At 43.4% G+C, this 144,179-nt stretch overlaps 1 protein-coding gene across 1 annotated transcript; it reads left to right on the top strand.

Moving 5' to 3' along the window:
• Positions 1–56,362: 56,362 nt before the first annotated feature.
• On the top strand, positions 56,363–110,952 carry LOC126176315 (testis-specific serine/threonine-protein kinase 6-like). Its single transcript, XM_049923466.1, has 6 exons — positions 56,363–56,512; positions 56,633–56,761; positions 70,565–70,816; positions 79,066–79,368; positions 110,498–110,625; positions 110,721–110,952. Exons 1-6 carry the CDS (start codon positions 56,363–56,365, stop codon positions 110,950–110,952), a joined length of 1,194 nt encoding a protein of 397 aa, XP_049779423.1.
• The last annotated feature ends 33,227 nt before the right edge of the window (positions 110,953–144,179 follow it).

Below are 144,179 nucleotides of genomic sequence, written 5' to 3'. Positions count from 1 at the left end.
ACAGACCCTGGAAAAGTTCCAGATCTCTGAGAGAATGTTTTTATATTTTTATTGTCACTATTGAATATTAAATTTTGAGACATCTTCTTTACTTGCAACGGGCAAGAAGATGACAAACATTTATTACTTTCTTTTTGTATTGTTGAATATGGGACATACTTGCACCAAATAAAAGACAATGAAAAAATTGTTGTGCAAGACCCATCATTTTGTTACTATTGTGTTCTTAGGCATAAGATTTGTGTACAATTTTCTACAGCTAATCAGATGTTCACCAAGTTTGATGTTTGTGTTATGTTGTGACCAATTTAAGTGTCCAATTTTAGTATTAATATGTTCTTGTACTGTCTTGACTATGTGTCATAATGGGAGACAATATTTAAAAAACTCTTCCTTTTTTTGCAAATGCATATTAGATTCATACATGTGACTTCTCTTGTGTTTGTGTTTATATATTATGTCCATACTTATAATTATGTTCTTTGTTTTCATTTCTTTTATGTGGCTCAAAAAGAGCAGACAGTTGCAATATTTTCCTATGGACATATGACCTGTCCATCTATGTAATATATTTATGTTCCTTCTATTATCTTGATTAATCTGTGACTCAATGAGAACTGACTTTGAAATAATTTACATATATTTTTTACATATCTTAAAATCGCATGTGATATATTTGTGTCTGTTTTTGATCATTTTCCATGTGGCTCACTGGGAGCAAAGATTAACATTTTTTTTTACTTTCATATATTACTAAATATTTTTATTATGCTGGCATACTGAGAGCCATAACACAAAGTGCATTTGAAACAACACAACTAAAATATTTGCAGGAAAAAGTCATTTAGAAACGGTGTTACGGTCATTGCATACATACACATTATGCATAGTAAAACAAAAAAATTACTAAAGTAGCACTTTTCCAAATTTTAACCATTTGACACATTTGTCCTAGTCGGCTAATATCATTAACGTTCTGTAAATGATATTACCCAAGGGGGGTATTGTAACGGAACATATTAAAGGCTTTACTGTACCAAAGTATGCGATACCCTCCAAATTCAACCAGTTTAACGAGTATTTATAATTATAGAAAAGTTATTGTGTATGTTAACAATGATTGCATAACATGTCTCTATAAACAGTCAACCCATTAAATTATACTGAGTAACTGACCCACACAAAAGTTAATATCAGTTGATCGCTGATACAGCAAATGTCATCATGTAAAAACACTGAGTTCATCTTAAATAATTAATATGAAGTACAAAAAATAGTGGACAAACTTAGGTATTTTGGATCTCCTTAAATAAAAATCACCCAGTGAAACCTATTTGTTCACTAGGAGTGTTTTCACCCAGTATTCACGAAATTAATCCTATTGTAGACGAAAACCAATGTAATTCTTGATAATTCATGTTATTTACTTATTTATGCAAATTAGAGAAGTCAATTGACAAACTTCTAAAAAACGCCCTTTTTGTAACAAAGAATTATTCTGTCAAGTCAACAAATCTGTCTGCCATTTTAATAACATGTTAAATTATGTCACTCGATGCAAATTAATAACTTTTCTGCACAAATTGTGATAACAGATGTACATGTGACTTGTAAACTATATCTCTTTTTAGTAGTTCTTTGACAATGTTATAAATACAAGCAGCAAGAACGGTCGAGAGGCCAGTCGGAATGTCACTTTGGTAAAGTGTGTTTGTGTGTTATTGTTTGAGGTGGATAAACAATGCAAAGAACATGTAACGGAAGTACTACTTTGTGTTGAGTCATGGTCTTTGGTGGACAGTGGAATTAAGATGGCCACCAGAATAATAAATATTTGAAGTTTACATATTTGTTGGTTTCGCTCGTTCTTTATCATCAAAAGCACATAAAAAACACGGGACCTCATGTTTTTAACCCTAGACAACCAGATGTAGAGCCTGCATCAGCATCGAGAGACAGCAGCGATCCAGCAAGTAGCAGCGATTACTACAACACAATGCATTTTAATGGCGCCAACCTAACATCAAGTGCTAACAAGCTCCGTAAATGGGAGTGAAATAGTGCGATTATAGCAATTAGCAATATCTACGACCAGGCGACCATTACAATATGCAGAACGAGACGGTTCGTCGTGTCATTTGAAGTTCATACATATTCCCAACTACCTGCTCGTGGATAACTTAAATTTTTAATATCATTTTGTGTTAAATAATAAGTACAGTATGTTACTTTGAAGAGGAAATCATGAATACGACTAACGTACTACGTGCATTATCTATCGTCGTAATAATGAGAGTGGTAACATTTCAGGTATGTCATTTATTGTAATAAATGTGAGTTTACTAGCGTTAAGGACAGTCTTATCTGTGATAAGGTGTTTCCTGAGATTTGTAGCGTCGTGGTATTACTTTACATCATGAGTTCCTGCGATACCGAGCAGTGTTTTCTAGTGGTGACTTGTTGGAACCATTTTCAATAGTCAAACGACTGTACCAAGGAGCGATAAGAGGACCTGTTAGACAGCTGCGTTATGCCGGTTGCATGCGAATCAGGCGAAATGCAATTCAGGTCGTTCGGATACTTTTGAGTATGACTGTACATGGTGACAGTTACTGAACTACATGAAAAAACGTCAGTACATATATTCAGATTTAGGTTATGACACGTTCGATTTGCCTGCCATCATTGGCGGTGATGTGACCCAGACGAATAGCGAAATTCTGCATGACGCACTCTGAAGTGTCGTAGCATCGATGCTGTCGATGATCTCCTGAATGACTATTTTCACCTCAGCAGTGGTTTTGGGGTTGTGGCTCTACACGTTGTCTTTAATATAACCCATAAAAAGGAGTCGCATTTTTTCAGATCCGGAGAATATGGCGACCAATCGAGGCCCATGCCACTAGCCTCTGCGTACCTCAGAGTCAGAATGCGGTCCCCAAAGTCCTCCGCCAAGACATCAAACACTCTCCTGCTTCGATGGTGTCAAGCTCCGTCTTGCATGAACCACATCTAGTCGCAATCAGGGTATTTTTGGATAATGGGGATGAAATCATCTTCCAAAACCCTCACGTACCATTCGGTAGTCACCGTGCCATTAAGGAATATGGCACCGATTATTCCGTGACTGGACATTGCACACCACACAGTCACACGTTGAGGGTGAAGAGACTTCTCGATCGCGAATGCTGATTCTCAGGCCCTCAAGTGCGCCAATTTTGCTTACTGACAAACCCATCCAAATAGGGCTTCGTCGCTATACCAAACCATACTAATTTCCATCATGCCCCGCGGCCAGTTTGAACGTCCTAACGCTGACCGTTCTGACGTTACGACGATTTTATTGCATATAGTTCAATAGTTGTCACCCTGTATATGTAGATGCAGATGCAGTTACCGGTTTCGCCCAGCCATTGATCATCTTCAAGCTAAGAATAACTTCAGAATAAAATCATACCTAAAGACGGATGCTGCAAGCCGTTTCCGTTGCCTTTTTAAGAATGCTGGAAATAACAGTAGGTACAAATCGAACTTTTCGTCTAAATTCGCGAATATACCGAAGCAGACAATCGTTCCACGATCGTGGAGAAAGAGTAAACTTCATTCCGTCTACAGCACCTCGATCTCTGTCTATTGTTGTATGTAGCATTGTGGATAACGCAACGGTTACCGCTCGCACCATGTGCCTTGAGACTTATGCTCTCATTCTTTTTCCACGATTACAGAGATAATTACTTACAGATTTTATATATTATGCAATGATACTTCGTGTCCTCTTTAGATCTATTGACGGCCGGAAGGTGACCACCGTTAACGTGTGTTGTGAAACGTTAATTTGATTGTGACGAAAAAATATAAAAATAGATTATGCTAAATCGATCAGTTTGTTCTGTTAGGCAGTATGCCGCTTTTCAAAAGTTTCACGAGATCTGGGAGCAGGTTGCTGTGCCAGTAACTTGCCACCAGTAGACGACGACTGCCGGTTTTTACGCTGCAGGATAGCGACTGCGCCGCCCAGTGTGACCAAGCGGTTCTAGGCGCTTCAGTCTGGAACCGCGCGACCGCTACGGTCGAAGGTTCGAATTCTGCCTCGGGCACGGATGTGTGTGATGTCCTTAGGTTAGTTAGGTTTAAGGTTTAAGTAGTTCTAAGTACTAGGGGACTGATGACCTGAGATGTTAAGTCACATAGTGTTCAGAACTTTTTTTTTTTTTTAGCGACTGCACACCAGTAAATCGTAAATCGCAAAGCAACTAACCACATACCTTTGGAGGAGCAGTCGGCGTACTGAGTGCCACCTGGTCTTACGTCTTGCCTGCGAGATAATTTCCTTTAACTTCATTACAATTATTTATAACTATTCTATGCTTTTTCGCTACTGACAAATCTTCAGATGCTTTTCTTCTGAAGGATCCTCTCTTTGCGAATCTGGAAGACAATTTGACCTGTTGCAGAAATATATATATATATATTTCTGTCAATGCGAAACTAAGGCATTACAGCACAGTAGTCCTACCAGAAGTACTTTATGCTGCAGAAACTACAGTGATTCATGATCATAGTAAGATCAGAGAGACTGAAAAGCAGGGAAGAAAAATTCTGAGAAAAATACATGGACCAGTGTTTCGGGAAGGAATTTGGATGAAGAGGCCAACTAGAGAGATTTACAAAGACATAGAAACAGTAACAGACACCATTAGAAGGAGAAGGATGAAATTTTATGGACATATCAGCAGGATGAATAAAAGCAGGCTCACAAGACAAATCTTTGAGATAGTAAACAAGGGCAAAAACAAGACAAAGTGGATCACTGAAGCAGAAGAAGACATTAAAGAACTGGGGATCACACAAGACAACACAAACAGTAGAGAACAGTGTAGAAACATCATTCAGAAACACACACTTAAACAAGAACATACGGAGAACAGAACGGGAAAAAGATGGGCGGAAGAACGCAAGAGAGAACACAGTGAATGTGTGAAGAGAATTTGGAAAGAAAGAAGAAAGAAGAAGAAATCATGACTACTCAAGTGCAAACGCTCTCCAAAAGGGGAATAATCGAAAATAATATGATGTGTTGACTGACTGACTCACTGACCTCTCATCGCCCAGCCCAGACCGCTATGAACAGAAACTTAACATTTGGAGGAGGTGTAGATTTTATACGGGAGGCATAGTTTCAGAAGGGCTTTTTCGGAGTCACTATTAAGGGAATTTTGAAACAAGACCTACGAAAATTGGTATTTGGTTTCTCGTTCAGAAATAAAGAAATATGTGTTCCAGCATTTTTGGAAATTAAACCTATGGGCGTGAAATTGTGAGTGAAAGTGGTTTTTGAAAATAGATCATTATTAAATAACTATTAACGTATTTTTAAAGCTACACCTGTGAACATTGGTATTTGACCTCTCGAAATAAAAAAAATACTTGTTTCACTCTTTTTGGAAATTCATCTCCAATGGGGGTGAAATGGGGGGCGAAAGATTGTATGGATGTATTTCATTGTGCTACCATTTTCGAAGTTTTGATAATCTGTATTCGGGTTTTCTGTCAGAACACACATATGTCTCTGTTTTTGGAAATTCAGCCTCTAAGGGGTGAAATAGGGGGTGAAACGTTTAATGAAAATATTGCGAAAGCGTTTTTACAGCTAAATCTTTAAAAACTGGTGTTTCTGGTAATCCAACCCCTAAAAGGGTGAAATAGGGTCAGACTGATTCACTGACTCATAACCGCAGAGCTCAGACCGGTAAGGATAGAAACTTGAAATTGGGAGTGAGTGTTTATCTTATACCGTAGGCATCGTTTAAGATGGGGTTGTCCGAAATTCCAATCCTACGGGAGTGAAATAGGGGATGAAAGGCTTTTAGAAAGTATGACGCTCTTAAGGGAATTTTAAAGCTAGAAGTAAGAAAACTGGTGTTTGGTTCCTCAGTCTGAAAATAAAAAAATAGGAGTTTTAGTATTTTTGGAAATTCAATCACCAAGAGAGTAAAATAGGAGGTGAAAGTTTTTTTGAAAATAAGTAATTACTAAAGAACTACTAAAGGATTTTTAACGCTACAAGTATGACAGCTGGTTCAAATGGCTCTGAGCACTATGGGACTTAACTTCGCAGGTCATCAGTCCCCTAAAACTTAGAACTACTTAAACCTGACTAACCTAAGGACATCACACACATCAATGCCTGAGGTACGATTCGAACCTGCGACCGCAGCGGTCGCACCGTTCCAGACTGTAGGGCCTAGAACCGCTCGGCCACAGCGGCCGGCAACAACTGGTATTTGATTCCTCGGTTAGAAATAAAAAAATACGTGTATCAGTGTTTTTGGAAATTGAACCCCTAAGGGATTGCAATAGGGGATAAAAATTTTTAAAAAATTATTTAGTTACATTAAATAAATTTTAAAGCGAAATGCGTGAAAATAGGTGTTTCGCTTCTCAGTTATTTATAAAGAGATAATATTTAGGGGATGAAAGTTACTCTGAAAATATGTCCATAAGAACGCAACAGATATAAGATATGCTTAACGAAAACTTCGGCCTCCAGCTATCAGATTTCCTTTCTGGTCAGCAGTACATTCGGAAAAGACCATGCTGATACAACCTTAATTAGCGTGAAAAGCTTAGAATGTGGTGAAATTTGTGAACAGCATAAAAATTCGATTAAATAAAAGAAAACAAAAAATTTCTGCTGGCCGTACAGACGTTGCGAGCGAAGCAGCGGGCACTGAGCTGGAGATAGATAGAGAGAGAGAGAGAGAGAGAGAGTAAGTGAGTAGCCTTTACTTGTGTGTGTATTATCGTAAATACAAACCCGGGAATGTGAACTGACAACCTAAATGTACTACCGAGCTCAGACCAAAGTCACTTACATGAAACTGAAAAGAATCCTGTGTGTGTGTGTGTGTGTGTGTGTGTGTGTGTGTTTGTGTGTGTGAAAACCGATCTCTTTCATAAGGAAATAAATAAACAAACCAATAATTTCACGCTCAGTACACTTAGTCGGTGCGAAACGTAACAATATAAAAACAAACCAAACTGTAATGTCGACCTGTATAAGAATGTAATCTGAAACACACGAAAATTTCTGCACTAACATATGACCCCGGTAAAATAAAGAAACTGGCAGAACCTACATTGCGCAAAGGAAACGAAACAATCTCGTATTGTGAATCTCACCCCGAAAACGAAGTGCTGGCAGAAACAGCAACACAACAAGACTCCGCAACAGCGATAAAAAATAAATCTGCTTTACGTCTATGGCCACAATTTTTATGTCATCAGACTACTGGTTTCGGTCTAGAAAGACCATCTTCAGATCTGTTTTATCAAAATATGTCCTGAAACAGATCTGAAGACACAGATACTGTTGCCTAACAACTGTTACTATGACCACAATTCTTCAGATATGTCATTTTCCTTTACAAATATTAACACATCCCGTAACACCATCAAAGAATAGCTATCTTACAATATATATATATGTATATATATATATATATATATATATATATATATATATATATATATATATATAAAATTTATAAAGAAGCCATTTGCCAAAGTTTCACGGATTAAAAACAGATAGAAATGATGGTTAACCTACTTCGTTTATGAGATTTTTGTGTGGAGAAACTGAAAAACTTGAATAACTTGTAACACAAATACACACAACACTATATACTTCTATGTATAAAATAATCGTTTCATTTTTTCTTATGGCCAATAAAATGATTGCCATTAATTTGTAATATTTATAGAATGTAATTGATATAGTGAAGTTGTTTACTTTGAGAAATATAGTTATGTGTTTATTGTTGTCACTGGTACTTTGTCAGGCAAGACAGATCAGACAGACTTGTGTTAGTGTCTGGGAGACGGAGTGGACAGATGGGGTAAGCACGGTCCTCACCGGTTGTCGGCAGGGCGCAGCGATAAGGCAGTGCAGGAGGGAGTAAGACGGACGCCAGCGCCTGAACTGAGCTTACTGGTATGGCGGTCTCGAAGTGCGCCAAAGTTTTATGAAATTAGTGGCATGATTCAGTATTTAAGCTCCACAGATGTGCGATCGTTGGAAGGATGATGCCACTGTAGGTCTTGTTGACGTTACCAACAGTATCTGTGTGCGGCTGCGTAGTGTAATAAATGAATTTGATACGTTTAGTCCCAAACCTAACTGTATTAAGTGTTTTTGTCACCATTTAATATACCTGAAGTAGTTTAAAAAACTACGCAACAGAATTTAGAGAAACGCTCCTGAGGCGCGACCTTTAAATATACTCTGCACATTGTTGTCATAATGTACATCGATTGTGCCATTCTTCTTTTATTGGTGTGGTTTCGCATCACACCTCGCTGTCTGTTCAAGGTTACAAGTCAGCACATGCACACAAAATACGTGGCTAATTCCCTGAGCAGTTCGCGGAAAACTTTATGCATTCTCCCCTATATCGGGCACAATTTTCTTTGTACGGTGTCGCTTCCTATTACAGGAAATGTCATCACCAACAACATGCGTGTATGTCTGTATTTAATTCCATTAGCTCCAATAGTCTGCAACTAGTTTTGATGTAAAGCGATATGTGAGTGTTCTGTTTACTTACGTGTGGTTTGCTGTTCCTGTTATAATCACGGACCTGTGGACTTTGTGTAAGATTATCACCGTTGATTATCGAAAGGTAATAGATCCTAGATAAAAATGTAAAGGCTTGTTTATCAAATGAAGCAGGTGGCGTCTTCGAGATGTTTGTTTCATTGTGTAGTTATCACTAAATGATGTATGGCTCATTGATAGAAGTTTGAAATGGATAAACAACTGATAGGAAGGATAACACTGGACATACGGTCGTCCGCAAGGGGTGGGTTGGAGGGGGGGGGGGGCGTGGTGGGTTGACACCTCTCCCTGGAATCTGCAGTGTAGCGTTTTTAATTCATTACAGAATTCTCATGCACTTCTAGAAATTATTGTCTATGATACTGCTAAACCGAAGGTTTAGACAGTACTAGCCTAACGTGAACAAGGTAGAGTGCAGCGGGTAGATGTGACACGGATTCAACAAATCATTGGAAGACCTCCGTAGAAATACTGAGAGATGCTGCCTCTATAGCTATCCATAATTGCGGAAGTGTTGCCCGTGCAGGATTTTGTAAACTAACTGATCTCTCGATTATATACCACAAAAGTTCGACGGGATTCATGTCGGCCGATCTGGGTGGCCAAATCACACGCTCGAATCGTCCAGAATGTTCTTCAAACCAGTGGCAAACAATTGTGGCAGGGTGAGTATTCCGTCGTTGTTTGGGAACATGAGGTCCATGAATGGCTGAAAATCGTCTCCAAGTAGCCGAACATGACCAATGATAGCTTCGGTTGGACCAGAGGACCCAGTCTGTTCCATGTAAACGCAGCCCACACCATTGTGGAGTCACCACCAGCTTGCACAGTGCCTTGTTGACAAGTTGGGTCCACGGCTTCACCGGGTCTCCGCCACACTCGAACCCTTCCACCAGCTCTTACCGACTGAAACAGGCATTCATTTGACCATGCCATGGTTCTCCAATCGTCTAGGGTCCAGCCGATATGGTCACGAGTCCAGGGGTGGCGTTACAGGCGATGTCGTAAAGTTACTTTTTCTGCCCTGTCCTAAGGGATGCGTTTCTCGTACGCCCCACATTGATTTCACGCAGTGTTGCTTGTCTGTTAGCACTGACAACTTTACGCAAACGGCACTGCTCTCGTCCGTCGGCCACTGCGTTGTCCGTGGAGAGAGGTAATGCCCGAAATTTGGTATTCTCGTCACAGTCTTGACACTGTGGATCTCGGAATACTGAATTCCAGAACTATTTCCGAAATGGAATGCCCCACGCATCTAGCTCCAGCTACCATTCCACGTTCAAATACTGTTAATTCCCGTCGAGCGGCCACGGTCATGTCGGAAACCATTTCAATGACTCACGTGATTACAAATGACAGCCCCGCCAATGCACTGCCATTTTATACCTAGTGTACGCGTTACTGTCACCATCTGTATGCGTGTATGTCACTATCCTATGACTTTTGCCACCTCAGTGTTGTTTATTTGGTTGTCACACCTTTCACGAGAAACTACAACACGGCCACGATATTATTGCACCTGGCCTGTCGTGATCGTTATCGGAAAGAGACGTGACGTTGCAGTAGAACAAGTAGAGTGGTGACTAAAAAAAGCCGATCTCACTTCGAATGATTTTAAGACAGGTGTGCATACACTACGAAGTGGTCCAGCGTGATCTCGTGAAAGATCACGATAAAAACTCGCGATAAGCCGACGGAAGCACCCACACTCTGGAGACGCCGTGATATTGTGATCGACTCTGACCTAAACTCAAGGCAGATGCCAAACTTCGCGTATCACTGCTGAAACAGAGCCCCCATCGTTTCTTCTGTCGATTCCTCATACTCACAATTAATAGACTACAGACCCGGCGCGTAGAGGCTACTCACTTGTCAGTTTTACAGGCCAAATCGATGGACTGGCCCCGGAAGACCGCGCCTATACTGTACAGTAGCTGTGATTTTTTCAAATGTAGGAAATCGTTTCTGCAGAATATTCATTTGTCTGAAAGGTAAGAGATATTTGCTTAAGCAGTAATTGACATTCACTGGCTCGTAGTGTATAATATGTGAGAATTTTACTGTAGGTAAAATTCTGTATAATTTTAGAATTACTTATGCAACCTGTGGACTGTTGAGGCATACTTCGTCGGTCGTGTACCATTACGAATCTTATAAAGGAAGAAAGTCTTCTACCATGCAACATGTGTTATTTGCAAATCAACTGAGTTTCTTTAATGTCTTGACACTTTTACCTGTCTTGAAAATAGAAAACTATATTTGCTACCACTAGCTTCTGTTTCAAATTGTGTTTAAGTTATAACTGGTTTTTGATAATACTTCTTCTTAATTTCATTTCACCTACTGTTTATTAGTGTGCAATGGATTAATAACGTAACAAGTAGATGATTAAATACAAAACTGAAAATATTTTTTCCCACTGCAACACTTTGGAATTTCAATTGAACATTTGTCCCTAAGTACATAGCCATATTGTATCTTCGAACACGTTTTCATATTTGAAAAAAACCTTAATTTTCATATGCAATTTCTGTAATTTGAGAAAAAGACTGCAGAACATAAAAAGTGAATGCCACAGTTAAAAAAATATGGAACTATGAAATATGTTAAACTTCTGTTACAGGTCAGGTTAGAGGCGATAGACTGAGGAGTGTACCAAGTTGCAAGACTCTCACCTCTGTTGGTACAAGATTTCGAGATACACTCCTGGAAATTGAAATAAGAACACCGTGAATTCATTGTCCCAGGAAGGTGAAACTTTATTGTCACATTCCTGGGGTCAGATACATCACATGATCACACTGACAGAACCACAGGCACATAGACACAGGCAACAGAGCATGCACAATAACGGCACTAGTACAGTGTATACACCTTTCGCAGCAATGCAGGCTGCTATTCTCCCATGGAGACGATCGTAGAGATGCTGGATGTAGTCCTGTGGAACGGCTTGCCATGCCATTTCCACCTGGCGCCTCAGTTGGACCAGCGTTCGTGCTGGACGTGCAGACCGCGTGAGACGACGCTTCATCCAGTCCCAAACATGCTCAATGGGGGACAGATCCGGAGATCTTGCTGGCCAGGGTAGTTGACTTACACCTTCTAGAGCACGTTGGGTGGTACGGGATACATGCGGACGTGCATTGTCCTGTTGGAACAGCAAGTTCCCTTGCCGGTCTAGGAATGGTAGAACGATGGGTTCGATGACGGTTTGGATGTACCGTGCACTATTCAGTGTCCCCTCGACGATCACCAGTGGTGTACGGCCAGTGTAGGAGATCGCTCCCCACACCATGATGCCGGGTGTTGGCCCTGTGTGCCTCGGTCGTATGCAGTCCTGATTGTGGCGCTCACCTGCACGGCGCCAAACACGCATACGACCATCATTGGCACCAAGGCAGAAGCGACTCTCATCGCTGAAGACGACACGTCTCCATTCGTCCCTCCATTCACGCCTGTCGCGACACCACTGGAGGCGGGCTGCACGATGTTGGGGCGTGAGCGGAAGACGGCCTAACGGTGTGCGGGACCGTAGCCCAGCTTCATGGAGACGGTTGCGAATGGTCCTCGCCGATACCCCAGGAGCAACAGTGTCCCTAATTTGCTGGGAAGTGGCGGTGCGGTCCCCTACGGCACTGCGTAGGATCCTACGGTCTTGGCGTGCATCCGTGCGTCGCTGCGGTCCGGTCCCAGGTCGACGGGCACGTGCACCTTCCGCCGACCACTGGCGACAACATCGATGTACTGTGGAGACCTCACGCCCCACGTGTTGAGCAATTCGGCGGTACGTCCACCCGGCCTCCCGCATGCCCACTATACGCCCTCGCTCAAAGTCCGTCAACTGCACATACGGTTCACGTCCACGCTGTCGCGGCATGCTACCAGTGTTAAAGACTGCGATGGAGCTCCGTATGCCACGGCAAACTGGCTGACACTGACGGCGGCGGTGCACAAATGCTACGCAGCTAGCGCCATTCGACGGCCAACACCGCGGTTCCTGGTGTGTCCGCTGTGCCGTGCGTGTGATCATTGCTTGTACAGCCCTCTCGCAGTGTCCGGAGCAAGTATGGTGGGTCTGACACACCGGTGTCAATGTGTTCTTTTTTCCATTTCCAGGAGTGTATTTAACGTTAACAGCTCAACTTGACTACCAACGCCAAAAGTATGTATGCACTGAAGCGCCAAATAAACTGGTATGGGCATGCTCATTCAAATACAGAGATATGTAAACGGGCGGAATAAGGCGCTGCTGTCGGCAACGTCTATATAAGACAACAAGTGTCTGGCGCAGTTGTTAGATCGGTTATGGTTACTTCAGTCACAGATTATCAACATTTAAGTCAGTTTGAACGTGGTGTTATAGTCGGAGAACGAGCGATGGGACACAGCATCTCCGAGGTAGCGATGAAGCGGAGATTTTGCCGTATGACCATTTCACGAGTGTACCATGAATATTAGGAATTCGGTAAAACAGCAAATCTCCGACATCGCTGCGGGCGGAAAAAGATCCTGCGAGAGCGGGTCCAACGACGACTGAAGAGAATCGTTCAACGACACAGCTGTGCAACCCTTCCACAAACTGCTGCAGTGCTGGCCCATAAAAAAGTGTCAGCATGCGAACCATTCGGAGCCGAAGGCCCACTCCTGTACCCTTAATGACAACTCGATGCAAAGCATTACGCCTCGTCTGAGCCCGTCAACACCCATATTGGACTGTTGCTGACTGGAAACATGTTGCCTGATCGGACGAGTCTCGTTTCAAATTGTATCGAGCGGATGGACGTGTACGGGTATGGAGTCCATGGAATCCATGAACCCTGCATGTCAGCAGGGGACTGTTCAGACTGGTGGAGGCTCTGTAATGGTGTGGGGCGTGTACAGCTGGAGTAATATGGGACTCCTAAAACGTCTGACGGATGACACGTATGTAAGTATCCTGTCTGCTCACCTGCACCCATTCATGTCCATTGCGCATTCTGACGGACATGGGCAATTCCAGCAGGAAAACGCGACACCCCACACGCCCAGAATTGCTACAGAATGGCTCCAGGAACGCACTTCTATGTTTAAACACTTCCGCTGGCCATCAAACTCCCCCGTCATGAACATTGTTTGGCCTCTGCTACTCACTCCAACTGCCACCTAGTGGCAGCTTCAAACTGGGCAGGTCAGACTGTCCAGTATAGTCTGCTCCCTTTCGGAAAAATTTGCAACCTACGTGCAGAAGTGGATCTCCCAGGTCCTTTGTGCGCGCAGGTAGGATTAGCCGTTGCAACGGCCGAGCAGGTTGCTGCGAGACTCCGTGGCGGACGGGTGTGTATGTCTTCCAGCTAAGCCAGGAGCCGCAGTTGGCGCGCTGCCTGTGCAAGGTGTAAAGTCTAATGTAATAAACACTTTATACCAGACAACTTGTTCCGTCTAGTTATTGTGAGTGGAAACAAGGGGAGGACAGTAAGTCCTCTCGCACTACACATTCACACTCCAATGTGCCACCACGGGAGGAAGAGTCCCGCGCGCACATTTTTTGGTGCTCCGGGCCGGATGCAGTGACCACGCGGAGTTTACGTCCGCGCGGACTTTTCCGGTATTTGTGAACTTCTAAAAAACCACGTGTCAGCTGCGCACGTTATCGGTTTCGTTGTTGACTGCTATCGAGTGTCCCAAGGCCTGTTCGGGACTTCGACAATAACAGCCTTAACAACGCCGATAGGGGACATATTTGTGAACATTTAATGTGTCTCTAATTCAAACGCGAGAGGCACAGAAACATGTCGGTGTCAGCATCATCAGTGACGTCACCTCCTGCTCCCGCCGAAACTTCGCGCCGTCGGAGACTGCAGCGCCTGCCACGCCAGCTACCAGTGCCCTGAGACGCCGCTGCCGTTCCAGTCCGTACTGCCTCGTATTGCCGCTGCAGCCTGGTAAGTGCAACTGTTGGCTTCCTGCTACCATCTTCCTGGTCCTAAAATGAAGCCCTCAGAGAAAACAAAATTAGTCAAGCAGAGAGGTGCAGCAAAGGCCGCTCTCGCGCGTTTAGCGAGCTTTGTGCAGTCTGCAGAGAGTGCAAGCATCGAAATGTTGGAATCAAAATTAAGTCGATTGACTCGGATTCAGACTGATTTTGAGTCATCTCAAACACGGCTGGAAATTGAAGACGAATCAGCAGACCATAGTAAGGACAGGGCAGAATTCGAGGATTCGTGGGACTTTATTGAATCCACTATCAAGGGTTCAATGAAGAGGTACACCCAGCTTCCGCAGCCTTTGGGTTCGAATCCATCAGACAGTGTCAGTTCTTTGAAACTACCCTCCATTAACTTGCCAAATTTTGAAGGTGACTACCTTAAGTGGTCATCGTACAGGGATACGTTTTTGAGTCTCATCACGAACAACAATTATATTGATGATGCTCAAAAACTTCACTACCTTAATTCGTCTTTGTGAGGTGAAGCTAAAGACCTTTTGAAACATATACCTGTCACAGCAGGAAATCTAGCGATAGCCTGGGGACTTATTACGCAGAGGTATAATAACCCAAAAATAATTGCAGCCATACATCCTAAGGCTTTGTTGGCCTTGCCTACAGTCGGCCATGGCGCAGCGAGCGATTATAGGTAACTAATTAATCACGTATGCAGCCATTTGAAGGCCTTAGAAGCTCTCAAACCTGATGTTCCACTTCATGAAGTTATTCTTTCGGAAGAGATTCTGTCTAATATGCGACCCACGAATCGTCATGAGTGGGAGGTAAAGATGTCTGGGTCAACATTCACCACATTAAATCAACTAATAGATTTTTTGGAAACAAAATGTCAGGCCCTTGAGCTGATCAGGTTCAGGGATAACATCTCAAGGGATTTGCAAGGAAACGCCAATAATTTAAATCAAACAAGACATGTGAGGAGGGCTCTTCTCGCTAATGCTGATGCTGAGGAATCATGTAATTTTTGTAGTGAACCTCATACTATCACTAAATGCAAAGGGTTTCAAGCACTAAATGTCGATGAACGGCGGGAATATGTGATAAAAAATAAGCTTTGCTTTTTGTGCATCTGCTCTGGTCATTTCTCGACTAAATGCAGGATTTCTCCTTGTAAGACCTGTGAAGGAAGGCACAACATACTACTCCACAAGCCTGCTGAACCAAGGAATGGGCAGAATAGTGAACCAGGAGGCCATTCCTTGGCCCATCAAGCTACGAACGGAAAGGCAAACATCCATTGTAATGTTTTGCTGGCAACAGCTGTTGTCAACATTAAGGACAGCATGGGTAGACAGCAGGTATGCAGAGTTCTGCTAGATAGTGCGAGTCATCTATCCTTTATATCTAAGGGCATGGCAGAGAAATTAAAACTGAAACGAAGTAAACATTCGTTTCCTGTGAAGGGTATAAACAATGCCTTTGCAGCCTCAGTGTCTTACACTTGTGATGTTGAACTGTCGTCTAGGGTCAACGACTTTCATGTCAGAACCACTTGTGCTATCGTAGATCATGTCACCAGTAACCTACCAGCGAGCAAGATAGACACAAGGTCCTGGAGTGTCCCATGTAATCTTCCGCTCGCTGATCCAGAATTCAGCAAGCCTGCCACAGTAGATTTAATTCTTGGTGCTGAGATTTTCTTTGACGTTGTTTGTAAGGAAAGGCTGGTGAAAACAAGATTTGGCTGGATTTTGTCTGGTAGGATGCCTTCAGCTGCATGCAACACACCTCGTTCTACAGTGACCTCGTGCTTTGTTAGAGGTGACAATTTAGATGCCAAGCTGCAAAGGTTTTGGGAGTTAGAGGAACTGTCTACGAAAACGATGGGTAAGCAGGACAAAATATGTGAGGCTCACTTTCAGCGCCACACGTCATGAGATGAAGAAGGGAGATTTTTGGTTCGACTACCAGTGAAACCTGACTGTAAATCCTTAGGCGAATCACGACAACAAGCCTCTCGGAGACTGGCGCATCTTGAGAGGAGGTTTAGAAGACAACCGAATCTGCAGAAGGAATATGCTGCATTCATGCATGAATATGTCGAACTGGGACACATGCAGATCTCTAATTCTCAAGATATTATTGATCCAAGGTGTTACGTTCCACATCATGCTGTCTTCAAAGAATGCAGCTCCACTACTAAGTTGAGGGTAGTATTTGATGGCTCTGCTGCCACTTCTAATGGAGTATCTCTCAATGATATCTTGATGGTTGGTCCCACTGTCCAGCCAGATTTATTTTCCATTATTATAAAATTTCGCTCCTTTAACGTTGCTCTGTCGGCTGACATAGCAAAAATGTATCGCCAAGTGTCGCTCCATCCTGATGATAGGAACTTCCAGAGAATTCTGTGGCGAGAATCACCGTCTGAACCGATGCAAGAATATAGACTGTGTACACTCACTTATGGAAACGCTCCTGCTGCCTTTCTTGCTACCAGATGTCTTCAACAGTTGGCTTTGGAGAATCAAAACAGGTTTCCAATGGCATCGCAAGCCTTTATGTCTTGCTTTTATGTGGATGAGTTCTTAGGTGGCTCAGATACGGAAGCTGAAGCTCAGGAACTTCAAATCCAGCTGACTCGACTACTCGCTTCTGGGGGGTTTCCACTGAGAAAATTGTGTTCCAATAGTCACAAGGTCATGGAAAAAATTCCTGTGCAGGACAGAGAAACGTCTTTGCCTTGTCATCTTACTGGTGAACAAGCTATAAAAACGTTAGGGATATTATGGCACCATGGCTCAGACACTTTCCAGTGCCACGTACAGCTGAAGAGTCTTCGGCTCTCAAAGGTTACCAAACGCAGTGTCCTGTCTACAGTAGCATCAATCTATGACCCACTGCGGCTTTTAGGTCCAGCAGTCATAAGATGTAAATTGTTCTTGCAGCGCTTGTGGCAACTAAGCCTTGATTGGGATGAAATTCTTCCATCCAACCTCACTGATGAATGGAATGCTGTTTGTGTGCAACTGCCTTCCCTAAATGGTATTTTCATTAATAGGAAGATCATTCCTTGCCCCCAGCATGTTAAATTAGAAATTCATGGGTTTTGTGACGCTTCATAGTTGGCCTATGGTGCATGTGTATACGTCAGATATTTTCTTCCCAATAACAGTGTGTTAGTCTCATTGGCTGCAGCCAAATCTCGGGTTGCCCCTGTAAAACAACAGTCTCTTCCATGACTGGAATTATGTGGTGCGCTGCTTCTTGCCCGACTCATTCACAAGGTGTCCAATGCCTTAGGCATCATAGATAGTGGCGACATTCATTTTTGGACAGACTCCACAATAGTTCTCTGTTGGCTGCAGCATAGTCCTTGTCACTGGAAAACCTTTGTTGCTAACAGAGTCTCTGAAATCCAGGAACTGAGTTCAGTTGCCAACTGGAGACATGTCAAATCAGAGGATAATCCTGCTGACCACTTATCACGTGGTATTAATCCAGTTGCCTTCAGTTCACTTGTTCAGTGGTGGTCTGGCCCGTCAAGGGTATCCACTTGCGACCTCGACTGCAACACTTGCACTCCACTTAGTGTAGAAGATGTGCCTGAGAGAAGGTGTACACAAGTATCCTTGGTGTTGGTCATTAATCTTGATGATGAACTGCTGTGTAAGTATTCATCATTCAAAAAAACTTACAGAATTTTGGCCTATGCACTGAGGTTTGCTAATAACACTAGGCTTCAGAAATCAGACAGGATAACTGGGCCACTCACTCCACAGGAATGCCACAACGCTATCAAAAGGGCATTTGGCGCAGCTCAACATAGTGAATATGGTAATGAGATCGCTTTGTTGAAGGCCAGCTGCCCTATTCCGCATAATAGCAAATTAAGGGATTTGCACCCGTTTGTTGATGCCAAAGGTATTTTACGAGTGGCAGGGAGGTTAATGAATGCTGGTGTACTATATGATGAGCGCCATCCTATTATCGTACCGCCTAAGCATCATTTGACAAAAATTCTCATAATAGATGAACATGAAAATCTGTTGCACGCTGGGTGAGAACTTTTGTTGGCTATGTTGCGTAGGAGGTTTTGGATCCCCAATGGGCGTAACACAGTCAAGGGAGTTATCAGAAAATGTTTAAAATGCTTTAGGCTTAAGTCCAAGACAGCAGTTCAACTCATCGGTCAGTTACCTGCAGCTACAGTAAACCAGTCTCATCCACTCCAGCACTGTGGAGTAGATTATGCAGGCCCTATTGCTATAAAGCATGGTGGAAGGCGGAGTAAAGTTACCACCAAGGCTTATATAGTTTTATTCATTTGCATGGCAACCAAGGCCATCCACTTAGTATTAGTTAGTGACTTGGTAACAAGTTCATTTTTGGCCACCCTCAGGAGATTCATTGCAAGAATAGGGAAACCTTCTCACATGTACAGTGACAATGGCACAACATTTGTAGGTGCAGACAATGAGCTTAAACATTTTCTCTCTAATGATGTTACTGTTGAAGGTGTGGTGAATTTTTCGACCTCAGAGGGAATCAGTTGGAGGTTCACTCCACCTCATGCCCCTCACTTTGGTGGACTCTGAGAGGCAGGAATCAAATGCACGAAGTCGCATCTCAAACGTGTCATCGGCAATGCAGTGCTGACATTTGAAGAACTGACTACTGTGTTAATTCAGATAGAAGCATGCTTGAATTCAAGGCCGTTGTGTCTTCTCTCTGATGGCCTAGATTCTCCTGCTGCTCTCACTCCTGGTCATTCCCTAACCGGACAGCCCCTTCCCCTCTGTGCTCATCCTGAACCCTCTGTCCTTGAGGTTCCCGCCAACAGGTTGCACAGATGGCAACTTGTGCAGCAGCTGCATCAGTCCTTTTCGAAGAGGTGGTTCCCAGAATACATACATGATCTGTAGCAACGCAAAAAATGGGCATCGGAAGGAGCACGGCAACCCCAGATCGGCGATCATATGCTGGTCAAGGAGGGTAATTTGCCTCCCTTGGTGTGGAGGCTGGGTGTCATTGACCAGCTGTTTCCCGGTCGTGATAAGTGTGTGCGTGTGGTAGTGGTAAAAACTGCTAATGGGCAGATTAAGAGGCCTATAGCAAAATTGTGTCCCCTACCTAAGCAGTGAATCAGTTAAGTGTTCCCTCAGATCTGTGTAGTGGTATATGATACAGAGCCACTGCCAAATTACCATTTACTGGAATAACCTCATAATTCATAAAATCAGCTTGGGAAGCTGTGGATGTTTCTTGTGGACTAACTGCTGTTAGTATTGATTTCATGTTTTTATGCAGTATAATATTAAAACTATTGTTTTGTGTCCTGCATGTTAGTACCCATCGTGTTTCACATGCAGCGTGACAGTGGTGTTTTGGTGATGTGGGCATCCCAAATGTTAGTGTATTCATGTTTTATGTGCATTGATATTGTGTCTAGTTATATTTTTATTGTTTATTTGTTTTGGTTTTTTTGTTTGTTAAAATTTTGGTTATTTGTAAAATGAGAAAACTCATTTTAGAGTGGGAGTATGTTTGGACTCTGCTGCTCACTCCAACTGCCATCTAGTGGCAGCTTCAAACTGGGCAGGTCAGACTGTCCAGTACAGTCGGCTCCCTGTCGGAAGAATTTGCAACCTACGTGCAGAAGTGGATCTCCCAGGTCCTTTGTGCGCGCAGGTAGGATTAGCCGTCGTAACGGCCGAGTAGGTTGCTGCGTGACCCCGTAGCGGACGGGCGTGTATGTCTTCCAGCTAAGCCAGGAGCCGCAGTTGGTGCGCTGCCTGTGCAAGTTGTAAAGTCTAATGTAATAAACACTTTATACCAGACAACTTGTTCCGTGTAGTTATTGTGAGTGGAAACAAGGGGAGGACAGTAATTCCTCTCGCACTACACATTCACACTCCAATGTGCCACCACGGGAGGAAGAGTCCCGCTCGCACAAACATTATTGAGAATATCTGGGATGCCTTGCAACGTGTTGCTCAGACGCGATCTCCACCTCTTCGTACTCTTACGAATTTATGGATAGCCCTACAGGAGTCATGGTGTCAGTTCCCTCCAGCAGTACTTCAGCTATTAGTCGACTCCATTCCACGTCGTTTCGCGGTTCTTCTGCATGCTCGCGGGGCCCTACAAGTTATTAAGCAGGTGTACCAGTTACTTTAGCTCTTCACTGTATTGCTCTTCGACGAACCTGTCCCAGTCAACCGATGACATTCTTCTCTCCTAATCTCTTTGGCAACAACAGTGGGTAGTTTTGAAAACACTTCATTCGACAGAATTACAAAATCAGCGGCTGGTAAACCCTTGGGCGTCGTATTACAGCTAATTTGTTCATGGAACGTTTCGATGAACGTGGGTTGGAGACGACGAAGTCGAAAGCAGTGTGTTTTTCAGATATGTAGACGATACGTTTGTTGTTTATCCTCATGAAGATGAGAGTTTAAACGGCTATTTACGACGCCTGAGTTCAGTCTACAGAATATTCGCTTCACGATGGGTCTAGGAAATGATAGCTGTCGTCCGTTCCTTGATGTGTTGATCGTGATAAAAACTGAGGCTACATTGTAACATGTCGTTTATAGGAAATCAACTCACACTGATTCATATCTACAGTCTAATAGTTGTCGTCATCCGGCTGAGAGTGATGCGGTACTTCTTATTTTCGTTCTCAGGGCCCACGTCATTTCGGAACACGACGGTTGCTTAGCAACGTATATTTGGACCTCAAAATGCCATAAAATTTTAGTAAAGAAGTAAAATCACTCGCATCTACGAGTGCTCAACGGAATGTCTTCTCGACGGAAAATACGGTTTCGCCCCGACACACGCCGTGGCGGACTTGTATCCTCGAGGTATGATTTATGCAAGTAATATTATTTCCGTTATACTGGTACCGCACGTGCTTGCCACATTCTGCAGCTTTCATAATGGTACTTGTCGTCTGAAAGCAATAGCAAAGATGTAATTAAAGTCTAACATTCGCATGACACGCCTTGAAATTGCGATCATTGTCTTCTTGCTAGAGGTTTATTTGTGCGAGGGCCATTTAGAATTAGGTATCGTTTGGTCATATATGAATAACTGTATTTAGTTCCTGACTATTCTTCCTTCTCTATGTTCAGTGAGGTGTGGCGGCTTTCACAATAAATTTCATATCGCCGATGTATTAACGTTGTAAGACGCGATTCGTATTACCGATGTCGGAAATGTTACTTACAGTAAAGGCCGTCACAGGTGAAGTGTAGTGTGGTGAAGTGGTTATTATTGTGATTTTTGTCAAAAAGTGTACCTTGGTTTCCGAGAGTTTTTGCTCCGTTTTCGCCTCAGTAGCATCTTTCATAATGTACTGTGCTTTTGCCACCGTTTCTTGTGGAAATGAATTTTATATACAGGGGTGCACCAGATATATTTATTCTTTTCAAGGATATATTTATTCTTTTCAAGTTTTTATTCCTAAATGTATCTTCAGGTGAAATTACATAACAATTGTAGACAAATTTGTTATTATTTTTTTATAAGCTATTGGATACAGTTGTTAACTTATTATAGTCCAAACAGTTTATTATGTTCGATAATTTGTGAAGATTGATACTTTAGATTTACGTCTACCAATTATTGCTTTTTCGTAAGCAACTTGACTGTTCTTTTATCTCGGAAATGATTTCAGTTACTTTGTGCACCCCGCGCTTACATTTTCCGTGGTTTATATCGATATACGTGTATAACACGCATCAAAATACTCGTCGAAGCCTCGTTGATTAGCTAACATACATTTCCTGAATTTACTTGCAACTTTATTTTTTATGATGGAAAGTGCGTTAAGTGTGTTGAAATATGACACAAAGGTAAACATTAGACTACGCTATAGCTCAGTCTCTTAAGACATCTTTTATTTGGCAATTACATTCGCTAGCTTCACCAATTTTCAACCAAATTATCATCTTTCAACCTATCCTAGACCTCGGGCTGCGCATCAGAACTAAGATTTCGGGAGGGGAGTTTGTGTGTGTGTGTGTGTGTGTGTGTGTGTGTGTGAGGGAGGTGGGGGATGTCCAGTATCACACTCTAGCTTCGAAGACAGCAGTATTTTACTTATATTCATACGCACGGTTCATACAGTGCAGCACAAATTTGCCACGTATCAATAGGAATGATTTTGGTTTGCTTTACAACGTGAGAGTCTCCACAGCACAGAGTACATCACATTCTGTAATGTTATTCTTATGAAATTCATTACAGGATAATAAAATACGTTTCTGTGATTCATATATATAGTGTATTTACACTTAGCGCTTTGTACTCCTTTATCACTTGGTGATAAAAACTTATGAGACACATTTAGTTAAATAAATGTGAACCAACAAAGCTTTTCGTCTGCTGAACTCCTTGTTTCAACTCACATTCGTAAAGCTTTTGTACTTTTCTATACAGGTAATTTTCTAATCACGTGCACAGATCGCGACTTCCAGCAGTTACGAGTATTGGAGCTCTGGAGCACTATTTAATCGAAGGGATGAAATGAAATGACGATGACTCGCAGATAAAATCAGAAACACTCTTCATTATGCAACACAAAACCCGAAACTGATTAGAAGTACTAAAATTACTGGCAAGCCATACTTAGAATCTACAGTCTTCTACCAATACGGTTACATATAAATTCCACGTTCGTCCCATCTTAGTTTATATCAAAGTTGCCTTGCTCTTCGGCTTTCTTGGGTTATAGAATTCTTTGAATATGCAGAAAGATAACGAGTTCGCCTCGCTTCCATATCTTCCTGCCTTCCCCGGTTCGCCTCTTATACTTATTAACCCATTACACACATTTTATTCTCTTTCTAGTGTGTCCTCGAACCAATTAAACTAACCAGAATGCCCAGAACCAGCATTAAAATTCATACCTCCTAGTAACCAACCTAGGTACCCTCCTAAGCCACATTTCAACTTCCGTATACCGTGATGACTATATCTAAAAACACACACACATTTCCAATCTCGAAATACATCCTTATTTATACACTTCCTATCAGCCGTAACCAATAATACTGTGTCCTAGCCTCTCACAACTTTGTCGTTGAAAAATGGCTGACAATAATAGCCACAAACCTTTTGCAGATGATGCATTTATCCATAATAAAGTACTGTTTGAAAAAAACTGCACAAATGAACGGTTAAATTACAAAATGACTGAAGTCCACATTTTTATGTTTTTGAGTTATGGGTATAGCAACGTTCAGTTGCTGAAGTCGTATCCTTTAGTACCAAAGTTAGTTTATTCCGCATTTTCTATATATTATTTCCAGTAACAAAATATTAGCGTTTGCTGGCAAAACAGCCTTAGTTCAGGACTTAATTTGTTTTGCTTAAAAAATCCATATACGGCTTTAAGTTGGTAAAATGCCTATATTACTTTTGTCTGTGAGGTAGACCTGCGCTATGAAAAGCTCAGAATGAAAATGGTGTGTAATAGCAGTGCTGTATGTACTGGAGTTGACGAAAAAAAAAAAGAAACGTATAACTGCAGCAAAGTTCCTAGTTCACAAAGTCCACAGCAAAAAGTTCTACAAAACACTGGAAGATGCAGCTAAGTTATGCACTGAGAGAGAGGATTTTCTTACTGTAACGTTTGAATATATGCCAAATGTGTGCTTGAGATACCAGTACAAGATACCTATTATTATCTGTGCATAACATCAAAACTGATTCAGTATCCTTTTCTGACTACCCATAGATAATCTTAAAAAGTGCAAATGAGGTATGCAGTTTTCCCCCTCTTCCTGTGTTTCATCAAGGGTTAAATAACTCTGGTTGTTTTGTGATGGCTGTCCGGTCCAGAACAAGAACCACACTCTTATCAGGTTCTTAACGGCTATAAATGCACAGAGGCGTCTTTTGAACGTCAGACTTTTTTTCCATGTCAGAGGACACTCCTTTCTACCTTCATATGAGTGCTCTATAGTAGTGAAAAGAAGACTGTAGCATATGGAAAGATTCTGCATAATGGGGCTCTTGAGTGAACACACAATTATTTAGCTCTAGTACCTAAGGAAATTTTACTGTTACTATAGCCAGGTGGCCAAATTATTACAAAAGAAATGACGGTTCTATGAGACTTCTGTTAAGGACATTGCTGGACATAAAAAAATGTCGTTCAAAATTCCAATTTTTGTAGAACGTTGCTTTTCTGAGGAACACACTGGAATAGTTGTGGAAAACCCTACATAAGCGGAATAATTCAACATTCATTCATCCATGGGGCAACGTATCCAGATATCCTAGTACTTCGAATCGTGCTTATCCAAACGGTGTGTGTCTAACCATCGGAAACAAAATTAAAAGATATACACAAAATGATCAAGTCCGTTGCGGACTAAGATGAATCCAAAGCATTTTAACTAAAAAATTTCAGTTTGGGAAACAATGATAAATAGGTAAAATTGCAATTTCATTTCGGAAAGTGTGTTCACTTCTCCCGATGATTTGCTGGTGTAAATTCAGAATGTGTTTTTTAGTAAACAAAATATGTATTCTGTATGATGAAAAATATTATTTAAAGGCAAGAAAACATTTTATTAGCTTTGTAATTACACCCTGGATACGGAAAAACCAACACATTTACTATAAGAAAAAAAACACAGAAGTTACACACAAGCCAAGAATAAAGATATTGACAGCAGATTCATGGAGCAGCACATAAATATAGACGTCAAGGAAGTTTTTCTTTTCTTTTAACACTTCTTCCAAAAGAAAAAAATCATGAAATTATTGCTTTGTCTCTTGCATGCCAATTTCTGAACATAGAAAATTAAATCGAACTCGTTCAAGAGGTTTCGTCAAAATATCTGCCAACTGGTTGTGTCCATCAATGTGTTCCAAGAAAATCTCACCGTTCAGATATCTTTCACGAACATAGAAATGTCGGACCTCTATATGTTTAGAACGTCGATGATATTCTGGATTTTTTGCCAACTTCAATGCACTAGCATTGTCAATGTAAAGAACTGGAGGCTGCCCCGACATTTCCACTAATTCTGATAGCAGACGACGTAATCAAACTAACTCTTTTGCTCCTTCACTAGCTGCAATTATTTCCACCTCGGTTGTGGATGTGGCCACTACTTTCTGCAACTGACTTGTCCATGACACTGCACCACCTGAGTACTTTGCAAGAATTCCAGTTGTTGAGCGCCTTGTCCGGTTATCACCTGCGAAATCTGCATCAGCGTAAATCTTTAACTCTTCTTTTTTATTATATACGATTCCAAAATTTAAGGTCCCTTTCAAATACCGGAAAATGCGCTTTACTCTATTCCAGTCTTCAGTGGTTGGTTTCTCCATAGCTCGAGCAGCTTTATTGACTGCAAAAGTGACGTCTGGACGAGTTACTGTTGAAAGGTACATGAGACAACCAATTGCTTCACGGTAGGGTACAGATGACGAAACTTCTTCGTTTTGATTATTGTCCTCACGTCCAATAGGAGTTGAGATTGTATTGCATTTTGCCATTCGAAATCTTTGCAGAATTTCTTCTGTGTATTTCTCTTGACTTATCATTATTGCTCCATCTTCATATTGCTTTATTTTTATGCCAAGAAAATTGTCAAGACTGCCAGTTGTTATTTCGAATTCATGTTGTAAAACATCCATAAAAACAGCAATTTCTTTCTTACTACTGCCGACAATCAGGCCATCATCAACGTAGACTGCCACATAAAGGCTATTTCCATTTTGTCTACGATAAAATAGGCATGGGTCTGCATCACTGTTCGAAAAACCAGCTTTCTTCATGAACTCAACAAAACGTTTGTTCCAGCAACTTGGTGCTTGCTTCAACCCATAAAGACCTTTTTTTAAGAAACATACTCGGCCTGTACCATCTTCGAAACCTTCTGGTTGTTCCATATATACTTAATCTTCAAGTATTCCATTCAAAAAAGCTGTCTTTACATCGAATTGTTCTAGCAGCATTTTCTTTGAAGCAGCTAGAGCCAACAGAATTCGTATGGTGTCATAACGTGCCCCAGGGCTAAAGGCGTCGTCATAATCAATTCCTTCTTTCTGAATACAGCCTTTTGCAACCAATCTGGCTTTAAAGCGAGTACCTCCATTGACTGCGACCTTTCGCCGTAGAACCAAGCGGTTTTGCAATACTTTGGCATTCTTCGGACGGTCAACCAGCACCCAGGTATTGTTTTCCTTAAGTGATTGAAGTTCTTCACTAATAGCTTGCATCCATTCTTCCTTCTCGTTTGACTGCAATATTTCTGAAAAACAGTTTGGATCTTTGTATCCAAGTGCATCAACTTTTGTTGCCATACAAAATTCACCACTTTCCATCCAGGTTGGCTTTCTTCGTTGTCTTTTATTCTTCTGTTTCTCTTCATTAGAAGATTCAGCAGCTTCTGCTTTTAGAAATTCTGTTAATTTTTTATTTTCTTCAGATTCACTCGACTCTTGACTTTCTCTAGAATCGAGAGTGCCATTTTTTCTTGAGTTTGGCTTCCTCCAGAAGTGTACAGCCTAGGAGATTTACATTGGTCATCTTTAGATGAATTCGGATCATTAAATTCTTCCCGAGGGACTTCAAATTCAACATGATCACTATGTAAATCACAAACAATTTCTGGCTTAAATTTTACATCGTGACTCAACACCACTTTTCTTTTAGATGGAATCCAAACTCTGAACCCATCTTTGTCATTAACATATCCAACAAGTCGTCCAAAAACTGCCTTATCATCAAACTTGGAACGGAATTGTTTGTTAATGTGAACATAGCAGCCTGTGCCAAAAATTATGAGATGATCAAGTCGTCCTACTAGTCGATTAAACCATAGGTCATAAGGGGTTTTATTTTCAACTGAAGATTTTCCAGTACGATTTATTAGGTAGACTGCTGTGTTACATGCCTCTGCCCACAACCCTTTAGGTAATTTACTCGGATTTAGCATTGACCGGGCAGCTTCAACAATGGTCCTATTTTCCCGTTCAGCCACACCATTTTGTTCAGGACTGTAAGGAGGAGGAATCAGTAGCTCTATTCGCCTGTCTGCAAGCAGTTCACTGACATTCTTATTGTTAAATTCTTTGCCACCATCACATCTAAATTGTTTGACAACATGTCCATTATTTCGTGCTTCATTTAAAAACTGCTTAAGCACAGTACACACTTCACTTTTATGTCTTAAAAAGAAAATTCGACGAAATTTACTAAAATCGTCTTTGAAACATACATAATAATGCTTGCCTCCAAAAGATTTCGTGCTCATTGGTCCATTTACATCCACGTGGATTAATTCACCAGTACTGGTAGCGCGTATTGTTCGTGTTTTGAATGGCAGCCTATGCATCTTTCCAACCGCACAGCCGTCACAAAATTCACTCTTGGCATCTTCCACATTAATGTTCATTCCTTTTAAAATATTCTTCACATGTTGTTTATTCTGATGACCAAACCTTTCATGGTACACTTGCAATGTTTCGGATGAAGTCATCAAGCTCATACGATTCATTTTTGCATTTCTAACAACACGCATGTTCAACACATAAAGTCCATTTTTCACATAACCTGTCATAACAATATTGCCACTGACTTGTTTTCGAACACAGACATTATTATAACTAAAATTAGTACTGTAGCCTCTGCAGGCAGTGGCTCTCACAGAGAACAGATTAGCACTTGCATCAGAGACGTACAAAACATTGTCCATTCTAGCATTGTACCATTTATTGTTTCGTAGGATTTGGATGTAAACTGTTTCTTGACCGTACGCACACATTTTGACATCTTGTTTTCCCAATGAAATTACTTGAGGAACATCAAATTCACTATACGAAACAAAATACTGTTTGTTGGGAGTGATATGATTTGTAGCGCCACTGTCGCAATACCATTTATTTGGGTCACTGTGATTACTGGTGCACACACCCATAGCGTATGAAGTAAATGCAGCGTGTTCACTGTCTCGCTTCTTCTCTTTTCTTTTATTGCTGTCTCGAGTGTTCTGTGGACACTCTGCTGCCCAGTGACCTAATTGTTTGCATTTATTACACGGAAACTTCTGTTTTAATTGTGACTTCGTCATCTTTACTTGCTGATTACTTGTTTGCCGTTTTCTTGTTTTAGAAACGACAAAAGCTGCACTTCCATTAACGTCTTGTTCACGCAGTTCAATAGTACAGAGCTTTTCAATCAATAAATTCAAGCTTTGCTTTTCTGTCGGTATCGTATCCCAGAGATCCTTAAAATTTTCGTAGTCTTTTCCCAGTGTAGACAAAATTCGACCATTTAAGATTCTTTCAGATAGCGTATTTTCTTCATGTTTTGCTAATTCATCGTTCAGGTCCACAAAGAACTTTTGCAGTTTGGCCACATGCGCACTAATATCTTCCGATTCATCACGTTTAACACGGAAAAATGTTTCAATCAACATATTCAAACGCTGAGTACTGCTACGTTCAAATCGGGCGCGTAATTTGTCCCAGATTTCTTTAGCATTCTTGCACGTTAAGACGAGTTCTGCAACAGGTTTACTTAGCGCACTTGCTATAAGACTTGCTGCCTTTGCGTCGTCTTTGAGCCATTCCACATACGCTTCTTTTTGTTCACTTGTCGCATCTTGCGGCAACTCTACACGTTCACGTGTACCGTTAATAATATCTTCTTGTCCATATGAATGTAGCACCATAGAAATATGCCATTTCCATTTCGCCCAGTCGTCAGGTCCTTCAAGCTTATCAATGCTGACCTTATAATCGCCGCTAGCAGTCATGTTTCTTTACAGACATACGCTCATTTCAAATATTGTTTTAATTAAACTGTGTTGTTTGCCTTTACACGTGTACTGGCCCATAACCTGATGAAAAATATTATTTAAAGGCAAGAAAACATTTTATTAGCTTTGTAATTACACCCTGGATACGGAAAAACCAACACATTTACTATAAAAAAAAACACAGAAGTTACACACAAGCTAAGAATAAAGATATTGACAGCAGAGTCATGGAGCAGCACATAAATGTAGACGTCAAGGATTTTTTTCTTTTCTTTTAACAATGTATTTATTAGATAAAAACTATAACTGAGGTCAATTTGAAAAACGGGATAAGTGCTGAGTTTTTGGAACAAAATTTAAACGTGATGAGAGTAAAAGGTAATTTTTAATGACAGTTTTACGTAATTTACTTCATGCCATACAATAATATAGTGCAATACTCTCTTCCGTAAGATAATAAACAGTTTTTTGTTGCTTCTGAAAATGTATCTCCAGGAACCTAGGTCATTTTGCAAATTTACGATTCAAGTATTCAATCAGATCTTTAGAAATTTCAAACTAATGCAACTACCTCCTACTACTCGTACTGTTACCACTGCTTGCTTGCTTGCTTTAAATGTTTGTAAAAATTAAATTGTGCGCTTTTCTAAACGCTAAGTGAATACAATATCAGTGAGTTATAGCTGGACTCACTCAACCCATACAAATAGCTTGGTGTAACTGGTTTTAGGTATGTGAAATGAAATAACTACGTATGCCGTAAGAAAGACTGAGTTTCGCTCTGTTGGTAGGCTAGTCGGAAAATGCAAAGCACATTGCTCGCAAGACATCTACATCTACATTTATACACATGCGTGCGACCGGTCCTACAATATTGTTCAAGTGTTAGAGACACATAGCAGGCAGGACTACCATGAGATACTGAACGTATGCAAAGAAGAACAGCACGAATGACCAACGGATTGTTCGACACACGGGAGAATGACTTAGAGGGTGATAAACTCAAACTGCTGACGTCAGCAGTCCCACAGAACCCTACTTACAAAGCTTCCAGAAACTGTCTTAAAAGAAGAATCTAGGAACACAGTACAACCACCTGCGTATGGCTCCTTTGGGGACTGTAAAGGCAAGATTATTTTAATTACAACGGACACAAATGCATTCAAACAGCAGTTCTTCTGGCGGCTCACACGTTATTGTAACACGAACCTTAATACAAGCTAAAACAGAAGTACTCTCTACCATGCATTTCACTGTGGTTTGCAGAGTTTGAATGCAGATGTAGACTCCTAGGATCTTACGCGTGTATGCAGACAGTTTACGTGCGAAAATTTGACTGTGCAGTAGGACACGTCCAGAGGGGAAGCAGTTGCGTGGCAACGCACCAGTCATCCATTGTCGACGTTTACAGAAGTTTCGCTTACAGTTCGAACTGCTTGAGAGAACATTTCTTTCCACGAAAGCATCGTGAAACTGAAGCTCGTTGATGTCTTGACGGATCTCGCCCTGTCTCCATTTGCTCGGTAAAGACATTCTCTTATAGTACCCGTAGCTTGTTTTGTTTTGGTAGCTAGCAGCACGTATCAATCATACTGAAGAACTGAGCGGCTCCCACAAGGATTCTGTTTGTGGCACTCAGACGTGACACGATCTTCGTGAATGCCGGAGCCGTTTCTGGCAAGACTTACACGACTAAAGAAAGGGGTGTCTGTTTCTTTCCTAATGTCGTAGATGTTTGGGAATTACTGAAGAATGGGATACAACCCGTCAGCTTTGACCAATGACGTAGAAGTTACCACAGATTACGTATTGAACAGATTTAACAGCTAAGACGAATGTTGACAAACAAAAGACTGCAGGACAGACAAAACAGATGGTAGACATATATCACGTTAGCATGGGGTACCTGAGCTGACGTATATGAGTTGTATCCCGAACTTCAGCTGATATTTATAGGGTAGCTGCAGTATGGGATCCAAATTTAAAGTATGTCGTTAAATTCTTCAGTTGACCTTTGTAGGTTGCTTTCTTCACCTCCGCTACTACTAGCATCCTATTCGTCAGTCGATACTAGTACTAGCGAAAGCGAAAATACCGACATACGTAAAATTTGTATCACATACTTCAGTTGACCTATATACGTCAACTGAAGAATAGGGTATCAATGCCAGCGAAGACGAAAAATAGCGACATACGTAAGATTTGTGTCCTTTACTTCAGTTCAGCTCTACAGGTCAACTGAAGAACAAAATACTATCTTCGTAGTTCAACTGAGGTACATGATACCAATGTTACGTATATCGCTTTTTTCGTCTCTGCTAGTACAAGTATCCTATTCTTCAGTTGATCTATACAGATCGACTGAAGTACGGAATACAAACTTTTCGTATGCCTGTCTTTCGCCTTCGATAGTACTAGTGTCGACTGAAAAATATCGTAGTAACAGTAGTGTTAGTGAAGGCGAAAACAAGCGACAACTGTAAAGTTTGCATTCGGTACTGTAGTTGCTTTAAGTCTTCCATATTCACAGGAACATATACATCCATACCTACAAACAAAAATCAAAAAATAAAAATTGTGCAGAATGAAAAACTATTCTTCCAAAATATCTCAATCTCACTAAGACTGAAATCAAGTACCGAATGTACTAGAACGATCAAATGATTTAATACAGTACAAAAAAAATCGTACACAGTGTCTAGCTCTGTTTTTTTAAAAACACGTTCATTTATTTTAATTTGCAATAATGACGCTACACCACAGAAGATAACCGATTTATTGTCTATGGCTCGGAAATAAAGACATTAATATCTATGAGTAAACTATGACGTCATTGGTCAAAGCCGACGGGTTGTACCGCATTCTTCAGTTGTCCCAGTATTTGTTATGTCAACCAATTTTTCATCTTTAATACGGTTTTCAACTTCCTGTATTTTGTAAGTGATTTCGTCAGTAACTTACTTAGCACTAACGAATTCGTTAATATATTCCAAAGAAAAGGTCGCCCCTTGTTCCTGTTCTATCGTGCCAACACAGTTGTACCGGTTATCAAGCGAAATTTGTGACTGGAATTTGGATTTTTGTTAGCAGGGTGCAGGAAGTTGTGGTGGATGGAGAGCCATCGGATGATGTAGAAGCGACTTCAGATATGCCCCAGGGAAGTGTGTTGGGTTCCTTGCTGTTCACGTTTTATATTAATGACCTTGCGTATAATATTAAAAGTGACTCCAGAGTTTTCTTAGACGATGCAGTTATCTATAATTAAGTACTATTTGAAAGAAGCTGAGCAAATATTCAATTAGATCTTGATCAGAATTCAGCATAGTGCTTTAAATGTTCAGAAATGAAAAATTGTGGACTTCACAAAACGGAAAATCGTAGTATCCTACGGCTGTAATATCAGTAAGTCATATTTTGCTCGGTCAACTCATGTGGGCGCAACGTGATGTAGCGATATGAAGTGGAACGATTACATATTGTCAGTCGTAGGTAAAGCAGACGGGAGAGCTCCATTCATTGGTAGAATACCGGGGAAATGCAATCAGTGTGCATAGGAGACTGCATACGAAACCCATCCTCGAATGGGGGTTCCACACCAAGTAGTACGAACAGGGGATACTGAACGAATACAACGAACGCAGTACGAATGGTCACAGGTTTGTTCGACCTGTGCAAGAGTGTCACGAAGATTCTGAACGCGTAAAGACAGACGCAAACTATCCCATGAAAACCTACTTAGGAAGTTTGTAGAACCAATTTCACGTGATGAATCTAGGGATTCATTACAGCCCCGTGCTACCGCTCCCACGGGGATCATGAAGAGAAGATTAACGCACGCCGAATAATTTAAGCATAAATTCTTCTCGCGATCCGTATGTGAATGGAAAGGCAGAGAGCTGTTTAATTGGTACAGTGGGACTTACCCACTGCCACGCACTTCATAGTTTTTTTTCAGAGTATAAATGTAGATGCAGAAGTTCTACAGGCTTTGCTTGAGAGCCAGAGATGCGTTCAATTACTCTTTTTAGGGAAGGATAATATTGCGTTCACTGTGTAGGAATTATTTATCGGTCTGTCTTTCCACTTGTTACAAACAGTAGGTTTCCTATGATTTTTTAGCTGAATTACCACCGACCCATTCGATAGAATGTCCCAAATTACTCTACTCGTCAATTTGTGGTGGATATCACGATGCAGTGTAATGCTTGTGTCCTACAACATGACGATCCTTTCGTTTCGTAATTGTTTCGTTACATCCTCCAGCATCACGAACTTAGCGCCCAGCTGCACTTGATCCAAGCTATAATGTTGCTGTATGACCTCCATCTGATAATCAGCCTGCAGTGCTCTGAAAACTACGGTACAAGTCGCATATCATTTCTACAAACTGGCAATTTAAATAGTAGTTTCAATTTGTCATTTACAACAGATACAATGAATTATATGAATTGTGATTTCTTAATCTTAAGTTGTCCATAGTGATCCACGGATGAATAAAACTACTTACTACTGCTACTAATACAACTGCTACTACATACTACTACTAACTACTACACAGGTTGCATGCTACAGCTATCATTTAAACCAATCTTTTATCGAAATGATGTGGAACGAATCAGCTCACAGGATATGTATACATGATTAGTGTTAAAATTAATGAATATATTATTTTTAGTTCTCCTCATACAACTACAGTTAATAACTAGTTTATTTTACAAACTACCAGTTTTTAAATAAAATTTCGCCCACGGAATAAAAGGAGTTAAGTGTAAAATTTTTTGTTCTTGCCAATGGATCTATTTTTGAGTCACTGACAGCTATAACAACGACTAATAAAGGTCATATTTTCCTCTAGAATTATGGATATGGACATCACTATTGTTCTCAAATTGTGATGGATTGTTTATGACCACTTTAACTAACGAATATATGAGTATTGTGATGGTGCAGTAAAAATGCCTAACTCCTTGAAGCGGTACCTACGTAAGGACTGCGGGTGAATTTTTACCGCTCTCTGTTTTGCCATCAATATTTTCTTTCCTACCGATAATTTACCCCAGAAAATTATTCGATAAGACGTTATTGAGTGGCAATATGCAAAATATGTCACGAGGTTGATTCATTTGCTTGCAAGACAACCAATTATACGTAGAGCAAAACTAGGTAATTGTATTTTATTGTATTGTATGTTAACCTGGGACCTAGAAACGACGGATAGGCTAGGTGCCCGCCGCAGACGCAGTGGTCCACAACCCCACGACGACTACCCCAGTCCACTTCACCTCTCCGCCGCCCCACACCGAACCCAGGGTTATTGTGCGGTTCGGCCGCCGGTGGACCCTGCATGGAACGTCTCACACCAGACGAATGTAACCCCTATGTCTGCGTGGTAGAGTAATGGTGGTGTACGCGTACGTGGAGAACTTGTTTGCGCAGCAATCGCCGACATAGTGTAGCTGAGGCGGAATAAGGGGAACCAGCCCGCATTTGCCGAGGCAGATGGAAAACCGCCTAAAAACCATCCACAGACTGGCCGGTTCACCGGACCTCGACACAAGTCCTCAGGACGGATTCGTGCCGGGGACCAGGCCTCCTTCCCAGTCCGGAAAGCTGTGCGTTAGACCGACCGGCTAATCGGGCGGGCAAAACTAGGTAAACTTAATGGTAGGAGCCCCTTAGTAATATTTTACTTCCACTTCAGGTTTTCATCAATAAGGTTACCCAAAAATTTGGGGCATTCTATCCTGCTTACTGACTCCTGTGCACGTGATTCTTCAATTATTGGTATGACTCTATCTGTTGTCCAGAACTAAATATAACGTGTTTTCTCAAAATTAAGGGAGAGTTCATTTTGAGAGAATCACATAACAGTTCTTTGAAAAACACCATTAATAATCTCTTCTGTTACTTTCTTTCTAATGGGATGTATTAAAACACAATAGTGGTCGTCACGAAACAAGACAGATGATCATCTCAGCTTCTCACAGCATTGTCAGTTAGTGATAATATCAAAACGTTAATAAAAATTCCTAAAATATTATCAATCTGCATGTTTAGCCTATAATATGATGGATAACTTTACAATAGAAAATTCTTGACAGTCGTTGCGAGAAAAAAATTAACGTTACAAGAAATTTGTAGGGAAAATAATTTTTTACTTCAAAATGTGGAAACAACAGGAGCATTAACATATTTAGAGTGGAAAAAAGTCAACTTTCTAGAAGTTTTAAGATGGATGTGTTACATGTTTTGTAGTAAAAAAATAAAATAATTTCGTATTAAAAATTAAAATACCGTAAGGAGTGTGAAACTGTTTCGCCTTGTAATGAAAAATGTCGTCACAGATTAATTTTGCGTTCTGTTGGACCTTGTAGAAACTTTCAGGGAGAAAGTTGTTAAGAAAACTATAAAATTAATTTTGGTAACATCTAAGATATCTTTACCGTATGGTGTCAGCTATGGGCGCAATTTATTTACGAGAGACTCCGTGTGTGGCATCGCTCGAGTACTTGTATGTCAACGGTAGGATTTCTGTTACGACGGCTCGCCATCGTAACACCGAGAATATTCCCTGCCTCCTGAAGATTTTTTTCATTTTCAGCTGCTACAGACTCTTAATCACTGCATCCATCATACCAGACGCTGATATACGGTCAGGAAAGTAGTTGTATGTAGTTACCGGCCACTATTTCCGTTGATGTCAAGTAAAATACACTCCTGGAAATGGAAAAAAGAACACATTGACACCGGTGTGTCAGACCCACCATACTTGCTCCGGACACTGCGAGAGGGCTGTACAAGCAATGATCACACGCACGGCACAGCGGACACACCAGGAACCGCGGTGTTGGCCGTCGAATGGCGCTAGCTGCGCAGCATTTGTGCACCGCTGCCGTCAGTGTCAGCCAGTGTGCCGTGGCATACGGAGCTCCATCGCAGTCTTTAACACTGGTAGCATGCCGCGACAGCGTGGACGTGAACCGTATGTGCAGTTGACGGACTTTGAGCGAGGGCGTATAGTGGGCATGCGGGAGGCCGGGTGGACGTACCGCCGAATTGCTCAACACGTGGGGCGTGAGGTCTCCACAGTACATCGATGTTGTCGCCAGTGGTCAGCAGAAGGTGCACGTGCCCGTCGACCTGGGACCGGACCGCAGCGACGCACGGATGCACGCCAAGACCGTAGGATCCTACGCAGTGCCGTAGGGGACCGCACCGCCACTTCCCAGCAAATTAGGGACACTGTTGTTGCTGGGGTATCGGCGAGGACCATTCGCAACCGTCTCCATGAAGCTGGGCTACGGTCCCGCACACCGTTAGGCCGTCTTCCGCTCACGCCCCAACATCGTGCAGCCCGCCTCCAGTGGTGTCGCGACAGGCGTGAATGGAGGGACGAATGGAGACGTGTCGTCTTCAGCGATGAGAGTCGCTTCTGCCTTGGTGCCAATGATGGTCGTATGCGTGTTTGGCGCCGTGCAGGTGAGCGCCACAATCAGGACTGCATACGACCGAGGCACACAGGGCCAACACCCGGCATCATGGTGTGGGGAGCGATCTCCTACACTGGCCGTACACCACTGGTGATCGTCGAGGGGACACTGAATAGTGCACGGTACATCCAAACCGTCATCGAACCCATCGTTCTACCATTCCTAGACCGGCAAGGGAACTTGCTGTTCCAACAGGATAATGCACGTCCGCATGTATCGCGTGCCACCCAACGTGCTCTAGAAGGTGTAAGTCAACTACCCTGGCCAGCAAGATCTCCGGATCTGTCCCCCATTGAGCATGTTTGGGACTGGATGAAGCGTCGTCTCACGCGGTCTGCACGTCCAGCACGAACGCTGGTCCAACTGAGGCGCCAGGTGGAAATGGCATGGCAAGCCGTTCCACAGGACTACATCCAGCATCTCTACGATCGTCTCCATGGGAGAATAGCAGCCTGCATTGCTGCGAAAGGTGGATATACACTGTGCTAGTGCCGACATTGTGCATGCTCTGTTGCCTGTGTCTATGTGCCTGTGGTTCTGTCAGTGTGATCATGTGATGTATCTGACCCCAGGAATGTGTCAATAAAGTTTCCCCTTCCTGGGACAATGAATTCACGGTGTTCTTATTTCAATTTCCAGGAGTGTATATCTGTTTCTGTGGTTTTGTGAAACCCAAGTTTTATGTAAGTATATAGGGTGTTACAAAAAGGTACGGCCAAATTTTCAGGAAACATTCCTCACACACAAATAAAGAAAAGATGTTATGTGGACATGTGTCCGGAAACGCTTAATTTCCATGTTGGAGCTCATTTTAGTTTCTTCCACCTACACTCAATGGAGCACGTTATCATGATTTCATACGGGATACTCTACCTGTGCTGCTAGAACATGTGCCTTTACAAGTACGACACAACATGTGGTTCATGCACGATGGAGCTCCTGCACATTTCGGTGATCGATGGATTGGTAGAGGCGGACCAATTCCATGGTCTCCACGCTGTCCTGACCTCAACCCTCTTGACTTTCATTTATGGGGGCATTTGAAAGCTCTTGTCTACGCAACCCCGGTACCAAATGTAGAGACTCTTCGTGCTCGTATTGTGGACGGCTGTGATACAATACGCCATTCTCCAGGGCTGCATCAGCGCATCAGCGATTCCATGCGACGGAGGGTGGATGCATGTATCCTCGCTAACGGAGGACATTTTGAACATTTCCTGTAACAAAGTGTTTGAAGTCACGCTGGTACGTTCTGTTGCTGTGTGTTTACATCCTATGATTAATGTGATTTGAAGAGAAGTAATAAAATGAGCTGTAACATGGAAAGTAAGCGTTTCCGGATACATGTCCACATAACATATTTTCTTTCTTTGTGTGTGAGGAATGTTTCCTGAAAGTTTAGCCGTACCTTTTTGTAACACCCTGTATACTACACTACTGTCGTCAGCACACAATAAGAGCATTGCACTCAAAGACTGCGCTCTTGTCATTGTAATGTCTCTGCATTCCATTAAAAATTTTTGTCCGTCGTTACATTTTCTGAATCGAAAACCAAGTGAATGGAGAAGACGAAGAACAGAGGTCTCTGAGCCAGCACAATTAATTTTTTTTTTCACGGCGATCACCCTCCCTAGATTTCTGCTCTAATTTATATCCCTTTCTTGGAGAACCAAAACACGTGCTCACATCCGGAGATTCTGCCGGTGTTACTGCACTGCTAATATGGCATACAGTCGATTCGAAACTATCGCTAGATTTTGCTATCAGTTTATGAATTTGTGCAATTCTTGGCGTCTTTACTGTTAGCCAGATCAGTTGATAAAAATTTCACGATCTTGTATACGACAACTTTAGTTTTTGTCGGATGCCTTGTCGCCCTTTACGCACACTGACCGCTGTAGTAGCCTACTATATGTATGCCCTTGCTCCTGGATTACGCTCACTGCAAAACACAGGACAATGCACTTTCCAGGGGAAGACTGAAAGCACTACTGAACATGTTGAACTAGCGTGAATGGTTGCGAAAACATACTTGACCTCTTAGCAATAAAACTAAATTCCATCCAAACAGGTCTTGAAGGCCCAATGGTACCTATCGACCGCCGTGTCATCCTCAGGCTACAGGCGTCACTGGATGCGGATATCGAGTGCTATGTGGTCAGCACACCGCTCCCCCACTAGTTGTCAGTTTTCGTGACCGGAGCTGCTACTTCTCAATCGAGTAGCTCCTCAGTTTTGCCTCACAAGGGCTGAGTGCACCTCGCTTGCCAACAGCACTCGGTAGATCCGGACGGTCACCCAGAACGCAAAATTGATCTGTGATGACATTTTTCATTTCACAGGCGAAACAGTTTCACTCCCCTTACGGTATTTTAATTTTTTTCCCCGAAATTATTTAATATTTTCGCTATAAAATACGTATCACCTCCATCTATAAACTTTTAGAATTTTGATGTACAGGGTTTAGAAAAATACGCGCACTCTGACTTCACAGCGTGATTCCTCACATAATAGCAATACGAAAAAGGCTCTCACAAAATTTCAACCTGCCCATATTTCCGGCAGTAAACGGACGTTAAAGATTGACAACCTGACAACACTGTAATCAAGTGGTTCAAATAGCTCTGTGCACTATGGGACTTAACATCTATGGTCATCAGTCCCCTAGAACTTAGAACTACTTAAACCTAACTAACCTAAGAACAGCACACAACACCCAGCCATCACGAGGCAGAGAAAATCCCTGACCCCGCCGGGAATCGAACCACTGTAATCAAATGTATGGTAACTACCTCTGACAGGATATCGCTGTGGTGTTGTGTAGTTGGTGCAGTGGATGGCGTTTTTGGGTTAGTATGCAGGAGGTCGAGGGTTCGATTCTGGGTCTAGGCACATTTGTATGTATTTGCCAATTTCATTCTGCCATATAATACTGTAGTATACACAGTTTCTTATGCTACATGTATCCTACATTTACATGATACTTGCTTGGAAATTGTTTGCAAAGCACATTGCTAGCACTACTGCTGACGCAAGGCCATAACGAAATTTAATAGACGTCAACGTGGCAAGAGTAATAGTTGGTATTAATCGATGGGACCACTCGGGTAGGGTACAAAGAAAACAGGTTTTACAATGATGTGAAACAATTCGCGTCCACGACGTGCAAAAGGCTTCTCGAAAAGCTGACTAGTGAAAAAAATTATACTTCAATTTCTGTACTGCTAGCCAACCCAGACAGGGCTTAACTTCGGTGCTCTAGTGAGAAATGATGTTACTACTGCTGCAATGCCGTTGGTCTTAGCAACAAATAATCCTGAGCAAATAGCAAGCATCATGATGGATACAAGTATTAGTGTGCACAAGGCCTTTGTAGCAAGACTGAATACTGTGGTGACCAAATCCACCGAATATAAGCGCAAAATATATCTATTTAGAAAAGCAGATAAAAAATACTCTTCACGCCTTCCTAACAGAATGTCCCCACTCCTTCGAATCTAAAAAATGGTTCAAATGGCTCTGAGCGCTATGGGACTTTACTTCTGATGTCATCAGTCCGCTAGAACTTAGAACTACTTAAACCTAACTAACCTAAGGACATCACAAACATCCATGCCCGAGGCAGGATTCGAACCTGCGACCGTAGCGGTCTCGCGGTTCCAGACTGCAGTGCCAGAACCGCGCGGCCACTTCGGCCGGCCGGGACTTAACACCTGAGGTCATCAGTCCCCTAGACTTAGATCTACTTAAACCTAACTAACGGAGGGACATCACACACATCCATGCCCGAGGCAGGATTCGAACCTACGACCCTAGCAGCAGCGCGGTTTCGGACTGAAGCGCCTAGTACCGTTCGCCCACAGCGGCCGGCCCTCCAAATCTGGCTGCGTGAGCGTACACTAGATGTCTGAATTTAAAAGAAATGGTATCGATGGTAATTGAGAGATATTTACCAAAAAAATTAATAAGAGATGGTACTGATCCCCCATGGTACACAAAACAGGCCAGAACACTGTTGAAGAAGCAACGAAAAAAACACGTGAAATTTTAAAACACACAAAGTCTCCAAAATTGGCGAAGTTTTACAGAAGCTTGAAATTTAGCGCGAATTTCAATGTCAGATGTTTTTAATAGCTTCCACAACGAAACTCTGTCTCGAAATCTGACAGAATGCCCAAAGAGATTCTAGTACTGTGGAAAGTGTACCGGCAGCAAGACCCAATCAATACGTTCGCAGCGCGATAGCAAACCTAATGTTACCGATGACAGTGCCACTAAAGCAGACTTACGAAACAGGGTTCTTCGAAATTCCTTCACCAAAGAAAATGAAGTAAATATTCCAGATTTCGAATCAAGAACAATTGACAACATCGGTATCTTAGACATATACACTATGTGATCAAAAGGATCCGGACACCTGGCTGAAAATGAATTACAAGCTCCATCGGTAATGCTGGAATTCATTATGGTGTTGGCCCACCCTTAGCCTTGATGACGGCTTCCACTCTCGCAGGCATACGTTCAGTCAGGTGCTGGAAGGTTTCTTGGGGAATTGCAGCCCATTCTTCACGGAGTGCTACACTGAGGAGAGGTATCGATGTCGGTCGGTGAGGCCAGGCACGAAGTCGGCGTTCCAAAACATCCCAAAGGTGTTCTGTAGGATTCAGGTCAGGACACTGTGCGGGCCAGCCCATTACAAGGATGTTATTGACGCTTAACCACTCCGCCACAGGCCATGCATTATGAACAGGTGCTCGATCCTGTTGAAAGATACAATCGCCATCCCCGAATTGCTTTTCAACGTGGGAAGCAAGAACGTGCTTAAAACATCAATGTAGGCCTGTACTGTGATAGTGCCACGCAAAACAAGTTGGGGTGCATGCTACCTCCATGAAAAACACGACCACACCATAAGACTACCGCCTCCGAATCTTACTGTTAGCACTACACACGCTGCCAGGTAACGTTCACCGGGCATTCGCCATACCCACACCCTGCCATCGGATCGCTACATGGTGTACCGTGATTCGTCACACCACACAAAGTTTTTCCACTGTTCGATCGTCCAATGTTTACGCTCCTTACACCAAGAGAGGCGTCGTTTGGCATTTACGGGCGTAAAGTGTAGCGCATGAAAGCCGCTCGACCATGAAATACAAGTTTTTTCAGTTTCCGCCTAACTGTCATAGTACTTGCAGTGGATCCTGATGCTGTTTGGGATTCCTGTCAGATGGCCTGGATAGATGTCTGCGTATTACACATTATAACCCTCTTCAACTGTCGGCGGTCTCTGTCAGTCAACAGACGTGGTCGGCCTGTACGCTTTTGTGCTGTACGTGTCCCTTCACGTTTCCACTTCACTATCACATCGGAAACAGTGGAGGTAGAGATGTTTAGGAGTGTGGAAATCTCGCGTACAGATGTATGACGCAAGTGACACCCAATCACCTGACCACCCGACCACGTTCGAAGTCTGTGAGTTCCGCGGGGCGCCCCATTCTGCTTTCTCATGACGTCTAATGACTACTGTTGTCGCTGATGTGGAGCTCCTGGCAGTAGGTGGCAGCACAATGCACCTAATATGAAAAACGTATGTTTTTGGTGGTGTCCGGATACTTTTGATCACATAGTGCATATCCTCGACATAGCGAAGTATTTAAATCACTTAATAAAGGCAAGGCCTACGATCCAGATTGTATTCCAATGAGATTCCTTTTAGAGTATGGTGATACAATATCTCCATACTTCGCAGTCATATATAGCCGCTCGCTCGTCGAAATATCTGTATTAAAAGACTGGAAAGTTTCACAGGTCATACGAGTACTCAAGAAAGGGAATAGGAATAACCTGCTGAATTACAGACCATAAAACTAACGTCAATTTGCAGTGGGATTGTGGAACATGTTCGTACATTATGAATGTCCTAGAAGAAAACGATTTATTGAGAAACAGCCAACACGGATACAGAAATTATCTTCTTAAGAGACACAACTAACTGTTTATTCACAGGAAGTAATGAGCGCTATAGACAGGGGATGTGAAGATGATTGCATATTTTTGGATTTCCAGAAGGTTCTTGACATTATTACTCACAAGCGACTGCTAAGCGAATTTCGTGCGCACGGAGTACCGTTTCAGTTGCGCGAATGGATTCGTGAGTTCCTGTCACAAAGGTCACAGTTCGTTCCTAACTGACGAAAAGTCATCGAGTGAAAGAGAATTGATATCTGGCGTGCCCCGAGCAACTGTTAAAGTCCCTCTGCTGTTCCTGACCTACGTAAACGACTTAGAAAAATGGTTCAATTGGCTCTGAGCACTATGCGACTTAACTTCTCAGGTCATCAGTCGCCTAGAACTTAGAACTAATTAAATCTAACTAACCTAAGGAGATCACACACATCCATGCCCGAGGCAGGATTCGAACCTGCGACCGTAGCTGTCGCTCGGTTCCAGACTGTAGCGCCTAGAACTGCACGGCCACTCCGGCCGGCACGAATTAGAAGACAATGCAGGAAGCCCTCTGAGATGTTTTACAGATGATGCTGTCATTTACCGTCTTTTAAAGTCACGTGATGATCAAATCCAATTGCAAAATGATTTACACAAGATATCTGTGTGGTGCGAAATGTGGCAATTGATTATAAATAATGAAAGGAGTGAAGCCATCCACATGAATACTAAGAGGAATGCGCCAAATTTAGTTAGACGATAAATCACAAAAATCCGAAGACTTTGAATTCAACTAAATACTTATGGACTATAGTTACGAATAACTTAAATCAGAACGATCACATCGACAATGTTGTGGGCAAAGCGAATCAAAGAATGCTATTTATTGGGAGAACGATTATAAAATGCAATAAATCTACCACAGAGCCTGCTTACTCTACGCTTCTCCGCCCCCTTTTACAGTATTCCTTCTTGGCGTGTAATCAGCATCAGATAAGATTGACGAGTATATCGAAGAACGGCAGCTTGTTCTGTACTATTGCGAAATATGAGAGAGAGTGCCACGGATACGATACACGAGTGGGGATGGCAGTCATTATAACAAAGTAGTTTTTCATTGCAGCAGGACCTTCTCATGAAGTTTCAACCCCCAAATTTCCCCTCCGAAAGCGAAAATATTTTGTTAGTGCCCATGTGCGCAGAGAGAAATGATCATCATAATAAAACAAGAGAAATTGGATGTCGCACAGGAATACGTAAGTGTTCGTTTTCTCCTGCGTGGTGTTCGAGGGTGGAACAGTAAAGAAGCGGCTTGATGATGGTTCGATGAACCCTCTGATTAGATTTAGAGATTAGATTAGATTAGTACTTGTTCCATAGATCATGAATACGACACTTCGTAATGATGTGGAACGTGTCAGGTTAATAAAATGTGTCTATGCAAGATATTACATTACACAAAATATTACATGACACTTAATGTATTTTTTTGTGGGGGTTGGGGAAATTACCCACTTACTATATCCAAAAATTCATGTAATGAGTAGAAGGAGTTGCCATTAAGAAATTGTTTTAATTTCCTTTTAAATGCTATATGGCTATATGTCAGACGTTTGATGCTATTAGGTAAGTGACCAAAGACTTTCGTGGCAGCATAATTTACCCCCTTCTGAGCCAAAGTTAGATTTAACCTTGAGTAGTGAAGATCATACTTTCTCCTAGTGCTGTAGCCAAGTACACTGCTATTACTTTTGAATTCGTTCGGATTGTTAATAACAAATTTCATAAGTGAATATATATATTGTGAGGCTACAGTGAAGATCTCTAGCTCTTTAAATAACTGTCTGCGGGATGATCTTGGATGAGCTCCAGCAATTATTCTGATTACACGCTTTTGTGCAATGAATACTCTTTTACTCAATGATGAGTTACCCCAGAATATGATGCCATAGAAAAACAGAAAATGAAAATAGGCATGGTAAGCTAATTTACTCAGATGTATATCGCTAAAATTTGCAATGACCCTAATAGCATAAGTAGCTGAACTCAAACGTTTCAGCAGATCCTCAGTGTGTTTTTTCCAGTTCAACCCCTCATCAATGCATACACCTAGAAATTTTGAATATTCTACTACCTTAGCTACCGATTTCTGATCGAAGTCTGTAGTTATCAATGGTGTCATTCCATTTGCTGTGTGGAACTGTATATACTGTGTTTTGTCAAAGTTTAATGAGAGCCCATTTGCAGAGAACTACTTAATGATTTTCTGAAAAACATCGTTTACAATTTCACCAGTTAATTCTTGTCTGTTGGGTGTGATAGCTATACTTGTATCATCGGCACTTAATTGTGAATTGGAGCTTAATCATGTAGATGTAGATGTAGAACACATGATATCGCACGGGATCGCTGAAACTACACTGCGGTGACTTCCTTCACTGCTACAGTATGTGTGTGGCAACAAAACTGCGAAGCAGACAAATCACAGTGCTTCGTGCCTGAAGACGTCACGACACAGGTCTGACACTGAACCATCTGTTTTGGTAACAGCCACTATAGTACCATCAGCAAAAAGTATCAGTTTTTTTTCTGAATGAATGTCAAGTGGAAGATCATTCACATATGCACTACCGGAAAAAAAAATGCAACACCTTCAACGACAGTGTTCAGTGCCACGGGGGTATAATATGTGCTTACTGAGCGGTTGTAGTGTTAGTGATTCATTTGTCACGGTCATCGGCGATTGGTTGGCGTTCAAGATACTTCTCTGTTGACCGTCTGTTTTGACTTTTCAGGCAACAATTCTGGTGGGTTTAGAGGTAATCAGTGTTTACAACATTCATTCTAGGGTACAGCCATGCCCCACTGATGAGTACATACTCCTGTTGATCAGTTTCAGACATTTGAACGTGGTCGCATTGCGGGCCTGTAGAAAGCTGGATAGGTGTATCGACGGGTTGGTGGACACATTGTACTGGTGGTGTTCAGGGCCCTGTAGTACATTCTCACACCTGTAGACCAGGTTCTGGACGTCCGCGTCGTACAGACGCACGTCAAGGTCGATTCATTGTGCGAGCAGCACTGACCATCCGGACATCATCCAGGGTCCACCCCCCTAGCTGAGTGCTCAGCACATCTGACTGCCATGTTGCAGTCTCAGGTTTGATTCCCGGCCAAGGGGCTGGGTGTTGTGTTGTCTTCATCATCATTTCATCATCATCGACACACAAGTCGCCAAGTATTTGTGTAAACTGAAAAGACTTGCAAGTCACTTACCGACCGTCCCCAGTGGGGTCTCCCAGTCATCGATGCTGTGGGATCCTGCCCACTTGTCTCTTATAGGGTGCCTAAAAAATGCTGCTTTCTCATGTAGTTATACAACAAATCAAGCAAATCACATTAATGGTTTTGTTTTATTAAAATAAAGTCAATTGACAATACTTAACTTTGGTTCACAATGGTGTCGCTAGCGATGGCTGACATGCAAATAATCAATGTTCTTCACTATATACAACTCCATACAAACAATTAATGTAAGGCACAAGTCTCAGTATAACAGGTAGGATGACTCTCTTCTATGGCCTCTTCTAATGCCGGTTCTACCAGTGTCCGTCTTCTACTGTCCGGCCGAGGCTGGCGCTTATATGCTCTTCGGCTAGAGGCCGCACCTGTCGTGGTGCGGTCCTAGTCAGCAGGCTTTTGGCTGACCTCGCCTCACAGCCCTCTCGGCTCTTGCATTCTTCATCTTCGTGCCGGCGCTTGTCGATGCGCCGGAACAGATGCAATGTGATCATCATCATCATCCATGGACGAAATCTGCGCACATGACGCAACTGCATTGTCACCGGGTAGAACTGGGAACCGTTTGCACACAGTAGGACTTTTTAACACAAGTGAATGTGGCTGGGCTACCGCTGATACCACAATAATGCCAATCACGGTGACTCTGGTGTCCTGAAAGAGTGACTGGAGAGAGGAATGGTACTCTGTTGTCATCAGTGATGAGAATAGGTTCTATCTGTATGCAAGTGATAGACGTAAACGTGTATGCCGTAGATGTGATGAGCTGCCTGTCCCAGAGTGTTTTGGCATTACACACAGGTCCCATCCCAGATTCCATTGTGGGGGGGGGGGGGGCAAATGTTACAACTCGCGGTCACACTTGTTGTTCCTGCAGGATAAAGTAACAGGTGCACGCTACATTGCATAGGCTGTCATCTCCATGATACTTACATTTTTGCGACAGGAGAGTCATGTCCATTTTCAGCAGGACAATGCACATCCACATATAGCTGCTACGAAACATCTTGCTCTTCTTGGTGTACAACAACTTCCCTGGGCAGCAAGATCACCATTTCCCTTACTAATTCAACTCATGTGAAGGGGGAACGTACTTGTTCTCCAGGGCCTGCAAGAACCATTGCCGAAATGCGCCAAAAGGCCCAAGATACTTGAGACAATCCCTCGCAGAAAGCCAGAGGGGGCTAGTCTTTCTAATGATACAACTGTGTGGGTACCCTTTACTGTGACATGCGAGTTAAATTTGTTATCATACAGTACACTCTCTGTAAAGACATTGCATTCCCCGAAAGTCGATGATATTTTTTTCTTTTGTGCATTACCTTGTCGTAGTACGTATGTATCATTTATTTCAATTATTCTTTATTTGTTAATAAGTCACATTGTTTCTTCATTCATTTTGCTACTGTTTTATATTTTATATTGTACGAATATCAATGCTCTGGTTTTATATGCTTTGTAAATCTTTGGTTAGGCTAGGAGAAGTACTGTGTCAGAGAGAGAGCGAACGACTATCGAGAGAAAATGTGCGAGTTTGTGTGGTATCGTGGCCGGTTCGTGGGTGAAAAACGTTGCAAAGTTCGGCGTGAAAGACGGTGATACGCGGAGGAACAATTAATTACAGTATGTCCGCTGTGTTAACAGGAGATCGTGCATTATTAAGTGAACAGTAAAACCTGAGAAGTATATCGAGTGTTTGCGGTGACGATTTTACATACTGTGTGAACTTGTGACAATTAGCCGTGAACCAGACACCATTGTCGTGTGGAGACACTAACTGTTAGAATTGCGTGAAAGTTGAACAAACCAAAATGTTAACTAAAAGAACAGTGCTGTGATTTGATCAAGAAACATTTATTATATCATACAAACTGTCTTAAAGACGACGACGTAAATTAAACTGAGGTTTAACGGACTGTTATAGTGATAAACACATGTGACTGTTTTCCTGTGGCAACACGGTGAAAGAACTGGGCGAAGTATTGGCATTAACCGGCTATACATCGTAAATACTAAAGATATTGAATAATTCCGACCTACCCGCACCGCGTGATTAATAAACTTTTAATAATAAAACGTCGCGCGCGTAACGACAACGCACACACTGGAACTATTATTATCGCGCCAGTACTGTCAGCTGATTCGACTACAACGGAAACGTGAACCACCGCCGTAACTGGAATATTAATGAAACAGGAGGATCCATCATTATCTTCACGCCACGAACCGGGATTAACTTCACACATCGTCCGCGCGGACAATCGCTGACGTCATCGCACTGCCTGCAGCAACAGTTAAGACATTAAAAGAAAATTATTACGCTCTCTCTCATTTCAAAATGAAAGACAATTGCAGTTAACTTATCTATTTTAAAAATACTGTCACAATATCTCAATTTTGTTTGGTTCCAATAAATATTCTTTCCATTATTTCGTTTTGTTGACAGTGTTAAAAATCCGCCAAATTAAAGTTCAATTAGTAATTTTCTTTCAAAATTCTTCTCAGACTTTTTGCTGCTCATTATAATTTTATTTTAATGTTTGTTTGTAACTTCTTTTGGAGGGAGTACATATTTTATTTTTTGTGTAGTAAAATTAGCTAACATAAAATTACGTATATTACCAGCTGATGCTGTCCGCCATTACTGCTTGAAAACTGCACCTATTTTCTCATTGGCTGTCAGCTTCAAAACAAAATTACGTATTTCGTGGGCATCTAGCAGATGCGCGATGTCTATGTAGGCCCCTACAATAATTTGTTTTTACTTTTGCAGGTTTACTGTTCATTTGGCCCCCGTTAAAGTGATTTATCGCATCTATATAATAATTGTACTGAATTACGTAGTTTATTTTTTATTACGTAGACATTGGCATACCATATTTAGATTAAAATTGACGTCTCATTGGCCTCACATAAGATTCTGCACGTTCTGACAAAGACTATGCCAATTTTTTTTTTTTTTTTTTTTCTTTTCGTCCATGACTAACAGGGGTAATCAGATTCCTTGTATTGGTCATGTTTTATTATTTAAAAGGTTTTTTTTCAGAAGTAGAGGACCAGTTTCCTTACATCTCTCAGTGATGAACAACCTGTCACACGATTTGTAAACAGAAGGCCCTTGCCCTTGAGTATGCTGCATTTTTTTTTTCGGAAATGTGCGCTGCCGAAAAAGAAAATCGCATCTCATAAAAAATAATTAATGTAGTGTAATGAAATTCCGGGAATATATTTCTCTAGGTACCATATGTAAGTGATTAACTTGGTAAGAAAACATTTGAATGTAAGAGAGAAAAAAGCCATTGCAAATATGAAATGCTAGTACATTAAAATACTGTGTAACCGCCAGAATGTTGAATGCAGGGATGCAAACAAGCATGCATTGTGTTTTGCTGATGCCGGATGTCACTTTGTGAGATGGAGTACCATACCTGTTGCTCTAGGTCGGTCAATACCGGGACGCTTAAGACTGCTTATGGATGACGCTAGAGTTATCGTCCACATGTGCTCGATTGGAGACAGATCACGTTTGATCGATTGGAGACTGATCTGGTGATCGAGCAAGCCAAACCAACGTGTCGAAACTCTGTAGATCATGTTGGGTTAGAACAGCGGTATGTGGATGAGCGTAATCCTTTTGAAAAACACCCCCTAGAATACTGATCAATGAATGGCAGCGCGATTGGTCGTATCACCAGACTGACGTACAAACTTTCAGTCAGGGTGCATGCGATAACCGCGGGAGTGCTCCTGCTGTCATATGAAATCGTACCCAAGACCATGACTCTGGATGTAGATCCAGTGTAACTACCATGCAGACAGGTTGGTTGCAGGTCCTCCTAACCAACAGACAGTCATTACTGGCACTGGGGCAGAATCAGCTTTCATCAGAAAACACAACTGACCTCCACCCTCTCCTCCTATGACTTCTCACTTGACACCACCGACGTCGCAAATGGCGGTGGTTTGGGTCAGTGGAATGTACGCTACAAGGGGTCTGGCACTGAGCTGCGTCACTGCTGTTCCAACTGCTGCTCAAATTGCTGCAGAAGATGCAGTACGACGTGCTAGAGCCATACACCAAACATAATGGTCTTCCCTCTCGGAAGTGCCACGTGGCTGTCCAGAACCCGATCTTCTTACGACTGTACATTCTCGTGAACACCGCTGCCAACAGTCATGTACAGTGAGAACGTTCCTACTAAGTCTTTTTGCAGTATTGTAGAAGGAACATCCAGCTTCTCTTAGTCCTATTACACGACCACGTTCAAACTCAGTGAGGTTTTCATAGTGGCGTCTTTGTCACCTTAGAGACATTCTTGACCAAGAATAATTCACCACATCCAATCTCAAAAATATCTAACGCTCATGCCCATTACAGCGTGTATTTAAAGCAAACCTTATTTGCAACCTTGTAGTGGTATCACTAGCCTCACTCTTATGCTACTGACGCGAAATTTGAATAGACATCATCTTTCAGAGAAGAAAGTCGACTACCAACTTTCATTGATGTCGCACAATTCCTCTTGGTGTTGTAATTTTTTTTCCGTCAGTGTTTAAGAAACAGGAATGGACCCAAAACTGAACCTTATACATCTACATTTATACTCCGCAAGCCACCCAACGGTGTGTGGCGGAGGGCACTTTACGTGCCACTGTCATTACCTCCCTTTCCTGTCCCTGTCGCATATGGTTCGCGGGAAGAACGACTGCCGGAAAGCCTCCGTGCGCGCTCGAATCTCTCTAATTTTACATTCGCGATTTCCTCGGGAGGTATAAGTATGGGGAAGCAATATATTCGATACCTCATCCAGAAACGCACCCTCTAGAAACCTGGACAGCAAGCAACACCGCGATGCCGAGCGCCTCTCTTGCAGAGTCTGCCACTTGAGCTTGCTAAACATCTCCGTAACGCTATCACGATTACCAAATAACCCTGTGACGAAACGCGCCGCTCTTCTTTGGATCTTCTCTATCTCCTCTCTCAACCCGACCTGGTACGGATCCCACACTGATGAGCAATGCTCAAGTATAGGTCGAACGAGTGTTTTGTAAGCCACCTCCTTTGTTGATGGACTACATTTTCTAAGGACTCTCCCAATGAAGCTCAACCTGGCACCCGCCTTACCAACAACTAATTTTATATGATTATTCCACTTAAAATCGTTCCGCTCGCATACTCCCAGATATTTTACAGAAGTAACTGCTACCAATGTTTGTTCCGCTATCATATAATCATACAATAAAGGATCCTTCTTTCTATGTATTCGCAATACATTACATTTGTCTATGTTAAGGTTCAGTTGCTACTCCCTGCACCAAGTGCCTACCGCTGCAGATCTTCCTGCATTTCGCTGCAATTTTCTAATGCTGCAACTTCTCTGTATACTACAGCATCATCCGCGAAAAGCCGCATGGAACTTCCGACACTATCTACTAGGTCATTTATATATATTGTGGAAAGCAATGGTCCCATAACACTCCCCTATGGCACGCCAGAGGTTACTTTAACGTCCGTAGACGTCTCTCCATTGAGAACAACATGCTGTGTTCTGTTTGCTAATAACTCTTCAATGCAGCCACACAGCTGGTCTGATATTCCGTAGGCTCTTACTTTGTTTATCAGGTGACAGTGCAGAACTGTATCGAACGCCTTACGGAAGTCAAGGAAAATGGCATCTACCTGGGAGCCTATATCTAATATTTTCTGGGTCTCATGAACAAATTAAGCGAGTTGGGTCTCACACTATCGCTGTTTCCGGAATCCATGTTGATTCCTACAGAGTAGATTCTGGGTTTCCAGAAATGACATGATACGCGAGCAAAAAACATTTTCTAAAATTCTACAACAGGTCGATGTCAGAGATATAGGTCTATAGTTTTGCGCGTCTGCTCGACGACCCTTCTTGAAAACTGGAACTACCTGTGCTCTTTTCCAATCATCTGGAACCTTCCGTTCCTCTAGAGACTTGCGGTACACGGCTGTTAGAAGGGGGCAAGTTCTTTCGCGTACTCTGTGTGGAATCGAATTGGTATCCCGTCAGGTCCAGTGGACTTTCCTCTGTTGAGTGATTTCAGCTGCTTTTCTATTCCTTGGACACTTATTTCGATGTCAGCCATTTTTTCGTTTGTGCGAGGATTTAGAGAAGGAACTGCAGTGCGGTCTTCCTCTGTGAAACAGCTTTGGAAAAAGGTGTTTAGTATTTCATCTTTACGCGTGTCATCCTCTATTTCAATGCCATCATCATCCCAGAGTGTCTGGATATGCTGTTTCGAGCCACTTGCTGATTTAAGGTAAGGCCAGAATTTCCTAGGATTTTCTGTCAAGTCGGTACATAGAATTTTACTTTCGAATTCACTGAACGCTTCACGCATAGCCCTCCTTAAGCCGTCGGCGCACGGACTGTGCTGTCGAACGTTGACGTTGAGCGTGCCAAGTTCAACGTGCTGCTGAACGCTCAGGAACGATGCGACTTGTGCATACGGTACGTGGGCCCCAATGTGGTATACGCAATCGCAACGCACTCCAGCGGCAGTTGAGTGATGTTTCTAGTTCGTAAATCACACTCTATCAAAACGCACATTTCGTCCACGAAAAGGAAAGTACCATGTCCAATCAATAAGGACACAGGCTTATAAAAGTTCCATTACAAACAGTGCGTTACAAATTTGGAATACTTCTCCGCATAAGATAAACATTATTTCGTCATTCCCACATTTTAGTAAAACCCCAAGGTCAGTCTTACTTGATCACTGTTCCTACCCAGTAGCAGAATCTTTGTAACATGTGAATCACGAAGCGTAAAAGAAGGAGGAGCAAAATATCTTTATACAAGTAGGACAAGCTGTACTTTAGATTAAGCCAATCGAACAAAGTCACCCCTCAAAAAAAGGTGAAACTGTATTTACATAACATCAAATATTATAGTCTATACTTATATTAAACTAATAATGAAGTACCAGAACCTAATACAAACGCGAATGTTAGGAAAAAAAATTGGTTGTGTCAGGACGCGAACCAGCGCCCCAATAAAGAAACTCATAATAGGACAGGGACACTACTCATTACGCTAAACCAACATGACACCTTTCGTCTCTAATCATAGTATCTTACCGCTTGCTAAAAACCTTAATCGTAGATATGTTGCTAACTGAAATTTAATTATAAGAAATTGTACCAAGAACAATGCGTTTTAGGTGGATCTTGAGTGTGTAGCTGCCTTCAAATAGCCTACTCTCATTATACGCAAGTTACAATAATTCTTTTGCCACGAATATGATGTTTCTCATTATTTTATTGGAACGAATCACACAGTTAACAACGGGTTTTGCAGTGATTCTCAATTTGCTGGTGCTCGGAACGGCATATACGGGGTGTTACAAAAAGGTACGGCCAAACTTTCAGGAAACATTCCTCACACACAAAGAAAGAAAATATGTTATGTGGACATGTGTCCGGAAACGCTTACTTTCCATGTTACAGCTCATTTTATTACTTCTCTTCAAATCACATTAATCATGGAATGGAAACACACAGCAACAGAACGTACCAGCGTGACTTCAAACACTTTGTTACAGGAAATGTTCAAAATGTCCTCCGTTAGCGAGGATACATGCATCCACCCTCCGTCGCATGGAATCGCTGATGCGCTGATGCAGCCCCGGAAAATGGCGTATTGTATCACAGCCGTCCACAATACGAGCACGAAGAGTCTCTACATTTGGTACCGGGGTTGCGTAGACAAAAGCTTTCAAATGCCCCCATAAATGAAAGTCAAGAGGGTTGAGATCAGGAGAGCGTGGAGGCCATGGAATTGGTCCGCCTCTACAAATCCATCGGTCACCGAATCTGTTGTTGAGAAGCGTACGAACACTTCGACTGAAATGTGCAGAAGCTCCGTCGTGCATGAACCACATGTGGTGTCACCGCCAGACACCACACTTGCTAGGTGGTAGCTTTTAAATCGGCCGCGGTCCGCTAGTATACGACGGACCCGCGTGTCGCCACTGTCAGTGATGGCAGACCGAGCGCCGCCACACGGCAGGTCTGGAGAGACGTACTAGCACTCGCCCCAGTTGTACAGCCGACGTTTCTAGCCATAGTTCACTGAGAATTACGCTCTCATTTGCCGAGACGATAGTTAGCATAGCCTTCAGCTACATTTGCTACGACCTAGCAAGGCGCCGTATTCAATTGATATTAAGACCCTATTAATGTATCATCACGAGCGATGTTCTACAAATGTGGATTAAAGTTAAGTATTCCAGAAGCTACGTACTTTTCTTTATAGCATTCATTACGTATCCTGTTTCAGACCTCACGCCAGCCTGCGTAAGTTTAAGCGCGTGCCTTTCGGCTTCCTCTCATTGTGTCTAGGCTGTCTTGTCTAGACACAACACCACATGTTATGTCGTACTTATAAAGGCACATGTTCTAGCCGCACAGGTAGAGTATCCCGTATGAAATCATGATAATGTGCTCCATTGAGCGTAGGTGGAAGAACATGGTGCCCAATCAAGACATCACCAACAATGCCTGCCCAAACGTTCACAGAAAATCTGTGTTGATGACGTGATTGCACAATTGCGTGCGGATTCTCGTCAGCCCACACATGTTGATTGTGAAAAGTTACAATTTGATCACGTTGGAATGCCGAAACTAAAATGAGCTGTAACATGGTAATTAAGCGTTTCCGGACACATGTCCACATAACATATTTTCTTTCTTTGTGTGTGAGGGATGTTTCCTGAAAGTTTGGCCGTACCTTTTTGTAACACCCTGTATACATATAGGCTTGAAATGAATGCCAATATGGCGCCTCACAACTCTGTACTGAAGGGAGACGGCGTGCTTGTGACGTAGGAGGCGTTGTGCCATCTCATTGGTCATCGCTCAGACTCACGCTCAGAATATCAGACATGCCAGATATTGCTCTGCAGGTTCGGAAAGACTCCCGAGCGTGCTATTCCATGCTGTAACGTCAGCAACTCGGCACGCTCAACGCTCAACGTTCGGATGCACGGTCCGTGTGCCGACGGCTTTACGCTAACCTTGTGGGACTTCCTTCTTGATTTCTCCCGAGTGTCTAAAATTTCTCTCTTTTCGACATTGTCTGAAATATTCATAACAGTTTTTTTCATTCTGGTCGTTAAGGGGCTCCGGAACGCCCTATACTTGCAATGTTAAAATAACGCTTATAAATTACATCTTTCCTCACAAAGTATTTGAGCTAGGAAGTTGAACTTTTTACAGATTATGTATTGGAATATGGGCTACAACTTAACATAGGGATTTTACAAAATTTTAGTTCAGTTATTAAAGATTGTAATGAAAATTCACAACATTTTTTGCAATTTTTTGTTTATATATTCGAAAATATACAGTTTTTTGGAAAAAGGCTGTGTTAAATTATGCAGAAGGTACTGTGTAACATTTACTGAAAGTTTGAAACAAATATGTTTGGAAGATCCTTAGAAAACATGTAATTAGTATGAGAAAATAAAAGTTTTGGGAATCGAGCGACAAAGATTGGATTAACTTTTTAGTGCATTATAGGTCCATAGGATGGATTATCTTCATCCTGTGCAAACTCCTCCTCCAGCTTCCTCTTGTTCCTCCTCCTGTTTACTCTTGCTTGTATTTCTAGACTCTTTACAGCCCTGTCTGCAGCCCGAATGCGTTCCTTGTCTAAAGCAAGCATCGCTCGTACCATGTTAGAACCTATCTTCATTCCCATATTTCTAAATACCATGCACCTTACAATGTTGCCATCATTGAAAGTCGCAACAGCATCATACACACCAAAGTGAAGTGTTTCTATTCCAACAAATACAGTCTTGGGGATTCTCGACCATATAACACTATTTACACTTTCATTGGGGTTTTGAGTTTTTCCGTGAATACACTTTTTCAACAGTTCAGGTGCTGCTAAGTCTCTGAAAATAGGTTAGCCACAACACATACTTTATCTCACATCACTAAAATGTACCTGATGAACACGGACGTTAATAATAACACCATTTGACAGCAGTTTAACAGCGCCACAGTGGATCACGCCCATGTAGAACACATTTCAAAAAAAATTTAAAAATAGTTGTAGTCTTCGGAATTGAATAAATTATATATCTATTAAAAGGTAATAGTCTGCAGATTCAGAAAACGCAAAAAAGTAAAAATTGAACTTTTCATGATTTTGAGCCTTTCCGGAGCCCCTTAAGTATGATTCAAAGCAGTTGTGTGCACTAATATAGTGGCGTCACTCCTGCAGGTGGCACTGGCATGGCTTTGTGAGTGATGAGTGAGCATTTGAAAGGCGAGGATGAGGACGAGGTGCTTGCCGAGCTGGGCTACCGCGTCAGCCGGCTGCTGGGCAGGGGCACGTACGCCAAGGTGCTGCTGGCGGAGCTGGCGAGGCAGTCGGAGGAGCCGGAGCGCCAGCGCACGGCGGTGAGAACCGGCAGCGGGGCTGGCGCCAGTGTGGCTGGCGCCAGTGTCAGCAGTGGCGGCAGCGGCAGCGGAGCGTCCCGGCGGTCGAGGTCGCCCGCGGCGCGGCCCTACCCCCAGCTGGCGTGCAAGGTCATCGACACGACGCACGCGCCCCGCGACTACGTGCGCAACTTCCTGCCGCGCGAGCTGGAGATCCTGGGCCACGTGCACCACCCACACATCGTGCACATACACAGCATCTGGCAGGTCAGCGCTCGCTCTCTCACATTCTGCAATACAGTAGTAGGAATCAGTATAAAGGCACGGACAGTTGTCACTTCCAATAATTGTGCACAGTATATAGGGTAGTCCATTGATCGTTACTGGGCCAAATATCTCACGAAATAAGCGTGAAACGAAAAAACTACAAAGAACGAAACTTGTCTAGCTTGAAGGGGGAAACCAGACAACGCTATGGTCGGCCCGCTAGATGGCGCTGCCAAAGCTCAAACGGATATCAACTGCGTTTTTTAAATACGTAGAAACCCCCATTTTTATTACATATTCGTGTAGTACGTTAGGAAATATTAATGTGTTAGTTGGACCACTTTTTTCGCTTTGTGATAGATGGCGCTGTAATAATCACAAACGTATGGCTCACAATTTTAGACTAACAGTTGGTAACAGGTAGGTTTTTTAAATTTAAATACAGAACGTAGGTACGTTTGAACATTTTATTTCGGCTGCTCCAATGTGATACATGTACCTTTACAATGAAATGAACACCCTTAGCTGCTTACAGGCGTTGACATGCGTGAACGGGGACAGATGAAAATGTGTGCCCCGCCCGGGACTCGAACCCGGGATAACCTGCTTACATAGCAGACGCTCTATCCATCTGAGCCACCGAGGACACAGAGGATAGCACGACTGCAGGGATTCATCTCTGGCACGCCTCCCACGAAACCCACATTCTCAACGTATTGTCCCGCACTACATTCGTAGTGCCCCCGCCCATTATACTCATAACACGCGGGGTGTTGCCGATTCCCATAAGAGTTCAGGCACTGTTTGTGCATTCGCCGCGAGTAATCAGTATAATGGTGGGGGGCACTACGAATGTAGTGCGGGACAATACGTTGAGAATGTGGGTTTCGTGGGAGGCGTGCCAGACATGAATCCCTGCAGTCGCGCTATCCTCTGTGTCCTCGGTGGCTCAGATGGATAGAGCGTCTGCCATGTAAGCAGGAGATCACTGGTTCGAGTCCCGGTCGGGGCACACATTTTCATCTGTCCCCGTTGACACATGTCAACGCCTGTATGCAGCTAAGGGTGTTCATTTCATTGTAATGTCATTCTAACGAGCTGCATGGTCACCGATGGTATCTGTTCTTTCGGACATGTCCGAAAGAACAGATACCATCTTAATATATACAAGTACCTTTGTGAACTTTTCATTTCGGAGAACGCATGCTGTTATAGCGTGATTACCTCTAAATACCACATTAATGCAATAAATGCTCAAAATGATGTCCGTCAACCTCAGTGCATTTGGCAATACGTGTAACGACATCCATCTCAACAGCGAGTAGTTCGCCTTCCGTAATGTTCGCACATGCATTGACAATGCGCCGACGCATGTTGTCAGGCGTTGTCGGTGGATCACGACAGCAAATATCCTTCAAATTTCCCCACAGAAAGAAATCCGGGGACGTCAGACCCGGTGACCGTGAGGGCCATGGTACGGTGATTCGACGACCAATCCACCTGTCATGAAATATGCTATTCAATGCCGCTTCAACCGCACGCGAGGCATGTGCCGGACATCCATCATGTTGGAAATACATCGCCATTCTGTCATGCAGTGAAACATCTTGTAGTAACATCGGTAGAACATTACGTAGGAAATCAGCACCATTTAGATTGCCATCGATAAAATGAGGGCCAATTATCCTTCCTCCCATAATGCCGCACCATACATTAACTCGCCAAGGTCGCTGATGTTCCACTTGTTACAGTCATCGTGGATTTTCCGTTGCGCAATAGTGCATATTATGCCGGTTTACGTTACCGCTGTTGGTGAACGACGCTTCGTCGCTAAACAGAACGCATGCAGAAAATATGTCATCGTCCAGTAATTTCTCTTGTGCCCAGTGGCAGAACTGTACACGACATTCAAAGTCGTCGCCATGCAATAATTCCTGGTGCATAGAAATATGGTACGGGTGCAATCGATGTTGATGTAGCATTCTTAACACCGACGTTTTTGAGATTCCCGATTCTCGCGCAATTTGTCTGCTACTGATGTGCGGACTACCTGCGGCAGCAGCTAAAACACCTGCCTGGGCATCATTTGTTGCAGGTCGTGGTTGACATTTCACATGTGGCTGAACACTTCCTGTTTCCTTAAATAACGTAACTATCGAGTGAACACTCCGGACACTTGGATGATGTCGTCCAGGATACCGAGTAGCATACATAGCACACGCCCTTTGGGCATTTTGATCACAATAGCCATACATTCAAACGACATCGAACTTTTCCGCAATTGGTAAACGGTCCATTTTAACACGGGTAATGTATCACGAAGCAAATACCGTCCGCACTGGCGGAATGTTACGTGATACCACGTACTTATACGTTTGTGACTATTACAGCGCCATCTATCACAAAGCGAATTAAGTGGTCCAACTGAAACATTCATATTTCTTTACGTACTCTACGATTATGTAATAAAAAATGGAGGTTCCTATTTAAGAAGACGATGTTGATATCCGTTTGACCTATGGCAGCGCCATCTAGCGGTCCAACCATAGCGCCATCTGGTTTCCCCCTTCAAGCTAGACGAGTTTCGTTCTTTGTAGTTTTTTCGTTTGGCGCTTATTTCGTGTGATATTTGGCTCGGTCACTATCAGTGGACCACCTTGTATATGCAATAGTATAAGATCAAGTATACTGACCAACGCAATCAAATGGTATTGCATTTGATATCAGTAGTACAGTACACAGGGCGAATATTAATACAACCGACAAACTGCAGCGACAGATTCCTGACAGGAAATGGACACATGTGTCCAGAAATGAATCTTTGACTCTGTAGATGGCGCTGACAAATGAATGTTCATGTGACCGTGTGCCTGGTGTGTTGCAGGCTGTGTGATTGACCCAGCGTACTGTAAGCAGCAGAATGGTCCGGTATTCATGTCGGGAACAAGCTGAGATCGTGTTTGTGTACGGCCAAGCAGGTGGAAACGATCGAGAGGCAGCACGGCTATACCAAAACAAGGATCCTCACACACAACAACATTACAGTACACTTCAAGCCCCTTTTGGGCGTTTGTGTGATCATGGGTCCTTTCAGATTGAAGAACGTGCAGGGAGGTGGCTGACTGTGCACACACCAGCTTTGAAGGACCAGGTTCTATAGAATAGTGAGATGATCCCCAGTACAAGAACCAGGCAACTGGCCCGCCAACATGGTGTAAGCCAAAATAGGATTATGTGTACCCTGCATGTCAACCACTACTACTCCTGTCACCTGCAATGAGTGCAACGATTATCAGCAGCGGATTTCTCTCTAGGGGAGGATTCTGTCGATGGGGTTTGCACCAGACCATCACAACTATAGGATTTCTGTTTCTTTAACGACGAAACAACTTTTACCAGAACTGGCATCATAAATTTGCATAATCGTCATCTGTGGGCTACAGACAATCCTCAGGGAATGGCTGAGGCGTCTCGTCAGCAAAATTTCAACGTCAATGGATGGGTAGGGATTCTTGGCGACCACGTACTTGGACCAGTTATTGTTCGACAATGCCTCAATGGAGAAACGAACCTGGACTGCCTGCAGAATACTGTCCCTGGTCTGCTTCAGAATGTGCCTTTATCGATACGACAGATGATGTGGTTTCTGCATGATGGATCACCAACCCACTTCCGCATTACAGTTTGCCGACACGGCAACATCTTCCCCAGACGGACACGGACGCCTCGTGGCATGGCCTGCTAGATCATTCAACTTAAGCCCCCCGGGTTTTTACCTTTGCCGCATCTGAAAAGCGTTGTGTATGCTGAACCAGTTCCTGATGTACAGACTGTTCAACAGTGTGCACACAACGCCTGTGACGCTATTCAGAAAGAGGCTGGAGCGTCTAAAAGAGCGCGGCAATCCATGACGCGACCTGTGAACGCATTCGTTGCATCCCACGGAGACCACTTTGAACGTGTGTTGTGATGTGGGTGCGATGCAGCTCTGTATTGTGATCTGGGACGATTTGTTGTCGTTGCATGCACATTGTCCATTTCTGGACACATTTTCATAGGGCCTTGTCCTCTATTTTCAGTCAAGAATACGTCCCTGCAGTTTGTCGGTTTCATTAATGGTCACCATGTATAACAGCACATTAATGTCTCTGGTGATACAGGGTGGAACTCGGTATAAAGGCAGTCGGCTCTGTGCATTATTAGTGTGTGTATGTGTGTGTGTGGCTTTCCTGCAGACAGGACACAGACACCAAGAGTGACAATGTTTATTGTGTGCGTAAACCATGGTTGTGATAATGCCACATGGAAAACAGTTAAAACATGACGAAAAAGCAAAAATCGGTTTGTAGAAGGAAATGAGGTTTTCTAATTGTCAAAGCGTCAAGATATCGAACCGTTCAAGGACAGTGATTTATAAAATGGCTCTGAGCACTATGGGACTTAACATCTATGGTCATCAGTCCCCTAGAACTTAGAACTACTTAAACCTAACTAACCTAAGGACAGCACACAACACCCAGCCATCACGAGGCAGAGAAAATCCCTGACCCCGCCGGGAATCGAACCCGGGAACCAGGGCGTGGGAAGCGAGAACGCTACCGCACGACCACGAGATGCGGGCACAGTGATTTATAGTTTCGTTACAGTGGGTGCACGATATGGCCAAAACGGAAAATTTCGACAATGTAGAATATTATCTGAGGCATCGAAGCGGTTTCTTTTACGTAAAGCAAGGGCCACAAACTGTTGTTCTTCTCAACCTGATGCTGAGTTACAGTTAGCAGTACCTGCTAGACGTGTACGCCAAATTTTGTCACGTGACACACACCTCGCATTCGAGAAACAATTGCAGAGAACTGTCCTAACAGCCAAACATCAACAGGCTGGACTGGAGTTTCCTGAAAAACATATGCGATGGACTGAGAGTGGGATAAAGTGTTCTTCAGTGATGAGAGGAAGTTTAATTTAGATGGTGCAGATGGATTTCAGTATGACTGGCACGATCTGAGAACAGAGCAGCAGGTAAGAATGAGCAGAAATGGAAGCGGCCAGCCTTCTGTGCTAAACGTAAGTCACGCATTGCTTGGGTGAACGCTAGAATGAACCCTAATATATACACAGAGATGCTAGAGACAGAATGGATTGAGGACCTAGGAAACGAAAGGCTTATGTTTCCACAAGATTATGCATCTGTACATGTTTCTGCTTCAACCAAAAATTGGTTTGAATACAAGGAAATCGACGTCTTGCACTGGCCTACAAGTACCCCAGATTTGGACCCCTTGGAAAACCTTTTGGGAGGTACTAGCAAGCCGTGTTTACCGCAATGAATGGCAATTTGAGGCCGTATGTGAGCTGAAAAGAGCGATACGAGAAGAGTTAGAGACAATTTCACTGCGAGAACTACAAACCCTAACATAATTAATGCCGAAGAAACTTTTTCACGTAATTAGGAAGAACGAGGGTTGGTCAAAGTACTAACAACTAACACAACAGTGAGTGCCTTTTACCAGTTTCCATCCAGGAATTGCGAACGCCTTATTTTGTGGCTTGTGTTATGAAAGAAACTATGTAATTCCACCATGAATGTTTATACCTTATACGTCTCTACTACTTTCATAATAAACTCGATAATGTATGCTCCAGACGTTGTGTATTAGTTTCTTAGTATCCCTGCCTTTATATTGATTTCGACTTCTATAATAACGAAACACTACTTCACAAAAACTTTGAAGCACCCAGGAGGGAAGGAGCAATCAAAATAAAACTTTACGGTTGAGAGGGTAGTCAGTATTACTGCAGTGATTACAAAATCGAGTCAAATTTGCAAAGAACTTGGTAGTATTAGTCCACTTATCAGCGTGACGTTGCACCCCCTGTTGCCATGAAGCATGTACTGATTCAGTTGGGAAGGGTGTCATAAAGCCATTACATTCTGTCCCGAGGCAAGCCAGATCACGACTACGGTACTTGGTCCTTGATAAGTTGGATACCTCCACTTGGACACCTTCTATTGGGAACAGATCAGAGGAACTTGCTGGCCATGGCAGTACCTGGAATCATGCAGATTGTTCGTAGAGAAACGTGTCATTTTTGGATGAGCATTATACTACTGAAAAATGGTATTATGATACTGTCGCATGAGAGGTAACACGTAAGGATGCAGGATGCCTGTGACACACAATTCTGCCAACAGATTTCCCTGAATCACTACCAGCCGTAATCGTATGTCACACTCAATGGCTCTCCACATCGTGGCACCAGGAGTAACGCTGCTGTCGGATTTATCCCATGTCGATTACGTAGTCACCGCCAGTATCATCTGGAGTAATGCAGAACTGTGATTCATCAGCAGCCCACGCTTCCTGGTCATGGCATTACTCTAAAAGCAGCCGCTTGTGATGTCGTGTTAATGGCAGCCTACACTTTATACGGCAATTTCCTTCTCCAGCGGCCGGCCGAAGCGGCCGTGCGGTTAAAGGCGCTGCAGTCTGGAGCCGCAAGACCGCTACGGTCGCAGGTTCGAATCCTGCCTCGGGCATGGATGTTTGTGATGTCCTTAGGTTAGTTAGGTTTAACTAGTTCTAAGTTCTAGGGGACTAATGACCTCAGCAGTTGAGTCCCATAGTGCTCAGAGCCATTTGAACCATTGAACCTTCTCCAGCTGCTGCTGACATCCAATCCATGATGCGGTATTATACGGAACGTTACAGGTATTCCATTACTGGCAGGTTCAGACGTCAATAGGTTATGATGTGCTTGCTGCACGATACAACGATCATCCCTTGAGATGGTAAGACGTGGTCGACTGGTAGCTTAAGGACGAGTATTGCTCCCGTTCAGTTTGCAAGTAGACTAACACTGGGCCATTATCACGTCTGAATGCCTCACAAATCTGGATATAAGACGATTCAACCAACTGGGCAAATGGAGACCCCCAACGAGGCTCCTTTCGAACTCTGTTAGGTGTTGACAATGCTGTCTCACAAGCATGTGGCATCTCCTTGTCACTCAGCATCTGATGGTGTTCAGCCCCCTTATATACTCCACTAGGCCCAGTAACAAAACTAAATTCAAATAACACCAATTTCTGACTAGCTCCCTAAACTTTTATGGGGAAGTTATGTATTATCAGGGTGACTCGGTCATCCATGTTTCTTGTACACGGTCAGTCAGCCAAATTCAATTGCACAATTATTTTAGCTCTCCTCTTATATGTTTTAACTGCATTTCTACTACATTCAATAGATTTTACCTTACCTTAAGTCATATAACGTAGTTTGATTTTGTGGCTGTCTGTGATTCATACTGGGAGTGAGTGAGTGTTTATTCCTTTTTGTCAGACATTTTTAGCCATTTTAACCACATTACCTTGTACTGATTTTCGTACAAGCCTTGTTGTTGAGGCTCTCTCCAAACATTGGATGTGGCTTGGAATTGATTTAATCAATAGTAAAGGTTGAAAATTTGTGCCACATGGAGATTCGAAACCAGCTCTCCTGCATACTAGGGAGATACACTGACTACTCCACCATCCATACACAGTGCTGACCGCAACTGCATGGGGTACCCTAGCTCACCTCCCGTCAGACCCAAATTCTCAACTTCCACACACACACACACACACACACACACACACACACACACACACACACACACACACTACTGATGTAGTGCCCCTTGCCCATTACCCTCATTAACCACAGCATTTTGCCGATTCCCGAGTGAGTTCGAGCCTGATGTACATCTGCACTATAGAAATTGTTGGCTGTCTTCACGTGTGTGTGTGTGTGTGTGTGTGTGTGTGTGTGTGTGTGTGTGTGTGTGTGTGTGTGGGCGCGCGCGCGCGTGTTTGTTGTCTCTTCTTTTGGACATGTCCCAGAGAACAGTCACCACATATGTGTAATTAAGACAAAGATAGAATATATATATATATATATATATATATATATATATATATATATATATATGGTGAGTCACCTAACATTACCACTGGATATATTTCGTAAACCACATCAAATACTGACGAATCGATTCCACAGACCAAACGTGAGGAGAGGGGCTAGTGTAATTCGTTACAACAAACCATAAAAAAAATGCACGGAAGTATGTTTTTTAACACAAACCTACGTTTTTTTAAATGGAACCCCATTAGTTTTGTTAACACATCTGAACATATAAACAAATACGTAATCAGTGCCGTTTGTTGCATTGTAAAATGTTAATTATATCCGGATATATTGTAACCTAAAGTTGACGATTGAGTACCACTCCTCCGCTGTTCGATCGTGTGTATCGGAGAGCACCGAATTACGTAGGGATCCAAAGGGAACGGTGATACAGAAGAGACTGGAAGAGCACATTACGTCCACATGCTAACACCGTTTTATTGGTCTTTTTCACTGACGCACATGTACATTACCATGAGGGGAGAGGTACACGTACACACGTGGTTTCCGTTTTCAATTACGGAGTGGAATAGACTGTGTCCCGACATGTCAGCCCACTAGATGTTCAATGTGGTGGCCATCATTTGCTGCACACAATTGCAATCTCTGGCGTAATGAATGTCGTACACGCCGCAGTACATCTGGTGTAATGTCGCCGCAGGCTGCCACAATACGTTGTTTCATATCCTCTGGGGTTGTAGGCACATCACGGTACACATTCTCCTTTAACCTACCCCACAGAAAGAAGTCCAGAGGTGTAAGATCAGGAAAACGGGCTAGCCAATTTATGCGTCCTCCACGTCCTATGAAACGCCCGTCGAACATCCTGTCAAGGGTCAGCCTAGTGTTAATTGCGGAATGTGCAGGTGCACCATCATGCTGATACCACATACGTCGACGCGTTTCCAGTGGGAAATTTTCGAGCAACGTTGGCAGATCATTCTGTAGAAACGTGATGTATGTTGCAGCTGTTTGGGCCCCTGCAATGAAGTGAGGACAAGGGTTCAAGCGTCAACTTTAGGTTACAATATATCCGGATGTAATTAACATTTTACAATGCAACAAACGGCACTGATTACGTATTTGTTTATATGTTCAGATGTGCTAACAAAACTAACGTGGTTCCATTTAAAAAACGTAGGTTTGTGTTAAAAAACATACTTCCGTGCATTTTTGTATGGTTTGTATTAAACAATTACACTAGCCCCTCTCCTCATGTTCGGTCTGTGGAATCGGTTCGTCAGTATTTGATGTGGTTTACGAAATATATCCAGCGGTAACGTTAGGTGACTCACCCTGTATATGCCTGATGCGCATCTGCGCTATTACACTACCTATTTATGGTAAAAAAATTATCATATGGCGTCAGTGGCTGGGAGTTGCCAGGCGGGAAGTTCGGCCGCCAAGTGCAAGTCTTATTGACTGCGACGCCACATTGGGTGACTTGCGCGTCGACAGTGGGGATGAAATGATGATGATGAGGTCAGCACAACACCCAGACCCTGAGGGGAGAAAATCTCCCACCCCAGCTGGGAATTGAACCCGGGCCCCTGTGCATGGCATTCCAACGCGCCGTCCGTTCAGCTAATGGGGTGGACACCTATTTATGGTGTGTAAATGTATGTAGTTCCATTAACATCCGAGTATGTCTTCTGGCTGTTTTACTTATTTATCAGCAACTGTATTTTTTTCATCCCTTCACCATTTTGTGCACATCTCTCCAAATACACACACAAGCACCTTAAACTCAACCCCTCGCAGCTCTGCCACCCACTGTGGTATCCGTTATAGTATCTTTGCTGTAGATCAACTCTTTCACTCTATTCAACTCCTATACTTACAACACTTGTCCCACACATTTTTATATTTATTTTTGGACCACCCTTTTTTCAACTGATTTGATGTGACTCGTCACGAATTCCTCTCCTTTGTCAACCTCTTCATCACTGAGTAGCGCTTACTCCCAACATCCCACATTATTTCTGTCTTCCGCTGCAGTTGACCCTCTACATCTCCAAAGATCTACAGTACTTACTCCTTGATGTCTTAACACATATTCTTTCAAATGGTTCAAGTGGCTCTGAGCACTATGGGACTTAACTTCTGAGGTCATCAGTCCCCTAGAACGTAGAACTACTTAAACCTAACTAACATAAGGACATCACACACATCTATGCCCCCAGCAGGATTCGAACCTGCGACCGCAGCGGTCGCACGGCTCCAGACTGTAGCGCCTAGAACCGCTCGGCCACTCCGGCCGGCACATATTCTTTCAGCCTTTCCCTTTTTGTTGTCATTGTTTTCCATATATTCCTCCCCTCACTGCTTCTGTAGAGAATCTCCAACTTATTATCCTATCAGTTCACCTAACATCCACAATCCTCCTATAACACCGTCACATCTAAAACGTTTCAGTTCTCTTCTTTTCCACGTTTCCCACAGTCCATCATTCACTTCCATATAATCTTGTACTCAGAATGCACATTCTCAGAAATTTTTTCCTCAATTTAAGGCGAATGTTTGATACTACAGGTTTTCCTTTGACCAGGAATGCCCTCTTTGTTGTGGTGATCTACTTTTTAAGTCCTCCTTGCTTACCTCGTCATGCGTTATTTTGCTCCCCAGGTAGCGGAATTCCTTCACTTCATCCCCTTCGTGGTACCCAATTTTAATGTTAGTTTATCGCAAACATCATTTCTGCCATCCCTCATTACTTCCATCTTTCTTTGATTTATTCCTATTCTGTCCTCATTAGACTATCGAATCCTTTCAGCAAGTCGTGGAGTTCGTCCTCACTCTCACTAACAGTAGCAATGTTATCAGCGGATCTTATCACTGGTGACAACCTTTCGTCATGAATTTTAATCCAATTTCTAAGACTTTCTTTTACTCGTATTTCTGCCAATGCTTCAGTTGGGGCGAAAGTCTGCTGTCCATTGTTATGTCATTTTTAATCCAAGTACTTCATTCTTAGTCTTCCATATTCATTGTTCCCTCTTGGTTCTCGTACATGTTGTATAATACCCGTCTTTCCCTACAGCTTGCAGCAACAGTCCTAAGGTTTTCGAACCACTTGCAGCACTTTAAATCGTCGAGCGCTCGTTATAAGTTGATAAATTTTTGTACTTTCAACATTACAGCCCAGTCAGCAATCGTGATAATCTAATATATAAGAAACTATCAGCCCCTATTGCGGTAATGAAACAAACCTTTACCTAGGTTTCAGCCCAAATAATTGAGCCTTCTTCAGAAGATATAACTGAATCTATAATTTGTCTAAGAAGGCATGGTCTAGAAATAAAACTAAAACAGCCTAACTAGGGGTAGCCAAATTTTAAAAATGCGGTACATACGTAATAAGTGTCATCTAGTCCTACTTAGTTTCACGTGAGCTCCCGAGGCCCACCGTACGGAGTCCATGGAGACGAGGCGCACGCCAGAGCTGAAGTCTTGATGTTGACTTAGTACGTATGTACCGCATTTTAAAATGTGGCTACGCCTATTTAGGCTGTTGGAGTTTTATTTCTAGACCATGTCATCTTAGACAAATTATAGATTCAGGTATATCTTCTGAAGAAGGCTCAAGTATTTTGGCTAAATCCTGTGTAAAGGTTGGTTTCACTACCGCAATCGAGGATGATAGTTTATTATATATAAGCTGAGTAAAATAACCGATGATGGTCGAAGTAGAGAGGATATAAAATGTAGACTGGCAATGGCAAGGAAAGCGTTTCTCAAGAAGAGGAATTTGTTAACATCGAGTATAGATTTAAGTGTCAGGAAGACGTTTCTGAAAGTATTTGTATGGAGTGTAGCCATGTATGGAAGTGAAACATGGACGATAACTAGTTTGGACAAGAAGAGAATAGAAGCTTTCGAAATGTGGTGCTACAGAAGAATGCTGAAGATAAGGTGGGTAGATCACGTAACTAATGAGGAGGTATTGAATAGGATTGGGGAGAAGAGAAGTTTGTGGCACAACTTGACTAGAAGAAGGGATCGGTTGGTAGGACATGTTCTGAGGCATCAAGGGATCACAAATTTAGCATTGGAGGGCAGTGTGGAGGGTAAAAATCGTAGAGGGAGACCAAGAGATGAATACACTAAGCAGATTCAGAAGGATGTAGGTTGCAGTAGATACTGGGAGATGAAGAAGCTTGCACAGGATAGAGTAGCATGGAGAGCTGCATCAAACCAGTCTCAGGACTGAAGACCACAACAACAACAAGCTGATAAATCCTGTGAAAGTATCTTGGTTTTTCTGCTCCTTTCCCCAGCCATCTAAAAAGCCTACGATCTTGCCTAGCATTCTGGTTCACAGTTCATATTCCACACTTTCGCTCTCCCAGTCAATTACATCCATATAATCGAGTCCTTGCCGGCCGGAGTGGCCGTGCGGTTCTAGGCGCTACAGTCTGGAACCGAGCGACCGCTACGGTCGCAGGTTTGAATCCTGCCTCGGGCATGGACGTGTGTGATGTCCTTAGATTAGTTAAGTTTAATTAGTTCTAAGTTCTAGGCGACTGATGACCTCAGAAGTTAAGTCGCATAGTGCTCAGAGCCATTTGAACCATGTTGAACCAATCGAGTCCTTTCTCACTAGCCATCCATCTTACATAACAACCAAAACTCTGGAATAATTTTTCAAATACAGGTGTGTCTCAAGGATAGGTCCTATCATTGCTGATATATCTCTAGCACACAGCTGACATCTCTAAAGACTTCCTCCTATGTAACTATTCCAATGTACTGGAGACACCGTCATGCTTATAGTTCATCCTACCCTCCATTCATGCCAACAATCTCTTCTAACTCTGTCTCGGCAACTTCACCTCCTGGATTACCTCCCCATCAGTCATGCAACAATATAGGCAATATTTATAGGAACAGTCACCTGAGCATCCAGTCCACTTAATTAAACACTAAAATGTCATGGACAAATACTCGATCAAAAAATAGCCTAAAACCCTCATCCCCCTGGCCATCCAAAACGGTCCATAGCTGACTAATACTATTAACCCTATGAGCATGTGGTTGAAGCCCTGTGACCATTATCATACATAAAGAAACCCTTATCCGTCCTATCCTTACTAACGCCGATGTAGTATGTACCTCTAAAACTAAACTCTGCCCAAACAGGCCATGAAGGCATTACGACCACTGCCCACTGTGGGACTGCATGCCGCCTGATCTGGATGTACTCCAAAGGCCAACAAGATCCCCAGGTCTGTCCATAGTAGAAAATGGGTGGGACCAGTTTGGGTGACAACTCTATCACAGGGCAGTATTAGGGACTTTAATGACTAGTTACTGGCCTCAGCAGTGGATAAAACGCCTTTATGACACCCACCCCAATCTATCATTGCATGCATTAAGGTAGGAGTGGGTGTAACGTCATGCTGGCAGGTGCGCTCATACTGTGCCCTTCTTTGTAAAGATGTTCGATTTTGTAAGCACTGTATGGGGACTGAATGGAGACACCTCTACATTGTCAGAGTGGTGTCGTGGAACCTGCAGAATGTCTTTTGATGCCAATAAAACATAATTAGGAAGTTAATACTTATTCATTCAGATTTACAGTTCTGTGACTTCTTGTCAGCCTCTGCCGATGCTTCATGCCAGTGACATGGTGAAATTATGTTGTCCTGCTGTTGGCTTGGCTGTCCCTTTCCTACCCTGTGGCATAACATCACTGAAATAACATCACATTCTCTCAATCAATGAAGTTTCGTTTTATTTCCCTCCCCCATTCTGAGAGACAATGCAAATTAAAATAAATGCAACAATGCAAACTATTCGGTGATTTCAGTGTACTTCGTGGCCTACATGTGATGCGCTCAAACTGGTGTTTCAGCGTCGTGCCAAATACTACATCTTTATGCGGTTTGTGGAGCGCGGCGACTTGTTGGACTACGTGCTGAAGAATGGTGCCGTGTCTGAGGAGCAGGCTCGCATCTGGATCCGGCAGGTGTCGCTGGCCGTGCAGTACCTGCACGAGATGGACGTGGCTCACCGCGACCTCAAGTGCGAGAACATCCTCATCAGCATGAACTACAATGCCAAGCTGGCGGACTTTGGATTCGCGCGCAGAGTCGTGAACTCAAACGTAAGAGTGAAGTCGAGATAGCTACCTGTTGTTTCCAAATGTTTTGTGAGGGTTGAGGGAGGCTAGCAACGGTGCTGATCTCACCCTAGAATACCCCACCAGTACCTCACCACTTGTAGGATTTGAAGGTCAGTGCCTTTACATCAACCAGAAAATTGAAGAGGCCGGCGTTGTGACATCTACTGTTGCAGGGTGCAGTGGGGCAATGTGGAATGGGCTGATGCCTGTCTGGCGCCCGAGAGGCTTTAGTAAAACACTATTACAGAACAAAATATTCATTGTCAACAGTACACAAAATGATGCATCTACCGATGTGGTGCAGTGGTTAGCACACTGGATCCCCATTCGCGAGGACGACAGTTCAAATCCGTTTCTGGCCATCCCAATTTAGGTTTTCTGTGGTTTTCCTAAATCGCTTCAGCCGGTCGCTGTGGCCGAGCGGTTCTAGGCGCTTCAGTCCAGAACCACACGCTGCTGCTACGGTCGCAGTTTCAAATCCTGCCTCGGGCATGGATGTGTGTGATGTCCTTAGGTTAGTTAGGTTTAAGTAGTTCTAAGTCTAGGGGACTGATGACCTCAGATGTTAAGTCCTATAGTGCTTGGAGCCATTTGAACCTAAATCGCTTCAGGCAAATGCCAGGATGGTTCCTTTGAAAGGGCATGGCCGATTTACTTCCCTAATCCGATGGGATCAATGATCTCTCTAATTGGTCTGCCCCCCTAAACCAACCAGTCAACCAACAAAATGATGCGGTGGCGTTCCAAGCAATGGGCACTGGCAGGGCACCAGCAGGTGCCCACTAAGCATGTACTGACTGGTTCGTGGCTCACAGCCACAGGTAATGAGAGAGTCAGTCGTGTCTGTTCGAGTGACATCATCAAGCCGCTAGCCATGCACAACTAACATGCAGAGTCGACCGCACTATCCAGGGTCGCTAATAGCTTCGTAAACAAGTGACCAGGACATGCACGACCACGCTGTAGACTGCACACATGAAAGGCAGACATCGGTAGTAGAGCTTCTAAACGGGAGCGGGATGTGGGCAATCCAAGACTGTGCACCCCCATGATGACAGAGGTACAGCTGCACCTCCGCAGATGGGAACCAGACCCCCTTAGGGTCGAAGGCAGCAGAAATTGTTGTAGGGCTTTCAAGTGACCCCCTGATCGAAGGTGCCTAAGTCCTTCCCACGACACGGATGGGGAGTGCTGTGGCTAATACCATCAAAGTCCTCAATATGTGACTTGCTGTTCATAGTAACTGGCAGACAGATGGATGAGCAAGGTGTTAGATAGACATCGGTCCTCCACAAGGATGGTTCAACGCAGATTGGGATACTTCCATTGGGAATGAGCAACATTTACCAGCTGAAAAACGCTCCTGTCGAAGCACAAATGGGGCGAAAATGTTCCTCGTTAAAAGACTCTGACAGAAAATTTCAGAACCAGCGAGTGCAATCCTCATTCCGCCTTCCTTACCAAAAATTTTGGCCTGCGAAGATATTCTAAATCATTTTCCCCAATCTCACTTTGTAGTGAAGCTTTCATACTCAGCACCTCCTTTTCACTACCACTGTCTATATACTCGTATGTCTCTCTCCTACTGTTTCCGTTCTCTTCCATTTGTACTTTCTACTATCTGTCTCTCCCACTGTCATTGTCTTCATCCCATTCTCCCACTCTACCTTACCACTGTCACCTTCTCTATAACTTTCATTGTCTCTCTGTCTTACTCCCACTGTCCTTGTCCATTCTTTTGCTCCCACTGCTAGTCTCATCCATCACTCTTTCTCTTTTATTGCCCCTGTCTCTCACTAATGGTCAGTACCTCCTCTCTCTTGTCTCCCGACGCTATCGTCTTCCATTTCTCTTTCTCTTTCACTGCCACTTTTTCTCTGCCAATATGACTGTTTCCTTTCTCTTTCTCTCCCACTGTCACCGTCTCCTTTCTTTTCCAACCTCACTCTCTCTCTCTCTGGTACTTTGTTTCAGAACAAAAAAGTGCGAATATGTAAGAATGTCACAATTTTTAGTAAGGAAGGCGGAATGCGGATTGAAGCAGCTGGTTCCACGCTTTTCTGTAAGTATTTTAAAGAGGAGCATATTCGCCTTTTTGTGTTCCAACAAGGGCATTTTGAGCTGGTTCCATTCTTTTCCCCGTTACAGCAATGTGTGGTTCTTATATGAAACAACTTCTGTAGGTCAGTGAAGGTTTGACAGTTAATTTACGTACTTCGACAAATTTATATACTTTGACACATATAAACAACAAATAAAAGTGCACAATGTAAGGTTAAGACAAAATTGTTTTCTTTACATCTTTCCTGGAGGCTTCGTTCATCGATCGCAATTCATCGAAACTGCCCTGATAATGCTTTCTGGCTACGGTCGCAGGTTCGAATCCTGCCTCGGGCATGGATGTGTGTGATGTCCTTAAGTTAGTTAGGTTTAAGTAGTTCTAAGTTCTAGGGGACTGATGACCTCAGTAGTTAAGTCCCATAGTGCTCAGAGCCATTTGAACCATTTTTGAATGCTTTCTGTCATAAAAGACTAAAAATGTTAATACAAATATATTGGTGCATTTCCAGTCTTTCCAATGTTACCTAAGTTTTGAAAGTCATTTTAAGTTATTTTCAGGCATGTTAAGTCCGTTTTTAGCCAATTTATTGTCACTGTAGTACCTATATAGGCCTATTCACATAGGTACCAAATGCCCATTGTATAGAGACAGCGCATAATAAAGTTTTATTGGCGAAAAAATGCTATCTCGAAACATGGTTGAGTGACCTCGGAACCACTGTGATGACACCAGAACCACTGCCATTTCTTCAATACATAAGTTGAAACTATGTTAACGCATTAGACCGGATGTTACGTATTGTCTAAGTGCGTATATACGATAACTTTGGCCATCGGGTCTCGGTAACGGATAATGATATCAAAAAATGTTTCATGATTCTGCGATAACATCATCTTAACAACATATGATAAAAATTTCGACAATTTGCTACGAATAAAAATTATAGAGTTGTTCATCCCTACAATTAGCACTTTTGGTACTAAAAAATCAAGATTTTTCGGGTGTATCTTGATAACTGATACAGATTTTCGAAAAGGAGAGAATGGCGTTTATGTTGAATATCTAAAGAATGTACCGTTAAAATCTGAGCCGTTTGCTACCATTAGTTATCTAGACAATTGCGACTAACGTTGCAAAACTTCTTATAACCGTTTTTTGCGGTTTTCTTCATAAGTACGGCAACTCTGAATCTCTCAATGTTGGCAACGGGTAATGATATCGAAAAACGTATCGCAGTTCCGCGAGAATGTTATCCTTTGAGCAAGTGGTAAAAATTGCGATGTTCTGCTATGAATAGAAATTGTAAAAGTGGCCATCACAACTGGTACTTTCCGTAGCCAAAAATCATGGTTTTTTCGGGTTTTCTCAGGAACCGTCCATCAACAATCGGTGCTTTTGTAAGCTATCTTATTTCACTCCAGAGCACACCTAATGAAAAGAAACAACCAATTCGCTAAGTTTGCCTGGGTTGGAGGAAGTATGCATTATTTAATTTTGAACACGCACTCTTCCGATAGTTATACAAACAGTCGCTAAGAAATGGGTTATCCAAAACACTTGACCCCTTATCTGTTTCATCAATAGAATCCGAGATATGACCCTTTGAAAAATCGTATTTTCATACGTGGCTGTCCGGAAAGTATGTATTTGTACCGTAGATGACCGATAGTAGACTGGCTCTCAGTCCTTATCTTACGGTGAGGGAACAGTTACATCACTTCACATCCTTTTCCCGTCTGGCCAGCTTCCCAGAATGCCGAGTGATGTTCCAACTTTACACTTCAGGGGTTATGGCTGGTGTGTCTTGCAGTGTCAGTGTATTGAACAGTTAGTCGTGCGACCGATTTACGCTTTCTCACTGAACCGTGGACGGTCGCCATAATGACAGTACCTCTCTCCTATGACGTCATTTTGCTACATTGGCATTTCAGACCGCCCAGCTCATACGGTGTGTAGCAATCGGCTCGGTAGCGAGGCCGTAATAGCTGCAATGTTAGTGGCCCCTCCCTGTTGAAATCCCAACCGAATATTGTGGCTTGACGCGCTTTCCTATGCTTGTTGCGTTACGAGGGAAGGTGTCTGAATCTTTTAGGTGGCTGCACCAATACTCGTATATTATTTTGTGGAACACAAAAGTAGTTCTGTACTGACATTCAGAGACGCTATCTCATAAAAAAATCTACATCTACATATATACTACGCTAGCCAGTAAGCGGTGCGTAGCGAAGGGCACAATTCGCTGTTCCACTCGCGGATCGCACGAGGAAAAAACGACTGTCTGAACGCCTCAGTACGAGCTCTTATTTCCCTATCTTTGAATGGTGATCATTACGCGATTTAAAAGTTGGTGTTAATAATATATGCTCTACATCCGCAGTGAAGATTGGATTTCGGAATCTAGTGAGCAGCCTCTTCTATTTAGCGTGTCGTCTATCTGCAAGTGTGTCCCACTTCAAACTTTCTATGAGATTTGTAACGCTCTCGCGATGGTTAAATGTACCAGTCACGAATCTTGCCGCTCTTCTTCGGACCTTCTCAATTTCTTGAATCAGACCCAACTGGTGAGGGTCCCATACAGACGAACAATACTCCAAGACTGGACGAACTAACGTATTGTAAGCTATTTCCTTTGTTGAAGGACTGCATCGCTTCAGGAATTTACCAATAAACTGCAATCTACAGTTCGCCTTACGCGTTACTTTTGTAAGACAGAAACAGTTTTAAAGTAGCTGATTTTCGGAAACGAAACATTTATACTTGCTACACTGACATGGTAAAAATAATGAACAACAGTTAAACGATTATCGACGTTATATACATTAGGAAAATACTACATCGGATCTACTATAATAGACATTCCTCACATGCAGTCAATTAAATTTTTCTCATCAATAAATCATGGCCAGAGATTAAGGAAGTGATAAATACCTAGAAAATAATGGATCTCAGCATGGACTGAATCTAAGAACTTTGGATTCTTGGCCAGTGCGCCAGTAACCATACGCTGAAATATAGCATGAGTTACCCATGATATAAAACGTGTTATCTACTGTATGAATACTTTTAGCGATGGGTTTGAGTCTCGAAAATTACGGTATGTTAACTGTCTTTTAGCAAAAATATTGATTTTCATTTTTACTCTTGTGCTGATGGCATACAAATTCTGTACCACAACACTAACAATGCCCTGAATAATGGCAGATAGAACGAAATGTTATTGATTAGAAATTAGTTGTGGCGTATCACACCACAATGTACATACTTCACAGGAAAGACTAATTTGTTAGCTATGGCATATCAGGCCACGATGTAAGTACTTCACAGGAAAGAATAATTTGAAGGTATCAAAATGGTTCAAATGGCTCTAAGCAGTATGCGACTTAACATCTGAGGTCATCAGTCCCATAGGACTTAGAACTACTTAAACCTAACTAACCTAAGGATATCACACACACCCATGCCAGAGGCAGGATTCGAACCTGTGACCGTAGCAGCAGCGCGGTTCCCGACTGAAGCGCCTAGAACCGCTCGACCACAGCATTGTCGGCATCCACAGGTAAACTTTACAATTCGCGTCTTTCCAATTAACTTTCACAGCCCGCTGTCAGCGTCTTTCTTCGTTTCTTGGAAATAGTAGCGTCATGTAGCCATCTTCACTTCCGTGTTTCCAGATACAATTAATGTACTTCACTGTAACGTGTGTCCACCCTTCGTCTTCATGATGGCTTGAACTATGGTTAAGGCACTTGTAATGGGGGTTCTGATTGGCTATGAAGGAGTAACAGCCCATTCTTCCTTTAAAGCGGAAACCAGAGAAAGAAGTGATGTTTTGGTCGGAACCGGGGTAAGGTCAGGCCATTTTAGGAATGTTTTTTCTCGCGACCTATTGCCTCACAAAAGTGCATCCAGTGGTAAAGATCTCAAGCGCTTTATGTGATCATTTAGTTTCACTTCTCTCGTCAGTTGTATTTTCCAGATCCAAAGCTGCGAATCTTAGATTTCACCGGACTTGCACCAACTTCATCACTCACGATGGCGATGTTTCCTGCATAACGACCAATTCGAGTACGCCCCGAGGACCTAAAATCGAACTTGTTTTCACAGGTTTAGCAGTCAGTCTCAGCACAGCTGACATGTTAGGTGCATTACGTTTACCAAACATTCCACGTAGTTGTCGAACAGTCTGTGTAAAACATTTACCACTTTTGTAGTACACTGGTGCGCAAAACCAAAGGAGGAATATAACTTTCGCATGATGTGTCATTGACAACTGTCATAGCTCTGTGAAACTGGAACCTTGCATACACTACTGGCCATTAAAATTGCTGCACCACGAAGATGACGTGCTACAGACGCAAAATTTAACCGACAGGAAGAACATGCTGTGATATGGAAATGATTAGCTTTTCAGAGCATTCACACAAGGTTGGCGCCGGTGGCGACACCTACAACGTGCTGACATGAGGAAAGCTTCTAACCGATTTCTCGTACACTAACAGCAGTTGACCGGCGTTGTCTGGTGAAACGTTGTTGTGATGCCTCGTGTAAGGAGGAGAAATGCGTACCATCACGTTTCCGACTTTGATAAAGGTCGGATTGTAGCCAATTGCGATTGCGACTTGCCGTGTCGCGGCATTGCTGCCCGCGTTGGTCGAGATCCAATGACTGTTAGCAGAATATGGAATCGGTGGGTTCCGGAGGGTAATACGGAACGCCGTGCTGGATCCCAACGGCCTCGTATCACTAGCAGTCGAGATGACAGGCATCTTATCCGCATGGCTGTAACGCATCGTGCAGCCACGTCTCGATCCCTGAGTCAACATATGGGGACGTTTGCAAGACAACAACCATCTGCACGAACAGTTCGACGACGATTGCAGCAGCAGGGACTATCAGTTCGGAGACCACGGCTGCGGTTACCCTTGACGCTGCATCACAGACAGAAGCGCCTGCGATGGTGTACTCGACGACGAACCTTTGTGCACGAATGGCAAAATGTCATTTTTTCGGATGAATCCAGGTTCTGTTTACAGCATCACGATGGTCGCATGCGTGTTTGGCGACATCGCGATGAACGCACATTGGAACCGGGTATTCACCGCCATACTGGCGTATCACCCGGAGTGATGGTATGGGGTGCCATTGGTTACACGTCCCGGTCACCTCTTTTTCGCATTGACAACACTTTGAACAGTGGACGTTACATTTCAGATGTGTTACGACCTGTGGCTCTACCCGTCATTCGATCCCTGCGAAACCCTGCATTTCAGCAGGATAATGCATTACCGCATGTTGCAAATTCTGTACGGGCCTTTCTGGATACAGAAAATGTTCGACTGCTGCCCTCTCCAGCACATTCTCCAGATCTCTCACCAACTGAAAACGTCTGGTCAATGGTGGCCGAGCAACTGGCTCTTCACAATATGCCAGTCACTACTCTTGAAGAACTGTGGTATCGTGTTGAAGCTTCATAGGCAGCTGTACCTCTACACGCCATCCAAGCTCTGTTTGACTTAATGCCCAGGCGTATCAAGGCCGTTATTACGGCCAGAGGTGGTTGTTCTGCCTACTGATTTCTCAGGATCTATGCACCCGAGCTGTGTGAAAATGTAACCACATGTCAGTTCTAGTATAATATATTTGTCCTATGAATAACCGTTATCATCTGCATTTCTTCTTGGTGTAGCAATTTTAATGGCCAGTAGTGCATATATATTTTCATAATTAGATTAATATTTACGAGTCAAGAAACACATATTTGCGCTTTGCAGTGGACGCGGCCACAAGCTAAGAACTGCAGCGACTGTGAGTCCTTTCACACACTGTTCTGACTCCGGCCGCTTCGAATCTACTGTTGAGTGCTGTTGGGGAATGGGGGGCCATTCTCGTTCAGGTGCAGATACTTCCAGAAAGGGCTGGACTCTCCAGAGACTTGGTCGAATCTAGCGACCGAACATTTAGTGCTGCCATTTCACTAGAACAGAAATGGCGGACATTTTAGAAGTAGCGTTCTTCATGCGAGATCCGTTGTCACCCACAGACTGTGACGAAGCGTCGATGCATAAATTTACACGTCGGCCGCGAGCCCCCCCCCCCAGCCAGGGAGACTCGGCCCTCACGAATTCTGGGCTACTGCAGTCTGTGACGGGACCGCACCTCTGCTGCACAGGGCATTCTGATGCCCAGCACTACGTACTGCGGCTCGCTGGCGTACGCGCCGCCGGAGATCATCGAGGGCAGGCCGTACAACCCCAAGGCGGCGGACGTGTGGTCGCTGGGCGTGGTGCTGTTCGTGATCCTCAACAAGGCGCTGCCCTTCGACACGACCAGCGCCAAGAAGCAGCACCTGCAGCAGGTGACGCGCGACTGGCGCTTCCGCTCCAAGGTGGTGCCGCTGCTCAGCGATCACGTCAAGCTGCTCGCCGCACAGATGCTCGAGCCCGTCACCACTGGCCGGCCCACCATCGACCAGGTGTGTCTACTGTACCAGCCAGCACCACTGTGGATTTTGGGCGGTGGCTTCATCCTTTCCTACTGGTGATGTCTAAAAAAGTGACCTGTGCCTTTCGCGGGCAACGGCTCTACTGACTGTTCTATCCGAGCAACCGAGCGAGATGGCGCAGTGGTTTGCACACTGGAATCGCATTCGGGACGACGACGGTCCAAACCCGTGTCCGGCCATCCTGATTTGGGTTTTCCACGATTTCACTAAATCGCTTCAGGAAAATACCGGGGTGAATCATTTGATAGGGCACGGCCAACTTCCTTCGTCATCCTTTCCCCATCCGTTGGGACTGATGACGTCGATGTTTGGTCCCCTCCCCCGAATTAACCAACCCATCTGCCCAAACACAACTCAGGACCCGTCCTCACAGCTGTACTTCCGCCAGTGCCTCGTCCCCTACCTTCCAAACTTCACAGAAGTTCTCCTACATAGATTGGCGGACTAGCAGTCCAGGAGAAAGAATATTGTGGTGACACGGCTCAGCAAAGGGCTGGTGGATGTTCCCAGAATGAATTTTCACTCTGCACCAGAGTGTCCGCTAGTACTATGTGTATGATAAAAGTAAAGAGACTGAAACTTCCCGGCAGATTAAAACTGTGTGCCCGACCGAGACTCGAACTCAGGACCTTTGTCTTTCGTGGGCAAGTGTTCTACCGATCTTTTTTGCATTTTGTTCGTTTTTTTGTTGTACTTGGTAGTAGGGGACGTCACATGACATCCATTGAAGTTCGTTGTTGATTCTTTCACTCATTTTTTTTTTTTTTAATTACAGAGACCAGCCAGGTATCTGACTGAACACGCTGAGATACCGTGCCGGCAGCCCGACTGAGCTATCCAAGCACGACTGACAGCTTCTGTGAAATTTGGAAGGTATAAGACGAGATACTGGCAGAACTAAAGCTGTGAGGAGTGGTCGTGAGTCGTGTTTCTGCAGCTCAAATGGTATTTATGTGGTCGTTGTACGTCTCCAGATACGATACGACATCGCTTTACTTGTGGCGGTCATATGGCAAACTGGTCTTGGATCAGGACACAATTAGCCTTCCTTACTCGATCTTCTGAGGCTGCGTACACTACAGACATTATATTTCGCCCAGATTCTTCTTTCTTTCCACGGTCGGAAACCCATACCATTATGTGGTTGCTGGGACACTTCGTTCATTGTGCTCTAGAGTGCAAGGGGGAAAATCACATGAACTTCATGCGGTACATGTTCACTACCTATTTGACATGCTTGCCAATGCCTCTATGTCGAGACCTCTTCGCCAACATGTCTAATCTTGTTTTCTGTCGGCAAGGGGTCGGTTAATTTATTTTTTCTGGTAAGTGTTTTTCTTTGTTATGTATGTTCCCATCTGATTTGCTTCGCCTTGTCCTTTCCTGATTTCCCTGTTAGTTTAGTTTTGTGTATTGACTCACATCGCTCCAGTTCTATTGTAAAATGTGTATAGATGAGCGGGCCGCGGTGGCCGAGCGGTACTAGGCACTTCAGTCCGGAACCGCGAGACTGCTACGGTCGCAGGTTCGAATCCTGCCTCGGGCGTGGATGTGTGTGATGTCCTTAGGTTAGTTAGGTTTAAGTAGTTCTAAGTTCTAGGGGACTGATGACCTCCGATATTAAATCCCATAGATCTCATAGCCATTTGAACCATTTTTTGTATAGATGAAGTATAGATACACATGAGCGTCTACAATCCTTGTAGTCAAATTGGGATTTTTCTTAGCTTGCTGTTTCGAATGTAATCTGGTTACATTTTCGTTCTACTTTTGTATTCCATTACAAACTTTTTTTTTTTTTTTGTCATCAGTCTACTGACTGGTTTGATGCGGTCCGCCACGAATTCCTTTCCTGTGCTAACCTCTTCATCTCAGAGTAGCACTTGCAACCTACGTCCTCAATTATTTGCTTGACGTATTCCAATCTCTGTCTTCCTCTACAGTTTTTGCCCTCTACAGCTCCCTCTAGTACCATGGAAGTCATTCCCTCATGTCTTAGCAGATGTCCTATCATCCTGTCCCTTCTCCTTATCAGTGTTTTCCACATATTCCTTTCCTCTCCGATTCTGCGTAGAACCTCCTCATTCCTTACCTTATCAGTCCACCTAATTTTCAACTTTCGTCTATAGCACCACATCTCAAATGCTTCGATTCTCTTCTCTTCCGGTTTTCCCACAGTCCATGTTTCACTACCATACAATGCTGTACTCCAGACGTACATCCTCAGAAATTTCTTCCTCAAATTAAGGCCGGTATTTGATATTAGTAGACTTCTCTTGGCCAGAAATGCCTTTTTTGCCATAGCGAGTCTGCTTTTGATGTCCTCCTTGCTCCGTCCGTCATTGGTTATTTTACTGCCTAGGTAGCAGAATTCCTTAACTTCATTGACTTCGTGACTATCAATCCTGATGTTAAGTTTCTCGCTGTTCTCATTTCTACTACTTCTCATTACCTTCGTCTTTCTCCGATTTACTCTCAAACCATACTGTGTACTCATTAGACTGTTCATTCCGTTCAGCAGATCATTTAATTCTTCTTCACTTTCACTCAGGATAGCAATGTCACCAGCGAATCGTATCATTGATATCCTTTCACCTTGTATTTTAGTTCCACTCCTGAACCTTTCTTTTATTTCCATCATTGCTTCCTCGATGTACAGATTGAAGAGTAGGGGCGAAAGGCTACAGCCTTGTCTTACACCCTTCTTCATCTACATCTACATTTATACTCCGCAAGCCACCCAACGGTGTGTGGCGGAGGGCACTTTACGTGCCACTGTCTTTACCTCCCTTTCCTGTTCCAGTCGCGTATGGTTCGCGGGAAGAACGACTGTCTGAAAGCCTCTGTGCGCGCTCTAATCTCTCTAATTTTACATTCGTGATCTCCTCGGGAGGTATAAGTAGGGGGAAGCAATATATTCGATACCTCATCCAGAAACGCACCCTCTCGAAACCTGGCGAGCAAGCTACACCGCGAAGCAGAGCGCCTCTCTTGCAGAGTCCGCCACTTGAGTTTGTTAAACATCTGCGTAACGCTATCACGGTTACCAAATAACCCTGTGACGAAACGCGCCGCTCTTCTTTGAATCTTCTCTATCTCCTCCGTCAACCCGATCTGGTACGGATCCCACACTGATGAGCAATACTCAAGTATAGGTCGAACGAGTGTTTTGTAAGCCACCTCCTTTGTTGATGGACTACATTTTCTAAGGACTCTCCCAATGAATCTCAACCTGGTACCCGCCTTACCAACAATTAATTTTATATGATCATTCCACTTCAAATCGTTCCGCACGCATACTCCCAGATATTTTACAGAAGTAACTGCTACCAGTGTTTGTTCCGCTATCATATAATCATACAATAAAGGATCCTTCTTTCTATGTATTCGCAATACATTACATTTGTCTATGTTAAGGGTCAGTTGCCACTCCCTGCACCAAGTGCCTATCCGCTGCAGATCTTCCTGCATTTCGCTACAATTTTCTAATGCTGCAACTTCTCTGTATACTACAGCATCATCCGCGAAAAGCCGCATGGAACTTCCGACACTATCTACTAGGTCATTTATATATATTGTGAAAAGCAATGGTCCCATAACACTCCCCTGTGGCACACCAGAGGTTACTTTAACGTCTGTAGACGTCTCTCCGTTGATAACAACATGCTGCGTTCTGTTTGCTAAAAACTCTTCAATCCAGCCACACAGCTGGTCTGATATTCCGTAGGCTCTTACTTTGTTTATCAGGCGACAGTGCGGAACTGTATCGAACGCCTTCCGGAAGTCAAGAAAAATAGCATCTACCTGGGAGCCTGTATCTAATATTTTCTGGGTCTCATGAACAAATAAAGCGAGTTGGGTCTCACACGATCGCTGTTTCCGGAATCCATGTTGATTCCTACATAGTAGATTCTGAGTTTCCAAAAACGACATGATATTCGAGCAAAAAACATGTTCTAAAATTCTACAACAGATCGACGTCAGAGATATAGGTCTATAGTTTTGCGCATCTGCTCGACGACCCTTCTTGAAGACTGGGACTACCTGTGCTCTTTTCCAATCATTTGGAACCTTCCGTTCCTCTAGAGACTTGCGGTACACGGCAAGTTCTTTCGCGTACTCTGTGTAGAATCGAATTGGTATCCCGTCGGGTCCAGTGGACTTTCCTCTGTTGAGTGATTCCAGTTGCTTTTCTATTCCTTGGACATTTATTTCGATGTCAGCCATTTTTTCGTTTGTGCGAGGATTTAGAGAAGGAACTGCAGTGCGGTCTTCCTCTGTGAAACAGCTTTGGAAAAAGGTGTTTAGTATTTCAGCTTTACGCTTGTCATCCTCTGTTTCAATGCCATCATCATCCCGGAGTGTCTGGATATGCTGTTTCGAGCCACTTACTGATTTAACGTAAGACCAGAACTTCCTAGGATTTTCTGTCAAGTCGGTACATAGAATTTTACTTTCGAATTCACCGAACGCTTCACGCATAGCCCTCCTTACGCTAACTTTGACATCGTTTAGCTTCTGTTTGTCTGAGAGGTTTTGGCTGCGTTTAAACTTGCAGTGAAGCTCTCTTTGCTTTCGCAGTAGTTTCCTAACTTTGTTGTTGTACCACGGTGGGTTTTTCCCGTCCCTCACAGTTTTACTCGGCACGTACCTGTCTAAAACGCATTTTACGATTGCGTTGAACTTTTTCCATAAACACTCAACATTGTCAGTGTCGGAACAGAAATTTTCGTTTTGATCTGTTAGGTAGTCTGAAATCTGCCCTCTATTACTCTTGCTAAACAGATAAACCTTCCGCCCTTTTTTTATATTCCTATTAACTTCCAAATTCAGGGATGCTGCAACGGCCTTATGATCACTGATTCCCTGTTCTGCACTTACAGAGTCGAAAAGTTCGGGTCTGTTTGTTACCAGTAGGTCCAAGATGTTATCTCCACGAGTCGGTTCTCTGTTTAATTGCTCGAGGTAATTTTCGGATAGTGCACTCAGTATAATGTCACTCGATGCTCTGTCCCTACCACCCGTCCTAAACATCTGAGTGTCCCAGTCTATATCTGGTAAATTGAAATCTCCACCTAAGACTATAACATGCTGAGAAAATTTATGTGAAATGTATTCCAAATTTTCTCTCAGTTGTTCTGCCACTAATGCTGCTGAGTCGGGGGGTCGGTAAAAGGAGCCAATTATTAACCTAGCTCGGTTGTTGAGTGTAACCTCCACCCATAATAATTCACAGGAACTATCCACTTCTACTTCACTACAGGATAAACTACTACTAACAGCGACGAACACTCCACCACCGGTTGCATGCAATCTATCCTTTCTAAACACCGTCTGTACCTTTGTAAAAATTTCGGCAGAATTTATCTCTGGCTTCAGCCAGCTTTCTGTACCTATAACGATTTCAGCTTCAGTGCTTTCTATCAGCGCTTGAAGTTCCAGTACTTTACCAACGCAGCTTCGACAGTTTACAACTACAATACCGATTGCTGCTTGGTCCCCGCATGTTCTGACTTTGCCCCGCACCCGTTGAGGCTGTTGCCCTTTCTGTACTTGCCCGAGGCCATGTAACCTAAAAAACCGCCCAGCCCACGCCACACAACCCCTGCTACCCGTGTAGCCGCTTGTTGCGTGTAGTGGACTCCTGACCTATCCAGCGGAACCCGAAACCCCACCACCCTATGGCGCAAGTCGAGGAATCTGCAGCCCACAAGGTCGCAGAACCGTCTCAGCCTCTGATTCAGACCCTCCACTCGGCTCTGTACCAAAGGTCCGCAGTCAGTCCTGTCGACGATGCTGCAGATGGTGAGCTCTGCTTTCATCCCGTTAGCGAGACTGGCAGTCTTCACCAAATCAGATAGCCGCCGGAAGCCAGAGAGGATTTCCTCCGATCCATAGCGACACACATCATTGGTGCCGACATGAGCGACCACCTGCAGATGGGTGCACCCTGTACCCTTCATGGCATCCGGAAGGACCCTTTCCACATCTGGAATGACTCCCCCCGGTATGCACACGGAGTGCACTTTGGTCTTCTTCCCCTCCCTTGCTGCCATATCCCTAAGGGGCCCCATTACGCGCCTGACGTTGGAGCTCCCAACTACCAGAAGCCCACCCTCTGCGACCGCCCGGATATTGCAGACTGAGGGGCAACCTCTGGAACAGGACAGGCAGCCATGTCAGGCCGAAGATCAGTATCAGCCTGAGTATCAGCCAGAGACAGAGCCTGAAACCGGTTCGTCAGACAAACTGGAGAGGCCTTCCGTTCAGCCCTCCGGAATGTCTTTCGCCCCCTGCCACACCTTGAGACGACCTCCCACTCTACCACAGGTGAGGGATCAGCCTCAATGCGGGCAGTATCCCGGGCAACCACAGTCGTAGCCCGATCGGGGGATGCGTGGGACGAGCTGGCCGTCCCCGACAAACTCCCATCCGGACCCCCACAGTGATGCCCATTGGCAACAGCCTCAAGCTGTGTGACCGAAGCCAACACTGCCTGAAGCTGGGAGCGAAGGGATGCCAACTCAGCCTGCATCCGAACACAGCAGTTGCAGTCCCTATCCATGCTAAAAACTTGTGCAAAGAACGTCTGAACTAATCTACACAGAGCGCAAACAAATCGACACAAAATTTAAACGGTTATTAAAATACGAGATTGCCTAGTAAATGCAGTAGCTTGTGCACTGCTGACACACTGCTCGGCGGCGGAAGGAGACTACGCGAATTTACACTATTCAGGTACTAAAACGCGATGCTACAACTCTCAAATACTATAATACGCCCGAAATTTATGAATTTAACAATGCAAGTACCAAAAACACGCAAATAAATTAAGAATTAAACTATGTAACAAATGAGTGAGCTAGGAGTATACGAGTTGCTGCTGCGGCTGCTTATCCAACGGCGGCAGGGAGCACACTGACTGTGACCAACCGACACTGGCCGTTCAAAACAAAAACATAAGACAGACGACTACGCGAATTTACACTATTCAGGTACTAAAACGCGATGCTACAACTCTCAAATACTATAATACGCACGAAATTTATGAATTTAACAATGCAAGTACCAAAAACACGCAAATAAATTAAGAATTAAACTATGTAACAAATGAGTGAGCTAGGAGTATACGAGTTGCTGCTGCAGCTGCTTATCCAACGGCGGCAGGGAGCACACCTTAATACGAGCACTTCGTTCTTGATCGTCCACTCTTATTATTCCCTCTTCTTTGTTGTACATATTGTATATGACCCGTCTCTCCCTATAGCTTACCCCTACTTTTTTCAGAATCTCGAACAGCTTGCACCATTTTATATTGTCGAACGCTTTTTCCAGGTCGACAAATCCTATGAAAGTGTCTTGATTTTTCTTTAGCCTTGCTTCCATTATTAGCCGTAACGTCAGAATTGCCTCTCTCGTCCCTTTACTTTTCCTAAAGCCAAACTGATCGTCACCTAGCGCATTCTCAATTTTCTTTTCCATTCTTTTGTATATTATTCTTGTAAGCAGCTTCGATGCATAAGCTGTTAAGCTGATTGTGCGATAATTCTCGCACTTGTCAGCTCTTGGCGTCTTCGTAATTGTGTGGATGATGCTTTTCCGAAAGTCAGATGGTATATCGCCAGACTCATATATTCTACACACCAACGTGAATAGTCGTTTTGTTGCCACTTCCCCCCATGATTTTAGAAATTCTGATGGAATGTTATCTATCCGTTCTGCCTTATTTGACCGTAAGTCCTCCAAAGCTCTTTTAAATTCCGATTCTAATACTGGGTCCCCTATCTCTTCTAAATCGACTCCTGTTTCTTCTTCTATCACATCAGACAAATGTTCACCCTCATAGAGGCTTTCAATGTATTCTTTCCACCTATCTGCTCTCTCTTCTGCATTTAACAGTGGAATTCCCGTTGCACTCTTAATGTTACCACCGTTGATTTTAATGTCACCAAAGGTTGTTTTGACTTTCCTGTATGCTGAGTCTGTCCTTCCAACAATCATATCTTTTTCGATGTCTTCACATTTTTCCTGCAGCCATTTCGTCTTAGCTTCCCTGCACTTCCTATTTATTTCATTCCTCAGCGACTTGTATTTCTGTATTCCTGATTTTCCCGGAACATGTTTGTACTTCCTCCTTTCATCAATCAACTGAAGTATTTCTTCTGTTGCCCATGGTTTCTTCGCAGCTACCTTCTTTGTACCTATGTTTTCCTTCCCAACTTCTGTGATGGCCCTTTTTAGAGATGTCCATTCCTCTTCAACTGTATTGCCTACTGCGCTATTCCTTATTGCTGTATCTATAGCGTTAGAGAACTTCAAACGTATCTCGTCATTCCTTAGTACTTCCGTATCCCACTTCTTTGCGTATTGATTCTTCCTGACTAATGTCTTGAACTTCAGCCTACTCTTCATCACTACTATATTGTGATCTGAGTCTATATCTGCTCCTGGGTACACCTTACAATCCAGTATCTGATTTCGGAATCTCTGTCTGATCATGATGTAATCTAATTGAAATCTTCCCGTATCTCCCGGCCTTTTCCAAGTATACCACCTCCTCTTGTGATTCTTGAACAGGGTATTCGCTATTACTAGCTGAAACTCGTTACAGAACTCAATTAGTCTTTCTCCTCTTTCATTCCTTGTCCCAAGCCTATATTCTCCTGTAACCTTTTCTTCTACTCCTTCCCCTACAACTGCATTCCAGTCGCCCATGACTATTAGATTTTCGTCCCCCTTTACATACTGCATTACCCTTTCAATATCCTCATACACTTTCTCTATCTGTTCATTTTCAGCTTGCGACGTCGGCATGTATACCTGGACTGTCGTTGTCGGTGTTGGTCTGCTGTCGATTCTGATTAGAACAACCCGGTCACTGAACTGTTCACAGTAACACACTCTCTGCCCTACCTTCCTATTCATAACGAATCCTACACCTGTTATACCATTTTCTGATGCTGTTGATATTACCCGATACTCATCTGACCAGAAATCCTTGTCTTTCTTCCACTTCACTTCACTGACCCCTACTATATCTAGATTGAGCCTTTGCATTTCACTTTTTAGATTTTCTAGTTCCCCTACCACGTTCAAGCTTCTGACATTCCACGCCCCGACTCGTAGAACGTTATCCTTTCGTTGATTATTCAATCTTTTTCTCATGGTAACCTACCCCTTGGCAGTCCCCTCCCGGAGATCCGAATGGGGGACTATTCCGGAATCTTTTGCCAATGGAGAGATCATCATGACACTTCTTCAAATACAGGCCACATGTCCTGTGGATACACGTTACGTGTCCTTAATGCACTGGTTTCCATTGCCTTCTGCATCCTCATGTCGTTGATCATTGCTGATTCTTCCGCCTTTAGGAGCAATTTCCCACCCCTAGGACAAGAGAGTGCCCTGAACCTCTATCCGCTCCTCCGCCCTCTTTGACAAGGCCGTTGGCAGAATGAGGCTGACTACTTATGCCGGAAGTCTTCGGCCGCCAATGCTGATTATTTATCAAAATTTAGGCAGTGGCGGGGATCGAACCCGGGACCGAAGACGTTTTGATTATGAATCAAAGACGCTACCCCTAGACCACGGGTAAAAAAAACACAAAAAATTAAAAATTACTCAAAAACCATACAATAATAATTGTTGATACATATCATGTGGGTTTGGTGATGGTTTGTCACCTATGTTCTCGTTTTTTTATCATAATTAATTTTTTCTCCCATTTGCAGCTTTCATTACATGATGATTTGACTATGGTCTACTGAAGTGTCATGACAGTACCAAGTCATTCCGATAATTTAAAAGAAAACGGTAGATCACTTACCGGCGAAAGGCAAAGGTCCCGAGTTTGAATGTCGCTCCAGCACACAGTTTTAATCTGCCAGGAAGTTTCATATCAGCGCACACTCCGCTGCAGAGTGAAAATCTCATTCTAGAAATATCCCACAGGCTGCGTCTTAGTCTTGTCTCCGCAATATCCTTTCTTCCAGGAGTGCTAGTTCTCCAAGGTTTGCAGAAGAGCTTATGTGAAGTTTGGAAGGTAGGAGACTAGATACTGAAAGAATCAAAGCTGTGAGGATGGGTCCTGAGTCGTGCTTGGATAGCTCGGTTGTCAGAGCACTTGCCTGCGAAAGGCAAAGGTCCCGAGTTTGGGCCTCGGTTCGGCACAGAGAGTCAATTTGCCAGGAAGATTCATATCAGCGCAAGCTCCACTGCAGAGTGAATATTTTATTCATGTAAAGAGACTGATTATTTATCGAACAAAATTTTTATTTTATTTTTTCAAATGACAGTATTGCCCCTTCAAGGCAGTTCCCTTCAGCAACATACATTAGCCGAGACAGTGTTCCCATTCCTGGTAGCAGCAGGAAAAGGTTTCAACTGGTATGGCCTTGAACATGTCTGTCACATTCTCTTGGACGTTCTTCGCAGTCTATACGACGTTCTTTTAAAACATTTTCCAATTTCTGGAAAAGAAAAACGTCGCAAGGCTTCAGATCATGTGAATAGGGGTGGCGGGGGGGGGGGGGGGGGGCTATGGAACAACAGGAATGACTTTTAAGGTCAAACATTCCGTGATGGAAGTGGCCGTGCCACGTGGGGCGTTGTCATGATGCGGCATCCACTTGTTCAAAATTGTTCAAATGGCTCTGAGCACTATGGGACTCAACTGCTGAGGTCGTTAGTCCCCTAGAACTTAGAACTAGTTAAACCTAACTAACCTAAGGACATCACAAACATCCATGCCCGAGGCAGGATTCGAACCTGCGACCGTAGCGGTCTCGCGGTTCCAGACTGCAGCGCCAGAACCGCGCGGCCACTTCGGCCGGCGCCCATCCACTTGTCTGCGGTGTCTGGTCTCACTCCACTCACCCCTTTTCCTGCGCCTTTCGAGGACATCTTTATAAAACGCTTGGTTGACAGTTTGTCATGGAGGAACCAATTGTTTATGCCCAATACCACGACTATAAAAAATGTAGATAGGCGTTGTTTTGATCTTTGACTTTCTCGTTCGAGGTTTTTTTGGTCGACGAAATGTTGTGTGCTACTCGCCACTTTGCCGCTTTGTCTCAGAATCGTTCTCGAAAGTTCACGAGGCATCACCTGTGATCACATGACAGAACCGTTCGTAGTCATTGGCAATCCTCTCAAGAAAGTCAACACGCGCGTATCTTTGATTGTCCTTCTGCTCATTTGTAAGGTTTTTCGGCACCATTTTGGCATAAACCCTTCGCATGTGCAAAACTTCGGTCAAAATATCTGATGTATGGTGAAGGTGTTTAAGGTTACCAGGTCATTCATCATCCTTACTGTTAAATGTCGGCCTGATCTCACAAGACACGCACACGTTCGACGTTTCCGTCTGTTCTTAAAGTTAAAGGCCTCCCTGAACGAGGTTCATCTTCAACGTGTTCTCGTCCTTCCAAAAACGATCTGTGCCAGCTAAAAACTTGTGCTCTTGATATGAAATGTTTCCCATAGGCCTGTTTCAACTTTTCAAAGGTCACACTCTACTCTTGGAATGCCCAATTTTAACATAAAATGCGATGGTATAACTTTGCTCTAAACGCTGCTGTTCTATTTGCGTAACACATAGCAAAAATACAATTTCACCTATGCCCTCTCGAAAATGACGTGATGACTGCACACGAAGCTGGAACTCGGACTGAGCCTCTGGAAGGGATGAACACACCGGTCTACTCAAGCAGAACAACACAGCGTTGATACATCGCTCACAGTGTTGTCAGTCTCAATACTTTTCTCACACATCTTCTATGAAACTTTGTGACAGATTAAAACCGTGAAGCGGACCGAGACTCGAACTCGGGTCCCGCAAGTTTCGCAGAAGAACGTCTGTGAAGTTTGGAAGGCGGAAGACGAGGTACTGGAGGAATTAGATCAGTAAGAACTGGTCGTCGCTCGTGCTTGAGTTGCTCAGTTGGTAGAGCAATTGCCCGCCTAAGGCAATTGTCCCAAGTTCAAGTTTCGGTCCGGCATTCATTTTCAGTCAGCTAGGAAGTTTCATATCAGCGTACATTCCACTGCAGAGTGAAAATCTCATTCTGGGCTGTCTAAAAGCAGCGGCAGTAATGGTCTGAGTCGGTAAATCTTTACTGATGTTTTATCTCCTTTATGGGGAAGTGGCTTGACAAAATCTGTCTGCAGAAATACCATTGTAAAAAGATTCATTTATTTAACTATTTAACTACAAATTTCATCACTTGAGTATTGTGGCAAGGGCAGTCTCACCCCAGTTTCCACTGTTGCCAGATGTATCGAAGATGACGGCAATGACACCATCCAAGATGGCAGCATGTAGACTTGCCAACAGCACGTTATGTAATCCAAGATGGCGGCATGACGTCAGATGATGACGCAAGTACCATTATCCAAGATGGCGGCTTTTGGCTGGAAAGTGCCACACCCCGTCCCTCAGAAATATGGTGGGAAGTTCAAATTCCAACAGGATAGTTCATCACACCACAGTTATCTGTATTAACCTAAGAAAATCACAGAAAGATAGGTCACTTGGGCTACCTCCAATAACCTAAGTCATCTGACCGACACATCTTCCTATGAACTGGCCCAAGTTTGAATTTTAGGGGCAAACAAAGGTCAATTCGGGTATCACTACTAAGCTAAGAAAATGGTGAGAAAGAAAGAATACTTGGACTGACCTCTTCCTATGAACTGGCACCAAGTTTGAATTTCGACAGTAAAGAAAGGTCACTTAGGTTTTCGCTACCAACCTACGAAAATTGTGGGAAACAAAGCTCACCTCCACTAACCTCAGTCACCCAGCCGCCACCTCTTCCTAGGGGTTGGTGGGGAAAAGACTCATCCTGCCTCCTGCCTGATGGAGAGAGGAAGGAGTTTTCGTTATTTATTTTGGAGTAATTTATTTAGGGATGGAGTATATTTATCACAGTGATACAGAACATATAACTCATGTATAATGCTCTACACACACACACTTGCTAATTGTAAACTGTCAAAAATAATGCATTGCACAACCTACTAAATAATAATCCATCTAAAAGACTCTCCAAACATGCTTGCTGATTGTCAACTGTCGAAATCACGCACCAGTCTTTATTAAACAATTAGAGGCATCACCACCATCCAGTGTGTTCGCCATGAGGTCTACACTCCATTTGGCCTAGTACACAGCGCCACCACCAGATGGCACTGTCATCCAAGATGGCGGCCATGATGTCAGGTGATGACGCAAGTACAGTTACCCAAGATGGTGTCAAACAGTGTGTTCACCACAACATCTGGACCTAGTACTAAGTACCAGCACCAGAGAGCACTGTCGTCCATACCGTGATGTAATCCGAGATGGTGGGAGGAAATGGCGGGAAAACGACTCTGCCTATGATGGACATAAGTTTTTATTTTGCAGGCAGTGTCTCCACCACGAGATCTAGACTCCATCTGACCTAGTACTACACAGTACCACCACCAGAGAGCGCTGTCGTCCGTTTTGTGACGTAATCCAAGATGGTGCGGGGGGGGGGGGGGGTGGCGTGAAAACGACTCTGCCTGTGATGGACCTAAGTTTCTATTTTGTAGGCAGTGTCTCCACCACAAGATCTGGACTCCAACTGACCTAGTACACACAATACTGCCTCCAGAGTGTGCTGTCATCCCTCTTGTGATGTAATCTAAGATGGTGGTCTGGAGGGGGAAAATGTCGCGAAAATGACTCACCCTGATCTGGACTACTGGGGAGAGTAAGGGAAGAGTGTACTCTATTTATTTTTGAACATTTTATTTAGGGATGGAGTATATTTCTCACTGACGCAAAACACTCACCCTGATGTGCTTTGGGTCACAATACACAGTCTGCAGACCTGAAAACTACTTCTAAATAACGCTCTCCAGACACGCAAACAACTCCTAATTTTCCGAAATAATTTCAGTACAAACATGCAAACTGCTCCTAAATAACGCAGTACACAGATGTGCAGACACGAAATCAACTCCTACATCGTCCAAGTAGCGCATGGCACAACCTGCAGGACCACTCGCAAAATAATGCAATCAATGCACACAGACACTGTCCAGTAGAGTGCACAGCAGGTTAGCAGCAAACCCCACAGAGTGACTGGGTCTTACAAAGCGAGACGTAATCAGCCAGATGTTAAAAAATACCCGATCCCAACAACTACTGCGTGTTACTGTCACAAGCGATCTTGGTTCTACAGGTTCACACAAGTATCCATGTTAAAAGCAATACCCACTTTACGAATCGGGGTGCACCATTACCTCTGAATGAGGTTGTTTTTTTTTCTGGACGAATACCGTGACGGTGATCATAGTAATGTGTATTATCAGCCCACGATGCAACCTCGTGATAAAGTAACCGCAACTGAAATTGATTCACTAAGGAACGTGTTATGTAAGCGATATATGCGACTCCCACACATGGCCCCATCTAGATAATTCTATAGTATTTGTAGCACATTCTGTCTAGAGACCAAACCATACCAGAGGTTAACCGATATACCCCCTGAATTATAGAACACAAACAGTAGTAGTAGATAATGTGTCGATTGAGGTCATAACAAAATGTACACTAGCTTCCCAGATCTCTAGTGTTACGCTATCTGCTAGAAATGATGTCCATGATTTCGAATCGTGTCTTTCCATTTAAGCACATAACTGCATTGGATCCTATAGACAATTCGTTTAATGATTACAACCACTACTCAATCATATTTCTGGCACTGTCATATCTCGAAATGAGTTACCTTTCTCCAAACTAGCTGCTACAGTAAAATTCCAATGTGGTTTTAGTCACCCACTATGCATCTTGCAACTGCTCCCATTTCTTTAGCTTACTGCATGTGATTGTTCCAATTTAAGTCGCAACTGAACACAAGTCTGAGAAAGACATATCCACCACCTTCTGTAACCCATGTAGAAACAGAACGACTTGAGTTACTGCAACAGGACCGTGTTTTGACTGTTCTGTGGAAATGCGTGCAATGTGTTACATCTCCTAACTAGATACAGATACTACAGCCCAAAGCAGATCTACGTCCATTCAAATCTATCACCCCCAACGTGCTATCATCGTTATTCTCTACCCTCAACAGAGGAAAATTACAAATCATAAAAGCTCATAAGATTTAAAAGTTAACATGGCACCGATGCTAGCACAATGACGCATAGCTGTGGTGTGGTCCAGCATGGAGAAAGAGATTTCACAATTCTCCCCAGAATAGCGCAGCATGCAGCCATCCAAGCATTGCTAACGGTATGTCCAGTACCGCACCGAATTTACACCTCAAACTGCTGCTGCTACTGCTCCTGCCTGTATGGCACGATCCTGACTGTTGGCAATAGATCTGCTAGGAGAAGGAGATTTTCAGATATTTTTACTATTGGTGTTTGTAATAGATATGACCAACTGTCAGAGTCTAGTGGAGAGGAATCTTTAGTAGCTGTAGATGTAGGAAGTATGCAGCAGACCTCAGCAGTTACGGTGGCTAGGGTAGTTGCAAAGTCTAAGAGAAAGAAGAAGGTTCTGCTGTTAGGTAGTTCTCATGGTAGAGGTGTAGGCCAACACTTGCAGGAAGTGTTGGGGAGTGAGTACCAGGTCACCAGCATTGTGAAGCCTAATGTAGGATTGGCTCAGGTGACTGTTAACATAGGGGGGTTATGTAGGGATTTTACTGAAGAGGATCAGGTAGTGATTGTTTGTGGGGCTGGTAATAGTATTGACGGGGATGGGGAGTATGACATAGATGGTGACCTGGAAAAGATAGCCACTCAGACTGGCAACACAAATGTGCATTTCGTGGAACTGTTTCAGCGTCACGATCGGCCTCATCTTAATACAGCCGTCAGGCGTAATAACATGAGACTTGGGGGTGCGCTGATGACAGAAAGCATGGGTCACATTTCAGTGGTGTCGGTGGAGTCTATCAGCAGGACGGGTTTCACTAGACATGGTCTGCACCTCAACAGGTATGAGAAGGGGAGATTGGCAAAGCTTATAGGTGACAGCATAGGTGGAGGTGGTGGGATCACTCATGGGAAAATTCCTGTACTACTGGGTGTTAGAGCTGCACCTTTTTTAGATTGAAGTCAGCTGATAGGTATTTCTGCTTAAGGGAAGTCTCTCTAAGAAAGAAACCACTTTCGACAAAGCTTAGGTATCCGACTAATGAAGGAATTAGTATATTTCATCAAAATATACAAGGTATTAGAGATAAAGTTAGTGAACTGCTTGTAGATGTTGATTCTGAAATTATTGGTATATCTGAACACTTCTTAAATAAGGAGATAATTCAGAGGCTTCCTTTACCAGGATACAGGCTGGCTGGCAGCTTTTCTAGGAGCTCTTTGCGGTGTGGGGGAGTAGCCATGTATGTGAAAAACGGTATCCCGTTTGAGTCAATTGATGTTTCAAAGTACTGCACTGAAAAGGTGTTTGAATGTTGTGCAGGTGTGGTTAAATTTAGTGGAGCTAAACTTCTAACTGTTGTTATTTATAGATCCCCAGACTCCGATTTCACAACATTTTTGTTAAAGCTAGAAGAGGTTCTTGGTTCACTTTATAGGAAATACAAAAAGTTAGTTATATGTGGTGACTTCAATATTAATTGTATAAGTGACTGTGCAAGGAAAAGGATGCTGGTAGACCTCCTTAATTCATATAATCTTATGCAAACCGTATTCTTTCCAACGAGAGTGCAATGGAACAGTAGAACAATCATAGACAATATTTTTGTTCATTCCTCATTACTAGAAGGGCATTCTGTTAGCAAAAAGGTGAATGGCCTTTCAGGCCATGATGCACAAATTTTAACTCTAAAAGATTTTTGTGCTGCAACACATGTTAAATACAGTAATCAACTTTTTAGGAAAGCTGATACAGTTGCTGTAGAGACCTTTGTAAACCTTATCAAGGAACAAGAGTGGCAAGATGTTTATAGTGCTAATACAGCAGACGATAAATATAATGCTTTTCTCAAGACTTTTCTCATGCTCTTTGAAAGTTGCTTTCCGTTAGAACGTTTAAAACAGGGTAATAGCACAAACAGGCAGCCTGGGTGGCTGACTAAAGGCATAAGAATATCTTGTAGAACAAAGTGGCAGTTGTATCAAAACGTTAGAAACAGTCACAAACTAAATGCAGCAACCCATTACAAACAGTATTGTAGGGTGCTTAAAAAGTTATTAGGAAGGCAAAAAGTATGTGGTATGCAGATAGAATACCTAAGTCTCAGGATAAAATTAAAACCATATGGTCAGTCGTAAAGGAAGTGGCTGGTCTGCAGAGACAGGTCGAGGATATAGAATCAGTGCGTAGTGGGAATGTCCGTGTTACTGATAAGTCGCATATATTTACAGTATTTAATAATCACTTTCTGAATATAGCAGGTGAACTAAATATAAACCTAGTCCCAACAGGGAATCATATAGCGCTCGTAGAAAAAAGTGTTCCGAGACTGTTACCTGACATGCTCCTCCATGATACTGACAAGAGGGAGATTGAGTTAATAATTAAATCACTAAAGACCAAGAACTCTCATGGATATGACGGGGTATCTAGCAGAATACTGAAGTATTGTTCTATGTATGTTAGCCCAGTACTTAGCCATATCTGTAACTTTTCCTTTAGGAATTATCGGTTTCCTGACCGATTAAAGTACTCGGTAGTGAAGCCACTTTATAAAAACGGAGACAGGGATAATGTTGACAATTATAGACCTATTTCTATGCCATCGGTGTTTGCTAAAGTTATCGAGAGGGTTGTATATACAAGGTTACTGGAGCATTTAAATTCACGTAATTTGCTGTCAAATGTACAGTTTGGTTTTAGAAGTGGCTTAACAACTGAAAATGCTATATTCTCTTTTCTCTGTGAGGGTTTGGACGGATTGAATAAAAGGTTGCGAACGTTAGGTGTTTTCTTTGATTTAACGAAGGCTTTTGACTGTGTTGACCACAAAATATTACTGCAGAAGTTGGATCCGTTATGGAGTAAGGGGAGTAGCTTACAATTGGTTCGCCTCTTACTTTAAGAACAGAAAGCAGAAGGTAGTTCTCCGCAATATTGAGAGTTGTAGTGATGTTCAGTTCCAATGGGGCACTGTTAAGTGGGGCGTTCCCCAAGGGTCGGTGCTGGGGCCACTGCGGTTTCATATTTATATAAATGATATGCCTTCTAGTATTACAGGTGATTCGAAAATATTTCTGTTTGATGATGACACCAGCTTGGTAGTGAAGGATCTTGTGTGTAATATTGAAACATTATCAAATGATGTAGTTCATGAAATAAGTTCTTGGCTTGTGGAAAATAATTTGATTTTAAATCACAGTAAGACTCAGTTTTTACAGTTTCTAACTAACAATTCAATAAGAACTGATATTTTGATCAGACAAAATGGGCATATTATAAATGAGACGGAACAGTTCAAGTTCCTAGGCGTTCGGATAGATAGTGAGCTGTTGTGGAAAGCCCATGTTCAGAATCTTGTTCAGAAACTAAATGATGCTGCTTTATTTACCATTAGAACGGTATATGAAATAAGTGACATTTAAATACGAAAAGTAGTCTACTTCGCATATTTTCATACGTTTGTCATATGGTATTATTTTTTTGGGTAATTTTTCTGATTCAAAAAGGGTATTTTTGGCTCAAAAACGGGCTGTTCGAGCTATGTGTGGTGTAAGTTCGAAAACCTGTTGTCGACCCCTATTCAATAGTCTGGGAATTTTGACAATGCCCTCACGATATATATTTTCTTTAATGTCGTTTGTTGTTAGCAATATTAGCTTATTCCCAAGAGTTAGCAGCTTTCACTCAGTTAATAGTAGGCAGAAATCAAATCTGCATGTGGAATGCACTTCCTTGACTCTTGTGCAGAAAGGAGTGCAGTATTCTGCTGCATCCATTTTCAATAAGCTACCACAAGAACTCAAAGATCTTAGCAGTAGCCCAAACACTTTTAAGTCTAAACTGAAGAGTTTCATTATGGCTCACTCCTTCTATTCTGTCGAGGAGCTTCTGGAAGAGCTAAAAAATTAAGCAAATTCCAGTGTTACATGGTTGATTTTCTTTATTTAAACTTACGACTTGTCGCCTGAATATGTTTCTTATATTTCATTTTATCTGTTTCTACAATCGTGTTATAATTTCATGTATTGCCTCGTTCCATGACCATGGAGACTTCTCCTTAATGTGGTCCCACGGAACAATAAATAAATAAATAAAAAATACAGGCACCACAGAGACCACTTTTAAGTTTGATCACCTATACTCTAGGCGAATGATCATACCTACAGACTATACTAAATCGCATGAGACACTCCCCTTGTCCTGTTTAGTTGTTTCAAACACTGTTTTCTAGCACTCTTTTGTAGAATGCCAAACATTTCCTTTTTACTGCTATGACTTTGAGAACAGTTCCAGGTTCTAAACTGACATTAAGAAGTTGTGATCCATGGCCTTTCATAGGAAAGTAGACGTTGCACAGTGTGAATCATATTCTTACGGCAGATAGCATCACACGTGACACATTGGCTGATTTGAAATTAAAGACAGTTACAACGTAAGAAAACTGGGAGAGTTTTAAGGCTTTGACATAGGTTTCCAAACTACAGTCCACAGGTGATTCACGAGCTCTACATTCAGACTCCTCTCTCACACTGACGGAATAGCTGGTGGCTCTGCCTTCCCTTCGACCGATTCCTCATATTGCACTCATGTATGCGGTCAGTGTTTCAGCGCTATCCACCCCAGAAGGTGCTGTCCAGCCACCAAAGTTTTTTCCCCAACTGAAACAAGCGATACTAGTCAATCATGATGTGGTAACCAACAGCGTACCAGTGCTCAGATGGGATGGCAAGGACACCATCGAAAGCTCTATTGATTCACGAAAGGTGGAGTGTAGCTGTCTTGTTCTGGTCGGTTGCAGATTAATTCGCTAAAGGTGCTGCAGGGCGGGTTGGTCAATGGCAGTGTGAGGAGGGTCTTTCACTCTCTAACTTCACCCTAAGACAGCGAGAGTGCTCTGTGACTCCCATACGCAGAGAGATAGATCGTAAATTAAACACTATGCTCGAGGTGATAGAGATATGTGGAGCTCTGTTTTGTATACTTTGATGATATATGTGTTCGAGAATTAACACTGATTGGACGTGCTGCACAGTCATCTAATCATGTTCGCAATGATACTCGCAAAGTGTAGAGGGGTTGGTTTAGCTATGATACTGAAATTGGGGAAACATGCTGTCACATCATTGGCCGATGTTGAAGTTACTGTAAAATTGCTAAAATTGTTCGCATTATCAACTGTGATGCCCATTATTAGAGTACATCTATGGTGTCTTTTCCATCCCATCCGTGCACTAGCATGCTGTTGGTTACCACATAATGACTGAGTAATATCGCTTGTTTCAGTTGGGGAAAAAGTTTTGGTGGCTGGACAATACCTTCTGGGGTGGTAGCGCTGAAACATTGATCGCGTACATGAGTGCATGCAATATGAGGAATCAGTCGAAGGGAACGCAGAGCCACCAGCTATTCCGTCAGTGTGAGAGAAGAGTCTAAATGTAGAGCTCGTGAATCACGTTTGGACCTAAATCAGGGTGACCGGACGCAGGTTTCAACCCTTCTCCTCCCGAATGCGAGTCCCGTGTACTAACCACTGCGCCACCTCATTTGGTAGTATTCTTGTACTGATGTTATCGCCTCAAAATCAGAATTAATAAACCTAATTAACTGAATAATAATTACGAAATGAATTTAATGATTTAATTTATTAAATCATCTACATATACAGGAATACTCAGCAGTTCACAGTTAAGTGCATACCATAGAGTCCATCGAACCACCTTCAAGCTATTTCTCTACCGCTCCACTCTCGAACAGCGCTCGGGAAAAACGAACACTTAAGTCTTTCCGTGCGAGCTCTGATTTCTCTTATTTTATTATGATGATTATGTCACCCGATGCGGGTGGATGCCTACAAAATATTATAACCTCCCCACTATATTTGCACCAGTCTGGAATGTAGCCCATCTTTATCTCCCATTCTATAAAAGTCTACCTATTACCAAAATTACGTGCCCACAAACTATTATCCAAATTAAACTCGTGTGCTAACCTTTGACTAATCAGGAACTAATCTGAACTGTAACTGATGTGAATGCAACTTGCTTTCATATTAAATCCGTAACTGAAATGAAACAGTCATCTGGCTCTAATCAAAATTTGCACTTACCTCCCGTCTTGACAACATTGTTGCAGATTTCTTGAAAGCAACACAGCAAACAGCAATCAGGCAGCAGCTAAGCTATATTTCTGTTTATAAAAACATATTCAAACTGTTTCACGATAAATATTGGGGTGGGGAGAGTAACTATTCGAAGACAATGATTTTAAAATGAAGTAAGTATTCAAAAAACACAGAGTAAAACTTCGCTAATCTTCACACATAACATTTGTCTGAACAATACTATGCTTAATAATGCGAACAATGATTTAAAATGGTTACAATTAACAGATAATGTCTATAAAAATCAAACAGCTTAATCGATTAATATGTTAATGCATGACTCAGGGAAGTGCGATGGTCTATCAGATGGTTCAAATGGCTCTAAGCACTATGGGACTTAACATCTGTGGTCATCAGTCCCATAGACCTTAGAACTACTTAAACCTAACTAACCTAAGGACATCACACACATCCATGCCCGAGGCAGGATTCGAACCTGCGACCGTAGCGGTCACGCGTTTCCAGACTGAAGCGCCTAGAACCGCACGGCCACATCGGCCGGCGATGGTCTATCTTTCAGCTCTGAGCAAGTTAACGAGCTGACAATAATCTCACACTACTTCTCTTCAAAAAATAATTACATTATTCAAAATTTATATTCCTTTCATCTTTCATTGTATACATCATATTCATCCTTGCTGTCCTTTACAATCAATCTTTCTTCACGTGACTTATACAGTCACAAGTCAAAACAGCACTACAGAATACGTCCATCACCTACCACACTTAACGAAGAATGTATCAGACTGCGCAGACACAGAGACTGTTCAAAATTTATATTCCTTTCACCATTCACTTAGCAGTGTATATATCATTTTCATCCTTGCTATCCTTTACAATCAATCTTTCTTCATCTAACATATAAATCACAAGTCAACAGCATTACTGAATACGTCCATCACCTACCAAAATTCAACTAAGAATGTATCAGACTGCGCAGAGGAGAAGACTGTGCCACAACAAAACCAAAGATTGCTTCATAGTAACATAATTTCCTTTCTCTCTCTCTGACGCACATATCGATGACATACAAAAATCAAAATGACATGACCACCTTCGTATATTCTGACACTGAGGAAAATGTTGGTTATTGAAACTTCATGAGAAGGTCTTGCCATATCAGTGCCACTCTCTCCCATGTTTCACGATAATACAAAACGAGTTTCCCTTCATTGATCTTTTTCGATGTCCTTTGTCAATCCTATCTGAAGCGAATCCCACAGCGCGCAGCATTATTCCAGAAGAGGGCGGACAAGTGCACTGTAAGCAGTCTTTTTAGTAAACCTGCTACATCTTCTAAGTGCTCGCAGTCTTTGGGTTGCTTTCCCCACAACATAATCTATGTAATCGTTCCAATTTAAGTTATTTGTAACTGTAATCCTTCTTTCAAATTCTGAAGGTGGCAGGGGTTAAATGCAGGGGGTGGAAGGCTGTTTACAGTTTGTACAGAAACTAGGTGGCAGCTATAAGAGTCGAGGGGCGTGAAAGGAAAGTAGTGGTTGCGAAGGGAGTGAAACAGGGTTGTAGCCTATCCCCCATATTATTCAGTCTATACATTGAGCAGGAAACAAAAGAAAAGTATAGTGTAGGAATTAAAATCCATGGAGAAGAAATGAAAACTTTGAGGTTTGCCGATGACATTGTAATCCTGTCAGAAACTGCAAAGGACCTGGAAGAACAGCTGAAAGGAGGATATAAGATGAACATCAACAAAAGCAAAACGAGGATAATGGGATGTTGTCATTAAATCAGGTGATGCCGAGGGAATTAGACTAGGAAATTAGACACTTAAAGTAACAGATGAGCTTTGCTATTTGGGGAGAATAATAACTGACGATGGTCAAAGCAGGGAGGATATAAAATGAGGACTGGCAATGGCAAGCAAAGAATTTCTGAAGAATAGAAATTTGTTAACATCGAGTATAGATTTAAGTGTCAGGAAGTCTTTTCTCAAAGTATTTTTATGGTGTGTAGCCATGTATGGATGTGAAACGTGGATGATAAATGGTTTAGACAAGACGAGAATAGAAATGTGGTGCTACAGATGAATTCTGAAGATTATATGGGTAGGTAGATCAAGTAACTAATGAGGAGGTAGTGAATAGATTTGGGTAGAAGAGGAATTTGTGGCACGACTTGTCTAGAAGAGGGGATCGGTTGGTAGGACATGTTCTGAGGCATCAAGGGATCACCAATTTAGTATTGGAGGGCACTACGGAGGGTAAAAATTGTAAAGGGAGACCAGGAGATGAATGCACTAAGCAGATTGAGAAGGCTGTAGCGTGCAGTAGTTACTTGGAAATGAAGAAGCTTGCACAGGATAGAGTAACAAGGAGAGCTGCATCAAATCAGTCACTGGACAGAAGATCACAACAACAACAACAATCCCTAAGTGTTTAGCTGAGTTTACAGCCTTTAGATTCGTGTGATTTTTCGTGTAGCTGAAATTTAACGGATTCTTTTTAGTACTCATGTGGATGATTGATGGTACAAATGGCTCTGAGCACTATGCGACTTAACGTCTGAGGTCATCAGTCGCCTAGAACTTAGAACTACTTAAACCTAACTAACCTAAGGACATCACACACATCCATGCCCGAGACAGGATTCGAACCTGCGACCATAGCGGTCGCTCGGTTCCAGACTGTAGCGCCTAGAACCGCACGGCCACTCCGGCCGGCTCATGTGGATGACAATCGCGTTTAAGAATAGCACATCATCTGCAAATATGCTCTACTTTAACAGTGACAGCTTTAAAATTCCAAGCTACGAAAGTCGATAGGCAGCTCTTCAATAGAGCGTGTGTCGCCCGAGGCCCACGTGAAAGACAGACCATGGCGTTTACGTCACAGCATGTGACACTGCAGGTCTTACACGAGTGCCAGAAGTCATCTCCGGCTCGGGGAGATGAACTATTTCAGCCGAATTAGATAATTTTTGACTGCGTGTTTAAAGGCAAGCAAGTCCTCGACAGCACACGACAAAATTAAGACTTTTTCAATTGAATATTGATTTCCCGTTGTCCCTGATGGAGCCGGGAGTTCGCGAATTGTGATGAACAAGCTGACTAGTGTGACCGTCACAAGTTCGTTGCAGCGCCCGTATATCAAGTTGACACCGGTGCCGTCCGTGGCCAACGATAAATACAGACGTGAACGCACGTCTGCGTGACGTCAGTGATACATATTTATCAAAGCTCTGTAGTCATATCTTTGACAGTGTAGTAGGTAAGCTTTTAGCAAAGATCTTTGATCAAAGCTAGAGCGACGGCCGTTGTTTACCTGTCGATTCGCTTGCTGTAGTATAATTAAGCTATAAAATGACGAAGTATATTTGGTGGCGTGGCTGCCACCATGTGATCATTGCAAAGTGTCAAGAATACGAAATTGTTCATAACGTAGAGCACTCTGACTACAAAGAACCATAATAAGCTGTTGGTACCTTACAAATAAATCGTCACAGCAATCAGCTGCATTCGATGTTGCTGCAGTGGGGATGGTGTTAAACTTACATTTAAAAAGATAGGATGTGGAAGGAGATGGAGATGGAGATGGAGATGAAAAGTCAAGTGTGCTCAAAAAGTGCAAAAGTGAAATGAATCTATTTATTTGTTCTCCTAATAACCTAACTTAACCTTAATACATTCCTCCATTAGGTGACTTCTAGGGTGACAGCTATTGAACTATATTAAAAAAACGTGAATTAGTTACAATCTAGGGCGTGCACACAAATTATTCAACATATAAACATCACTACAGATATTCCGATTTAGGTTATGACATGTTCGATAAGCCTGCCATCATTGGCGATGATGTGGCGCAGAAGAATAGCAAAATTCTGCATGATCCGTTGTAGTGTCCGAACATAGATGCTGTCGATGACCTCCTGAATGGCTGTTTCTAGCTCAGCAATGGTTTTGATGTTATTGCTGTACACCTTGTCTTTAACACATCCCCACATGTGTTCAGATCTGCAGAACATGGCTGCTAATCGAGGCCCATGCCACTGGCCTCTGGGTATCCCAGAGCCAGAATGCAGTCTCCAAAGTGCTCCTCCAGGACATCAAAGACCCTCCTGTTTTTGATGGCATCGAGCTCCGTCTTGCATCTTGCCGAAATCGGGGTTACTTTGGATAATGGGAATGAAATCATCTTCCAAAACCTTCACGTGCCGTTCGGAGTCACCGTGCCATCAAGGAATATCGCACCGATTATTCCGTGACTGCACATTGCACACCAGGGTGAGGAGACTTCTCTATTGCGAAATGCGGATCCTCAGTCGCCCAAATGCGCTAATTTCGCTTACTTACGAGCCCATCCGAATGAAGCCCACTTTGATCCAAATGAAAGTGGACTTCATCGCTAAACCAAACCATACTAATTCCCCGCGGCCAACCGAGCAGTTTAAACGTCCTAACGCAAACCGTTCAGGAGCTGTTACGACGATTTTATTTCATATAGTCACGCTGTATACACTGGTTCGTGTGTTTCTGGACTAACAGGTAAAATGGTATACATGGATTCGAGTACTATATTGCAAGCCGGAATAGCTTTCATCTGTTGCTAAAATCTAACTTAGCAGCCATTAGACGGTCTTTAGCAGAGATAGCGTTCATGATTTAAACGATGAAACGGTATACCAGTTACGTTTTATTCCACGACGCTTTGCGAGAATTTATTCTCATGATCAAGTACGAATATTTACATAGGTATTTTAGGTGGTGTTTCGGGAAATCGGACCATAGAAATCTATATGATTGCAGTAAACCATAAAACGCGACTGCAAGGCAGAGCAACACACATACAGATACAACATAAAATATCTGTGTGAATATTTCATTTTGACAAAGGGAATAAATTCTCGAAAAGCGTCATTAATCATGAAAAAATAAGTAACTAGCGCAGTGTTTCATCATTTAAATCATGAACGATACAGTTGAAGGCCCTCCAAATATAGGGTGACAGTTATTGAACTAGATGAAATAAAATCGCCACAACTTCTGAGTGGTTTGCGTTAGGACGTTCAAACTGCACGGTTGGCCATGGGGCATGATGGCAATTAATATACGCAGTTGGTTTGGTTTAGTCACGAGGCACACTTTCATTTGGATGGGTTCGTCAATAAGCAAAGTTGGCGCCTTTGGGGGACTGAGAATCAGCATTTCGCGATCACCCTGAACGGATGACTGTGTGGCGTGCAATGTCCAGTCACAGAATAATCGGTGGGACATTTCTTGATGGCACGGTGACTACCGAATGGTACGTGAAGCTTTTGGAAGATTATTTCATCCCCATTACCCAAAGTGACCCTGATTTCGACATGATGTGCTTCATGCAAGACGGAGCTCGACCCCATCGAAGCAGGAGAGTGTCTGATGTAATTGAGGGGCACTTCAGGAAAGGTATTCTGGATCTGGGGTACCCAACGGCCACTGGCATGGGCCTCGATTTGTCGCCACGTACTCCAGATATGAACACATGCGATTTCTTTTTGTCAGGCTATACTACAGGTAAGGTGCACAGCAATAAGGCTAGAACCATTGCGAGCTGAAAACAGCCGTTCAGGAGGTTACTGACAGCATCGATGTTCCAACACTTCATCGCCAATGATGGCAGGTATATCGCACGTGTCATAATGTAAATCCGAATACCTGTAGTGACGTTTACATGTAGAATAAAGCCTATGCATGCCGTAGTTTGTAACTAATTTACGTTTTGTTCATATACAGACATCAAACATGTTTTGCATCACCCCGGTTCCCAAAACTCTTGAAGATAGACGTTGACTGTGGATATAGTATCACAGACAAAGTTCCTTTGACTGTTTAGATATGTCACTAAAACCGCCAAAAGATGTAAACAACCATGCATGAGCAGCGCCTATTAGACGGAGAGGGTCCGAGAGCCGATCACTTACAGTCATTCCACCAGGAAGGAAGTACACGGCTTGTGTTTTCTGTAGTTCAACCATGCCTAGACGTTCAATACCGCTGTTCGATCGCGTCCGCATTGTTACCTTTTGCCAGGAAGGGCTCTCAACAAGGGAAGGGTCCCGGCGTCTCGGAGCGCACCAAAGCGATGTTGTTCGGACATAGAAGAGATACAGAGAGACACGAACTGTCGATGACATGTCTCGCTCAGGCCACCCAAGGATGATCGCTACCTACGGATTATGATTCGGAGGAACCCTGACAGCGACGCCTCCATGTTGAATAATGCTTTTCGTGCAGCCACAGGACGTCGCGTTAGGACTCAAACTGTGCGCCATAGATGCATGACGCGCAACTTCACTCCCGACGTCCATAGCTAGGTCCATCTTCGCAACCACGAAACCATGTAGCGCATTACAGATCGGCTCAACAACATGCCGAACGGATCGCTCGGGATTGGCATCACGTACTCTTCACCGATGAGTGTCGCATATGCCTTCAACCAGACAATCGTTGGAGACGTGTTTGGAGGCAACCCAGTCAGGCCGAACGACGTAGACACTCTTCCCAGCGAGTGTAGCAAGGTGGAGGTTCCCTGCTATTTTGTGGTGGCATTATGTGGAGCCGACGTACGCCGCTGGTGGTCATGGAAGGCGCCGTAACGGCTGTACGATATGTTAATGCCATCCCCCGACCTATAGTGCAACCATATCGGCAGCATATTGGCGACGCATTCGTCTTAGGACGACAATTCGCACCCTCATCGTGCACATATTGTGAATGACTTCCTTCAGGATAACGACATCGCTCGACTAGAGTTGCCAGCATGTTCTCCAGGCACGGACCCTATCGAACATGCCTGGGATAGACTGAAAAGGGCTGTTTACGGACGACGTGACCCACCAACTACTCTGAGGGGTCTACGCTGAATCGCCGTTGGGGAGTGAGACAATCTGGACCAACAGTGCCTTGATGACCTTGTGGATTGTATGCCACGACGAATACAGGCAAACATCAATGCAAGAGGACGTGTGCCGGCCGCGGTGGTCTAGCGGTTCTGGCGCTGCAGTCTGGAACCGCGGGACTGCTACGGTCGCAGGTTCGAATCCGGCCTCGGGCATGGGTGTGTGTGATGTCCTTAGGTTAGTTAGGTTTAAGTAGTTCTAAGTTCTAGGGGACTTATGACCTAAGATGTTGAGTCCCATAGTGCTCAGAGCCATTTGAACCATTTAGCCAAGAGGACGTGCTTCTGGGTATTAGAGGTACCCGTGTGTACAATCTGGACCACCATCTCTGAAGGTCTTGCTGTATGGTGGTACAACATGCAATGTGTGGTTTTCATGAGCAATCAAAAGGGCGGAAATGATGTTTATGTAGATCTCTATTCCAGTTTTCTGTACGGATCCGGAATTCTCGGAACCGAGGTGATGCAAAACTTTTTTTGATGTGTGTAGTTTTATAACTGTCACCCTGTACAGCGGATATTATGAATGAAGATATGGCATTTCATAAATGAGTATCGTGTATGCGACTATGAGGGGACATTTTCATGAGGGCAAATGGAAACGTTTTGTCGCCCAGTCTCAAATAATTTTCGTTGTTCTTTACGTCCTTGCACTGTGTTTCATGCAGCTGGTTTTGGTGAACACTTCGAGCTCCTCCTCTGTCTATCGGCGGTTCCACCCACTACAGTTTCCATTTGTCTTTCTTTTCAAGCAGTGCAGTCTGCCACCATCATAAGCTGCCGTTAACCGTTCGGCATCCATTCCCGAACAAGTGTGGCGAAGTGTCTGCCTGGTTCGCTGAGTGCGGTAGCTCAGCGTGCTCGTTCAGAGAGCTGCCTGCTCTCTGTAATTAAAAAAAAAACTGAGTGAAGGGATTAACAACGAACTTCAAAATGAAAAAGAAAGTGGTAACGTGCTTGCCTCCCATGCACCGGGCCCCGGTTCGATTCCCGGCCGGATTGAAGATTTTCTCCGCTCGTGGACTGGATGTTGTGTTGTCCTCATCATTATTTCATCCTCATCACCGGCGCGCAAGTCGCCCAATGTGGCGTCGACTGAAATAAGACTCGCACTCGGCGGCCGAACTTATCCGGATGGGGTCTCCCGGCCGACAATGCCACACGCTCATTTGATTTTTTTTTTTTCGACAAAGTATTTTGCGATCACGTGATGGCTCCAGTAAAGTGGTTTAGCTTGAAAGTTTCCCGTCTAACCTCCTTCTCTAGGGACGTCGGATGAAAGTTGATGTCGTGAAGCCCTGAATGAAAATTGCGCAACGGATAACTGGGGAGGGGAGCTTGAGAGCGCTATCTAGAGAGCGCGCGCCCTTTCTGTACGATACTAGGCAAGGGGCTGGAGGGCTCACACGCTGATGTGTGGGTCCCTTGCATTCTACATCTTTTATTTTAAATGAATTCCTTTAACTTGACTTCTTTGTGATTTTTAAGGTATGTTAAAAATTGATGACAATTGATTGGCTATTTATTTTAAACACTGGATTTTACAGCGATTGTAGCAATTGCTCCAGTTTACAGATATTACAGTTTTACAACTTATAGATCGGGTATATTATATACTAATCTGCACGCACATTTTTACGGGAAAGGCGGAAATGCGTTGGCTAAATGTATACCACCAAAGTCTCCCAATATTTTACATAGGACATCCACTATGTGAGGAGGATAATGGGCAAACTGGGGGCCAGATACATTAATACAAGGGGTCAAATTTCCGAAATTAAACGAGAACATCATTTCCTTACACAATCCAAAGCTGGAAATAAAAGAATTAGTACAAATATTCAAATACCTCTCTTCCATGCGTGAACATTGAGACAGACGCACTGAGGGCACGTCTGCTCACTTACCCGTCTTCTGTAACACCTCCCGAATATGGCGGGCAACCGGCGGTCTTCCTGGGCCCCGGTGGAAGGGATGGTCGAACCACTTGGCCGTGACCAACCTCTCCACCCCGAATCTTGTGACACTGGAAAGTCTTTGACTTTTTGCTGCCTGTGATGTCTCTCTGATCCCTTACCCAGGAGTGAGGTTGGCACTACTATTCTACAGAACTACTTCCCAACTAAGATTTCCGTAAAGGAAAGGTGTGAGGAGGATTAGGAAAGTTCATGTGCAGATTCACATTCACGTACAAGAAATGCATAATACAGGTCACATATAAATACGTATTATGAAGCCTGACACATTTCTTTCCGCCCGTCCACATGGGTTCTGTTGCATCCGCGGCCGGCCGCGTCGTGTAATATAATTGGCGGCAGACCCGCCTCTGTATTTCTCGGTGCGAGCGAGCAGCGAAACCTGCTGCTTATAGAGCGGAAACTACTGTACTGTTTCAAGCTCCACGCTGGTCCTCAGCTCGTGGTCTAGTGACTAGGATTGCTGCCGCTGGAACACGGGGTCCCACGTTCGATTCCTGGCCAGGTCGAGGATTGTGTCCCCCTAAGGACTAGGTGTTTGTGTTGTCCTCATCATTTTATCATCATTCGGGAATGTGGCGAGACTGGAAAGTGAAGAGATTGGGAATTTGTATGGGCGCTGATAACCGCGCAGTTAAGTGCCCCACAAACCAAATATCACCATCGTCATCAACACAGCTCGACGAATTCTTCGATAAAGCATGTGTTTGTGCCGGCCGACAGTTGAACATTACAGTGATGACGTCACACCGAAGTGTGCTTTGGCCTGAATTAATCGTCGGCCACGGGTGCCGTCGAAATGACGTCACGTGTTGTGAATGTAATGTTACCTTCGTTTACGTACGTCGTCGGTTCCCACCTCCCTGTCTTACGTGCGACGCGGCCCTGACGCCAGCGCCGTCGTCACGTGATCGGGCCCTCTGCGCAGGTGCTGGAGTCGCCGTTCTTCGCCATGGAGCCGCGCATGCGCTCTCTGACGGTGGACGAGGCGAGCGCGCTGCAGACGGCGCGCGACTCGCGAGTGCACCGCGTCCCCGTGGCCACGCCGCAGTCGTCGTCGCGGCTGCTGGCGCCGCCGGCGGGGGCTGACCGGCCGCCCGACCTGCGGCCGCTGCAACCGCCGCCCACGCACGACGTCTCCGTGCACTCAGAGGTCGACCCCGAACGCTCGACCCACTTCCGCGCCAGCAGCGGGTCCGACTCGTAGCGTCCCCTCTGCGAAACTTCGCCGGCAGCCCGCCGTCTCCAGCGCTCCGGAGGCGCCCGCCGCTTCCGCAGCTGAGGGGCTCTCCCGTCCGGCAGACCTTTTGCCGCTTCTCGTGCGCCGCCACGTATCCTCCCGCCGCCTCACCGAGTCCCATAACGCGCACGCGCAGCGTCTAGCGTACCTCTACTCGGCGCTTCCTTAGTTGGGAAACACTTGCAAAGAACTGCGGAAAAGTTCCTCCGCAGCCTATCCAGCCACTGAGTCGGCTTTCTTCTGCTCCTGCAGCCACTTCTCTGTCGCGACGTACTCCTCCACTCAAATTACTCAACCGTCTGCCCACACATTTGACTCTACATTTACAGTCATTTATGATCGGCCAATTGACGAAAACGCAGTGTGATTCCACGTGTTGGTCTCGTACGACGTGCAGCTTCTAAATAAAGCGTCCGGTCTATTAACAAAAGTAAGTTTTTTTTTCTACAAACACATGGCTTCATTGCGATATCCATACATAGGAATGGCGTTTAATAAGTAATGCAACAATTTTTTTGTCTCTGCCAAATTCGATTGGCCGGCCGTGGTGGCCGAGCGGTTCTAGGCGCTACAGTATGGAACCACGCGACCGCTACGGTCGCAGGTTCGAATCCTGCCTCGGGCATGGATGTGTGTGATGTCCTTAGGTTAGTTAGGTTTAAGTAGTTCTAAGTTCTAGGGGACTGATGACCTCAGAAGTTAAGTCCCATAGTGCTCAGAGTCATTTGAACCATTTGAACCAAATTCGATTGATAAAATGCTAAACTGGTTCTGAAACATCATGGAATATTCCACCTTCAGTTCGTATAATTTCATGAAGCTGCGATAAGTGTCGGTGCTACACGTAGCCTCCAAAGTGGCGCCCGTAACAGAGCTGGATTCCAAGCAACCAGCTGCCACTGAGTTTCTTTTGGCGGTAAACCTGAGCACCGCAGTTATTCATATGCACCTGCAAAACCTCTACGGAGACCTGGTGGTTAACAAAAGCGTAGTGAGTCGTTGGGGGAACCGTCTGTCGCCATCGCAACAAAGTCCGATCTCCCACTTGCCGGCCGGCCACACACAGCTGCGAGTCCTGCAATGTTGGAACGTGCGGACACTCTCTTTCGAAGAAAATGAAACGCCCACAACCTTCCTTATGATCTTGGTCATTGTATAGCTACCAGTTTCGGCGCTTCGATGTGTCATCTTCAGGCCCTAATTCATGCCGAAGGGGTTATCACGATCCATATACGCGCCGCATCAATGTGAGTTGGCAGTAGACAGAGTTCTGACATCGCAGTTAGAGATAGTCTGCGTAAACCAGTTACGTCGGCCACTGATGCGGCATATATACAGGGTGGCCCATTGATTGTGACCGGGCCAAATATCTCACGAAATAAGCGTCAAACGAAAAAACTACAAAGAACGAAACTTCTCTAGCTTGAAGGGGGAAACCAGATGGCGCTATGGCTGGCCCGCTAGATGGCGCTGCCATAGGCCAAACGGATATCAACTGCATTTTTAAAAATAGGAACCCCCATTTTTCTTACGTATTCGTGGTAGTACGTAAATATGAATGTTTTAGTTGGACCACTTTTATCGCTTTGTGATAAATAGCGCTGTAATAGTCACAAACATATAGCTCACAATTTTAGACGAACAACTGGTAACAGGTACGTTTTTTAAATTAAAATACAGAACGTAGGTATGTTTGAACATTTTATTTCGGTTGTTCTAATGTTATACGTGTACCTTTGTGAACTTATCATTTCTGAGAACGCATGCAGTTACAGCGTGATTACCTGTAAATACCACATTAATGCAATAAATGCTCAAAACAACGCTCGTCAACCTCAGTGCATTTGGCAATACGTGTAACGACATTCCTCTCAACAGCGAGCAGTTCGCCTTCCGTAATGTTCGCACATGCATTGACAATGCTCTGACGCATGTTGTCAGGCGTTGTTTGTGTGGATCACGATGGCAAATATTCTTCAACTTTCCCCAAATCCGTGGACATCAGACCCGGTGAACCTGCGGGCCATGGTATGGTGATTCGACGACCAATCCACCTGTCATGAAATATGCTATTCAATACCGATTCAACCGCACGCGAGCTATGTGCCGGACATCCATCATGTTGAAAGTACATCGCCATTCTGTCGTGCAGTGAAACATCTTGTAGTAACATCGGTAGAACATTACGTAGGAAATCAGCATACATTGCACCATTTAGATTGCCATCGATAAAATGGGGGCCAATTATCCTTCCTCCCATAATGCTGCACCATACATTAACCCGCCAAGGTCGCTGATGTTCCATTTGTCGCAACCATCGTCGATTTTCCGTTGCCCGATAGTGGATATTATGCCGGTTTACGTTAACGCTGTTGGTGAATGACGCTTCGTCGCTAAATAGAATGCGTGCAAAAAATCTGTCATCGTCCCGTAATTTGTCCTGTGCCCAGTGGCAGAACTGTACATGACGTTGAAAGTCGTCGCCATGCAATTCCTGGCGCATAGAAATATTGTACGGGTGCAATCGATGTTGATGTAGCATTCTCAACACCGACGTTTTTGAGATTCCCGTTTCTCGCGCATTTTGTCTGCTACTGATGTGCGGATTAGCCGCGACAGCAGCTGGAACACCTGCTTGGGCATCATCATTTGTTGCAGGTCGTGGTTGACGTTTCACATGTGGCTGAACACTTCCTGTTTCCTTAAATAACGTATCTATCCGGCGAACTGTCCGGACACTTGGATGATGTTCAGGATACCGAGCAGCATACGTGGCGCACGCCCGTTGGGCATTTTGATCACAATAGCCATACATCAACACGACATCGATCTTTTACACAATTCGTAAACGGTCCATTTTAACACCGGTAATGTATCACGAAGCAAATACCGTCCACACAGGCGGAATGTTACGTGATACCACGTACTTATTCGTTTGTGGCTATTACAGCGCCATCTATCACAAAGCGAATTAAGTGGTCCAACTAAAACATTCATATTTCTTTATGTACTACACGATTATGTAATAAAAAATGGGGGTTCCTATTTAAGAAGACGATGTTGACATCCGTTTGACCTATGGCAGCGCCATCTAGCGGACCAACCATAGCGCCATCTGGTTTGCCCCATCAAGCTAGACGAGTTTCGTTCTTTGTAGCTTTTCCGTTTGATGCTTATTTCGTGAGATATTTGTCCCGGTCACTATCAATGGACCACCCTGTATGGACCGTGATAACCCTTCAGCACCTACTAAGAGCCGAAGACAGCGCATTGAAGCGCCGAAAGTGGTAGCTGCAGAATAAATAAGATCACAAGGACGGCTGTAGACGCATCATTTTCTTACAATATTGAATGGGCGTGGTCTCCAACACCTCCAATCAAAAGGATGGACATACCAAAACTCTCATTCGAGGTGAAAACGGACCACAGTCAAAACACATCACTACTCAACTGGACGTCTCTGTTGGTAGCGGTGACACACTCGTACCCCAGTTGCGGTACTCAAAATTTTGTGTGAGTCCTCTGGCTGCCTCACCGACTAACAGTAGACCATAAAGAGCAAGGAAGGACCTTCTGTGCGGAACTGCTTGCGCGTTACGAGGCTGAGTGAGGCAATATTCTGTCTAACGTCGTCACAGGTGACGAAACATGAGTTAATCAGTTATGCTCTTACTCTTGGGGATCATTCTGAACAACGCTCATTGCCGGCTGGCTGCAGTGTTTTCACTGCCGAGCTGGTCACCATCTCTCGCGCATCAGAGTATATCCGCTCCTGCTCAAACGGTTCCCGGCGGAGGTTCGAGTCCTCCCACGGGCAAGGGTGTGCGTTTTTATCCTTAGGTTAATTTAGGTTAAGTAGTGAGTAAGCTTAGGGACTGATTACCTTAGCAGTTAAGTCCCATATGATTTTACACACATATGAAGATATATTCAAATAGTTCAAATGTCTCTGAGCACTACGGAACTTAACTTCTCAGGTCATCAGTCCCTAGAACGTAGAACTACTTAAACCTAACTAACCTAAGGGCATCACACAGATCCATGCCCGAGGCAGGATTCGAACTTGGCGACCGTAGCGGTTACAGACTGAAGCGCCTAGAGCCACTCGGCCACTGCGGCCGACGCTCCTGCTCAGGTGAGTCCTTCGTGATCTGTAGTGACTCCCTGAGAGGTTTACGAGCTATCGACTAGTGTATTCCTCGCTCTCGTCTGGTGATGGCTATCCAGGAGCCCATCCATGCTCTTGACCGTTTCGGCCGCTCCGTGGTTTTTATGTGGAACCGGGGTCATGTCGGCATCCCCGGTAATGAACGTGTTGACACGCTGGCCAAACAGGCTGTCGGTGCACTGGCTTTGGATATTGGCCTTTCGGAGTGTGATCTCCGTTCAGTTTTGTGGCAGAAGGTCTTTGGTACATGGGGTGATGAATGGCGCGCCCTGCCTTCACCCAACAAACTTCGGATCATCAAGGAGACTAACGGTGTGTGGCGCTCCTCCATGCGGGCCTCTCGCAAGGACTCTGTTGTACCCTGCCGGCTGCGCATTAGCCACACCTGGCTGACGCACGGTCATTTATTGGGCCGCGAGAACCCACCTCTATGTCGCTGTGGATCAGCGTTGTCAGTGGTCCACATTTTGTTAGATTGTCCGCTTTCAACTGCGCTCAGGCAGGATACGAACCTGCGATCGTAGCGGTCGCGCGGTTCCAGACTGATAAGCTCCCTGCACTTTTAACGGATGACGCTGCCATGGCAGGCTTAGTTTTGAGTTTTATTTGTGCAGGGGGCTTTTATCGCTCGGTCTGTTTGTCTGTTTCATTTGTGTTGAGTTTGGCCTTTGGCCTACGGTTTTGGATTGGGCTTTTTAGTGTCTCTCTTAGTGGTTGGCTTTTCCCTTTTTTTGTTTCCATGGTCGGCCAAGCACTATAACACTCTGTTAAACTCGTCTTTTCTGGTCTTTGTCTATATCTTTCTTGTTCTGTGTCATCCTTTGTCATCTCCGTTGCTTGCTTTTGTTCCTTGTGGGTGATCCTCATGATAGTGGAAAAAGAGACCGATGGCCTTTGTAGTCTGGTCCCTTCAACCCCCACAAACCAACTAATCAGCTTGAGTCTGAAACTAAACGGCAGTCTGTGGAGTGGCGCCACACAACCTCTCCTCTGAAGAAAAAGTTCAAAGCCGCTGCCTCAGCCCGTAAAGTCATGGCGACGGTCTTCAGGAACTTTGAAGGGGTTGTTCTGTTTAATTTACTCCCTCGTAGTGGAAAGATCAACTATAAAGTGAATTGTGCTACCCTCAGGAAATGAGAAATGACTTCATCGTGTTCGTCGCAACAAAAATGCAAAGGAACCTCTCCTTCCAGAATGAAATATTCACTCTGCAGCGGAGTGTGCGCTGATATGAAACTTCGTGGCAAATTAAAACTGTGTGCCGGACCGAGACTCGAACACGGCACCTTTGCCTTTCGCAGGAGAGCTTCTGTGAAGTTTGGAAAGTAGGAGACGAGGTACTGGCGGAATTAAAGCTGTGAGGACGGGGCGTGAGTTGTGTTTGGGTAGCTCAATGGTAGAGCACTTGCCCGCGAAAGGCAAAGGTCCCGAGTTCGAGTCTCGGTCCGGCACACAGTTTTAATCTGCCAGGAAGTTTCGAACCTCTCCTTCTTCATGACAACCCACGGCCTCACACAAGTCCGCGTACCCGAGAGGAGCTCACAAACCTTCATTGGACAGTTCTATCTCATCCACTCTGCAACCCGGATCTCGCATCTCCCGATTTCCATTTATCTGGCCCAATGCGGGATGCACACCGCCCGATGCAGTGCATGGATGATGGGGAGGTTACCGATTCACCAAGACGTTATTTCGGATGTCGACAAGTAGAATGATACTATGCAGGCATACAGGCCCTCCCGATATGGTGGTGTAAGACCGTCACATTGAACGGAGATTACAATGAACAATAGTCCCTTGTAGCCGAAACAAAGGGGAATAATATGTTGTGTTGGAATCCTGGATAAAATCAGCCTGCTTTCAGAAAATAAAAGTGCAGCATTACTTATCGAACGCCACTCGTACTATGAAAGTTTATATATGTGTGTATAAATGTATGTATATATGTCTCACATCTCGTCCTGTCCGGCCCCGGTAGCTGAGTGGTGAGCGTGACGGAATGTCAATCCTAAGGTCCCGGGTTCGATTCCCGGCTGGGTCGGAGATTTTCTCCGCTCAGTGACTGGGTGTTGTGTTGTCCTAATCATCATAATTTCATCTCCATCGACGCGCAGGCCGCCGAAGTGGCGTGAAATCGAAAGATCTGCACCAGGCGAACGGTCTACCCGACGGGGGGCCTTAGCCACACGACATTTCATTTCATTACATCTCGTCCTAAAGCACTTGATCCATTCCAACCATAGTTGACACACAAATTATTTACTGTCTCTAAAGAACCACTGTGGAGGTAAAACCTTCTACTTCTCAAAAGGTTTGGAGTGGGGGAGAAACCAAGCATAGCTCGATATTCGCAAATAGCCGGAAGATATTCATCCAGTATTTGAGAATGACAGCGTCCAGTGACAAGCAAAAATCTTGATACATAATTTGAAACCGTAGCAAGACTTTTTCTCGCTGACAACCTCCACAAAATGATGGAAGTAAAAAGTACATTTTCGCTGTTCATGCAGCGAAATTGCCCCATCAGGCATCACGTTTTAATTTATTACTTCTCTACTACTAACTCTGTTTGCCACACATTTCCTTGACTATATTCACATATTACTCTGAATATAACTGTAAAAATATTTCAATATACACTACTGGCCATTAAAATTCCTACACCACGAAGATGACATGCTACAGACGGGAAATTTAACCGAAAGGAAGAAGATGCTGTGGTATGCAAATGATTAGCTTTTCAGAGCATTCACACAAGGTTGGCGCCGGTGGCGACACCTGCAATGTGCTGACATGAGGAAAGTTTCCAACCGATTTCTCATACACAAACAGCAGTTGACCGGCGTTGCCTGGTGAAACGTTGTTGTGATGCCTCGTGTAAGGAGGAGAAATGCGTACCATCTCGTTTCCCACTTTGATAAAGGTCGGATTGTAGCCTATCGCTATTGCGGATTATCGTATCGCGACATTGCTGCTCGCGTTGGTCGAGATCCAGTGAGTGTTAGCAGAATATGGAATCGGTGGGTTCAGGAGGGTAGTACGAAATGCCGTGCTGGATCCCAACGGCCTCGTATCACTAGCAGTCGAGATGACAGACATCTTATCCGCATGGCTGTAACGGATGGTGCAGCAACGTCTCGCTCCCTGAGTCAACAGATGGAGACGTTTGCAAGACAACAACCATCTGCACGAACAGTTCGACGACGTTTGCTGCAGCATGGACTATCAGCTCTGTGACCATGGCTGCGGTTACCCTTGACGCTGCATCACAGACAGGAGCGCCAGCGATGGTGTACTCAACGACGAACCTGGGTGCTCGAATGGCAAAACGTCATTTTTTCGGATGAATACAGGTTCTGTTTACAGCATCATGATGGTCGCACCCGTGTTTGGCGACATCGCGGTGAACGCACATTGGAAGCGTGTATTCGTCATCGCTATACTGGCGTATAACCCGGCGTGATGGTATGGGGTGCCATTGGTTACACGTCTCAGTCACCTCTTGTTAGCATTGGCGGCACTTTGAACAGTGGACGTTACATTTGAGATGTTGCATGTTGCAGGTCCTGTACTGGCCTTTCTGGATACTGAAAATGTTCGACTGCTTCCCTGGCCAGCACATTCTCCAGATCTCTCACCAACTGAAAACGTCTGGTCAATGGTGGCCGAGCAGCTGCCTCGTCACAATACGCCAGTCACTACTCTTGATGAGGCGGCTGGAGTGGCCGTGCGGGTCTAGGCACTACAGTCTGGAGCCGAATGACCGCTCCGCTCGCAGGTTCAAATCCTGCCTCGGGTATGGATGTGTGTGATGTCCTTAGGTTAGTTAGGTTTAATTGGTTCTAAGTTCTAGGCGACTGATGACCTCAGAAGTTAAGTCGCATAGTGCTCAGAGCCATTTGAACTACTCTTGATGAACTGTGGTATCGTGTTGGAGCTGGATGGGCGGTGTACCTGTACACGCCATCCAAGCTCTGTGTTACTCAATGCCTAGGCATATCAAGGCCCTTATTACGGCCAGAACTGATTGTTCTGGCTACTGATTTCTCAGGATCTATGCACCCAAATTGCATGAAAATGTAATCCCATGCCAGTTCTAGTATAATATATTTGTCCCGTTTATCATCTGCATTTCTTCTTGGTGTAGCAATTTTAATGATCGGTTGTGTACAAGACATAGTCCTCAAGATAACATATCATAAACACTGAGCTCCGTGAAGAAGAAACTTTAAGCCGAAACTCGGTAGTGGTACAGTTGCAATATGTTCGCAGATTAGTGTGAAATACGTTAAATATATCTGAAATGTGCGTGACAGGTGAGTATGCGGGCAAAGCCATGAGTAAAAAGCTTCTCCTAAACTCTTGGATCGATGTCAACCAATCTTGGCTCACGTTTAGTCTGTCACTGATAAATAAGTGTGAAGTGCCCAACTTGCACCAAAAATATAATGGAATTTACTGCCAAGATCAGTTACTGGAAACTTAGCGGAAGCTTACATTATTTCAACATAGACTTAATTCTTTAAGAAGTCGATTTCCCACATATATTGGATTGTTTAGTTGTGGGTCATTCCATGTCAACTCACCTAGGCCTCCCTGCTCGACTGTCACGGTTTTCGATGAAACTGTGTGAACATTCGCCCAAGCCGCAATGAACATTGGTAAGGTTTGCTTTTCTAGAAAAAGGCATTTGTAAAAGAAGTGTCGAATATACCGTATTTGCCGCGCTGGGTAGTCGCACGGTCTAGGGCGCATTGCCACAGTACGCGCGGTTTTGCCCCATTGAATGTTCGAGTCCTCCCTCGGGCATAGGTGTGTGTGTTGTTCTTAGCGTAAGTTAGTTTAAGTTAGATGAAGTAGTGTCTAAACCTAGGGACCGATGACCTCAGCAGTTTGGTCCAATAGGAACTTATCACCACTGATACCCTATTTTTACCTCTTTACAAAATTCTTCATTTTTTCGACGAATTTGTGGATTATTGAGAAATAGTAGATGAATGAAATTTTGTATTTTACATCCTTATGCAACCAACCTATTGCATATTAAGTTTCATATTCAGCAAGTGTTTACTCTACGAGCTATAAGAATCCAAAGTTTACATTATTTTCGTGCCACGACTTCCGCTGCCAACTTTGATTCAAATTATCAAGATTGTTAGATCGAATGGAATAACCAAATTTCTTTTTGGCGGTTAAAACAATGGTCCTTCTAATTGTTCCTGTTGGGAAAGTTTTACGGAGCACAGTTATATGCAAAACCAGGTTGAGAAAAAAATGGCTCTGAGCACTATGGGACTTAACTGCTGTGGTCATCAGTCCCCTAGAACTTAGAACTACTTAAACCTAACTAACCTAAGGACATCACACACATCCATGCCCGAGGCAGGATTCGAACCTGCGGTCGTAGCGGTCGCGCGGTTTCAGACTGTAGCGCCTAGAACCGCTCTGCCACCTCGGCCGGCTCAGGTTGAGAATATCACATTTTATATCTTTTACAAAATGTTCAGTTTTGCACTTTATTTATTCAGTACTGGAAAGTGGTACATAAATGCAACTTTTTATATGAGAGTTTCGTGTCGTTAAGTTACTACATGCCAAGTTTCACGTTTAGGCTGAGGCATAGAAATTTTTCGGACGATTTTGTCTAAAATTTTCTGGCTGAATATGATTTGTAAAATTCTTTTCATTACTTGTAAGAGAACGTATGAAGTTGTACAAGATGGCCAAATTTCATTTCATTTAACCAAACATTGCCCGAGATACAACAACTCAAAAGTCGCCAGAAGTTCACATTCGCTCTGCCCGAAGTCGCGCATGGAGTCAAACTAGTGACTATATCTCGGCTATTATTGCTTCGACGAACTTTAAACTTTACCGGTGTTCATTGGGGACATAAGCCCGAAGTCCGTGGTGGTCGACCAAGAAAATGTTCCAAAATTGGGTGATTTGACATGGAATGACCCTTGTATCCCTGTTGTTGCTCGGTTGCTATGTTACTTACTATTTGGAAAGAAATGCTGTGGGGGTAGGAACCAGCAACCTCTTATTTTGGTAGGATGATAACGTGGAGATGGAAGGTTCAAAATGGTTCAAATGGCTCTGAGCACTATGGGACTCAACATCTTAGGTCATAAGTCCCCTAGAACTTAGACCTACTTAAACCTAACTAACCTAAGGACATCACACACACTCATGCCCGAGGCAGGATTCGAACCTGCGACCGTAGCAGTCCCGCAGTTCCGGACTGCAGCGCCAGAACCGCTAGAGGAGATGGAAGGCGGTAGGAAGAGATGGGCAGAGAAGGGACAGGAGGAGAGGTGCACAGTTAGTTAGGAGAAGGAGTTGGACAGAGAGAGACGAAGAGGGAAATGAACTGAAAGCGAAGAGGAGGGGACGGACAGAGAAAAGAAAGAAGAAGAGATGTACAGAGCGAGGGAGAGGAGAAGCTGGACCTAGAGAGGAAGAGGAGAAGTTGTGGAGACAGGAGGGGAGAAGGAAATGGTCTTAGAAAGGGTGTGGAGGAGATGAGGGGTGTGGTGATAGAAGGGGGGAGGAGTCGATGGTCAGAAGGATGGAGAAGGAGTTGATGAATACATAGAAGAGGAAGGAACGAATAAACTGTGAGAGGGCTAGGATGAGATAGACAGAGAATAAAGGGTGGAGGAGGTTGAAAGAGAGAGAGAGAGAGAAGGACCATATGAACTATTTGGAGATTTGAATAAACAGGTACCCAGGCAACGCCGGGTACTGTGTTAGTTTGTTGATAAAATTCCCCTCGAGTTTCCAGTGGAGTAAGTGGTTTAATGTCCACGAGCTTTCGGCCGAGTGCACTTTGACCATTGCGAAGTGGTGACCGTTGCGTGACTGCTGCTGCCGGCCTTACGTAGCCGTACTACCTATCGCCTGTGACCTCTCTGGTGACCAGTCCAGTGCCAAATGAGGTAATGTTTTGGCTGCAAGGCCGCTGTGTCCGCTTCAGCCTTCCGCTGACCATGCCATGCTGTACTTACACGCAAACCTGCAGATGTCAGTCACTCAGATCCATACCAAACACTTTATATCGATAGAGTGTCAGCCAAAACATCAATGTGCACTGGTGTCTAAAATTAAAGCAAAAACGGAAATTTTGCAAGGTTGCAAGTAGAAACGTAAACGATTGCAACATGCATAACGGTATACAAAAATATTCTTAATTTCTTCCAACTTAACGAATTTGCACACACATTCTGAAAACTGATTAATGTGTTCAGGCTGCAATACAGGTGTGACAACAACGGGGAACTCTGTGACTGAAGTCATCAATCGCATGTTGAGGAAATAACGTCCATTCTTCCTGCAGAGATGCTCGGAGGTGTTGGAGAGTGATTGGTGGATGCTGACGTGACGCAACCCATCTCCTTAGTACATACCAGACATGCTCTGTGGGATTCAAATCGGGAGAGCACGCAGGCCACACAATGCGTGTAATCAATATCTTTCGTTTCCAGGAAAACATCAACTCTATGACGTCGAGCACTATCGTCCGTCAGTACGAAGTCTGGGTCCACAGCACCTCGCAACAATCACACATGAGCTCCCAAATGGTCTGAGCACTATGGGACTTAACATCTGAGGTCATCATTCCCCTAGGACTTAGAATTAGTTAAACCTAACTAACCTAAGCGGTTCCGGACTGAAGAGCCTAGAACCGCTCGGCCACCGCGGCCGACCATGAGCTCCCAAGATCTCGTCACGATACCTGACAGCAGTTAATCCCTTCCGATTCACCCGTACAATTCCATGAAGAGATGTGCGAGTGATACACATAATCCCTGCCCACACCATTCGCGATCCTCCTCGATGTCGGTCTCTTACCACAATGTTCTGGTCTAGCAATCGTGTTCCACATTCCCTTCAGATGCGAATCCGTCGAGAACCACTCTCCAGACCAAACCGGGACTCATCTGTGAAAAGAACGTTGGCCCACTGTTCGACCATTCACGTGGCTTTGTTATGACTCCACTCTTGACGTTCCCTGCTGTGAAGACGAGTCAGAGGTAGACATGCAGCAGGATTCCGACAATAAAGGCCACTCTGCCGAAGCCTTCTGCACATAGTTTGTCTCGATACAACACGTTCAGTGGATGCTGCGAGCTCACATGCCAGTTCCCGTGCAGCACTACGGCGGTACTGTCCTGCCCTTACAGCCAAATGACGGTCCTCTTTTCTAAACTCACACAGGGTCGGCCCTGACCTGGTCTTCGGGATGCAGTTTCGGTCTCTATAAACTGTCGCCACTTCCGAAAAAAAAAAAGAACGTTTCATTAAGCCATCGGGCCACATCAGTTTTCTACTGTCCTGCTTGCTTTCTCCCTTTGGCCTTCTCTGTGCCATACTGCCCGTCTCTGACTGTGTACACACCGACTGTGGATGTGGGACTAGCCGGCAAACATTACCCCGTTTCCAGGTTTGATAGGTGGCCTGACGTCGGCGTTGGCGTGGTTGTCGGTGGACCAGAATGACACCTTCCGTGCAGAGCACGATCGTACGGACATTGTGATGTTACAAAATAAAAGTGATATTGTTATTCAATGGAAAATTTGGAATTTGAGATTTCGCTTACTGTTTTATCAATCACAATTGGCGTAAGAATCATGGATTGACCATTGTCATAAAATATTGCATTATGAGATGTGAATAGTTTTTACTTGCAGTTTCGCGTGGCTTGAGGCAGTCACAACTAGCGTGCTTTTGATTAAGAAATTGCATTATCGTCTTTCTAATTACTTCATGATCGTAGGTACGATCGTACCCGGTTGTGAAGTTATTGTTATGACAAAACAATTTTCTAAGGGACCAGAAAGTTCTTAAGGGCGCAAAAAACAACTGTAACATCACACAAAAGGGAAATTCAATATTAAAGCTGATGCAAGATGACGATAAACCAGTTTTCTTTTTATCAATGTAACACGCACATTGGACTGCTGATCTTGGTGTCTGTAATCTTAGCAAAATGCATAATTAAAATGAAAATAATACTGAGGAGATGATAGGAATGAGAACTGCTAAACGATTCAGTATTCCCAGAACAAATATTTATTATAACTAAAACATATACCGTACCTTAAGCTTAGTACTACAATGACGGTAGATTTTTATGTCCGTATCATGTCCACTGAGCGCTCTTTTATATAGCCATTGTCCTTTTGAGTCACCCGTGCGTCTTCACGATAAGTTGTAACAGTTCTTCTGACACTTCACTCAAACCTAGACGGAACTCGTTTTTATTTATTTAGTAAAAAAAATTAGATCAGACCGCCACAAATCTGCGCCGGTCTTACTTAAGAAAAAACAGTACAAGTGTTTAGCGCTCAAGGCTTCATTTGTTCTCCAGCGAACAAAATAGTGAAGGATCGCATATCTATCCGTATTTTTCTGTTTATATTGCCGCCCAAAGACGACGAATTACATTATTTAGAAAATTCCACCGTCGCTATGCGACGCCTTATTATACATTAATCATTCTTTATAAACAAGTATTTGCCTTCTGGCTGAAAGTATTAACTATTTGCTGTTTTAATGAAGCCAAAAATAGCGAATATCACAACATCTGTTGACACTTTGTATGATTATATCGTGAATGAGACACAGGATGGGGAAATAGTGGTTTGTTGCTTTAATTTTGGACATCAGTGTAGTTTGCGCTATGCGGTGTCAGCCGGGAGGATGTGCGTGAACGCTAACCAACAGTACTAACACACGACCTATGGAGCACAGGAAGAACAGGCACCACATATACAGGGTGGTCCATTGATCGTGACCGGGCCAACCATCTCACAAAATAACCATCAAACGAAAAAACTACAAAGAACGAAACTCGTCTAGCTTGAAGGAGGAAACCAGATGGCAGGTCAAACGGATATCACCTGCGTTTTTTTTTAATGCGAACCCCCATTTTTTATTACATATTCGTGTAGTACGTAAATAAATATGAATGTTTTAGTTGTACCACTTTTTTCGCTTTGTACTAGATGGCGCTGTAATAGTCACAAACGTATAAGTACGTGAAATCACGTAACATTCAGCCAGTGCGAGCGGTATTTGCTTCGTGATACATTACCCGTGTTAAAATGGACCGTTTACCATTTGCGGAAAAGGTCGATGTCGTCTGGATGTATTGTGATCAAAATGCCCAACGGGCGTGTGCTATGTATACTGTTCGGTATCCTGGACATCATCCAAGTGTCCGGACCGTTCGCCGGATAGATACGTTATTTAAGGAAACAGGAAGTGTTTAGCCACATGCGAAACGTCAACCACGACTTGCAACAAATGGTGATTCCCAAGTAGATGTTTTAGCTGCTGTCGCGGCTAATCCGCACATCAGTAGCAGACAAATTGCGCGAGAATCGGGAATCTCAAAATCGTCAGTGTAGAGAATGCTATGTCAACATCGATTGCACCCGTACCATATTTCTATGCACCAGGAATTGCATGGCGACGGCTTTGAACGTCGTGTACAGTTCAGCCATTGGGCACGAGAGAAATTACGGGTCGAAGACACATTTTTTGCACCCATTCCATTTAGCGACGAAGCGTCATTCACCAACAGCGTTAACGTAAACCGGCATAATATGCCCTACTGGGCAACGGAAAATCCACGATGACTGCGACAAGTGGAACATCAGCGACCTTGGCGGGTTAATATATGGTGCGGCATTATGGGAGGAAGGATAATTAGCCCCCATTTTAACGATGGCAATCTAAATGGTGTGATGTATGCTCATTTCCTACGTAATGTTCTACCGATGTTCCTACAAGATGTACCACTGCACGGCAGAATGGCGATGTACTTCCAACATGATGGATGTCCGGCACATAGCTCGCGTGCGGTTGAATCGGTATTGAACAGCATATTTCATTACAGACGGATTGGTCGTCGAAGCACCATACCATGGCCCGCACGTTCACCGGATCTGACGTCTACGGATTTCTTTCTGTGGGGAAAGTTGAAGGATATTTGCTATCGTGATCCATCGACAACGCCTGACAACATGCGTCAGCGCATCGTCAATGCATGTGCGAACGTTACGGAAGGCGAACTACTCGCTGTTGAGAGGAATGTCATTACACGTATTTCCAAATGCATTGAGGTTGACTGACATCATTTTGAGCATTTATTGCATTAATGTGGTATTTACAGGTAATACGCTGTAACTGCATGAGTTCTCAGAAATTACAAGTTCACAAAGGCACATGTATCACATTGGAACAACCGAAATAAAATGTTCAAACATACCTACGTTCTGTATTTTAATTTTAAAAATTTACCTGGTACCAACTGTTCACATAAAATTGTAAGCCATATGTTTGTGACAATTACAGCGCCATCTATCACAAAGCGAAAAAAGTGGTCCAACTAAATCATTCATATTTCTTTACGTACTACACGAATATGTAATAAGAAATGGGGGTTCCTATTTTAAAAAACGCAGCTGATATTCGTTTGACCTATGGTAGCGCCATCTAGAGGGCCAACCATGGCGCCTTCTGGTTTCCCCCTTCAAGCTAGATAAGTTCCGTTTTTGTAGTTTTTTCGTTTGACGCTTATTTTGCGAGATATTTGGCCCAGTCACGATCAATGGACCAACCTGCATAATTCAGGTGATGATGGGCAAATGATCAATACAGTGAAGATGCACACCACGCCCGAACTCTTACCGAATTCGGCGAGATTCCGCGAGTAATTACGACAATGGACTGGTGGCGCTACATCAGTAGTGCGTGGGTAAGTTGAGAATTTGGATCTGACGGGACTCGTACTACGACGGTCTATGCATCTGCAGTGATGACTGAGTCCATACGACTCATGGTCAGCGCATCTTTCTAGTAAGGAGGAGACCAGCGTTAGATTCCCGGTCTGGCATAAATTTTCAACTTTACTCATTGATTTAAATCAGTGCTTACTAGCAGACGATGTCATTAATTCCTTTTTGTCCTGATTGCAAGGCGTTAACGAGAATGTTATTAATTATGAATATTGAGATTTCGCAAAACTGTAGTCGTTTGATTAAGTAACACAGTCTTTAGACTATGTATGGATGAAAGTTACGAGACTGACTATGTTGCGCGAAAATATGAATTTAGTTAACGATTACTGAAAATTATGTTGGTGGCCACGTGTATAGTCGGTTGTTACACTATGTACTGTTTCGGGTAACACACGGGTGAAACCTCGTTTGAAATGGGAAGATGTTACAAAATGTTTGAAAGTAAATTAACATGACAACATGACATTGAACACTTTCTACTAATTCAAAATCAGTAGTCGTCGACTAGTTGGAACAAGTAACGCGGTGACGTTATAGGAACGCCAGTTCACTATGATATTTGCTGTCTTCATATTTTACTGACCATTTCTTTACTGTAAACAAAACTCATTATGAGAACCGCAATAAATGAGCACTAATAATACGTCACAATCAGCATCAATGGAAACTGACAACGCCGGAAGTACAAAAGTCAATAATCGTACAATACATTAATTAAGACTTACAATTATATAATGCTGTTATTTTGTAATATGAAGTTTCCCTTGACGCACGAATTAATTTTAGTATTTCATAAGTGCTTCCTCAGAAAAATAATGAATGTACTTATATTTATAGTTTTGAAATAGTATTTTCAGTTACGTCTAAAAAATCCTGTTGTCATGGAAGCAGCAAAATTTAGGGTTTATTTTCTGGCTCTTTCATGAATTTAGTGCACATTTGTTTTTCATTAATGTGACTCTCGGTCATTACAATGTTGGTAGTGATGAATTAGGCAAATGATCAACGATGTGTCAGAAATAAATTTGCGTTAAAACATCAGTTTTGAGCGCAACACTATTTTATTAATGACCGGTTTCGACTTCACGCAGAAGTCGTCTTCGGAAAATGAGAACCATCTGGCTACTGCTGGCCGGTCCTCGGATGATGACGCAGCAACACGATCGTTAACTCTTTTACGATCGTGTTGCCACGTGAACATCCGAGGACCACCCAGCAGTAGCCATTTTCTGAAGATAACTTCTACATGAAGTTGGAACCGGTCATTAATCAAATAGTAGGCCGTAATAACCCAGTTGTAGCATCCGATAGCTGTTACTCTTTTGAATCACGTTGTCCATGTTTATGAGAATTAAATGGGACCAAAAACTATAATGTTCGGTAAAATGAATCAAATACGCTGACAAGTCTTTCATATTTCTAAACTTTCGAAACGGCACAGCGTTACTTTGAGGTGGAGCTGGTGTAGACGTGACGTAATGATATGCTAACGACAGTCATTAGGTAGAATTCTCTACTTCTCTTTAAGATCAGAATTAAATATATTTGGCCACACAGAACTCCTTTTCAAACTCTTCCCAAGTAATTACGTTAGTGCGTTACCTTCACGATGACATGCCTAACATTTTATCACCATGGAGTTCACACACTAATTTCAGTTCTCAATTTCGTCGTTACTCACGTCCGCCCAAAGCCACTGTCAATTTGCGACAACTCTGCGTGCGCGTTCTCGCGTACCAACGATGTTAGTGCCACGCAAACATTATCTTTGGTTAGAGATTGTTATTAAGCATAGTAAAAACCATTGAGGTTAAAAAGAGAAAGGAAGTGGCACTATATACTTCCGTTGTACGTTGTTTTGAAGCCGGAGAGGGAGCAAATTTCAATACACTACTGGCCATTAAAATTGCTACACCACGAAGATGACGTGCTACAGACGCGAAATTTAACCGACAGGGAGAACATGCTGTGATATGCAAATGATTAGCTTTTGAGAGCATTCAGGCAAGGTTGACGCCGGTGGCGACACCTACAATGTGCTGACATGAGGAAAGTTTCCAACCGATTTCTCATACACAAACAGCAGTTGACAGGCGTTGCCTGGTGAAACGTTGTTGTGATGCCTCGTGTAAGGAGGAGAAATGCGTAGCATCACGTTTCCGACTTTGATATAGGTCGGATTGTAGCCTGTCGCTATTGCGGTTTATCGTATCGCGCCATTGCTGATCGTGTTGGTCGAGATCCAGTGACTGTTAGCAGAATATGGAATCGGTGGGTTCAGGAGGGTAATACGGAACGCCGTGCTGGATCCCAACGGCCTCGTATCACTAGCAGTCGAGATGACAGGCATCTTATCCGCATGGCTGTAACGGATCATGCAACCACGTCTCGATCCCTGAGTAAACAGATGGGAACGTTTGCAAGACAACCATCTGCACGAACAGTTCGACGACGTTTGCAGCAGCATGGACTATCAGCTCGGAGACCGTGGCTGCGGTTACCCTTGACGCTGCATCACAGACAGGAGCGCCAGCGATGGTGTACTCAACGACGAACCTGGGTGCACGAATGGAAAAACGTCATTTTTTCGAATCCAGTTTCTGTTTACGGCACCATGATGGTCGCATCCGTGTTTGGCGACATCGCGGTGAATGCACATTGGAAGCGTGTATTCGTCATCGCCATACTGGCGTATCACCCAGCGTGATGGTATGGGGTGCCATTGGTTACACGTCTCGGTCACCTCTTGTTCGCATTGACGGCACTTTCAACAGTGAACGTTACATTTCATATGTGTTAAGACCTGTGGCTCTACCCTTCATTCGATCCCTGCGAAACCCTACATTTCAGCAGGATAATGCACTACCGCATGTTGCAGGTTCTGTACGGGCCTTTTTGGACACACAAAATGTTCGACTGTTGTCCTGGCCAGCACATTCTCCAGATCTCTCTCCAATTGAAAACGTCTGGTCAATGGTGGCCGCGCGACTGTGTCGTCACAATACTGCAGTCACTACTCTTGATGAACTGTGGTATCGTGCTGAAGCTGCATGGGCAGCTGTACCTGTACACGCCATCCAAGCTCTGTATGACTCAATGCCCAGGCGTATCAAGACCGTTATTACGGCCAGAGGTGGTTGTCTGGTTACTGATTTCTCAGGATCTATGCACCGAAATTGCGTGAAAATGTAATCACATGTCAGTTCTAGTATAATAAATTTGTACAATCAATACCCGTTTATCATCTGCATTTCTTCGTAGTGTAGCAATTTTAATGGCCAGTAGTGTATATACAGAGTTTCCATAATGAAAATTCCAGTTTTAAAAACTGTATTTTAAAAATTGTAGAAAGAGAACCACTGCTCAGAATGACGTCAAATTTGCATATTGTTGGCGCAGGGCGAAACGTCAGGAAAAAACATTATGATAAATTTGACCAATAGATGACGCTGTAAACCTCAGAATATGCACACCAACAAAAGCGCGGCGCACGGATCTTCCTCAGTTTGCTTCCGAGACGCCCAGCATGACTCGCGCCATGAAGGATGGCTAGCAGCTGGTAAGACTCCTTTACAAGAACGATGACCTTGCGCCATTATTCCTGCAGAACCTGCGGACACTCAACGGTATGAAAAAAAGCATTGGTCCGATGTCGTCTGCGGGACGAGAAAAATGATTACAAGAGACAACTTTTTTTGAAGTGCAATGTGGCAGAGAGACGAAAGCAGTTGTTTCGATATCTGTCGAAGATGTGGCCACAGCACGGCAGTGGGGTCGGAGCGATGATGTGCATGGGAAATCGCGCGAACGTTGTACGTGTCTGCAAGGGCGGTGCATAAAATCCCACAAAACATCCTGCATTGCTATCTATACAAAATCGCTCACGCTCACGAGTTTCTTCCTGCGAGCTGCTAGCTCTGGAATATGTTTCTCGCATCAAAGCGGACAATGAACAGCCATGGAAGAGGCGGAGCCCATTGCCATCCCCAAGAAGGACATACGCCGAATTCCGCAATATGGGCCACAAGTCAGCCTGCGCATTAACCGGTACCGTTTCATTCTGCAAAGGTGACTGTACAGTGTGGGTTGATGACATATTTTGTAGGAGGGCCTTATGTATGTAGTGCGAGTCCTATTACCTGTACCATCACTGGTACATACTATGAGAGTATTTTGCGCAACCCTTCAACAGCATGCATGTGTGGATAGGATCATTTTTATGCACGTTGGCGCTGCTCCGCACATTGCGCAACCAGTGAAGCGGCTGCCGCAGAGGAATTTTGGAAATGCCACAATTATCAGCTGTTGTTTCGCTACAGCCTGGCCGTCCAGATCGCCTGATCTAAGGAGAGACGGGAGGCAGTTTTTATCCCTATTCTGCCAATTCTATTTTACCCTTTGAACAGGTACACTTTTCAAAAGAACCGTAAGTGATAAAGCAATGAAATTTTTACTGCGCATATATAAAATATATGCCTCAATTTGCAAGTAAAATGAACATGATACCTCTTACGGTGTTGAAGAAATTTTTTTTATTCTTTCACTTGTAAAATTTAACTTTCTTTTGTGCATTAATTTTTATAAAACAGTTTATGATTGTTTGGTGGTTCTCAATTTACTTGTTTATAGTACAAATTGACTAAATTTCATGTTTCTAACCCCATTAGTTTATCAAATAATGGTACCTGAAAGTAAAAAAAATGTAGCTTTGAGAAAAATCCATTTACAGTTTAATGTTGTAATTCTAGTATAGTTATTGATGAGAATTACTTTCCACTAATATTTTCCTGCACGATACTGATCATCATCTGAATCATACTTGGTCCCTCTTCTTTTCTGTCTGGCTTCTTTGGTGCATTTTAAATTAGCAATATCTGCTTTGCGGATTCTCTCTTTATCTATTTGTACCAAGGATTTTGCAGTATTTCCACTAGAGTTTATGCCAAATAATTCCAAAACATTCAGTTTTCTAATTACACCATCACTGAAGCGTAAAATAGCATCATAAACACCAAATTTGAGGGTTGCAAGCTGAACAAATACAGTTTTCGGTAACCGGTTCCAAATGACAGAATTCACACATTTATTTAAATTTTGGGTTTTCCCATGAAGACATTTCTTCAACAATGTATCTTTATAAATATCTCTAAATATGGGTTTCAATTCATTAATTACTGATGCAGGTAGAGAATGTTTGTGGCCATATCTGCACTTCTCCTGTGCTTGCACCAAGTGTCAGGATCATTCGGGCAAAGACCGTGCACTGGATTTCCTTTGTGGAAAGCTTATGGAAAATGATAGCCCATACAGCTTTTTTCATGTTTTCTAAATTCCCTACATTTCTTCTTGTGGCCAAGCGATAATAATTATGTAATCTATTTCAACATTTGTCAGACGACCTTTACCACCTATCTTCTTACCATCTTCCAATACTATTTTTGACTTTTCTTTCAATAATCTTCCCATCCTGGGCCCCATTCTCTTCTGGACATGCGCAATGTTGTCGATGGGAACCCTGACGACTGCTATCCATTCCCATCAGTCCAACATGGCGCCACCGTCACATTCGAAAGCCCCATAAATCTGGATACTGCACATTTCGACCAGCCATACGTCTGGAATGGTGCCATAACTGGGAAGCATGGACTGCCGACGAATGGTGTGCATTGTGTCTCTGTGAACTGACTGTGTGGTGTTGAGGTACTGCCGTGCCTAGCGACGTCCCCAGATGTGTCCTCTGTAGAACCAGTGTGGGACCAGCTCAGACGTCAATTCCATTGCAGTACCAGTAGGCAGGATATCTAGGGCCACTTACAACAGCTGTGGGCCAGTCTGACTCAGGAGAGGCTACACTGATGAGCCAAAACACTATAACCAACTGTTTCATAGCTTGTTTTTCCCACTTTGGAACGAAATGCATCACTGATTTTGCGCATCAGCGATCTGACAGATTGTTGGTAGGTTTTCGGAGGTATGTGACATTGCATATCTGCGCGCAGATCGTGTAATTCACGTAAACAACGACCCGCTGACTTGTGCACGCGGTGATGGTGCCCGATAGCGACCCAGACGGGTTCCGTTGGATTTACATCAGGCAAATTTGGTCGACGATACATCAACGAGAGTTCACAGCAATGTCCCTCAAATCACTCTAGCACGGTTCTGGCTCCGAGACAGGGAAAATTGCTCTGCTGAAAGATGACATCGCCGTCGGGGAAGATATCAAGCGTGAAGGGATGCAGGTGGTTCGCAGCTGTCAGCATGCCTTCGATCACTAGCACAGGTGCCGTGTAAGCGCACGAAATTGTCTCCCGTAGCATAAGACTGCTCCTACCACCTGCGTCTGTCCTGCGCTGCATGTTTCCAGCCGCCGTTCACCTCGATGACGGCATTTGTGGAGACGATCGGCTATCTAGTGTCGCAAAAATGTGATTCACCTAAGAGCCGACACGTTTGTATTGATCAGTTGCGGAATTCCGATGGTCAAGTGCCCACCCACTGCATTGGTAACTGACGATGTCGTTGGCTCAACATGTAAACACGTAAAGGGGTGGTCCGCTCCGGAGCACCTACATCTACATCTACATCCATACTCCGCAAGCCACCTGACGGTGTGTGGCGGAGGGTACCTTCAGTACCTCTATCGGTTCTCCCTTCTATTCCAGTCTCGTATTGTTCGTGGAAAGAAGGATTGTCGGTATGCCTCTGTGTGGGCTCTAATCTCTCTGATTTTATCCTCATGGTCTCTTCGCGAGATATACGTAGGAGGGAGCAATATACTGCTTGACTCTTCGGTGAAGGTATGTTCTCGAAACTTCAATAAAAGCCCGTACCGAGCTACTGAGCGTCTCTCCTGCAGAGTCTTCCACTGGAGTTTATCTATCATCTCCGTAACGCTTTCGCGATTACTAAATGATCCTGTAACGAAGCGCGCTGCTCTCCGTTGGATCTTCTCTATCTCTTCTATCAACCCTATCTGGTACGGATCCCACACTGCTGAGCAGTATTCAAGCAGTGGGCGAACAAGCGTACTGTAACCTACTTCCTTTGTTTTCGGATTGCATTTCCTTAGGATTCTTCCAATGAATCTCAGTCTGGCATCTGCTTTACCGACGATCAACATTATATGATCATTCCATTTTAAATCACTCCTAATGCGTACTCCCAGATAATTTATGGTATTAACTGCTTCCAGTTGCTGACCTGCTATTTTGTAGCTAAATGATAAAGGATCTATCTTTCTGTATATTCGCAGCACATTACACTTGTCTACATTGAGAGTCAATTGCCATTCCCCGCACCATGCGTCAATTCGCTGCAGATCCTCCTGCATTTCAGTACAATTTTCCATTGTTACGACATCTCGGTATACCACAGCATCATCTGCAAAAAGCCTCAGTGAACTTCCGATGTCATCCACCAGGTCATTTATGTATATTGTGAATAGCTCCGTGTTTAACAATGTACGATGAACGGTGTGCTCCGAAACACTTGTGCGTGGTGCCACCATTGTGCTGTTTCGGCAGAGATGCCAACAGCTCACCATCCGTTCTGCCTTACAGAGTAGCCACGCCTACGAACGCCGCATTCTGTGAAGAGTCGTGGACTTCCAACCATTTAGCGCCTAGTGGTAGTTTCACTGCCCTTCTACCTCTTTCCATCGGTGCTCACGACATTAGCAGGCAAAGATTTGACCAGCTTCGTCATTTCCGAGATACTCGTCCGCAGACTCTGCGTAATAATAATCTACCGTTTGTCAGAGTGGCTTATCTGAACAGATTTCCCCATTTGCAGCCAATATCTGCGCTAGACTCTCTTTCAAATTCTAAAGGTGGCAGGGGTAAAATACAGGGAGCGAAAGGCTATTTACAATTTGTACAGAAACCAGATGGCAGTTATAAGAGTCGAGGGGCATGAAAAGGAAGCAGTGGTTGGGAAGGGAGTGAGACAGGGTTGTAGCCTATCCCCGATGTTATTCAATCTGTATATTGAGCAAGCAGTGAAGGAAACAAAAGAAAAATTTGGAGTAGGAATTAAAATCCATGGAGAAGAAATAAAAACTTTGAGGTTCGCCGATGACATTGTAATTCTGTCAGAGACAGCAAAGGACTTGGAAGAGCAGTTGAACGGAATGGATGGTGTCTTGAAGGGAGGATATAAGATGAACATCAACAAAAGCAAAACGAGGATAATGGAATGTAGTCGAATTAAGTCGGGAGATGTTGAGGGTATTAGATTAGGAAATGAGACACTTAAAGTAGTAAAGGAGTTTTGCTATTTGGGGAGCAAAATAACTGATGATGGTCGAAGTAGAGAGGATATAAAATGTAGACTGGCAATGGCAAGGAAAGCGTTTCTGAAGAAGAGAAATTTGTTAACATCGAGTATAGGTTTAAGTGTCAGGAAATCATTTCTGAAAGTACTGTATTTGTATGGAGTGTAGCCATGTATGGAAGCGTAACATGGACGGTAAATAGTTTGGACAAGAAGAGAATAGAAGCTTTCGAAATGTGGTGCTACAGAAGAATGCTGAAGATTAGATGGGTAGATCAGGTAACTAATGAGGAGGTATTGAATAGGATTGGGAAGAAGAGAAGTTTGTGGCACAACTTGACCAGAAGAAGGGATCGGTTGGTAGGACATGTTCTGAGGCATCAAGGGATCACCAATTTAGTAGTGGAGGGCAGTGTGGAGGGTAAAAATCGTAGGGGGAGACCAAGAGATGAATACACTAAGCAGATTCAGAAGGATGTAGGTTGCAGTAGGTACTGGTAGATGAAGAAGCTTGCACAGGATAGAGTAGCATGGAGAGCTGCATCAAACCAGTCTCAGGACTGAAGACCACAACAACAACAACAACATCTGCGCTAGGGTAATCCCCCGTCCGTGTCTGCTCGGCTTACATACTTTTGTTACCGCGTTACGTGCCCGCAACGCCACAGGCGGCATCCAACGTCCCGGTGGGCTGTGATAGTAAATGTTCTGGATGGTCACTGTACATCGACTTTATCAGACCCTCCCCGACCGATCCAGTATACGCATCTAGGCCTGAGTGGGTACAGCGTCTAACTGATAAGTGTGCACATACTGCCAAGCTCTTTGTAGATTTTACTTGATTTTGTTATCACCGCAACATCAGATACCCACTCATCCAGTCAGATTTCATTGCTTTTCCTCCTCTCCTTCTGAGCGGCTCACTTTCTTTGTTTGGAGGTGTATTCTGATATGAGATATATTGTGTTTTCTGGCAGAGCGTTTAGGTTGACTTCATAGAAAGATACATGATATTTATGTCCATCTACAAGGTAAAGATAATTGAAGTAGCAATAGAGGAAGGATTGCCGCAGTTATTAGCTTCAAGGTGTTTTATCATTATACGCTAGATTCGCAGCGAGCCTATTCCGGAGACAAACATATAGGACAAAAAGCAATCGATTTAACGCCTAGCAGGATATTTGAGGTAACTAGGCGCTCCTAATAGTGTTGAGATGCTCACTGGTAAGTGTTTATCAGTGATAAATTACAAGCATTTTAATAATACTACGAAAATAGGCACTCAGGCAAAATATTCATGAGAGATGTTACTACACAACGCGGCACGCAGATTACATCTCACCATTTCACATCCCGAAATTGCTTAAATCTATGTAATCTCGGACTTGAAGCAGGTTTACACAATGTGAACTGATATTTATTAAGCCGCCCAGAACATGACTTACGTTTTGTTCTGCATGTTGTAAATGACAGCTTTGTTAACTAGTATTAGTGTGCAATTGAATATAATCTTATTCTTCTTATTATTATTATTATAATTACATATTTATTATTTTCTAAAAACTTGTCCTGCTGTGTGACTAAAGCAGGATCTACAATACGTTATTGTCCTCTGCATAATAGTATTTTTTAAAGTTATTAGGTCTAATAACGCAATACTTAAGTCACTAATTTACAGGATGTAACTTAACAGTAAGTAGTGGACCGTGTTGGACCTTGGAACAATTTTCATACTTTCACCTCTACCTGTAATAGAAGATTAATGTACTTTCTTATTCCATTTTTAAGTGATAGTATTCATTTTTTCTTTGCTGCAGCATTTTTCTGAAATTACATCGGAAAAGTACGATTTTCCGAAATGTGAAAAAATATTCCAAGTTTCCATATGCTCAAGTGCCTCGGAGAAAAATATTTTGTTGAATTTAAAGTATTGAAATCGAGAAAATCTTGTCGTTACTGTGTTTGGAGACACCAGTAATCAGTAAATTAAATCATTTAAGAAGAAGCATTATCAAAAAACAGTCACAAGTCATACATTTTGAAACGGAAGCTATTGGCACCTATCACAAATTTCCATTTTGAAGAGATGGAAAAGTGTTGAGTATCTGAAGAAACTCAATTCATATGCAAATATCACATGGTCACTGGTAGAAGACCTTCCGTTCCAAGGTATAAAATACAGCACGATCGACGAAGATCGCTTAACCGTCCACTGGTTATATCACTGGTTTTAAAAATATGCAGAATTTTATTCACCATAAAATTTTGGAACTAAGCAATTAAGAATAGCTTCCAAATAGTTTAAACATATTATACAGCGCAGCAAATGTGTAGCGCTCAAAACACGCTTTAAGAGAAGAAGAAGAATAAAATCACGCACCACGAAGGGGTCATGAAAACTGGACAAAAAACTGATATTCATACACATATCAATGGAAAATGCGATCAATGGATGAACTGTGAGCCTGCAACGCAAATTCACCACGCAGTTGTCAAGGATAGTAAACAGGGAACACGTCGACATCAGGCATAAAGTCTTTGAAAATTTAATTCGGCGTACTCAGTTGGACAATAACTATGCCTGGCCGACAGGCACGTGAACGATATACGCAGATGCCAGCATTTGAGAGAGGGCGTACAGTTGGTCTCAGAGAAGCCAGTTGAAGTAATCGGCGAATCGCTCAACATTTGAACAGAGGTGATGACACTATTTGATGATATTGGCGGGAATGGGTAAACTATGATCGAACACAGGGTCAAGAGGGAAGCGATAGACCTTAGAGAGACGACACAACGTGAGGACCGAGCAATCTTCTAAAAGGCAATCAGAGCCCCGGATTCATTATTAAGGTCGATCCGACGTGAAGCTGGAGCTTCAGTGATCACAGGGACCCTTAATAGGCGGCTCACAGAAAGGAGGATGACTTAGGATTACCAGATTACCTAATGGAAATGTAGGACACATTGGCAAAGAGTGTAGGAAATTCGTCAAAAATGTAGGACATCATCGCTCAATGAAAAAAATTATGTAAATTACAAATTTAAATGCTATTTATAATACCCACAGGCATATACATTTATATTTTTTTAATTCTGGCACATAAAATGTTAAATATTACAATCAACAGCAGTCATTTATATTTCTCTGAAGAACTAATCCTGTGCAAAACATTTAGCTTGTTTGAACTGTAATCAAAAAATTCCAAACAACTGAAGTTTTTAAAATTATACTTTCAAAAACAATACCTTTGACTGAATCAACAGGTAATCTGTTCCTTTCATCTGTCTACTGTGCTCTTATTAGTGAAAATACTCTTTCAACATTATCATTATGTGCAGGGTAGCAAAAAAATACTAAATTAGTTTCAGCAGTTCAGAAAGGCAGTCCTCATGCTTGCTACCACTAAAATATCTAATCCACTTATCATTACAGGACAATTTCTCAAGTTCAGAGCTATGATGTGGCAAAAACTGGTTCACATTACTTATCTCATCACAACATTTGACATTATATATTACAGTGCCTTTATCACTCAAGAACTGTACACACTTTTGTACATCATCCATGCATACTTTATCATTTAAATTTAACCACCTAAAACAACCGAGTTCTGAAAAGGACACACACCATTTATCTAAATAACCCAGACATTCGCCATACATCGAAACAGCCTCCTGCTCAAAATTGTCAGCTTCTTTATCAAGGCACTCCTTCCTAGCACTTATCAAGACCTTTTTCGTCTTTAGTGACATGAAATTACTCTCTAACCTATTCTTAAGAAGACAACACACGTTGTCTAAAATTACGATCATGTCAACAAAGGATGTTTGTTCACTTTCAAGTTGTCGTATCCCATGGTGGAACACATACATCAATGAATGTGATATAAATAAGCCTTACTCAAAGTGTTTTCAAAGAAAATCTTTAGAACTTTAGGAGCCTTGGATACAGACAAGAAGTAATATTTTAAAGCCTCATACATTTCAATTATTCTGTCAAGTGCAGGGAACAGAGATAACCACTTGGTTTTACTGTGACTAAGAAGCTGTTTGTAACTAATTTCTACAAACTCACAATAATACTTGAGTTCATCAGTTCTTACTGTATATGTAGAAAAGAAAGTGTACAGCTTGAAACCAATACACACTAAATCTACACTTAAAATATCCGACTCATGCTGGGCAACACACTCCAACTAAATTTTCATTAATATAGGACTTTAGTTTGGTGAATACATTTGTGCCCTCTGGTCGACTTACACCACCAAACTTTGTGTTCGTATTTTCAACATCAAATGCGACACATTTCTTTTCTATTCCTACCCCTACTTAAGTGTCTCGAACATATGATGATATTGTTTCTGCACTTTCATTTGATGTAGTTTTAATTTCAATTACCTTTGTCTGCATACCGCCAGCTTTAAGGTCAAAATATTGCATAGAAATAGGGAATACTTTCTGGGAACCATGATTACTGCTGTCGGTACTAACCCCCAAAAAAGAAATTTCTTCTAGACGTTGTATCGCCACGTCAACAGAATGTGGTGCAAGGACTTTGTTAATAATCACTTCGGTCTTTGCACTAGCGCATGAAACTTTCTTCGAAATTTTAGAATCACTGTATAGTTTTGCGTTTACTTTCGGCGTGTAGCCCATGGATTTGTATGATGCGTGGTGATTAACAACGTGAAATTCAAGCGTTGCCTCTGCAGTGCTAACAATATATGCTGACTGTGTGCGCTGAGCAAAGAAATCTTTAATATTTGAAGTACCGGCAGAATTTTGAGATGTTTTATGATTCTTGGAAGACGAGTGTACTTCCAAATCTTGTGCACCTAGAAGAGAAACATTTCCGTCATAATATAGTGATAATATACCAAAATTGGCGATTATAAATTAAAACTCTTTAATTAATCGTCATAGCAATATGCCGATCAAAGTCAGACGAAAGATAAAAAAAAAACTATATGATAACCTTACTTTTGTGTGCAACAGAAACATATGTTCCTGGAGGACAAATAAGGCATTGTGCTTCGTATTCGCTTCTTCCTGCCTTGAAACACTTATACTTTAGCAACAATGCGTCACTGAATTTGCATTTTCGTTCCGGAATTTCGGATTGTAAAAAAGGGACTGTGAATTAACTGTTGACTTCCCACAGTCTTAATCTTCGATAACCAAACTGCAAATGGAAGAGAGAGAAAATCAAGTCATTGGCTCTTCATGTCTATATTATGATACGTTGTCTCGATTTCCCGTCATTCATCGCACCGTTTCCATCATTTGCACAACACGCAGACACGGCCGACACCGAAGTCCGTTATAACCCAGAGTTCAAACGCTGTGTAGCTACAGCCATCGTTTTTTGTTACTATGGAATGTATACGCTGTATCACTGTAGCTTTGTTGCCATAGGGACTTGCAGTTGCGGCTAATAACCAATTATTCGTTTCTATTTTCACAGTTGCCCGTTCATTCCTAACGATCACTGTTTGTTTCTGAAAATGTAGGACATTAGACACTTTTCAAAAATTCCTCACAGACGCCGAACAAACGGTTAAAATGTAGGGCATGTCCGGGAATTTCCGGACGTCTGGTAACCCTAGGGATGAGCTCATGGCACCCCTGTGCAAGCCCATTTGCAATGGTGTCGAGCACATTCTGCCTGGAATGTCATTGACTTCAGTGATCGGTCCCGCTTCTGACTGAGCCCTGAGACCTGCGAACAGTACACCCCTGTCAGCCATGGGACACCAATGTCACTGCCGTCCGCCACACGGCCCAACAATCAGGGGTGATGGTATGGGGTGACACTTCATTTCATAGCCGGATCCCTTTGGTTGTCATCTGCGGCGCCCTTACAGCACTTAGGTATGGCGACGATATTCTACACCTCATGGCAAACCATTCTGGGCTTACATTTTAGCAAGATAACGCTCGACCGCGCGCGACGAAAATGTCTGCTTATTGTATCCGTGTTCGCCACAGCCTACTTTGACCAGCACGGTCAGTTCACCGGATCTCACCCAAGTCAAGGACGTTTGGAGCATTATGGGCGGGGCCCTCCAACCATCTCGGGATTTTGACGATCTAACACGCCAGTTGGACAGAATTTGGAAAACATCCAGCAACTCTGTTAAACAATGCCAAGCCAAATAACTACCCGGATAAGAGCCAGAGGTGATCCAACAGGTTAGCGATTTGCTCAATTCGTGATGCTCTTTCTCTTGGATAAGACACCCAATTTTTCTGAGATTGTAATCATTTGTTCGACTGTACATGTACGTCACGTCCATCAGTTGTCGTCTCCTTCGGATAATTCTTTCGTGCTGTGTCGTTTCTATTGTCTTAGAAGGTATTTATAAATATTGCTCAAAAAGTCTAATGTCTCATAACGACAAAAACAGTAGAAAATCCCAGAAACTGCTTATGGCGGTCTCGAGTGCGCATTCCTTCATTTGATTCTAAAATCGGTCACTAGGTTGACACACCGACCAGGAAACATCACGCTCTCCTGGGTATACTAGCCTCCCGTCTTTATAAAAGTCCTAATTAATGAGGAAGAATTTGAAATGAAAATAAATAATGAAACACAAGCGATTTGTTAAGTTGCTTCTAACGTATCCGACTACATGGATTTCTTTTTGTTGCTTTTCGATCTTTTTGCCTCGGTATCTCTCTTCTTCTGTCTATCTATCTTCTCTGCAACGAGTGAAAAAATTGCGTACACTTACATCGAACTGTGCATTCACTAGAAATGTAATCCTTATGTAGATTATTTGTATACTACAGTATGAGTAGCCCTCCGGTTCGTATGTGACCCAGTAAGCCAGCACAGCTCCGCGTAGGATTTACATACAAAATCAATTTGATACTGGAGTAAACTTACTATCGTAATTATAACGAGTTCCCCAACTACTGAGCTTTCCGTAAAACACAGTCATCACAATTCTTAATCTTGTTGTTGTTGTTGTGGTCTTCAGTCCTGAGACTGGTTTGATGCAGCTCTCCTTGCTACCCTACTCTGTGCAAGTTTCTTCATCTCCCAGTACCTACTGCAACCTACATCCTTCTGAATCTGCGTAGTGTATTCATCTCTTGGTCTCCCTCTACGATTTTTACCCTCCACGCTGCCCTCCAATGCTAAATTTGTGATCCCTTGATGCCTCAGAATATGTCCTACCAACCGGTTCCTTCTTCTCGTCAAGTTCTGCCACAAACTCCTCTTCTCCCCAATTCTATTCAATACCTCCTCATTAGTCATGTGATCTACCGATCTAATCTTCAGCATTCTTCTGTAGCACCACATTTCGAAAGCATCTATTCTCTTCTTGTCCAAACTGTTTATCGTCCATGTTTCACTTCCATACATGGCTACACTCCATACAAATACTTTCAGAAACGACTTCCTGACACTTAAATCTGTACTCGAGGTTAACAAACTTCTCTTCTTCAGAAACGCTTTCCTTGCCATTGCCAGTCTACATTTTATATCTTCTCTACTTCGACCATCATCAGTTATTTTGCTCCCCAAATAGCAAAACTCCTTTACTACTTTAAGTGTCTCATTTCCTAATCTAATTCCCTCAGCATCACCCGACTTAATTCGACTCTCCTGATAACAACGTCCTCTTGAGTAGTCCCCGCCCGGAGATCCGAATGGGGGACTATTTTACCTCCGGAATATTTTACTCAAGAGGACGCCATCATCATGTAACCATACAGTAAAGCTGCATGACCTCGGGAAAAATTACGGCTGTAGTTTCCCCTTGCTTTCAGCCGTTCGCAGTACCAGCACAGCAAGGCCGTTTTGGTTATTGTTATAAGGCCAGATCAGTCAATCATCCAAACTGTTGCCCCTGCAACTACTGAAAAGGCTGCTGCCCCTCTTCAGGAACCACACGTTTGTCTGGCCTCTCAACAGATACCCCTCCGTTGTGGTTGATGACCATGCTATCCCATTACTAGTTACTAATGTATTTACATTAAATAACTTTACAATTACGTTTACTGCTATATAATAGACAACGTAGCACTTCAATGATCTCACAGTGTTTCCACGTTACTTGTTGAATAATATTCAGTCATTTGTTCGTGGTTAGTATCACTTGCATCTCACATCGCGACTCTCATTCCCTCACCATCGGCGTTATTGCAGCTATTTACACTTCATCACTGGCATCTTCCTCCTCATTGAACCCCTCTAGACTGTTAACATACCTTATCTGTGTTTCTATTTCTGATATCTACTCTGAACTTCTTGAGTTCATTCCTAGATGTGTTGTCAGTAACCAAATCCTAATTAACAGGTGTGTGTCGCCCTGAAGAGGTTCATCTCTCCTAGTTCCCACTAAGCCACTAAGGTGGAGGAGGGGGGGGGGGATATAACTGTACTTTTCTTCCTTACTTTTTCCGCCGTTATCTATTCTTTATTGTAACATAAAATTTATTTTATGACACATACATAAAAATGTACCCAAGAACGCAACATCGACGTATGTGAGATTTACTTAACAGGAAATAGTATCTGCTGGTAAAATTCTGATACTGTGCGTCATTAATCAGCTTCTTGCTGGATACTGACAATTTACCGTTAGTTTACTACCTGGTACAAGGTTTTATCCAACTTCTAGATAGTGTCTTTGTAACCATTTGATCACCCGCACTCCCGAACGAACAAGTAAATATAATAGATATTCGTCAAATTTCACGATCGAGAATGCTTCTAAGCAAATATCTTGTTTTGTTAAATAGAAAATGAAGTTTTGAAACTGTGTATTGTTCAAAATATAAATGCTTGCTACACTCTGGAAGTACACATAGCAAAGTTTAATTTGTTCGCTTCTTCTTACTGACATACACTACCGCTCATTAATTTCAGTATACCCTGGTATTTCAGATTTACAACACAAATCAAACGTTATTTTTCACAAAATATAATTATATTAACATCCACATATATAATACGATCATAATCATAATATATTACTTTCATCACAGTATCCTCCTTTGGATTTAATGACTGCCTCAGAAATTAGAGATGTGCGGTCAATCAGTTTTTGTAGGTATCGTGAATCTATATGATTACACACATCCTTAACAATATTCCAGAAATGTT

The sequence above is a fragment of the Schistocerca cancellata genome, chromosome 3 (genome assembly GCF_023864275.1).
Source record: "Schistocerca cancellata isolate TAMUIC-IGC-003103 chromosome 3, iqSchCanc2.1, whole genome shotgun sequence".
Classification (NCBI taxonomy): domain Eukaryota; kingdom Metazoa; phylum Arthropoda; class Insecta; order Orthoptera; family Acrididae; genus Schistocerca; species Schistocerca cancellata.
Note: the sequence above shows the minus strand (reverse complement) of the source record. Positions and strands in the feature narration are given on the sequence as shown.

Coding starts and splice junctions, on each gene's coding strand:
- LOC126176315 (XM_049923466.1), top strand. CDS start 56,363: ATGAGTGAGCATTTGAAAGGCGAGGATGAGGACGAGGTGCTTGCCGAG. Junction 56,513..56,632: donor AGCCGGAGCGCCAGCGCACG/GCGGTGAGAACC, acceptor CCCTACCCCCAG/CTGGCGTGCAAGGTCATCGA. Junction 110,626..110,720: donor GTGGCCACGCCGCAGTCGTC/GTCGCGGCTGCT, acceptor CCGTGCACTCAG/AGGTCGACCCCGAACGCTCG.